General features: G+C 31.7%; 15 protein-coding genes and 1 long non-coding RNA gene across 32 annotated transcripts in view; 12 read left to right on the top strand and 4 right to left on the bottom strand.

Annotated features, from left to right (window-relative positions):
* Positions 1–1,566, top strand: part of Dop1R2 (dopamine receptor 2) — a 74,780-nt gene extending 73,214 nt beyond the window's left edge. For all 11 annotated transcript variants that reach the window (XM_089172320.1, XM_089172317.1, XM_089172321.1 and 8 more), the window contains one exon: positions 1–1,566. This exon is cut by the window's left edge and continues 3,257 nt beyond it. The gene's annotated coding sequence lies outside the window, so the exon portion shown is untranslated.
* The window catches only part of LOC107067829 (ADP-ribosylation factor-like protein 3), a 6,806-nt gene extending 1,857 nt beyond the window's left edge, over positions 1–4,949 (top strand). The window contains exons 2-5 of the mRNA XM_089172405.1: positions 3,591–3,744; positions 3,827–3,958; positions 4,256–4,492; positions 4,578–4,949. Coding sequence (XP_089028531.1) covers positions 3,591–3,744; positions 3,827–3,958; positions 4,256–4,492; positions 4,578–4,619 — 565 coding nt within the window. The 3' untranslated portion in view covers positions 4,620–4,949. The remainder of the gene's footprint in view (positions 1–3,590; positions 3,745–3,826; positions 3,959–4,255; positions 4,493–4,577) is intronic.
* Positions 4,950–5,470: 521 nt separating this feature from the next.
* Positions 5,471–10,915, bottom strand: LOC107067825 (uncharacterized). Its single transcript, XM_015323667.2, has 7 exons — positions 10,631–10,915; positions 7,237–7,452; positions 6,720–7,141; positions 6,316–6,627; positions 6,038–6,239; positions 5,753–5,965; positions 5,471–5,672 (listed from the first exon to the last, which is right to left on the bottom strand). Exons 2-7 carry the CDS (start codon positions 7,441–7,443, stop codon positions 5,589–5,591), a joined length of 1,440 nt encoding a protein of 479 aa, XP_015179153.1. The 5' UTR covers positions 7,444–7,452; positions 10,631–10,915; the 3' UTR covers positions 5,471–5,588.
* Positions 10,916–14,466: 3,551 nt separating this feature from the next.
* Positions 14,467–15,565, top strand: LOC149032717 (uncharacterized). The gene is made up of 2 exons (XM_089172404.1): positions 14,467–14,610; positions 14,722–15,565. The coding sequence occupies exons 1-2, from the start codon at positions 14,467–14,469 to the stop codon at positions 15,475–15,477; spliced, it is 900 nt and encodes a 299-aa protein (XP_089028530.1). The 3' UTR covers positions 15,478–15,565.
* LOC107067828 (odorant receptor 10-like) lies at positions 15,485–18,965 on the top strand. Its single transcript, XM_089172403.1, has 5 exons — positions 15,485–15,494; positions 15,567–15,858; positions 17,550–17,706; positions 17,831–18,539; positions 18,603–18,965. The coding sequence occupies exons 1-5, from the start codon at positions 15,485–15,487 to the stop codon at positions 18,941–18,943; spliced, it is 1,509 nt and encodes a 502-aa protein (XP_089028529.1). The 3' UTR covers positions 18,944–18,965.
* Positions 18,966–19,927: 962 nt separating this feature from the next.
* On the top strand, positions 19,928–21,639 carry LOC149032716 (odorant receptor 13a-like). The gene is made up of 3 exons (XM_089172402.1): positions 19,928–20,074; positions 20,525–21,240; positions 21,399–21,639. The coding sequence occupies exons 1-3, from the start codon at positions 19,928–19,930 to the stop codon at positions 21,637–21,639; spliced, it is 1,104 nt and encodes a 367-aa protein (XP_089028528.1).
* A 2,858-nt stretch (positions 21,640–24,497) lies between these two features.
* On the top strand, positions 24,498–25,586 carry LOC107067765 (odorant receptor 10-like). The gene is made up of 2 exons (XM_015323566.2): positions 24,498–25,182; positions 25,246–25,586. Exons 1-2 carry the CDS (start codon positions 24,498–24,500, stop codon positions 25,584–25,586), a joined length of 1,026 nt encoding a protein of 341 aa, XP_015179052.2.
* Positions 25,587–28,715: 3,129 nt separating this feature from the next.
* On the top strand, positions 28,716–30,461 carry LOC107067764 (odorant receptor 46a). The gene is made up of 3 exons (XM_089172401.1): positions 28,716–28,862; positions 29,314–29,944; positions 30,007–30,461. The coding sequence occupies exons 1-3, from the start codon at positions 28,716–28,718 to the stop codon at positions 30,426–30,428; spliced, it is 1,200 nt and encodes a 399-aa protein (XP_089028527.1). The 3' UTR covers positions 30,429–30,461.
* A 713-nt stretch (positions 30,462–31,174) lies between these two features.
* Positions 31,175–32,588, top strand: LOC149032715 (odorant receptor 13a-like). Its single transcript, XM_089172394.1, has 3 exons — positions 31,175–31,321; positions 31,459–32,179; positions 32,248–32,588. Exons 1-3 carry the CDS (start codon positions 31,175–31,177, stop codon positions 32,586–32,588), a joined length of 1,209 nt encoding a protein of 402 aa, XP_089028520.1.
* Positions 32,589–33,451: 863 nt separating this feature from the next.
* LOC149032714 (odorant receptor 9a-like) lies at positions 33,452–34,866 on the top strand. Its single transcript, XM_089172393.1, has 4 exons — positions 33,452–33,553; positions 33,640–34,120; positions 34,204–34,431; positions 34,523–34,866. Exons 1-4 carry the CDS (start codon positions 33,452–33,454, stop codon positions 34,864–34,866), a joined length of 1,155 nt encoding a protein of 384 aa, XP_089028519.1.
* Positions 34,867–35,652: 786 nt separating this feature from the next.
* Positions 35,653–38,798, top strand: LOC107067826 (spermine oxidase). The gene is made up of 6 exons (XM_015323668.2): positions 35,653–35,844; positions 35,970–36,320; positions 36,622–36,813; positions 36,884–37,209; positions 37,304–37,582; positions 37,664–38,798. Exons 1-6 carry the CDS (start codon positions 35,717–35,719, stop codon positions 37,831–37,833), a joined length of 1,446 nt encoding a protein of 481 aa, XP_015179154.1. The 5' UTR covers positions 35,653–35,716; the 3' UTR covers positions 37,834–38,798.
* On the bottom strand, positions 38,006–44,687 carry Ddc (aromatic-L-amino-acid decarboxylase). 2 transcript variants are annotated; one of them, XM_015323666.2, is made up of 11 exons: positions 44,484–44,687; positions 42,309–42,400; positions 41,833–41,953; positions 41,328–41,441; positions 41,095–41,214; positions 40,864–40,993; positions 40,251–40,399; positions 40,050–40,161; positions 39,761–39,969; positions 39,428–39,628; positions 38,006–39,337 (listed from the first exon to the last, which is right to left on the bottom strand). In XM_015323666.2, exons 2-11 carry the CDS (start codon positions 42,386–42,388, stop codon positions 39,131–39,133), a joined length of 1,443 nt encoding a protein of 480 aa, XP_015179152.2. In that variant the 5' UTR covers positions 42,389–42,400; positions 44,484–44,687; the 3' UTR covers positions 38,006–39,130. The 2 variants fall into 2 exon arrangements, with proteins under 2 accessions (XP_015179152.2, XP_015179151.2); XM_015323665.2 differs by having other exon boundaries at positions 38,006–39,340; positions 44,484–44,686.
* Positions 44,688–48,121: 3,434 nt separating this feature from the next.
* LOC107067780 (uncharacterized) lies at positions 48,122–52,267 on the bottom strand. The gene is made up of 3 exons (XM_015323582.2): positions 52,014–52,267; positions 51,839–51,937; positions 48,122–51,690 (listed from the first exon to the last, which is right to left on the bottom strand). The coding sequence occupies exons 1-3, from the start codon at positions 52,263–52,265 to the stop codon at positions 51,508–51,510; spliced, it is 534 nt and encodes a 177-aa protein (XP_015179068.1). The 5' UTR covers positions 52,266–52,267; the 3' UTR covers positions 48,122–51,507.
* Positions 52,268–52,623: 356 nt separating this feature from the next.
* On the top strand, positions 52,624–55,301 carry LOC107067763 (uncharacterized). The gene is made up of 2 exons (XM_089172400.1): positions 52,624–52,859; positions 52,948–55,301. The coding sequence occupies exons 1-2, from the start codon at positions 52,626–52,628 to the stop codon at positions 53,053–53,055; spliced, it is 342 nt and encodes a 113-aa protein (XP_089028526.1). The 5' UTR covers positions 52,624–52,625; the 3' UTR covers positions 53,056–55,301.
* LOC149032713 (uncharacterized) lies at positions 53,263–55,301 on the top strand. The gene is made up of 2 exons (XR_016176527.1): positions 53,263–53,395; positions 53,473–55,301. It is a non-coding gene; the product is annotated as an uncharacterized LOC149032713 (long non-coding RNA).
* Positions 55,302–57,743: 2,442 nt separating this feature from the next.
* Positions 57,744–143,592, bottom strand: LOC107067855 (neural-cadherin). 6 transcript variants are annotated; one of them, XM_015323740.2, is made up of 38 exons: positions 143,509–143,592; positions 125,933–127,316; positions 125,678–125,737; positions 124,455–124,646; positions 123,289–123,535; positions 122,918–123,137; positions 122,498–122,774; positions 121,825–122,420; positions 121,343–121,489; positions 120,981–121,172; positions 119,417–119,449; positions 115,428–115,618; positions 108,182–108,371; positions 107,745–107,927; positions 105,952–106,141; positions 66,872–67,015; positions 66,357–66,472; positions 65,978–66,142; positions 65,658–65,795; positions 65,232–65,418; positions 64,820–65,053; positions 64,529–64,701; positions 64,297–64,446; positions 63,911–64,216; positions 63,552–63,825; positions 63,251–63,459; positions 62,847–63,179; positions 62,572–62,778; positions 62,232–62,503; positions 61,955–62,160; positions 61,498–61,640; positions 60,809–61,420; positions 60,425–60,725; positions 60,162–60,351; positions 59,851–60,092; positions 59,555–59,770; positions 59,323–59,478; positions 57,744–59,229 (listed from the first exon to the last, which is right to left on the bottom strand). In XM_015323740.2, exons 2-38 carry the CDS (start codon positions 127,248–127,250, stop codon positions 59,117–59,119), a joined length of 9,123 nt encoding a protein of 3,040 aa, XP_015179226.1. In that variant the 5' UTR covers positions 127,251–127,316; positions 143,509–143,592; the 3' UTR covers positions 57,744–59,116. The 6 variants fall into 6 exon arrangements, with proteins under 6 accessions (XP_015179226.1, XP_089028523.1, XP_015179227.1 ...); XM_089172397.1 differs by lacking the exon at positions 143,509–143,592 and adding an exon at positions 117,552–117,563 and having other exon boundaries at positions 119,384–119,449; positions 125,933–127,258; XM_015323741.2 differs by lacking the exon at positions 143,509–143,592 and having other exon boundaries at positions 57,744–59,223; positions 125,933–127,258.
* Between the last annotated feature and the right edge of the window lie 587 nt (positions 143,593–144,179).

Here is a 144,179-nt window from a genome sequence, read left to right as displayed (position 1 = left end):
ACTACGTCCATCGAAATCTATGAACGAAAATCAAAGGAGAGAGATGAAATTTTAGTCCGTTTAACCAAAATGCCGAGAAAAAAATTACAAGAATATAAATAATAATAATAATAATAATAATAATAATATAAAGCCAAAAGGAAAAATATCTCTAATGATTTAGAAAAATCGTGTAATTGACCTATTCAAATGTATTATTAAAAAAAAAGAGGGAAAAATAATGGTTATTTACAACATTATTCGTTAAATGAGATTCAATTTTATCTCGTTAATTGGATTTCAGAATTGCTACGAGATATGCAAATATGCACCATCAATTTCTCATAAAATAAAAAGATGTTTGAAAAATGAAATGTTAAATAAAAATCGGTCAAGAAGATTCTCATTTTAATTTAATAAGTATAAATATATATGTATACATACACACATACATACTTAAGAAATTTACGTATCTCGAATAAATATTATGCGAAATATTTCTAGTCACATGTGAAAAAAAAGAGAATAAATTATAAAAGACTGCAACGTGTACCTTTATAAATTATACAATCTTAATGCTGTTTCAATGTTACAATCTATAATCTCTATACACAAACAACAAATCTGTAAATACTCCATTATTCGTTTAAGTTAAATTGTGCTAAAAAAAAAAAAAACAACAACATTCGAATGTATGTAATAAAATAATATTATGTAATTGAACATAAGTTATACATGAAAAAAAAAATATATATATATATATATAATAATAATAAGTGAAAGAAAATCTCGACGTGACTGAAAAATTGACAAAATGACATAAAATAAAATAAAATAAAATTAAATTAAAAAAAAAAAAATAATAAAAAAGCCAAAAACCACTTCAAAGAATCGTTTTTCATTAAATTTGCTTTATAACGAACGAATGAACATACATACCTATATACGTGACACACAACCCATTCGAAAGTCTTCCTCGATTTCATGAACTACGATCAATTATGTGCACCCAATTGTACAATTGTATTGTAGATTTATCTTATTGATACGATCTCAAATTTTGTTCCTCTATCCGTTTTAATTTATATTAAAGGAAATTTCATTTAGAAATATTTCATTTAAAATAAAATTAAAAAAGATTATATTAAATCACAGATCTTTATTGAATTAGTATCGTCGTGTATATTTTGAATTATTTCGCGTTTATCGTTAAAAAATAAAATGAATTAAAAATAGTGTCCATAAAAATGTGATCTTTATATAATAAATTATATGCAAATTACAGAATTAATTTGACACTAACGTAATTATGATGATCACGAAATCTTTTACTGTTTAAATTAATAAAATAATAAAAATACCTATATCATTGTGCCGGGACGAGTAATAAACGTTTCGTTAATTTCAATTTGAAATATGTTTAACGATAAGAAATAAAATAAATTTTAAAAAAATGTTACATCGCCGTGATTTGAAAGAACGGTAATAATTTAAAAAAAAAAGGTCAACTGTTTAGTCATTCGAAATTGTAAAATTGTAAACATACGTGAATTCTGTAAAATAAAATAATACTCTTTACCTTGAGAACCGTGGAACAACTTTCCTCGGCTGTAAATATCCTATAGATAATGATAAAAAAAAAAAGAAAAAAAATAGCGAAAAATATATTGTAGCTGTAATTTTTAAGGTACTAGGCTCATAAATGAAGAAAAAATAAAGAAAGGAACATAAAAAGAAACGTAATTGCTATTACTCACGAGCATTATTGCTAAGACCACTTAAGTACCTCTAAAATAAAATAAAATACGTTATCTTTCTTTATAACAAATGTATTTTTAGATATAACAAAATTTTTCTTTTTAAGTTATTTTATTTTTCATATCTATTTATTTTTATTTATTTAATTATATTTATATTTATATTTACATATTTTTATAATAGTAATATATATATGCACAGTTATTAAACAAATGTTTTTCATATGTGCATTTAAATTGCAACTTTCATAAACAATCTGATGATAATTTATCTTAAAATTTATCGTAAAATTACGGACCATTACAGATCTGATGGTAACTTACCGACAATTAGTTATCCGATGGTAAATACGATAGTAACTTATTATTGAATCTTGAATTTTCTTACCAACAGTATTTACTTATTTTTTGTACTTTGATTGGCTATTACTTGCGTAATTTTCAATCAATTAGCGTTCTAAATGGTGAAGACACGTAATTTTTTTTCGTAATTTTTTACCTATTTTATAATCACGCGTTTTGCTTGAATTTCTTTCATTTTTCCAATAGGAAGAAAACGATCCTAATCACTGGAATATCCGGATTTCTATTGAAAATTAGAAAATAAAAGTACGAACTTCAAATCAAGAGAATGGCGTTTAAATATCTTTCATAATATATATGTTATTAATATTAGATATTTTTTTATTAATTTTGATTGATTTTTATTATTCTTGAAAGTCGACTGAACATTTTAAATTAATTTAACAATTATTAATTATTAGTTAGTGTAAATAAATTATATTTTTTACTATATTTTACTTATACTTATATTTAATTATAATAATATACTTATTTTAATATACATTACTATCTCTTCCTGCAGACTTGGCCATTAAATCACGAATTTATTTTATTATTTTATATTAATATAAAAAAAGAAATACACAATACTGTATGTTTAAATCGTATATTATTTACTTTTTTTTTTACTAGCATATTAGATATCAGTTATCAAAGAAATTTTAGAAAAATAGAATATAAGGGTTGAATATTGGCTAAAAGGTACAGATGGCATGCATTCGTTTCCTTGGATACGATAAAGAACCACAACAAGTATCGCATAGTTCAGACATAACAGAGTCGCATAGTACGTTCCATAGTAAGCTATCCTAATATAACAATTTTATTCCTGTATTGGTGATTATTTTTAAAAGAAAAAAAATGGTAACAATAAAGAAACTTCTATAAATTTAAATAAATGCACAATATTATGCACTCTTGATTCTTACACAACATATATATATATATATATATATATATATATATATATATATATATATATATATATATATATATATATTTATATATAATATATATTATAATATTTATACAAAGTAGAACACAACGCATCACTTTTTTTAACCTCTGCAATGTGTTAAAAAGCGAGGCTAAAAATTGGCTGTAGAAATATAAATTTATATTAAAAAAAATTGAAATACTAATATCATTTTAAAATAATATATAAATATAGGAAGTGTTATTAATAATTTATAACGTATAATAATTAAAAACATATATGTGTTATACAAATTTTGCAGTATTGTTTAGTGATTAAATGAATTACGATAAAAATGAGTTTGATACAAAATTGGACTTATATATTTAAATTTTTTAACAAAATTCGTGTGTTAAATAAATTGATTAGATAATTAATATATTCTTGAAATTATAACTATTAAAATATACTCTGGAAAATAACATCTTTTCGTTGTTGATGGTGAAAGTGTTTTATCGATCGTCCGAATAATTCAATTGCAAATCTCATATCTCTTTCTGATTATGTAGCTTACATCATTTATGTTGATTAATTAGATTTTTATTGCATTTTTCTTTTCAGGGTCTTTTATCAATTTTGCGAAAATTACGTTCTAATCCGGAAAAAGAATTACGCCTATTACTTTTAGGTTTGGATAATGCTGGAAAAACAACGATATTAAAGTCATTGGCTAGCGAAGATATTACACAGGTGAATTTATATATTTATGATTTTTTTAAATAATTTTGTAAACGGCAAGAGGAATAATTATGATGATATGAAATTTTTAAAGGTCACACCTACGCAAGGTTTCAATATAAAAAGTGTACAAAGTGAAGGATTCAAATTAAATGTTTGGGATATAGGTGGTGCAAGGAAGATTCGTCCTTATTGGCGAAATTATTTCGAAAATACCGACGTTCTCGTAAGTAAATTTTTTATATGGTTTCTTAATATTTTTTGCGTTACCACTCGTTCACAGATGTAGGAATGTATTATATTATACGTTGTTTTAATAAATATTAGGGTGAAATAACGGTTAACAATTGTTAACAAGTTGTTAAATTAATATTTTACTTGTATATTAAATAATTTTATTTATTTCAAAAAAATTGAATCTAACAATAATTTGAATCAACACAATAAACTCACGACTTTCTGGTTCATCCTTAATAGAAAAGGAACGTCAATAAAATATTTTATTGATTTTGTTGTTGTTCAGATTTATGTTGTAGACAGTGCAGATATCACAAGATTAGAAGAAACAGGTCAGGAACTTTCGGAGTTATTATTGGAGGAAAAGCTCAGTGGTGTTCCATTGCTGGTATACGCTAATAAACAGGATTTAGGTCAATCAGTGACAGCAGCGGAAATAGCCGAGGGTCTAGGACTTTACAACATCAAAGATCGCGATTGGCAGATACAATCTTGCGTTGCGACAGAAGGAAAGGGTGTTAAGGTTAAACTTTTACTATTATATTTATATAATTGATGAGAATATAAATATTATAAATATATATTTACTTTTTTCTATTTATTTTTAGGAAGGCCTGGAATGGGCGTGTAAAAATATGAAAAAGAAATAATGATCACCCCCTATAAGATCTGTACAGCTTCTTCTACTTACATTCAACTTATCATTTATTTATTGCTTTTATCTAATATTTACAAGAGGACACATTGATAAAATGCTTTTATTATTATTATTATTATTATTATTATTATTATTATTATTATTATTATTAAGTCCACTTTCGATCGCTCCAATACTTTTTTTCCTCTGATTATTAGCGATCGCATTATGTTGTTGCATTGATTTATATTTCAAAGAAAGGACGATAATTTAAGATCGACTACTTACAAAGAATATGAATTAGCGATAAGTTTGATAAAATAAAGTTAAAAAGAATAAACTATATATATATATATATATATATATATATTCCAATTAAATTAAGCTAATAACTTTCCTCACTATTGTGAAAGGATTAAAATAAACGAAGATGTGGTAATTATTAACCAACACTTGATTCGACGCATAAATGCATAAATCCATATAAACAAATTTTACCGAACGTAAAATGTTCATAACTTTTGTAACTATACACTATTTTTACTTTTGAAACTATAACAAAACAAAACAAAAAGAAGTACACCACAAATGAGATTGGTTAGCTACTTTTCGCACCAAGTAGCTACTAGTGTTATCTAAATTATTATTATTATTATTATTATTATTATTATTATTATTATTATTATTATTATTATTATTATTATTATTATTATTAACTCTTTGTATGACATATATAAAACACTCACGATTAATCGCGGCCTTAACTTCCTCGTATGTACATACATTACAAAAGATATTATTTAAAAACATCATTGCAATTGGTAAAAACGTTCACTGGCAGGCACTGGCAGCGAAGTGTCTTGATTTTTATTTTGAAAAAAAAAACGTCTCTTTTTGATATATCAGGACAACCAACTTTTCCCCACAATTAATAATACAAAAAAAAAACATAAAGTTCTTACACGTTCTTATCACGAAATTTTCATAGTTCATTGTGCTCTATATTTTCGGTAGTTACTCGGATTTCTTCTTCGTGGAATGACGTACAATCGGCTGGATATTTGTTCTAAAGAAAAAGTAATGGAAAAAAAACATTTAAGAATAATTCATCATAATTATTATGAATTAACGTTAAATATTACTTACGATACATCCATCGTGTTCCATCAATGATCCGTAAAGTGCCCAAAAGTTAACATTTATTTTATTACTAACTAACCAAGCTGTTGGAAAACTTACAATTTTCGTTATCGTAGTACGTAACATTGGTACATCATTTTCATTCTTTTTGTTTAACGTACAAAGTATTTGAGTAGCGCATTGTGGCTCTTTGATTGCCCATTTGTATGCACGATGAGACTGTTAATATAATAACGGATGAATTAATCGATAAATTCATTAATAAGATAGATATATCATTGTTATACTTACTCTTAGAATAGGTTCAACTATATCGTTATTGATTGTATCACTCAATTTGTTACTGAGTTCTCTGGCACTTATTTTTGACATAATGAAACCTTTTTCAGAAGCCAAATTGACGAGTTCTTGAATGTAAGCTATTGCTGGTCTAACGTATTGACTACTATCTATCTTCATATTTAAATGTTTCCTTGCAGCAACATTCAACAATCTATTTTAATTTAATACGATTATTGAATGAAATTAATACAATTGATAAAAATGTTTAAAATGATTAAAATACGAACCTAGAAATGCTTTCGGTTGGTTTGTTAGCATCGAACATGACTGATCTTGGATATCCCTGAGATTTGAGAAAACTGTTACCAACGAATTGGATAGTCGTCAAGTAACGTTGTCTTGTAACAGGATCGGAAACATGAGCTATCCATTCGGCAACAAAATTAGTTAACAATTTGATCCAACGTCTACGCAACGAAGGATTTTCAAAACTTCCAAGAATTTTCTCGTATTCTATGTTACCCTTTTCGTCCGACATTTGTGCGACGAATTCCGACAGACCGCTCTTTTTCCAAATGGCATGAGCCAACTCGGAATTACTGCAAATAATTATTATTTTAATATTGTAAGATGTATTTAATTAAATAAAAGAAAAATTGAGATTAATCATTAAAATTGTAAAACAAAATACCTGAAATGATCCCACATGACATGAACATGTTCCATAATTGGTGGCAAGAACCACGAATGTCCTGAATGATCGTGTTTTTTCGTAGAATCACCTGGTAAACCGGGATTATTAAAAGTATCCATGATCATAGGTAAAAAACCTAATAATGATTCACCGTTGCCATGTTGTCCCAACAACATGCTACCAAAATTGATCATATTTTCAAAACTAATTCCTTGTTCTTCTTGGTTATCCGGTACATTTCTGGCTGTCCTTTTCTTATCAGCTAATCCAGTCATCGATGAGAAAGTATTTATCAATGAACCCCAAGATATATCATTAGGATCGTTTCCATCGTTGGTTAACATATTACCAACTTTCAAAAGTATCTGTTCTAATCCATTATCCTCGGATTTGACGTTTCCCGTTATACTATCACTGATCTTTTATTTTTTTTTTTTATCAAAAGTAGTAGTTAAAAGAAAAGACTTTTACGGAAAAAGATACAAATCACAGGAAAATAAGATAATTTGTTTACCTGCTTGCCAACGTCCGATTGTACGAAAGCACTTGCCGCATTCTTCAGTCCACCGACCGCATCTTTATCCGTTAGAAATGTCTTGGCAGCTTCGATAAAAGCGCTAGACATGTCATGATTGTTGTCATCGGTTTCGCAACGACCAACTGCTAGCAGAAAAAATAGGAACCATGTTCTGGACAGTACTAGCCACATCATCCTTGGCATGTGTCTTATCTGTAAACAAGATTTTTTTTATAATATGATTGTTCAAACGGTATTTTTTTTTTCAATTTATATTCTAACATCATTATTCTTCTCAAAACACTGAATATCCCATCGAGGATGATTTTGAAACGAGACACAAGAATAAGGTACGTAGGTGTCGTTGACCCCCCTCCTCGAAGATTCCTTCAACCGGATCTCTCGATTCTGGTCGAGTTATTTTAGGATGCCACAGAACAACTGCGGCCCATTTTAATGATTTTAAATATTTCATCCAATGGAAAAAGATTTGTTTTTTCTAATTTGTCTAACGATCCTACGATTATAATTTTCATCATAGAAAAAATGCATGTAATACACTTAAGAAAGTTTTTAATTAGGATTTATATCTTCGATCGTGAGTCATACGTTTCGATGTTTATCTTTCGAACAAATCCAATCCTTTCACCAAAGGATATTAAATCTGTACAAATACGTTTACTGTGTGTAAGTGTGTATGTGTGATGGTGTCTTCTTCACCTATGACTCGGCAAATTTATCACGTTTCGAAAAGTAAGGACGAACTTGATCGCTATAAACTTCAATGTATATCCCCCTAACGCGCAATTTGAGTACCGTAAACCGCATGAAATTGGCATTCTCTAGGCTTGGGTAACGATTCGTTCTAACGGTACGAGCTGTGTTGTTAGTCATTGCTCCTCCAACGCGCCAAACTCACTTCGATTGACTGTGTGTCCACTTTTGTTATTTTATTTGAAAAAAAAAATCTTCTTTCAATTTTCTATCAACTAAATCGAATGAACAAACAAACAAACAATAATCATTTATTTCTATTAACTTTCATATATCGATGTACATTTGATACAAAGTTTGTTTGAGTTGTTATAAACGTGTGTACTGTAAGGATTCAACATCTTCTTCTTCTTCTTCTTTTTTTTTTTAAATATTTCAATCATTCATTTCTATACACCGTACTGTGTATTTTATTTTGTTTTTTTGTATGACTCACTTTTCATCCCATGTAAAGCAGATGTTCAAGACAGAGTCGAGTTAACGATGTAACGGATCGTATTGTCGAGTTATCGATCAATGATTTGAGAAAAAAAAAGGAAATAATCACATTGGGGATTAAGCTGAGAAAGAAACATAATTCTCTGTAAGCATTAGTCACACATGTCAACTGTTTTCAAAAGAACCGTACATTGTATAATACAATATATTATAACACTTATATTGTCGATGAAAAAAAATCGATGAACCTTTTTTTTTTCAACTTATAACCAAAGAACACGAGTTGTATTCGTCAAGATATTTCAATTCGTATTTTCATTTATAATCGTAAACCGTAATTTTTTACTTAAAACAACGAGCTTATTACATTTTTCTCTTTAATAAACGAGGAATTAAGAATTTTATTTGCCTGTTTTCTTTTCTTTTCTTTTCTTTTTTTCTTTTTTCTTTTTCCCTTCTGAAAATAAACGCTACAATTCTTCCACATTCGTATGCTTCACGACGAACCGGAACGGCAAAGAAGAGTTCAATGCCGTGCATGTTTAATAACGCGTGCCGTTAAAAAGAACATGCGAGGTCTCTTTCGATATTGCACGAAAATAATTTAACAGTTGCTTTGATTATTTACTTTAGACAACATTATAATAAGTTTTACAGCGAAAAGTTTGTTTCTTTTTTTTTTTAAATGATGTTTGCATTACTTCACATTTTTCACACAAAAAGGAATACATTTTTTTTCGAAAAGCATTAAAATAATTATTTCCTTATCAACTTGTTGATAAAGTTAAACCTTGACTTATAAGTACGTTGTCGAAACAGTTATTATAGTGCTATTATAATCGAACCATATTATTAGGTATTACGTGTTATTAACTTATTTCTTAGAGCAGATAAATGTTATGTTAAATGTTAAGAATATTTGTTATTTTGTATTTTTCAATGGAAAGATGTAACATATCAAACTATGAATTATTGATTTACAAGTTAATTAATATTTATTATATCTATGTTAAGAATTTAGTATTTGATTAAATTAGTTGTTTATAAATTAATAAATGTATATATATATATATATATATATATATATATATATATATATATATACACACACATATACACATACACATACACAAACACACTGAACACAACTGATTATCTTATGAAAACTGATGTATTGTTATTTTCGGTTGATCGCAAGTTGTAAACACCAACAAGAGATACCTACTGATGTATTATTTAAAAGGTTACTGTCAGTTGACAGTTGACATTTTTTTGAAATAAGGTACTCTGTGCTATGTGTGTCGTAGCGATTGATTAAAGAATGTTAAGAAATAAAATCGTGTTTTTGCAATTAATAAATTTGCAGTGTTATTAATTAATTCCTGCAACTAATTCTGTGCAATTCATAGTTCGTGAATATAACAAAAATTATCCTATTAAAATAATTAATCACTTTTGTGAGTATTAAAACTGAATGACTTTAGATCCTGTTACTTCCTAATTAATAATTTCCAACTAAGAAGCATGAATACTGTTTAATGAATTTTACTTTTCATTAAACGTCTATCAAAATAAAATAACTGAGCGTGGTACATGGACTCGAAAAATCGAAAATAGTTGATCGTCTTAAATGTTTGAAAAAAGAACAAGAAAACGGAAGATAAAAATGTGTGTGTATGTACGGTTGTTTGGATTTCGAGGTAACGACGGTAATTAAAATGGTTAACTGGTTCGGAAACTTTACTATCACAAATGACGACTGTGTTGTAATAAGTGCACAACAATCGTTATCAAGTAGAACGAACAGTTAGAAAATTTGCAAAAAAAATACGAAATATGTAAAAAAATTCAAACGGATTCGAAAAACGAATGTACACACATTGATCGATTCTTCGAAAAAACATTAAACACCTTTTATTATTTTTTGAACATTTGATTGAAATATTGAAATAAACAAAAATATTGACGATAAATAAATAAACACTCATATAAAATTCATACGATAATCATTAATAAAAAATATTGAAACAAATAATAAATAACTTCATTATTCAATATATTAAACATTAATTATTCAATTAATTTTCTATATCAAAAATTCCTATATACATGTAATATAATTTCTACGAATTATTGTATACAAAAATTGTATTTAATAATAAATATAAAAATAATTTACCAATAAACGGAGAGATGTGTTTTAATCTGTTGCTTTTTTATATTCCAAATCGTAAAGTAGAAAATCGTCTTTTCGTCGAATGAATTCCAGTGAAAAAGAAGATAATGAAGAAGAAGAAGAAGAAGAAGAAGAAGAAGAAGACGCTGGTCGTCGACTAGAAAGATTCAGCAGTTCTCTCTTCTCGACTACCATACACTTGACACAGCAAAGGTTGTGGCGTGACTGGTGTTCAACGTAGCTGGACGAACGGTACTTACTTACCTGAGCGAACAAGCTTACCTGGCCTACGAATGTACGAGCTGAACAAGACGGGACGAGCAGGAGGACGCATTATTAAAAACGAATACGATACAGCACCGTCACCTTTTTTTTCTTTTTCTTTTTTCTTTTCCTTTCACGTGTCCCTTTCTTTTTAATTATTTTTTTTTTTTTATTTAATTTTAATTTTATTATATTATTATAATTTATATATTTAATTTTAATTTTAACTTTAATTCTATTTTATTATTATAATTTATTATTATATTAATTTTTATTTTATTTTATTATTATAATTTATATATTTAATTTTAATTTTAATTTTAATTTTAATTTTAATTTTAATTTTAAATAACCAATTTTAATCGATCTCAACTAAATACTACTTCCGTTTGATTTCAAATTTTCATACATATATATTTTTTTATTATTTAATTCTACACTCGCATATATTCATAATTGGAAAAAAAAATGTTATAAAAAAAAAAAAAACGAAAAGAGAAGAAGATGAATTATTATTTTGAAAAAAGAAAAATGTTTGTATATAACCAGAATACGACAAGATATTAGGAAATATTGAAATGGTCGGTTTCTTAACGGTACGGTCTCCGTAAAAATGGCTCCGAGGGACGATCGAGTCATTGACCTCCCCAAAAAATTAGGGGGAACTAAAATCCGTGGATGGTAACATTATTAGCCATTCGATTCCAAGTACCAAGGTCGCACCTTGCTCGATACAATGCCAGGAAGGAACATTCAACCGGTTCCAAAGTGTGGCTCGGTGCCAGGATTTAAGTGTCAGATGATCGCTTGCATTCCTTCATGGATGTATTTATTATTATTTTTATTTATTTTTTTTTTTCCATTGCACGAATCGTCGTTTAAATGCGCGTGGTTCTTGATAAATAATTATTATGAATTTCCGATGTGTATTTTATTTTTTATTTATTTATTTTTTTTTATTCCAAAAGGTAAGCGAAATGAGATACACGCATTGGTTTGAGGAAAAATAAAGAGTTATCTTTTTCAAACGTAATCGATGGTACGCGTGTGATAACGAAAATCAATATACATAAGTGTACGTTTTGATCATTATAATATGATATTTACGTACATTACTATTTGATTAACCTATTTGTTTTTTTCGTCGTATTCTTTAAGTAGTTCATTATGCTACGTGGCATTAAAAAATATGCTGATACAAATATAATCTACAAAATATGGCAAATATTTTAACCACCTGAGTCATCATTTTGTTTGTTTATGTTTTATTGTTTTAAAAAATAAAATGGGTTAAAACGTTTATATTTTCTGCTGTAAGAAGTGTTTGATATATATTATTATTTATTTTTCATGCCAAAATGCACTTAAGAAAAAATATTATACCAACTTAACGTGACAAATAATGAACAAAGTTACGTTTTTCCTTTTTTTTTAATTTTTTTTTTCACAAAATTTACCGATAAACGAAATTGTCATACTTACACTTAATTGTTCATTAAGCCGTAACGAATTTACGAAGGAAAATGTTCATCCAAATATTTGTATAATTAGTAGAAATTTTATTTAGTATTTGAAAGGTACGTAGGCTTATCATCAAGTTTCTCTTTATCATTTATTATTAGACCGGAATAGGTAATTTTATTTGGAATACGTCAATGAAAAGGTATAATTAAGGCTTATTTACTTATCTATTGATTATACAATAGTTTTGTATGTTCCTCGCTTAAAATAACTTTCCACAAACGCCTAATAATAATCTACTACCTATACACATAATGTTTTAATTTTTATATTGATAAGAATAAAATGTCACAGTTTACATATATATATATATATGTAATTAATGTAACATTTTTTTATTATTCGTATTTTTTCAATGTTTCATTCAATACGTGTCTTTACAAAATAACTTCCTTGTTTTTTTATTCATTTACAATACACTTCATTTTTATCATCGGAGTTACAGTGGATCAAATAAGTATTGGCACACCACAATTTTTGTAAATATCTTTAATTATTGAAGGAAATTGCTGACACCATGTATGTCATTTTATGTCTTTTAATGTACACTAGTAAAACTGTACTTTAAAACACTAGTAAAAGTGTACTTTTTTTCATCTGATTTTCCATCCATTTCTCTCCATCTAATCCGAATAAATTAAACTTACTTTCATCAGAAAATGTGACATTTTTCCAAAATTCTATGTCTTTATTTGCGTACACTTTTGCAAATCCAAGCCATTTTTGTCTATTCACTTCATTGATGAACGGCTTCTTTCTCGTGGTTCTGCCGTATATGTGAGCCGAATGTATAACTTTTCGAATTGTTTGTGGATTCACTGTCTTTCCCCAGTGTGTTGCGACATTAACGAACAATCTATGAGCACTTACAAATGGATTTTTTCCAACTTGTTTAATGATATCGCGCCGCTCCCTCATTGTTAATATTTTCGGTCGGCCTGACCGCGGTCTATTTTCAGTAGTGCCAAACCTCTCACATTTTTAAATTATATTTCTCACACTCAAAAAACTAATTTTTAAAGTTTCTCTAATTTGATGATAACTGTCGTCCCTTTTACGAAGAAAAATAATTTCATTTTGCACCACAGTCGACAGCTTTTTTGTCTTTCCAACCATGTTTCCTTTGTGGAATAAATATTTAAACTAAATACTTGTATCGAATGCAGAAGTCAAGATAATATGTTAATTAACATTTGTCTTCTTAGAAATGGTATAAGAAATGTCTGAAAAAGAGAAACTGAAAATCTACGATTAGAGAGGTTACTGTGCCAATACTTTTTTGACTATAAAATTTTTGTTATTTCTTTTTATAATTTTTGCTATTATTATTATTAAGTAATATACTTTGGTATACAACTAGTGTACATTAAAAGACATAAAATGACATACATGGTGTCAGCAATTTCCTTCAATAATTAAAGATATTTACAAAAATTATGCTGTGCCAATACTTATTTGATCCACTGTATATTGTATTAAAATACTTTCAACGTTTCAATTTGAAAACAATTAATGAAATATTCCGATATTTGAATATTTTTTGTATTATCTAAATGATTCATATTTTCAAATGACTATCATCGTTTGAACGATCGTACTAGTTTCACGAAACATCAGAGAAACGATGAACTATGAAAAATTGATTAGTTTAACAACCGGTTCACGTACTACAATCAATTTTCCTTTTTCTTTTCCTCGTACGTATTTATAAAGAATGAATGAAAGACTTAGAAAATGAAAGAAAAAACAAAATAGATATTTTCTACTTATCAATCGTAACCAAAGTAAAGACTCCAACGAAATATGATGACGTAGTTATATTATGCTCTTTAAAGGTGTGTTATTTAGCTTACCACACATTTGTATACATTTACTTTTATAAGAAAGCAAAAGAAAACGATTTAAACGTGAATAAATGATCAAAGCAGATAGAACCTAATACTTGTCTATCTTTCTTACTTTGCTTACTATGCTTTTTTTCTTTCCCATAATATCGAATACTCCAATTGAAGAAAGAAAGAACGTAGTTTTCTTTGTATCAAACGATGTCCAAGATGAAGAGGAAATCAAATTGGAATGAAGAAACTAGTTATGCATTGAACTTGTACGAAACATTTCTTGGATTTATCGGAGTTTGGCCATTCGATGTTGAAAAATTGTCATCAAAGTTACGTTGGTTTCTGGCTATTTTGATACAAGTTAGTCAACAAGTTATTGTGATATTAATTTTATTGTTATCTTAACTGTGATTACTTTTAATAAATTTACAAATTGAATTTTTACATTCTAAAATTATATATCTTGTTCAGATAAGTACGATAAGTAGTTTATCATTGGAAGTTTATCTACATTGCGTTGATCTAGATGACACCATGGATGCATTTTTAATGGATCTTTCATCGGTCGTCAGTATTTCTAAATTATTGCTTACGAGATATAATTGTCAACATACTCGATCATTGGTGTCCTCTATCATCAAAGATCTTTCTTTCTTGAAAGATTCCAATCAAAGAGAAATCGTAATGAAGTATACTACCAGAGGAAAAATCGTTTCATCTACTATACTTTATTTAGGTTATGCGTCTGGCTTTAGTTTTGTTTTCAGAACACTACCGTTGCATTACGTCCTACCATTAAATTTGAATCATAACAAGAGCAGCAACAACACTGAATCATCGATTTATTTCTTATCGACTTATTGCGTTTTCGATGAACAATCGGGACTTTGGCGTGCTGGGATTCTTATTCTTCAAGCTATGCAGATATTTGTCAATGCAACCTCACATTGTGGAAACGATGGCTTCTTCTTCGGTATTACGATGTATCTTTGCGGTCAATTCGAAGTACTCAAAATAAATTTTGCCAATTTGAAAAGTAAGAAGAATTGTTCTAACGAAAAAATTGGCACACTCGTAAAGAGACATTGTCATTTGATACATCTAGCTGATCATTTGGAAGAAGCATTTAACGTGATAATATTGATACAATTGTTGATGAGTGCTTTGCTTCTTTGCGTTGAGGGTAAATTTTTGGATGATATTTTCTCGTTATTGTTTATTATATAATAGTAATATGAATCAAAGTAAGTTTTGTTTATATTTTTTTTCAGGTTTTCAAATGTTGGTATCTCTCAATGAAAATAATACGATTGCAGCTGCCAAACACGCAGTCATTATCGTCACTCTACTCGTTCAATTATTTATTTATTCTTACGCGGGTGACATGTTGGAATCTAAAACAGCCGAAATAGTTCTCGGTGTTTACGATTCTCCTTGGTACACTTTTGACACGAGTTCTATAAAAAAACTTGCCTACATTATGTTTTATGGTAGAATACCACGACAAGTAACGGCAGGAAAATTTGTTTCTATGAATCTTTTAACTTTCAAAGAAATTATCAGAGCTTCAGCCTCGTATTTTTCCGTACTGAGAGTTGCTTTGTACGACTGAACAAGCTCTTCGTTGTTTCATAAATTGTCTCTGAAAATTATACGAGACTTACAAAAACGGCAAATGAAATTTCATGAATTAGAATCCACCTGAAATTTTACGTATATCTCGTTTTTTTTCTTTTTAAGTATCCTTCATTAGGTTTATTTGTAACTGCATGCATCGACAGTCAATAAAGTATCAAGTAAGAATTTATTAATCAATAACAAATAAATTACTTTCGTAGAAAATTTTGTTGTTGCATCAAATAATTATATTGTTGAATAATTTTAACCCTTTCGTTATTAAAAATGTATGCACTAGTCGTATTATTGTTGTAAAGAAAAAAGGTTAATAAGTATTTAAAAATATGTAAAATGAATATAATCACGAAAAGCATCACGTAATATGTAGTTATCACGTAATATACAAGGATTTTGTAATATCTTAACCAATTGTTAGAAATTATTTAGTTAGTTACATTGTTAATTAATGAATAGGTATTCTATTATTGACTGTCGGCGTGTTTACTTTCTTCTTTACTAATTCATCAACTTACCTATTCATTAATGATCCTTAGTCGATATAGGTTTATCAACTTTGATCAATTAATAATGTTAGACCCTTTGTAATAACATTTGTCACTTCTTGTTTTTTTGGAAACATACCAAATTGTTGCTGATTTTAAAAAATTTCAGAACTTGTGCAGGTTTCTTTTTTATTGGCCGAGTCATCGTTAAAAAAGGCACCGACTTAACTTGATAATTAATAACTTCTCTTCAACCAATAAAGTCACGAAATCCTTTCGAATAATATAATTATTTTAATATTTTTTACCTTTATGAAAGAAAATAATTATTTGTGTTAATTGTTAATTTAAAGTAAAGTAATTTTCAAGAAAAAAGTTTAATATTTTTTTAATCATAGGTAACTAACAACTCTTTCAATTGGATTTTTTCTATGATTCTATTAAACGATTATTTTGATCAAATATTTTTTTATATATTGCACCAACAAAACACTTCCCACAATAAAAACATTGATCACACAACAGTTGGCCATCAGAAATGCATTTACTGACTTAGATGAAAAAAAAGACCCTTCTCGTATTCAACATTTCTTTTAACAGAGATATGAATAATATACGAATCTATAGTTGATAGAAATATCCATAGACAGGAGAGAAATAAATTGAATTGGGAATACAATTTTATTGGAGGAAAACATTTACTAATGTAACTTCGCTTATTTCAAACAACATAAAAGTAAAGGAATATTTCGTTTCTAATATATCCATTGAAATAGGAACGTCGTAAAACGCATTACTGAATAATACTATAATGTCGATAAGCATATATTGTCGTATGGTCAACAAAATATTATATATTATGTGAAATTATGCTGTATTATCTATAATGTTATCGCTCACGCGATGGGGTTGGGGGAGAGGGTTAGGATAGTTTGTTCGAATGGAATCGAATTACAAAGTTCGTGCATATTTTCCTATGTCATTTACTACTCTTCATCCTATCGGTTTCATTTAAACTTTTTCTTTTAAATCTTGCATTAATAATACATATGACAGTTACATCAATTATACCTTGAAGATGCACTTTAGGAAAAACATTATCTTATTATTATCATTATCATTTTTTATTTGACGATACTGTTTCGTTATTGTTAACTCCGATGAATCAAATGCATCAAGAAAAATGAATAACATCGATGATGTTGTCTGGACTACCGAAGCTAATTATGCTTTAGGAACATATAAATATATTACTTGGACTACTGGCACATGGCCATTTTTAAAAAAAGAAGGATTATTTACGATGATACGTTTTGGCATAGCATTTGCATTGGAGGTACGTTTTACTTTTTACGAAGTGAGAGAAAAATAATGTTCTAAGAAATTAACTTCTATCAGATCATTTGATTGCTAAAAAAAATAATAAATTGTATTGATCGTCATTGTCTCATTTATCATAGTTCGGCATACTCGTTTCCGTTCTGATGGAAATTCGATTGAATTGTGGAACAGCTGACGAAACTTTGGATTTCTTTGCATTGACCGCAGTAACAATTGCTGGCTTAACGAAATTAATTATGGTCAAAGTACACCGTGAAGATTTGCAAATAATTCTATTGTCAGCTCTCAAGGATTGGAAAACATTGGTCGATAGTTCAATGGAAAAAAAAATATTATGGAAGTATACATACCAGGGTAAACTCTTATGCCGAATACAAATGGGATTCGGTTTGATTATAATAACTGCGATGACTTTGGATGCTTTGATGGCTGCGATATCTTTTCAACCGGTTAATGAAAATTCGACAGAAGAAATTTTCAGACAAACACCACTTCGAACAATGTGTATCTTTGGCGATATGACAACTTCCACTTATTGGACGGTATTTGTTTTTCAAGCTGTTCAAATGATCAATGCCATAGCTGTTGATATGGGAAATGACGTTTTCTTCTTTGGCATTGCCATGCACATTTGTAGCCAATTGCACTCCCTGAAAATATTTTTCGATCAGTTTCAATCCAACGAATCAAAAGATCGTATTCAAAAAATTAATGAATTTGTTAACAGACATTTTCACACTTTGGATCTTGCTCAAAGATTAGAGAACACTTATAACAATGTTTTATTGTCAGTTTTGATGGCAGATGGATTGCACATTTGTTTGGCAGGTAATTTAATCTTTTAGAATACGAAAACTAAGTCTGGATTATAATAATGTTTTTAATTTTTAGGTATCCATATACTTTTGTTATCCAAACAATACGACATGGTACAACTTTTGAAAACAACTGTAGCATTTTTGGTCGTATTGGCCCAACTTTTCTTATACAGTTATACCGGTGAATATTTGTCCACGTTGTCCCAGGACGTTTGCAACGTAATTTATCATTTTCCTTGGTACGAGTGTTCACCCAGTACAATTAAAAGTATAACATTCATTATAATGAGATCACACGAGCCGTTACGTCTTACCGCTGGTAAATTTTATACCATGAATCTTGAAAATTTTAAAAATATATTAAAAGCATCATTCTCATATTTTTCCGTTTTACGAATAATGTTCGATGAATGATTATATTTATACGTTAGTCATTTGCTACATTGTAAACGATTATCAATGTTAGTACTAAAATTGTACAAAAAAAAAGAAAAATGGAATGTGTATAGTATAATATATTGGTAATAAGATATATGACAAGACATATGGCTAAAAATTTCATTTTTATCGTGATAAGAGAGAAAAAGATCCGTTAAAAATCAGTTTTTCTTATACAAATCTAATGAAAATTACTCTACAATATTTTTGCAATATTATTTATAGAAAGTTTATTGATAATACTTACTATGTTTTTGATTCAGCTTTGGGATTTGCTTTTAAATCTCATTTCCTACGATTAAAACGTATTTTTTATATCTCTTATCACCTTTTCAAATATACAAAACTAAAAATTCACTAGATACACGCACAGTATCAACGAAGACTTCTTTCCAAGTTGTTTTACCTAGTCTGTTTGATACAAGACTACGCGTGAACTTCTAACATTTCTGTATCAGCGGATATAAGTAAAATATTATACATTAGTAGGGGGTAGAGAAAAGTACGTTTTATCTTATCCGAATGTTAGTGTAAAGAAAAAATATTTACGGAACAAGAAGAAGAACAGGAAAGAAAGAGAAAACGTTTTTCGAAAATATAATTTCAGAGAATTCCATAGAAAGGAAACTTGTATCGGTGGTAAACGCTATAATTTGATTACGCATATGGCATGAAAAATATAGCCGAACCTAAAATTATGGGACATGGTATACGATGTTAAACGCACGCGCAAAAGGTCATAGTTCGTTGCGCATACGGTTACGAATAACACGAAGGTAGTATTCATATTCTCCTAGTTCTACCCCTTTCACAACAATTTCATTTAACATATTCCTAACGATCATGCAACAATAATACCCACGACTTGATCCATATACTTTTGATGAAGAGTGTTCTCTTTTATTTTATTCCACATTTTCATATGAGAAACATAGTATCTCAGTGTGTCTATCGTTAAAAATGGATACGGATAAGGTAGTTTGGAATCCTGACGCCACGTATGCACTAAGAACATACAAATTTATAACATGGATTACTGGTACGTGGCCTCTACAAGATCAAGGAATATTCGCGATTATTCGCTTTACCATTGCCTTCATTTTAGAGGTAGTTATCGTGTAGTATTCATTTTGAAAAAAAAGACTAAATAAAAAATAGAGATCTTTAAAGAAAGAAAGACCAAGAAAAATAAAAGAAAGAAATATAAAAAATGTTTTGTTAACACTAGATTCACAGGATGTTTCGTTCATTGTTTTTTTAATGACCTACAAACATTGTGATTGAGTAGAGGGTAGGAATAATTATATTTAATTAATAATATATATAATGTAAATTATTAAATAAATAAATAAATTTATTAAAAATTTCATTTCGTAACTATAAACCAATATATATATTTTTTAAATAATATTTAATTTTTATGCATATTTAGCAAAAAAATTGGAAACTAGTCAAAATAACTCTCAGTATATAAATCTAGTGTTAATAATATAAATTTGCAATTAATATTATTTTGTGTATTATTTGTCTTTTAATTGGTATGTTGTTTGATCGCAGTTTGGTATACTAACTTCTATACTACTCGAAATTTATCTAAATTGTGGTGACGTCGACCAAACGCTAGACTTCTTTGGTTTGACGGTAGCTATGATCACAGGTCTGACGAAGCTTGTTCTCATCAAGTTGCATCAAAAGGATTTACGAAAAATCATTTTGTCAGCACTTAAGGATTGGTCCTCGATCATTGACAATTCGTCGATGAAGGAAATCACGTGGAAATATACTAATCGGGGTTTATTTGTGTGTCGCTTTCAATTGAGCTTAGGTTTTTTAATCATTTCAACAATGATTATGGATGCCTTACCATCATCAAAAACTATTCAACAGAACAATGAAACATTCAACGAAGAAGATTTCAGACAGATTCCATTGAGGACCATATGTCTTTTTGGCAACATGTCTACTTCTACTTATTGGATAGTCTTCATTTTTCAGAGTGTCCAGTTATTCAATTCGATAATTGTCGATATAGGAAATGACGTATTTTTTTTTGGAATTGCTATGCACATTTGTGGCCAATTAGACTCGTTAAATATTTTTTCTGACGAGTTTAAAACAGACAACGAAAAAAGTCGGCTTAGGAATGTCGAAAAATTTGTTCGTAGACACATACATCTGTTGGAAATGGGTCAATTGATTCAAATCACTTATACCAATATTCTTTTGATCAATTTAATCACTAGCGGATCGCATATCTGTTTGGCAGGTATTTGATTTTTTTCTTTATAAATAACACACTATTATGTATTAATCATATTTTCATATTTTCAGGAATACAATTTCTTTTTCTCTCCAATACAATCGACGTAGTTCTTCTGACGAAAGTCGGTTCCATTCTAATCATCATCTTTTTACAAATTTTTCTCTACAGTTATGCAGGTGATTACATGTCATCATTATTCCAAGATGTTTGCAAAGTTATTTATAATTGTACCTGGTACGAATTCTCTCCTAGTCACGTACGTGATCTTATGTTTATTATTATGCGAACCCATGTACCATTTAATATTAGTGCTGGTAATTTTTATATCATGAACATTGAAAGTTTCAAGAACATTGTTAAAACGTGCTTTTCTTTCTTTTCCGTTTTACGAATTGTATTCGAAGAATAATACAATGGATCTTGTTTAAGTGCAGAAAAATAATAATATTGATTTTTTTCATATTTTGACTATCATTTACCAATTGTTATTTAAGATGCTCATTTTGGTCTCATCAGATTCATTTTTTATAAAGTAAACTTTGTTTATTTACATATGTAGCTTTTTAAAGCCTATGATTTCCATCAAAGGCAATTTCTATATCTTGTTAAATCTATTGTCTATATTCTAATCTTGTTAAATATTTGTATTAGTAACAATAAAAAAAATCTAAAAAACCATGTAAGCACAATTGTAACATACATCAAAAAGAAGAAATATAATTCCTTACCTTAAATATATAATACTCGACAAAAGTACAAAGAAAATGTTTGCGAAGATGGTAATATATTTAATAATTGATATACAATTAATAAGAATATAATTGATAATACAACAAGTGATGGAGTTCAATTACTTCTGTATAATAGTCTCGAGCTTTGGTGACATAGAGTCAGAAGTAAGAAGACAAGCCGTCAAGGCAACAAGAGCAGCCTCAGAATTAAACGACACTATATTCCGAAACAAACACCTAAGAATAGATGCAAAAGCTCGTATATACAAAACCGTCTATACTTACATACGCGGTAGAAACAAGACTCGAAACATTAAAAACACGCCAAATCATGGAGACAACTGAAATGAATATCGCAGAATAGCTGGAAAATCACTATAGGAAAGAGTGAAAAGCGAAGACCTCAGAAAAGCATGCCAGATCGAGAATATCAACGACTAGGAATTCAGCAGAAAAGTTGAATGGAATGACCACATCACGCGCATGACAGATGACCGAATGGTCAAATTATCCCGAGATTAGTGACTTCAACATCGGGGAGACGAAGCGTTGGAAGACCTCGAAAGCGCTGAAGCGACAGTCTGACAATATAAAGCAAGTCGCGATAAGGAACAGGTATGGTGCCTGTGGAAAAAAGAAGAAGAAGAAGAAGAAACAGGTAACATGTTGGAATCTAAAACAACCGAAATAGTTCTCGGTGTTTACGATTCTCCTTGGAACACTTTTGACACAAGTTCTATAAAAAAACTTGCCTACATCATGTTTTATGGTAGAATACCACGACAAGTAACGGCAGGAAAATTTGTTTCTATGAATCTTTTAACTTTCAAAGAAATTATCAGAGCTTCAGCCTCGTATTTTTCCGTACTGAGAGTTGCTTTGTACGACTGAACAAGCTCTTCGTTGTTTCATAAATTGTCTCTGAAAATTATACGAGACTTACAAAAACGGCAAATGAAATTTCATGAATTAGAATCCACCTGAAATTTTACGTATATCTCGTTTTTTTTCTTTTTAAGTATCCTTCATTAGGTTTATTTGTAACTGCATGCATCGACAGTCAATAAAGTATCAAGTAAGAATTTATTAATCAATAACAAATAAATTACTTTCGTAGAAAATTTTGTTGTTGCATCAAATAATTATATTGTTGAATAATTTTAACCCTTTCGTTATTAAAAATGTATGTACTAGTCGTATTATTGTTGTAAAGAAAAAAGGTTAATAAGTATTTAAAAATATGTAAAATGAATATAATCACGAAAAGCATCACGTAATATGTAGTTATCACGTAATATACAAGGATTTTGTAATATCTTAACCAATTGTTAGAAATTATTTAGTTAGTTACATTGTTAATTAATGAATAGGTATTCTATTATTGACTGTCGGCGTGTTTACTTTCTTCTTTACTAATTCATCAACTTACCTATTCATTAATGATCCTTAGTCGATATAGGTTTATCAACTTTGATCAATTAATAATGTTAGACCCTTTGTAATAACATTTGTCACTTCTTGTTTTTTTGGAAACATACCAAATTGTTGCTGATTTTAAAAAATTTCAGAACTTGTGCAGGTTTCTTTTTTATTGGCCGAGTCATCGTTAAAAAAGGCACCGACTTAACTTGATAATTAATAACTTCTCTTCAACCAATAAAGTCACGAAATCCTTTCGAATAATATAATTATTTTAATATTTTTTACCTTTATGAAAGAAAATAATTATTTGTGTTAATTGTTAATTTAAAGTAAAGTAATTTTCAAGAAAAAAGTTTAATATTTTTTTAATCATAGGTAACTAACAACTCTTTCAATTGGATTTTTTCTATGATTCTATTAAACGATTATTTTGATCAAATATTTTTTTATATATTGCACCAACAAAACACTTCCCACAATAAAAACATTGATCACACAACAGTTGGCCATCAGAAATGCATTTACTGACTTAGATGAAAAAAAAAGACCCTTCTCGTATTCAACATTTCTTTTAACAGAGATATGAATAATATACGAATCTATAGTTGATAGAAATATCCATAGACAGGAGAGAAATAAATTGAATTGGGAATACAATTTTATTGGAGGAAAACATTTACTAATGTAACTTCGCTTATTTCAAATAACATAAAAGTGAAGGTATACTTCGATTCTAAAATATACATTCGAATAGGAAAGTCGTAAAACACATTACTGAATAGCACTATAATGTCAATAAGTATACATTGTCATATAGTCTACAAAATATTTTATCTTATAAGAAAATATGCTATATTATTTACATACAAATATAATATTTGGACTACTAACACGTGGCCATCTTTAAAAAAAGAAGAATTATTTACGATTATACGTTTTGGCATAGTAGTTGCATTGGAGGTATGTTTTACTTTTTACGAAGTGAGAGAAAAAAAATGTTCTAAGGAATTAACTTCTATCAGATCATTTGAGTGCAAAAAAAAAAAAAAATAATTAATTTTATTGATCGCCATTGTCTCATTTATCATAGTTCGGCATACTCGTTTCCGTTCTGATGGAAATTCGATTGAATTGTGGAACAGCTGACGAAACTTTGGATTTCTTTGCATTGACCGCAGTAACAATTGCTGGCTTAACGAAATTAATTATGGTCAAAGTACACCGTGAAGATTTGCAAATAATTCTATTGTCAGCTCTCAAGGATTGGAAAACATTGGTCGATAGTTCAATGGAAAAAAAAATATTATGGAAGTATACATACCAGGGTAAACTCTTATGCCGAATACAAATGGGATTCGGTTTGATTATAATAACTGCGATGACTTTGGATGCTTTGATGGCTGCGATATCTTTTCAACCGGTTAATGAAAATTCGACAGAAGAAATTTTCAGACAAACACCACTTCGAACATTGTGTATCTTTGGCGATATGACAACTTCCACTTATTGGACGGTATTTGTTTTTCAAGCTGTTCAAATGATCAATGCCATAGCTGTTGATATGGGAAATGACGTTTTCTTCTTTGGCATTGCCATGCACATTTGTAGCCAATTGCACTCCCTGAAAATATTTTTCGATCAGTTTCAATCCCACGAATCAAAAGATCGTATTCAAAAAATTAATGAATTTGTTAACAGACATTTTCACACTTTGGATCTTGCTCAAAGATTAGAGAACACTTATAACAATGTTTTATTGTCAGTTTTGATGGCAGATGGATTGCACATTTGTTTGGCAGGTAATTTAATCTTTTAGAATACGAAAACTAAGTCTGGATTATAATAATGTTTTTAATTTTTAGGTATCCATATACTTTTGTTATCCAAACAATACGACATGGTACAACTTTTGAAAACAACTGTAGCATTTTTGGTCGTATTGGCCCAACTTTTCTTATACAGTTATACCGATGAATATTTGTCCACGTTGTCCCAGGACGTTTGCAACGTAATTTATCATTTTCCTTGGTACGAGTGTTCACCCAGTACAATTAAAAGTATAACATTCATTATAATGAGATCACACGAGCCGTTACGTCTTACCGCTGGTAAATTTTATACCATGAATCTTGAAAATTTTAAAAATATATTAAAAGTATCATTCTCATATTTTTCCGTTTTACGAATAATGTTCGATGAATGATTATATTTATACGTTAGTCATTTGCTACATTGTAAACGATTATCAATGTTAGTACTAAAATTGTACAAAAAAAAGAAAAAATGGAATGTGTATAGTATAATATATTGGTAATAAGATATATGACAAGACATATGGCTAAAAATTTCATTTTTATCGGGATGAGAGAACAAGATTCGTTGCAAATCGTCTTTTGAAGTGAAAAGTTCTATAGAATGAGTGTGATTTGAAAAATTAGATTTATATAAGAAATCATGTATTCAGATCACACGTGTTAGAAGTGAAACCTTCAAAAAACTAAGTTTCGAGAAAATGAGACGAATGCAGAATATCAGCTGTAGGATTATTGTTGGGTTTATTTGTTATAATAATATTATTATTATATTGTTACCACATTCAAAAATTATTTTACGTTTTATTGACATATAATACATAACATATTACACAGTAAGCAAGTTCTCAATTTGAAGAAAAGAGACGAGTTGTTTATGGTAACTCAAATATGTATAGTAGATTAATATGTAGATAAAATATTTATAGTTGCTTATGGTAACTTAAATGTGTATGGTAACTAAACATTTCTCTGCGTGCACGAAATGCACGAACGCGTTCCGTCGAACTCCTTGAAACTTCCCTAATATTTTCTTTCAGCAGATTTTCACGACACTGTTCAGCGTTAATTTTTTGTCTAGAGACACTTGAATCACAATTCACAATATCCAATTGCGAATCATCTGAATAGAAAATAAAAAATAATGTTACAAAAGTGATCTATTGAGATTATGCTTGCCTAGTATGAGTAGAAAGGATTAAGAAAGAAATATATTGATTGAAAGCTATTTAATGACTTACGATGATCGTTTTTACAATTTCTAATAGTGAACGCATTATTATCCGCATGAAAGATATTATTCTGCACATTTAATAACGCCTTCTGGCATGCACGATATGCACGAACGCGTTCCGCGAACTCTCTGAAACTTCCCTAAAATTTTCTTTCTGCAGATTTTCACGACACTTTTCGGCGTTAATTTTCGGTCTAGAGACACTTGAATCACAATAATATGAGCCGTTTCAGTGCACACATCGATTAACTCCACTTTTTGAAAAATCTAAAATTTAAGTGTCAAAGCACTTGGTATAGTCATAACTTTTTAAATTTATTATAACTTTCCTGAATAATAAAGATTAACACCATTAAACGGCAAAATTTTTTTGGATATTGAATAATAAGTAATACAACAATATACATTATTTCATAGCATTTCTCAATTTTTTGTTTTATGGAGTTATTCGATGTATGCACTGAACGGCTCATATATAATATAATTATATAATATGTATGTGTCAAAGCAAAAGCAAGCTCGACGTGTAGCTTGATGTTGCTACGTCAGAGCGTTGATATGGTAACCATCAACGATTTTTTACAAACAACCAAACTGTACTTTGTCCGTTACAAAAAGAAAATCTTCCTATTTCTCCATTGGCTGTCTTCAACGATATATCTAAGACAATCTGTGAAGAAATCACATAACAAGCAACTAGAGTTGACGAAATTTGATAACAAGCGACTAAGAGTTGTAGAAATTTGACAAAGAAGGCTAAATACAACACTATCATTTATATTTATTTTTATTGTAATTATAAATAAGACTTTGTCGTTGCATTTGCATACAGGCGAAGTCAAATTAAGGTAAGCTACGTGTCCTACTTTTGCTTGGACGACTTAAATTTCTAATATTTCTAATATATAAACTAGGGTTTTTTAGTTTTTTAATCCTTTCTACTCATACTAGGCAAGCATAATCTCAATAGATTACTTTTGTAACATTATTTTTTATTTTCTATTCAGATGATTCGCAATTGGATATTGTGAATTGCGATTCAAGTGTCTCTCGACCAAAAATTAATGCCGAATAGTGTCGTGAAAATCTGCTGAAAGAAAATATTAGGGAAGTTTCAAGGAGTTCGACGGAACGCGTTCGTGCATTTCGTGCACGCAGAGAAATGTTTAGTTACCATACACATTTAAGTTACCATAATCAACTATAAATATTTTATCTACATATTAATCTACTATACATATTTGAGTTACCATAAGCAACACGTCTCTTTTCTTCAAATTGAGAACTTGCTTACTGTGTAATATGTTATGTATTATATGTCAATAAAACGTAAAATAATTTTTGAATGTGGTAACAATATTATAATAATATTATTATTACAAGTAAACCCAACAATAATCCTACACCTGATATTCTGCATTCGTCTCATTTTCTCGAAACTTAGTTTTTTGAAGGTCTCACTTCTAACACGTGTGATCTGCACACATGATTTCTTATATAAATCTAATGAAAATTACTCTACAATATTTTTGCAATATTATTTATAGAAAGTTTATTGATCATACTTACTATGTTTTTGATTCATCTTTGGGATTTGCTTTTAAATCTCATTTCCTACGATTAAAACGTATTTTTTATATCTCTTATCACCTTTTCAAATATACCAAACTAAAAATTCACTAGATACACGCACAGTATCAACGAAGACTTGTTTCCAAGTTGTTTTACCTAGTCTGTTTGATACAAGACTACGCGTGAACTTCTAACATTTCTGTATCAGCGGATATAAGTAAAATATTATACATTAGTAGGGGGTAGAGAAAAGTACGTTTTATCTTATCCGAATGTTAGTGTAAAGAAAAAATATTTACGGAACAAGAAGAAGAACAGGAAAGAAAGAGAAAACGTTTTTTGAAAATATAATTTCAGAGAATTCCATAGAAAGGAAACTTGTATCGGTGGTAAACGCTATAATTCGATTACACATATGGCATGGAAAATATAAGCTGAACCTATATAAAATTATGCGACATGGTATACGATGTTAAACGCACGCGCAAAAGGTCATAGTTCGTTGCGCATATGATTACGAATAACACAAAGGTAGTATTCATATTCTCCTAGTTTTACCCCTTTCCCAACAATTTCGTTTAACATATTCCTAACGATCATGCAACAATAATACCCACGACTTGATCCATATACTTTTGATGAAAAGTGTTCTCTTTTATTTTATTCCACACTTTCATATGAAAAACATAGTATCTCCGTGTGTCTATCGCTAAAAATGGATACGGATAAGGGTGTTTGGAATCCTGACGCCACGTATGCACTAAGAACATACAAATTTATAACATGGATTACTGGTACGTGGCCTCTACAGGATCAAGGAATGTTCCCGATTATTCGCTTCACTATTGCCTTCATTTTAGAGGTAGTTATCGTGTAGTATTTATTTCGAAAAAAAAATAAAAAATAAAAAATAGAGATCTTTGAAGAAAGAAAGACCAAGAAAAATAAAAGAAAGAAATATAAAAAATGTTTTGTTAACACTAGATTTACAGGATGTTTCGTTCATTATTTTCTTAATGACCTACAAACATTGTGATTGAGTAGAGGGTAGATATAATTATATTTAATTAATAATATATATAATATAAATTATTAAATAAATAAATAAATTTATTAAAAATTTCATTTCGTAACTATAAACCAATATATATATTTTTTAAATAATATTTAATTTTTATGCATATTTAGCAAAAAAATTGGAAACTAGTCAAAATAACTCTCAGTATATAAATCTAGTGTTAACAATATAAATTTGCAATTAATATTATTTTGTGTATTATTTGTCTTTTAATTGGTATGTTGTTTGATCGCAGTTTGGTATACTAACTTCTATACTACTCGAAATTTATCTAAATTGTGGCGATGTCGACAAAACGCTGGAGTTCTTTGGTTTGACGGTAGCTATGATCACGGGCCTGACGAAACTTGTTTTTGTCAAGTTGCATCAAGAAGATTTACGAAAAATCATTTTGTCAGCACTTAAGGATTGGTCCTCGATCATTGACAATTCGTCGATGAAGGAAATCACGTGGAAATATACTAATCGGGGCTTATTTGTGTATCGCTTTCAATTGAGCTTAGGTTTTTTATGCATTGTAACAATGATTATGGATGCCTTACCATCATCAAAAACTATTCAACAGAACAATGAAACATTCAACGAAGAAGATTTCAGACAGATTCCATTGAGGACCATATGTCTTTTTGGCAACATGTCTATTTCTACTTATTGGACAGTCTTCATTTTTCAGAGTGTCCAGTTATTCAATTCGGTAATTGTCAATATAGGAAATGACGTATTTTTTTTTGGAATTGCTATGCACATTTGTGGCCAATTAGATTCGTTGAATATTCTTTCTGACGAGCTCGAAACGAACAACGAAAAGAATCGGCTTAGGAAAATCAAAAAATTTGTTCGTAGACACATACATCTGTTGGAAATGGGTCAATTGATTCAAAACACTTATACTAATATTCTTTTGGTCAATTTAATAACTGGCGGATCGCATATCTGTTTGGCAGGTACTTGATTTTTTTCCTCATAAATACCATACTATTTTGTGTTAATCATATTTACATATTTTCAGGAATACAATTTCTTTTTCTATCCAATACAATCGACGTAGTTCTTCTGACGAAAGTCGGTTCCGTTCTAATCATCATCTTGCTACAAATTTTTCTCTACAGTTATGCAGGTGATTACATGTCATCATTATTCCAAGATGTTTGCAAAGTTATTTATAATTGTACCTGGTACGAATTCTCTCCTAGTCACGTACGTGATCTTATGTTTATTATTATGAGAACCCATGTACCATTTAATATTAGTGCGGGTAATTTTTATATCATGAACATTGAAAGTTTCAAGAACATCGTCAAAACGTGCTTTTCTTTCTTTTCCGTTTTACGAATTGTATTCGAAGAATAATACAATGGATCTTGTTTAAATGCAGACAAATAATGATATTGATTCTTCTCATATTTTGACTATCATTTACCAATTGTAATTTGAGATGGTTTGACATTTTCGTTCCATCAGATTTATTTTTTATAAAATAAACTTTGTTTATTTACATATGTAGCATTTTAAAGTCTATGATTTCTATCAAAGGTAATTGGTATATTTGTCTTGTTTAACATTTGTATTAGTAACAATAAAAAAAAATCCAAAAAACCATATGAGCACAATTGTAATATGTATCAAAAAGAAGAATTATAATTCCTTACCGTAAATATATAATACTCGACAAGAGTACAAAGAAAATGTTTGCAAAGATAGCAGAAAGGTACTTGTTTAATGCCAACATACGTAAACGCGAATGGCATAAGAAATATAACTATAAGACGCTATAATTCAGTTTATGTGGAATACATGGTCAGAAAAATATAACCTAAGCTGCAATAAAATAATGCGATATTGTCTATAATGTTAGTATTCTTTAGTAATATGCCACGTATGTTCACTTTCCCATAATCATGCTCATCCCTAATAATTTGGTTTAGATCATGTGCGAATAATACATGCGATAGATTTTCTCCATATATCCGAAGATGTATTTTGATAATAATTTTCTTTCCACCTACTAGTCTTTCCTCCGTTTTCCTTTTTTTTTCTTATTCTTTCGTATCGGAGTGCTGAAACGTTGTTTCGTCGCGCGAGTAAACCCGAACAAAATGGCGATCGACGATGTAGTCTGGAATGCTGATTCCGTCAATGCACTGTGGATTTACAAATACATAACTTGGACAACCGGTACGTGGCCTTTACAAACGGAAGGAATATTTGCGACTATTCGGTTCTGTGCCACATTTCTTTTAGGGGTACTGCAATAATTTGATTTACTAAAAGTATAAAATATATAAATATATATTAGTATAAGAAACGTTAAGACGTTTTAAATATTACGAATCATCATTTGATTAGTAGTTCAGTACTTGACTGTTATTGTCTATCACAGTTTGGTACACTAATTTCCATTCTTATGGAAATTCGACTGAGTTGCGGTAGTACCGACGAAACCCTGGATTTTTTTGGAATCTCCTTAGCTACGGTCGCAGGTCTGACTAAATTAATCTTCATCAAATTGCATCGTGATGATCTAAGAAAGATCCTTTTGTCAACGCTTAACAATTGGTCAGCTTTAGTTGAGAATTCTTCGGCAAAAAAGGTCATGTTAAAATATAGTCAACGTGGAAAATCCGTGGCACGTATACAGATGAGTTTTGCTTTTGTCATCATCATAACTATCATCCTGGATGCCATACCGAAGTCGGAGTCCTTTTTTCAATGGGATAATATAACCAACACAAACATGAACGAAAGTTTACCTAAAAGAATACCACTTCGAACTATGTGCGTTTTTGGTGATATGTCAACGTCTACTTATTGGACAGTCTTCGTTTTACAGGCAATTCAATTAGTCAACGCTGTACTCCTTGAAAGTGGAAATGACGTTTTCTTCTTCGGTATTTCTATGCAGATTTGTGGCCAATTGGGTACTTTACAAATATTCTTTGAAAAATTTCGAGCTCAACAAGAGGAGGATCGTGTTAAGGAAATCGAACTATTCGTTGACAAACATTCGCATCTGTTGGATATAACTCAACGAATCGAGGATAGTTTTCATTACGTTCTTCTAGTAATTCTAATGACCAATGGATTACACATCTGTTCAACAGGTAAATAGATTATCTATGTTTTAAATAGATTTTTTTCTTCTTATATGTACTCTTTTTTTAATCTTCAGGTATACAAATATTGATGCTGTCCAAACAAAACGACATAGTTCCACTGATCAAAGCTGTCATAGCGTTCGTCGTCATATTGGCACAACTTTTTTTATACAGTTACGCGGGTGATTTTCTCTCATCATTGACACAAGATATTCGTCGAGTTATTTACGATTTTCCTTGGTACGAATTTTCCTCGAACAATGCTAAAAATATTTTATTTATAATCATGAGAGCACAAAAACCATTTCGTTTGAGAGCCGGCAAATTTTACCCAATTGATTTGGAAAGTTTTAAGAACATTTTAAAGGCATCTTTTTCATATTTTTCCGTTTTACGAATCGCATTTGAAGAATGATCTTGTATAATGGGTATTATTTATTAATAGCAAATTGTTACTAGATAATTAATCGTCGCATTGGTACGACCCTTACTTATACAAATCGCTAGTAACAAAAGAATTAACAGCGATTACTTTATTTAAATATTGTTACTACTTTTATAACATAGATTTAAGCAAATGCAGGAAGAATAATAAGAAAAAAAACCTACATAACATATCGAGTGAAGGGACATATATATAGTAAATAAAAGATTAATTAAATAAAACACACTAATTTTTCAATATCTATTTAAAACATTTTTTAACAATATAGTTCGTTCGATTTAAAATAAGTTATTACTTTTTCAACACAATATTCAAATATTGTTATCAATAATTATAATATATGTTTTATACGATAAAACAAACCTCGTTGTTTAAAGTCGACCATTTGTTTCCATTATATATTTCCAATTTTTATGAAGAAAATTTGTTTAAGTTTTGTTTTGATTTTTTGTTTTTTTTTCTATTTATTAAAACCTTGCTCACTAAAAATAATGTCTTCGATGTTCGTAATATGTTGCGACTTAGAAGAACGAAATAGAAACACTGTATGATCTTTGGAAACATAATCGAAGTACGCAATAGCGCATGCTCCGAGAAAAAAAACTAACATAAGAAAAGGGTAAGGAAGATTGCAGCAGAGTAGGGTTCAGATTAAATAAGAAATGAGTAAGGAAATGTTTCTTGCAAACCTAACTGCTCATCTTGTATAGTATTATGAAAATGTATAGATAGTTCGATAAAATGACGATGAATGATAGTGTTCAATCAGCACTGAGAGAGACCATTAACCAAAAATGGGAAAAAAAACGTGGAACGATGATGTTGCGTACGCAATGACCTTTTACAAATTCTTAACGTTACCCACAGGTGTTTGGCCACTTCAGAATTACAATTTTTTCTCCATAGTACGTTCAGTCGTAACAATCAGTTGTCAGGTAAAAATTATTATATTTTCATCTTTTTTATTATTATTATTATTGTAAAAATAACATTGCAAAATTACTTTCTTTCTACTATACAGGTATTCATGTTAGTATTTCAATGTAAAGAACTTTTAGATGGGTGCAACGACAGTCATGCCAATTTGGATAGTCTTACAATAATCGCGTGCAATATAATGGCAATCATTAAAATTGCTTGTTATCGATATTATTCTCGATACTTAATCGATAATTACAAAAGTGCGATAAAGGATTATTCGGAAAATAAATCCTTGGAAGATCTTTGTATCATGAAAAAGCACGCGTTTATTGGCAAAAGTTTGTGTTCCAGTTTAATATGTTTCTCATACTTTTCAACCTCGATCTTCATGATCGCACCTTTCTTCATGGGTATAGAAGGTACGACCATAAACGGTACCAAGACGAGTCTTCCTAAAACGTTGAGTTATCCGATGCCTTCCGATTGTACTTTGGGAAGTTTCAATGTTTCTATTGGATTATATTGTTTCATTTCTGCGTTGGATATTGTATTGTTGATTAGTACGTGCAATGGCAATCTTGGTAAGGTAATTTTTTTACGATTATTATCTTTAACAAAATTTATTTCAATAAAATTAATTTTATACAAACATTTCACTTTGAAGGTAATGATTGTCTTTTCTTCGGTATTACACTGCATGTTTGCGGACAAGTGGAAATATTGAAGACTCAGTTTACACGATTTACATTTGAAGAAGGGATGAAACAAAAATTCAGTTATTTGTTGTCAAGATACAGCGAATTGTTAATTTTGGCCGAATATCTCGTCAATACTATCAGCATCGTTTTGGTAGCACAATTACTCGTCAGTTGTATACTCATCTGTATCATAGGTATTATCTCCTACGTGTATTAGGGTAATTCTTATTTTATGTATTTTGTAATTTTCTATGAGACTTTTAAACAAAAAATCATATATTCCAGGTTTCCAATGTATTTTGGCTCTGCATTATTCTGATATCTTCATGTTCGCCAAATCGTTGACCGTGTTGAGCACTTTTCTACTACAACTACTCATCTACAGTTACGTTGGAGAATACTTGAGAAATCAAATGGAACAAGTTGGTTATGCCGCTTATGGTAGTGCATGGTACGATTTTCCAATATCTTGGAGAAAGGATTTGATCTTTCTATTAATGAGATCACAACAACTTGTTGAAATTGCAGCAGCTTATTTTTTCCCGGTAAACATGCGAACTTTCATGAGTATCGTCAAAACATCTCTCTCGTATTTGTCAGTACTTCGCGTAATGTTATTACAAACGTAATAATGTGTGATAAACAAGGACAAATAAATATTCGCACCGGTTATTTTTAATATTTTATTGATCTGTAACCATAATTGTTCTTATTGTTTCCTATTATCAAAATATTTCTCGCTATAATGGTGGGTTCTTTCATTTTCTTGTGATTATGATAATCAAGAGAATCGAATACGTTCTATTAGTACAAAGATTTTTACACCGTATTCTATAGTTGACGTATTAGATAACACATAAGCGTGAAATTTTTTTCAACATATGTTACGACACACACTTTCCTTTCTATATTTTTGTATACTTTAGGACAATTGCAATGGGAACGAATCAACGAATTTCTACGACAATAGAAGAACATTCGAAATTTTGTTAAACCACGTTACGTTTCTTCTTATTATTCCTCTTTCTCTCTCTCTCTCTCTCTCTCTCTCTCTCTCTCTCTCTCTTTCTCATAGCAACGTTTCTACAACAAGAAATGGTGTCAGTGACAACGTTCCATTTCGGCTGAGGTTAGAAATCGCCGTTTTGATGATAAATTTGTCAGTTATAGCAGCGGTTAGTATCAAATGAAATGTGCCTTAAAATGACCGCTGTTTCGTTTCGGACTCTACACCGAATTCTAGTAAGGTAATTACTCTCGGAATACATTTCTATGGAAATTAAAAAAAAAAATAACTCTACTATGGGATAATAATTAAAGGTAATATGCGTACAAGTTCGTATCGATTAACGTTTCGAGATAAAACGATCATTTGGATTTAACAGATTATTGTCCAGTTCAAAAAACTTGGATAGTAAGAAAAAAGAAGCATGCACGAAAGTAACGAAGAAATTTGAATCATGTCAGTTGGATCCTTGCATGTTGGATCCGTGCAAACCAGAACCGAGTGTGGTTATCATTGGGGCAGGAATGGCAGGATTGTCAGCTGCTCATCGTTTGGCACAATGCGGGTTGCACAATTTTACGATACTGGAGGCAACGGATAGGTAAGATATTGTTTACCTTGTATAAAATTCGAATAATCTTCGGTTATTTACTATAAAAGGTTACTTGCATTTGTATTGGATATTACAAATAGTTAAACTAATTTTTCCGTTGTTTCGTTTATCAGACCTGGCGGAAGAATTCATTCCTGTTGGTTGGGAGATGTCGTTGCCGAATTGGGAGCAACCTGGATTGAAGGTGGATGCCTGACGAATCCTGTTTTTACCTTGGCAGCACAAGAAGGATTACTAAAAGCTCCACTGTCCAGACCCGAGCCAAATCATGGACTCTTCTGTACCAGTGATGGTCGTGCGATTGATTTTCCAATCAGCATCACAGCTTTCCACACTTTCCGACAGATCGAACAACAAGCTGCTGCTCTATTTTCTTTGGGATGCGGTCGTACCCACGGTACGTTGCTGAATTTCATGGGAATCAGAATACAGCAGGAGCTACACAATTTCCCGGAAGAGCAACGGTACAGTTGCGATGTATCCTCGTATATACAAGGTGGGCCATTTTAATAGGAACATCTTGTATGTTTTGAAATCATTTTGAAGATCAAGATTTAGCGTTTACCATCAGTAAAAGCACACAGTTACACATTTCGGTGTTCCTATTTAAATATTCCACTATGTATGGAGATATTTAGGCTAAACATTCACTTTAGGTATCATTCATATAGTCGTATTATGCAACTAATTTAATAACGTATTAAGGAGAAATTATTATTGTTCATATCATGAGAAAAATTCCTCCGTATCATTCTCACATTTTAGATACGATGCTGCCAGGGTAATGTACGGTTTAACAAACTTTATGAGATGTCGTTGCGGTGACGATCTTTCTTTAGTATCGGCCGATCAGTTTGGTAGTTATATAGAAATACCTGGTGGAAATGTAAGAGTACCTCTTGGATATGTCGGTGTTTTAGCACCGTTACTCAGGGATTTACCAAGTTGTTGCCTCAAGTAAGTTTACATTGAAAAAATTGACCAATTTTGAACTTAATTTCTTCTTTCTCTTTATTGTTTTGTGTAGATACTGTAAACCAGTGAGTTCTGTCAGGTGGGGTGCCATAGACGATATCAATCCACGAGCTGTTGTTAAGTGTTGCGATGGTGAAGAACATCCAGCCGATTATGTCATCGTAACTCTACCTCTTGGCGTATTGAAGCATCAACACGACAAAATATTTTGTCCGTCTTTACCGGCCGAAAAAGTCGAGGCTATCTCGAAACTAGGATTTGGTTATGTTAACAAAATATTTCTCGAGTATGCGAGACCTTTTTGGGTTTGGCGGGAAGGGGGAATCAAGTTGGCCTGGTCCGCCAATGAATTAGCTGATAGATGCGATTGGGTTAAAGGTTTCTTCTCTTTTTTCTTTCTTTTTTTTTTTTTGCAATTATTTTCCATTTTTTTTTGTTTTTATTATCCTCGAATAAAAATAAAGATTTGTAGGTATCTCCTGCATCGAGGAACTTCCAAGTTCGCAACACGTATTGTGTGCTTGGATTTGTGGTAAAGAAGCTGCAGAAATGGAATTACGTTCGGACGAAGAAATAGTCGAATCTATGACCCGATTACTTCGACAATTTACGGGAGATCCAACTTTACCATATCCAGCTAATATTCTTCGAAGCAAGTGGTGTTCGAACCAATATTTTGCTGGTAGTTATAGTTACATGGGTATGGAAAGTACGGTAGATAATCAGTGTGATTTGGCCACTCCTATACCAGGTGAGTAACGATTATTTTCATATTGATCTTATTTTATCATTGGATAATTAATTATTATTATATTTGATTTTATTTATTTAGGAACATGTGAACCGATTCCACCGATTCTCTTTTTTGCCGGTGAAGCTACCATTCCGGGACATTACAGTACCGTTCATGGTGCAAGACTAAGCGGGATTCGTGAAGCCGAACGAATAATTCAATTGACAAAAAAATACGGTGGTCCACCTCAAAACGATTCGAACAAGTAAAGTAAAATCCAATCGTATCTTTCCCGTTGATGTATTATAGTATGACGGCTGTTCTTTTTAAAAGATTTTTTTACACGTCGAATTAATATAATAAAAGACATTACTTCATTTTCAATTTTGACGCAGGTCTAACTAAATTATTAGGTACAGATTTAAATTGATCACAATATCATTATTTGCAGTTAACACAATCAGCATATATTTCAATCATTATTTGATAACAATGATAAAACAGATTTCATTTAATAGTAATATGGACGTGAACGATCGGTGTTAAAGCGTATTTTGTAAATTTTATTATCCTCCATGTGGTCCCATCGATGAATATAATTCAAATCTTTGCCAAATACGAACGGCAACACTTTAACATGCTGTGTACGGATAAACTAGTGCTGCTAAACAACAATTGCGAGCTAGATGACTTAACAATAAAACTTATTTTTCAAGATCTCGCAAAAAAAAAGAAATTGTTTATTATAGGGTTTCTACGAATTCTAACTTATTTCTACATCTATCATCCTAATCTCTGTGCTACGTTTTAACAAGTGTTGAGATTTCGGCCTTTCGAACGATACCTAACACATAGAATTTACATACGATGTGATTATTTTATAATATATTCAATATATCGAATATTTCGGTGGGCACAAAATAAGCAACCAAATTAAAGGTAGATTATTACAGTTAAGAATATAAAATTATAATACACCTTTTAATAGTTTTCACTTTTGGTAAAAACGTATTTATATGATTACCATATCGCGAAATTAATATATCAAATACAAGTCTAGAAATATACACGAGGAACTAGCACATTATTGTAATTTTTAAATTTATAATGATATGTGAAAACAGTTATGTTTATAAACTGTGTTAAATTATGCGAAAACATAATGAAAAATATTAATAGGAACTGTTAGAAAAAATGTTCAACTTCGTCATTAAATGTAATGTAACTCACGTAACTCAATTCGAGTAACTTATCATCCGTTTAAAAATGATCGAACTATTATATGAATATTCTTAACTAGAAATAATAATAGTCAATATATTAAATGATTAATTAAAGGCTAAGATAATACTTTAAATATTGAAAAAAAAAATCAAATGTGTACAAATATGAGCCTAAGATGAAGTTTTCAATGATATTTTGGATAAAATATTTTCTAAGGAGAACAACACACACATATAATTATTTATATGTCAAGGTGGGTTTTACGAATAATAATTGTAACTATGATTGATTGCAAGTCGCCGGTGCTAACGATCTGCAACCACGAGCTATTTGAGCGCGCCATCACTTGGAAACCGAATTTTCTTCCAATACTTCATCGGCCCTCTGTTTGATCTCCTTCCATGAGTAAAGTATATCGCTGCTTTGACTTATTCGCGAACATATTGCCAAACGAAGGAAAAATACGTCATTTATCTTGGATGGAACCAAATGAATATTTCCAGCACCGTTTATTCTTTTCAGCAATGTCTCGTTTATTTCATTGGATCCCTGCTTTAAATATTCAATGAAAACAATTTACTTTATGATATTTTTTTAATCCTATTATATATTTGGAAGTTTATTTAAAAATAATTATACCTTTAATCTGAAGCAAACCAATCCAAGAACAACTTCAGCAACGATCTCGAAACGAGAATCGGAAAGAACGAGTGCCTCGAATTCGTGAGCCAGAGCAACGTGAGTTCTGATATGTTTTTGCAAATTTTCTATCCCATAAATTCTCAGAACGAACCATAATTTAAGTGAACGGAATCTACGACCGAGAGGAATTTGCCAATGCTGGAAGAATATAAATACGTTTAATTTAAAACTTAAATCTGTTTATATATATAGATAGATAGATAGATAATTATGATTGAAAAAAAAGAATCAACAAAAAAAAAATAAAAATAAAATATATAATATATTTACCCTGTAATCCGGAGCTGATCCTTGCATTTCGTATTTCAGGTACAATGGATCAACGTTAAAGGCGTTAATGACGAATGTTGGATCTTTGAACCACATCGCGGAACAGTCGAAATTAACCAACATCCATTTGTGAGGATTAAAATTAAACGAGTCTGCTGTTTCAATGCCTTTCATTAAATAACGAAATTCTGGACAAATGAAAGCGGAACCTAACGTGGAAAGTATAATTCTTTTATAATAACGTTTTATGAAAATATTCAAGGATAAACAAATTCTTTACAACATTTACCTGCATACGCAGCATCTACGTGTGCCCAGACAGATTCTCGATTAGCTACTGGACCTAATTCGTCTAAACGATCGAAAGCACATGAATTTGTTGTTCCTAAAGTAATGACGACCTGCAAATAAAGAAAAATTCAAGATATCTCAATGATATCCAATTTTAAGAAAAATCAAGAGAAAACATTTTGCCAAAAAATCAACTTACGTAAAATGGAATGAGTCCTTTCTCTCTGTCTTCGCGAATAGCCTCGGCCAATGTATCACCGCGTAATTTACTTTTCGAATCGACCTTCAATAAACGAAATTTAACACCGGCGAAAAGACCAGCTCGTTCGACCGAACTGTGTGCTTGACCTAAATGAATTTAATTAAATATATCATAATTTTGAATCTCATTAATTGGAATTAGTGAGATGAATAGTTTTTTCTTTTTATAAAGGTAACTTTTATAGCAATCGCAATTTAGGGTGATTCGAGATGACTAGAGGTGGTAACGAGAAAATGTGTGTTGGGTTGAAAGTGGTCCAGGGTGAAGGTTCGACTAGAATATCTCGACTAGAGTGGTTATTACAGGTTACCATGGTGATAAAGTGCCGTTTGATGAAGTGTTTCCAACCCATACACACCCTTGTCAAGCTACTTCATCATCCCTTCCACACACACACACACCCACACATACATACATGCATACTCTCTTTCTACCTTTGTGCCAATTGTATTGAGTCATTGTTGTTGAAAGCATAAAAGCATCATAATTTTTTCTCACGATTAATATTCGTGAAAAATGTCAATAGAAATGTCGTGAAAAAAAAACTTACTGGAACTGTATGCAACCAGTTTCCCAATGATTTCGGTATCGGTCCATTCAGGATGCTGTTCTTTAACTTCCTTAATTTTCTTAGCTTTGGCACCAAGTAAAGCGACTAATGTTGCCTCGCTAGCCGTTCCCTGCATTTCAAAGATAATAGTATTCTCGTAAAGTGATTTTATTCTATTGTGATCCTAATCCTTATTGAAAATTTATTAGAAGATAAAAATATATACTGAACCTGAATAACACCACCTCCTTTGCCACCGCTACAAGCTAAAAATTCTTTCGGTAAATCCAACATTTGTCCCAACCAATCGAGCATTATTACTTCTAATTCCGTACAAGCTGGACTTGCCATCTAAAGAAAATAAAAAAAAAAATAAAAAACGAAAGGAAGAAAACAGACATTAGAAACTGCTAGAGAAACGAAAGTTATTCTAACTACGATCATCGAACCATTGTGAAACTTACCCAAGTAAATCCAACGCATGCAATAGCTCCGCTAAGCATGTCTGCAACAATAGCTGGATACGATTGAGCGGTGGGGAAATAAGCGTGAAATTTAGGACTTTGCCAATGGGTTACCTGTAAGGTGAAAGGAAACTATAAATGACTAAATTCAATCGGTTTTTTCCATACAATCACACAATGTATGGTGAACAGATAATAATGAAAAGGTTTCATTGAAAAAAATAAACTATAAACATATATAAAAATAAAAGAATAATAATAAAATAAAAATTGTCAGTAAAAAGAAAAATAATATAAATGATATAATAATAATAAGTATAAAAATACTATATATATATATATATATATATATATATATATATTTGATTTTTAAATAGGTAATAATTTAACGCGAGACGTTAAATATAAATATATATATATTTGATTTTTAAATAGGTAATAATTTAACGCGAGACGTGAGATAACTAAAAAGAAAAAAAGAAAAAAAATGATTTATTTCACTTACACCTGGCATTATCACTCTTTCCACGTCACTCATAATATCCTCCCATTTTTCTGGAGTTCTAGGTGCTTCCGAGGGTAAAAGCGGTTTCAAGTATCCTGGTTCAATCGTTGGTAAAACCCTCCTAAAAATCATTTATAAAAGTATATAGTATTATGGTTAAGAGTTTGTGATTTCTTTTTTTTTTATCCGACGCGCGTGATCGTCGTAAAGCATTCGATTCTCGATCGCGTTCGAATCGATCAAGTTTTTCAAGGTCTCCTTTCAGATCAGCATTCGATTATAAAACCAGTTAATATTGCATGCATATTTAGTTTTCCACTTTTACAAAGTATTTATTTTATAATTTTACGTATAATGAAGTTACAATGAACGTTCACATTGTTGTAATTTATTGAATTAGTCATCAAGAATACGAACAAGAATATCAAGTTTTTAATTGTTTAGAAATATGTAGAAATAAAAAAAAACCAACCAACCTTTCTCTGATATTTTCCATGTAATTCGTGATATAATCTACCATCCCACTGGCAAATTGTTTAAAGTTCTCGGCATCCATGTTTGCTTATTACTGTAAAAAAAAAAAAAAAAAACAAACAAACAAATGATATAAAATCGTAATTAAAAGATAAATAGATTTGCGACAAAATGACATTCAATTAAAATTCTTTACATTTTATTTATCCTTAGTGTTTATTAATCTTGCGCAATTCGTACTTCGAATTCTATGAAGAAATAAATGTAAAAGAAAAATTGATTAACAAAAAAAAAAAGAAAATATATATATATATATATATATAAAGTGAAAGTATTAGTTTGATAGGTGTATGTATGCAAGTGTAACTAACGTTTGAATAGATTAATCTCATTGTCAGTAATAAACTATGTCAATGTCGTACATTTAGATAGCCATCGTATTATGCTTGATCTCTTCCTTTTTCTTTTTTTTTCTCTCGCATATCATGAACATATAAGCTGACCATATACGACAAACATAATTGGTGAGTGGCAATGATCTGTCGACTAAAGAAACGTTGTAGGAGGTGGCAACATGTGCGAACAACTATGTCCGATATATATATATATGTGTGTGTGTGTGTGTGTGTGTGTGTGTGTGTGTGTGTGTGTGTGTGTGTGTGTATATATATATATATATATTATAATGAATGAAGGTTGAAGAACGGAAGTATGAAATAAATCATATAAATCATTATATTCTACATGTGTATATCGTCTATATATATATATATATATATATATGATTTGATTGAATGTATTTCGAGATTCGAATTCCATGACAGAAAAGTAAGAGTAAAAACTTCTCTCTTTTAGTACTAGTCTATGTAAACGTGAAGCAACGTGACCATGACTCATTTTTACAAAGTAATTTTCCTTCAACTCTTTGTTGTTTTATACTTTACGATCAAACGGACTTGACGAATATAACAAAATGGCAATGATCATTGTAAAACTGATATATTTTTATTAATAATCTTTTGGAAAAAGAAATAATTGAAATATTAGAAAATAACGAGTAAATAATGAATAAATAATTACTAATTTTTTAATTATTATATATTTCGAAGATTAGGTTGAAAGAAAAGGTATAAAGTGATTCATTGGAGGTAAGGGAATTTTGTGATCATGCGCGTGACGTAGTAGTAAGAATCGTGACGTCAGTAACTGGATTTGAAATACCGGGGAAAGCAAAGTAGCGGGAATTACTGACGTTTATTCAAAGACCAGGTATCTAAGATATATTTCCTCATGGGTTTTCCTTCGAGATAAATGAAATGTTAATTAACTTTGATTTCTTATGTACGCTAAAAATCATAAGTGATTTTAAGTATTTAATATTATTACGAAGGCACGTTTATTAATTATGTTTCAACATTTAAACGATGACCATTATTAATTTGCAACTGTCGAAATATTATCTTATCTAAATAAATGTCAAATGCAAGATATTTCACAATTATATTTCAATATTAGCGAATCTTTGATTTATTCCAAATCTATTACTATACTTGATTGATTTCAAATTTTTGTATTTAAGTTTTTTTTTAATGTTTGATAATCTCTATTGGCAATATTTTTCACGAGATTATAAAAGAAAAAAAATCTTGTCAAATAAAATATATGATTTATAAACTGAAGGAAAATTCTTTCGAAACGTGAGATTAAATGAACGATGATACGTCAAAGCATAGTAATTACAAACACAAAGCGGTTCAACGAAACGATTAGTTACACATTAATAATAAAAACAAAAAAACAAAAAAACTCACATCTAGGACAACAGAGTTTACGTGAATTTGTACATGTGAAAAATCGTGAGGAATCCATTTATACCGGTCGTCAAACCGAGTCATTACTTCACAATCACTTTTTACGATCGAACGGCTAATCGATGACGCAAGAAGGAAACTAATAACGATCGAATACAGATTGATAATATTTTACATATTAAACAAACGTTAAGAACTATATTTAATACTCGGTGAAAGTAAAATTTGTAAAAAAAAAAATTAATTTTAAATTGTTTCCTCACATCAATTTTAAAAGATTATTATTTATCAATTACTATAAACACTTATTAATGAAAAAAAAGACATGAATGAATAATAAATGATAGTTTATTTTTTATTACTTACAGTAAATCCTCGTAGTAGTAACACTATTAATTGGTTGCGTTGTATTGTGAATGATTAAATAAAATGTTAAGATAAGAGACGATAGAAGTATTCTCGAGTCGTTGTCGCATGGAATTGTCAGTCCATCGTTAGCCGAGGTGCTCTTTATGTATCACCCCACCCCTTTAGCAACTCCGACGAAAGCGACGAATGCGTTGAAAGCGCTTTTCGAGCACCGAGACCTTTCCACCAATCGAATGGCTTTCCACCTAGAAATATATATATATATAATATACCCCCAGACCATCCTCCCAACACAAAATTTCTTCCTTTTTTCCTTCCACACCTCCGAGCTTTCCTCCTACTCTTTAAAAGATCGATAACAAATTTTAAATCGATACAATTTCTTTTTCCTCATTTTTTTACTTAATGTTTTCCCTGTTGTCAAAATTACTGTGATAACGATTAGAGTCAATAATGTTTCCTTGAGATTGATATTTCCATAAAATAAATATTTTACCGTATATGATATTTTACATATTTTAGAATAATTATAAATGATAAAGGAATAGATAAAAATTGGTAAAAAGAGTTGAAACATTGTATAGAAGAATAATTGTATGGTAGATAAGTATTGTTTATAATTATTGAAGATATATTGGTATTACTGTGATAAAGATTAGAACCAAAAATGTTTCCTTGAATATTGATATTTCCTAAAAATAAATATTTAAACAATGCCGAAATAATTATAGACGTTGAAATAAGGAAAGAAAAATTAAATCGTTGATTAATATATTCGTGATATATATATCACGATCATATGTTTCTTTTTTCCTTTCAATTAATTTTCTCAACTTTGTGCGTAAATCTATTTCGAAGAAATCAAACTAATTCGATGAAAATCGATTTTTCTCAAGTATTTCTTTCATTCATTGAAATCAAAATGTTCTTCTAAAATGATGAATGAAAGTTTTATTTTTTTTTTTATTTTGAACTATTATCTTATACATTTTCTTCGAACTTAACTCCCTAACAAAGTACATTTAAATATGACAGATGAGAGTTATCGCGAGAGTTCAAACGATTTAATAGAATTTCTAAATGTACTGCCTGGCAAGTGCAGTAAGACAGGAAATACGATTTCACGTGAGAAATCAAGGAACTATTGAGACTGACGAAATTGAATTAGGGCGTATGTATTCAAAGGTACTACTCGTCGACTTGGAAAATTTTTCCTTCCTCAATTAGAATTAAAAAAGATCTTTCCCAGTTTCTTCTTTATGAAGTGAAAACTTCTCAAAGCCACGATACTAAGTAGAGAAAAAGAGACAAACATACAGGATTGAGCCTGTGAGAGAAAGAGACAGAATAATAGTTATATAGTTTTTCCTATTCTCGATCTCCTCTTTATGCTCTGCTTTGTAGTTATCGCTCCTGGTTGTACATGTGTGTGTTTGTGTGCGACTGCATACTACGGACTCATATCATCTCGTTACGAAACCTGTATGTATGAAGAAGTGATATAAGGGTAGAAGAATAAACAGATATAATCGCGACAAAATAAAAATATCATGTGAACAGATCACACGTGCTAGAAGTGAAACCTTGAAAAAACTAAGTTTCCAAAAAATGTGACGAAAGCACAGTATCAAGAGTAAGATAATTGTAGGATTTATTTAATATAATATTGTTACCATATATATGAAAGGGCGCCGGTATGATCTTGAGATTGCGGGTAGCAAACATAAACTATCACTTTCAAAGTGTATCAATTAAGATAGAATGCCGAATGTGCGATAGCCATAGATAGAAAAAAAATTGTAGAATGTTTGTCGACGGAAAGATACGTCGTCCTAACCAAATTAAATATAATATATCATTTTTTGTAATTCAGGTAGATGATAGTCTTTCTGTGAATTTAAGATATCTTTATCATGGGTCAGCACACACAAGTATTTTTTTTTATTGTAACTAATACCTATACATACTTGAAAAAAAAACAGAACAATTTTGATCGTATTATTTTCGTTTCATCGAATTTTGAATTACAACGATTCTAAAATCTATTTTTCATTTTCGTTGTTTTATTTTTTAATTTCTTTTTTCTATATTTGTAAAATAAGTTATATTATTGTATTTTTATTGGAAATATAATAGCAAATAAGGTTTATTTGTTTGTGTAACGCGCGCGCGTATCCAATTTCTTCTATTTAAAAACATTTTTGTTTTATTGAAAAATTAATATAAATTTCCTAAATATGCAAACATTATAATTAAAAAAACATGTCTTTGGATATTTATAAGAAAAAAAAAACATAGAAATGATACAATCAAGCTTCGAGAAAAAAAGACAAATGCACAATGTCAAGAGTAAGATAATTGTAGGATTTATTTATTATAATATTGTTACAATATATGTGCCCATAATTATGAAAGTGGTCTAAATCAAAATTAATAAAAAATGAGTTTATCAGTTATTACGCACTATATTATTATAAACTAAATAAATTCAATGTAATTTTCACGATATTATCAAAAATGAATCGTTAGATAATGTTTGTTATTTCAATATTGTATAGAATTCGTATAGTGTTTAAGTATAAATCTTTAAATATCTCGAAACAAGAGATAGACCACTTTCCAGACTTAGACCACTTTCATAATTATGGGCACATATATCGAAAGACACCTGTATGATCTTGGGATGAGGGTAGATGATAAAAACTGTTAATTTCCAAATTTTATCAATTAAAATCAATTAAGATAATTTTATCATAACATGCCGAATGCGATAGCCATAGATAGAAATAAATATATATAGAGAAATATAAATATATAAATATATAAATATATAAATATATATATATATATATATATATATATAAATTTTTGTAGGAAATTAACTGCTCTATAAAAATGGTGTCTTATGTTTTGGCGATTAAATTAAGTTTTCAAAAGATATTCGGAGACAAAAATCAGTACACATGAAAGTTTGATGATGAATATCTTTTGAACGCTTAATTTAATCGCCAAAACATAAGACACTATTTTTATAGAGCAGTTAATTTCCTACAAAAATTTGTATTGTGCACTTTTTAATAGTCATTTATTGTCGAGTTATAAAATTCTTAAACAAAAATGAAATTTGTCTAAAAATCATCAAATTTAAATCTTCAATATCATTCAAATGGTGAGGTTTATGGAAAAAATATAGGATACCTTTTTTATAGAGCATTAAATTTCCTACAAAATTCGTCTGGAACATTTTTCTGTACAATCAATAAATAATGAGGTATGAATTTTAATCTATTGGACTGAAAAAAAATAAAAAACTGCGATGCGGAGGATCTTCCTATTAAAATTAAGAGCTCATATTGGGTGAGAATTGTTTTAAGGTGTCTAGGAACCCATTTTTGCGTGGCACTTGAAAAAAAAATTAGTCATTTTTTGATTCACCCTAATATATATATATACAGGGTGTTCAAAAAAAAGCATGCAATATTTATATGGTAGATAGGGCTCACTGTGTTGAGTAAAAATTTTTTAATAAACATAGGTCGAAAGGTCAACCGTTTCTGAGATATAAACATTTTTGTTTGCTAAAATCATGACTTACTTGCTTCCATGGCATGCGTTATTTACTTCAGTGTTTATAAATCGCGTTCTGAGGTTAGTCGTGGATCAGCAATTGTAGCTGTTAGATAGTTACGAAGATTCATTAAAATGTCGGCATATTATTCAAACGAAGAAATGGCAGACATGCATTTTATGTATGGTCGTGCCAATGGAAGTGCTATAGCGGCAAAACGTCTTTACGCGGAAAAATTTCCTAATCGAAGGGCTCCCTCTCATACACTCTTTCAAAAACTTCACCAACGACTTTGTAGATCCGGCTCATTTAAATCTTGCTATCGATGTGGTACACGCATGATGGAGCACCACCTCATTTTTTACGTGATGTGAGAGAACATTTAAACACGGTGTTCGGTCAAAGGTGGATTGGACGTGGTGGACCAGTTGCATGGCCTCCTCGATCCCCCGATGTAAACCCTTTGAACTTTTTTTTATGTGGTTATTTAAAAAACCAAGTGTATTCCTCGCCAATAAATAACGTAGAAGAATTACGTAACCGAGTCCACCATACTTGTCAAGTAATTCGACAAAAATGGGGAATTTTCAAGAGAGTTCGCGACTCTTTAAGAAGAAGATGCTAAGCGTGTGTAGAAATGGATGGTGGACAGGTAGAAAATCTTCTGTAAATAATGGCAATTCAGTAGGAAGTCAATTATGATAATAGCAAATAAAAACGTTTATATCTCAGAAACGGTTGACCTTTCGACCTATGTTTACCAGAACTATTTTACTTAACATAGTGTGCCCTATCTACCATATAAATATTGAATGCTTTCTTTTGAACACCCTGTTTATACATGTAGGATTGGTTTTAGTGTAGAGGTGCGAGGTTAATGTACACTCATTTTAATCCTACTGACAAAATATTTTTAAAATTGGTATTAGAAAATGTACAATAAAGGCTTCATAATCTTATGATAACAACCAATATACGCAACTGAACTTTTTCAACTGAATGACGACGAACAACGACTGATGAAGACTGGCGACTAGCGACTACTCATAACGACTCAATACACCCGCTTCTTTATTTCCATCCGCACGCGGTTCTCAAATTTTCCAAAACGTCCGCTACAATTATCTTATTTTTGATACTCTGCATTCGTCTCATTCTCTCAAAACTTAGTTTTTTGAAGATTTCATTTCTAACATGTGTGATCTGCACATGATATCATTTTATACATGATATCTTTTTTTTTTTATTAATCATTTTCATTTTGAATATTTTAATGAACAAATTAAAAACTCGATCTAACGGATATACACAATTTTTGATCAATTTAAAAAAATTAATTTAAATTAAAAAAGAGATGGAAGAAAGTAGAAAAAGAAATAATCGAAAAGTAATTATTGAAAGTTAAGGTCTTTCTAAAGAAGCAGAGCAACAAGTTTTAAAAGTGGAATGTAGAAACCTGTAGCTTCTCGTTTTATCGAACTTTGACGATTTATTAGTTGGTTTTCTTTCGTGTTATATACATCGATTCATCCTGATTAATATAATCGATCTTTTACATAAATAATAAATACGTTTGTGTTCCTTCTTTTTTTTTATTAAACAAATATGAAAGAAATTAAATAAAATATCACATTATAATGTTATTAAAGATCTTCAAGGATCGTTGTTATTTCTTGAAGATTTGTGAAAAGAAAAAAAAAGTTTTACGTTATCAGAGGATCGTTAATTTTAAAAATGAAAATAAGTCTTGTCTTTTGTTCACCAATTGTAAAAAAGAATCGCTCTTGGGAAACGTTAATTCGTCTCGAAAGTAGATCGAGCTAAGGAAGTAAATCCTAAAAGCTTAAGGAAAAAGAAAAAAAGGAAAAGAGAGAAAGAGAGAGAAGTTTTATTTCCTATTGGAAAAGAAAAGAGAGTGGAAGTGGTCGTTGAGTAAAGAAAGAAAGAAAGAAAGAAATACTCTGAGATTTTTCTTCTCAACATCTTTCTGACTTTTCTACTCTCCTCTCGGACTATGTTCGAGAATTCCCCTCACCCGTTTCTCTTTTTCTTTTTATATTTTTTCCTTCCAATCGCTTTTTCCTTTTCTTCATTTTGAAATCATGGAGAACAAGCGTAAGTTCTTCTCGATAAAATGTGCCGTTGTCATGGTTACCATCAAGTAGGATAATCAACAGAACGGACGATTCTTTTTCTTTTCTTTTTTTTTTTGGTCTGAAACAATCGTATCTACTTTTACCTTGTATCATCATCTATTTTACGATCGAGTAAATCTGAAAAAAATATCAATGGAATGTTGAAATTTAATGAAAAATTCAATTAATCTAAAATCATTCCTAATATTCCATTAGAAAATTTTTAATATATATATATATATATATAATCGTTTGACAAAATGAACTTTGTAGAATTATTACATGCTTCGTTTGAAACAAAACTTAATATTAATGAAGGTCTTCTATGCGGGTAACAACGAGATAAGACATGACTTCTCAAGAACTAAATATAGAGTAAGGAAATTATCTTTTATCAACAATTATCCTTATACCTTATGATAATATCATTTATTTATATATTTTAGTAATTTATCTTGTGTTGACGTAGTTTGAGAATAAAATACTAATCGATTAAATAATAAGGAAAGTTTATTATACGGAATGATAGTACGTTTCATTTTCTTCAAAGCACTTTAAGGAAAAGCTATCGGGAAATGTGATGAATTATTTATTAGGGTTCTAATACCAAAGGGCATGTTTCCTTCTCTCAAGCACTTTGGCAATGTCGAGATGTGGTTAAAATATTATTCGGATTCGTGAAGAAAGTACCTATTCTCATAAATCCTATTTTTCCCTTTTCTTCTCTTTTTTTTTCTCTAACGAATAAGAAAAAAATCATTCACCTTTTGGTTCGATGATTATTTTATTTTAAAATCTTAAATAAATCTTTTTTTTTTTTAACAAAACGACTTTATATCGCATATTTTTTGAGACGTTTACGTGAAACAAACAACGAATAACATTGGTTTAATAACATTTATGATTTTTTCATGGATTTATCGTTTATCGTTAGATGTGAGTTTGTAAGTAAACCAATCCGACACTTCAGGATTTCGAAAAGAGATTCTTTTTTCGAATGACTTGTTAGATTTCAAATTTTTCTTAAATGGTTCTTCGATCCTGAACACAAAAGATGTAACTTGATAATACATTTTTCTATGTTTTAATATGTAAATGCATAAATAATTAATGTTCTATTTAATCTGTCGATAAAAAAAAACTTAAATATGAATTTGTGTCTATGTATTTATATATTTGTATTTATGTATATATTGAATATATACATAAATATTTACTTTGTAATGCAAATAATTAAAAATCAATTAAAGATATGATAAAATTAAACAAAGTCTAATTCGTTTAACGCGTTTCTTACTTATTTTATCTTATCATTTTACTACTTGGCCCAGATATCCAAAATAGTGTCCAAAGATTCAGTGGCGTCTAACATCCATACGAAAGACAATAAAGATAAACAAAATGCCATATGTGTAGCTGCATTTTCCTTGGCAAGATAATAAGCCAATGTCGTTACTAATGAATACCGACTAAGACCTATTGTCGTATTTAACCATAATAACTAAAAATAATAATGAAAACAATTTTGTCAATAATTAGTTTACGAATTATCGTAATTATTGAGTTTTTTTCTTTAACTAATTACTTAAGATTCTGATTTTTGTATTTTCATCAAGTAAAATATTTCTATTATAATTTGAATTGCTTACCCATGTGCTTGACTCTTGTGTTAGACAAAATATTACGTGCATCATTGGTATCCAGATAGCACGAGTTACAAGGTTCGTAGTTAACGAAGCCACCAACATCTAACCGATAAAAATTAATATAGAAAGAGAAGAGAAAATGAGCAAATAAAAATTAAGAAAAACTAAACTGAACAACCTCGTAAATATATAGAAGTTGTATCGGTGGTTCTTTCAATGATCTAGGCCAAAGTCTGTACTCTGCTAAAAGGCACAATGCAGAAAAAACGAAAAGTATCGAAGAATAAGAAGGATCAAATGGTGGATTATTTTCTTCCTCGAAACACAAACCAATTATACATATGTGTCGGAGATAAGTATACATTCCTGTTGAAACTACGGCTACCCAATGAGGATTGATACATCCTACATATTCCTTAACTGTGTCCATTTTGTATAATAAACGGACAATGTAACGTTTCGTAGATCAACCATCAATTTCACCGTCAATTAAATTAACTATTACCGGAACATGATAATTAGGTTATCAATTAATTATCTCATAAATGTCACAATGTCAAAAATCAAAGAAAGAGAGAAAGAGAAAGAGATAGAAAAAAAACAAAAGATAATCATCGAGATTTAACGAAATTCACCTCGTTGTTCATAATTCTTTTCGAGAGTTAGAAAAATCTTTCAAGAAATTAATATATATACATATATATTAGTATAAATAAAAGAGATATGGGTGATGTCGTAGATATCCAAATAAAAAATCGTTAATTGAAATGTCCTACGTTGACCCTACGTAATGGCTAAATTGCTTTGCACGATATGGGCGTTGATGTTGAACAGCTTAGACGTGTCCATTTTCAAAACGTGTTTCGCCAATGCTATGGAAGATGATTTTGGCGAACCATTGATCACAGGACCACCGATAACTAGTTTCCTCTTTGCTGCTGGAGTCTACGTCATCGTGGCACAATCGACACTATTTCCTCAATCCTTTCGCAAACCTAATCCAATGTTACTTTGCATTTACGAGGTTAATAAGCTTATTTCAATGATATTTTTTTATCATAATATTTCGTGTATACCTTTTTTTTTATTCGTTGTATTTTTGGATTGTGTAGTTTCTTACGACAGCATTCTTTCTGGAGTTCTCGATCGCCTGCATTTGGACACCCATCGATGTGCTCATGTTAACTACTCTACCCAAGGCCATTTGCCACGTAACGTAACGATCTACCGTTCATTCCGTTGATCGTATTCGTAGCGATAAAGATTAAAAAACAATTCACTTACTACACCTTTAAAATGATGTATACACATACAAACACGCTTGTGTAAGCGTGAAATATCCTGATTTGTGCAACCATATATGATTTCTTTCATATTGTTAAATACTTCTCACGAGATTCCTCGATAAAAACAGACACTTCAAGATTATGGATACAACGAGGTCGCCGAAACCTTCGTAGCCAACAAATCGTCTATGGCTGCGCTTAGCTACGGAACTTCTATAACCTTTTTTCTATTAGCATTGCACGTTACTAAAACTGTCGACTATACTATACTTACGTACGTTTCAACGATTAATATTATTATTAATATTAATTAATTAATATTAAAAAAGAAATATATTTTTGTTTTTGTAGAGATTGCGGACTTACTTACTTCGGTTCTCATTTGAAAAATAAACTGTGGCAACAAATACAAAGCGAACTTCCAAAATCGAAGCAGATTAAAAGATGTCCTTGTAAACCTCGAAGGAATAATCGTAGCAAGAGTCGTGGCAAGGATTATAAATTATAAATGAAGAACAAAAATCCGTTGATAACATTTAAATAAATGACAAAGTTTTTACCCCGGAAATGTGGATGATTTTTAATTACCTTTTCAAACTATTTTCTATTCTCTTTCATTTTCTCTTTCACACACTCTCTCTCTCACTCTCTTTTCTTTTTTTTTTTTTATGAAAAAGAAGGCATTTATTTCATCCGAACTGAAATGTAAAGTACAAATTGTATAGATAATATAGTGGTAATAATATAATAATTAATCGTTAATAATAAATATTAATTCAATTAATCATACGGTAGATTGTTTTTGTTTTCTTTTTCTTTTCCATGTGTAATGCGTTTTTACATACGTCTATATATTTGTACGATTTAAAATATATACACGTATATTATTACACGCACGAATTTGTTTGCTCTCAATTTGTGGTCTGTCTCTGTTTGGTTTCGAGTGTATAGTTGTATATTATCGCATGTGTGTGTGTGTGTGTGTATTTGTATATAGGTGTATATCGTAATTGTACTAAAGGGAGTGTGTTAGACGTGTGTCGGTGGCAGCATTACATTATGTAATTTAATGAATTTATATATTACAATGATTTCTTCGTCTCGCCGACGGACGGCCGCAAATTATAACTCTCGATTACTTTTCTTATATTTTTTTCTTGTTTTTTTTTTCTGTTTTTTTTTCTTTCTATTATTTCTTTCCCTATTCTCTTGGAACCTTTCCACGGCTTTGGGCCCGCACATGACACAGCTTCTTTCTCGTCGGCTGCGTATTTTTTCTTTTTCTTTTTTTATTTTCAAACGTGTGTCCTCATTTATCATTCGTTCATCTAACTTTTCATTTTCATCTTCATGCTCATGTTCATGTTCATGTTCATCTTCATCTTCTACTTTTTTTTCCTATTCGTAAGCACGATTAGGCAGTGCAATGAAATTTTTTTTACCGGATATGTAGAATGGCCGTTAAGACTTTGCTCTCTCTCTCTCTCTTTTTTCTTTTTTCTTTTTTTTCTTTTATTTAACGCAGATATGATTGAGTATTATATCGAGTCAAACCGTCAGATTTATCTCGCGAATGTGAATAATAATGGGGAATGTGAGGAGGGGGAAATTTTCGATACGATGTTAAAAAGGGATGTGTTTGGAAAAAAATGACATTTGTGCGCGGGGACCAAAAATGGGCAAGGTTCGATCGAAAACAATTCAGGGGAAATTCGGGATTTCGTTTTACTATAATTGGAACAATTATATTTTCACGAAGGAACGTCATGTTGTTTACTTTTATTACGGCCTCTTTCTTACTTTTCCTTTTATCGAATTAAATCTTGATCTACGATATTTCTCTTTTTCTTTTTTTCTTTCTTTCTTCTCTTTTTTAATTTTTGTTCCATTTTTTCATTTTTTTTTTATTTTTTGCTCTATTTCCTATCCGACTCATCGTCACATGGTGTTGCCGGCGTTACGAAAATAAATTCTAAATAAACTCTAAATTAATTCTAAATTAATCTAAATAAATAAATAAATAAATAAATAAATAAATAATTAAATAAATAAATAAATAAATGATCTTACGACGAATGACGCGTGGGTGTTGTTGTTGTTGTTAATTGTTGTTCTTTGGTAAAATTATCTATCACTCGTTTTAGATCTTCGATCACTACTAATACATATTAATATATATATATATATATATATTTATATAATATATATAAAAAAAAAAAAATAGAAAAAAAACAGATAATTATCTTTGGAACGTGTGGAGTTTATTTTACAGGAAGACGCCAAAAAACGTGATATCCGTGCGCCTATTTAAAAATTGAAAAAATTCTTCCGACTCGTCTAATAATGATAATAAGATCGTTGCTGATGTGTTAATATTTTCTTCGATTTTTTTTTTTTTCTAAATGATTCGATTTGTATTCGAGAGAAAAATCTATTTTCCAAGAGGAGATTTAATATACCCCCTTATGAGAGAAGAGAGAATAAAAAAAAAAAACCAAACAAAATGAACAAAATTTTCCACAAAAAGATTTACTCTTGTTTTTTTTTTTTTTTTTTTTCGATGATTCGACATATTATTTTTTTTTTGTCCTTTTTTCCTTTTTTTTCTTCTTCTTCTTCTTCTTCTTCTAATAATCGAATATTCGTATATCTGCATATCTTTTTAACTCGGATAATTCGGATTACGAATATTTTTTTTTTAAGAGGTAGGTTGATATTATACACGATAGGCGAGAGAGTATTTTACGGCACAAGATTTCGGTACTTAATTATAAATATACATACATAAATAACGACGTGATTCTTTCTACCCAATAATAAACCGTACGAATAAAAAAAAAATTATCAAATGATCAAATTGTCCGGTCCAATTAATTTGTTTTTGTGTCATAAAACGGTGAATAGGGGGGAAGGGAGAGGGAATAATATTCGAACGGTTCGCACAAAATTCGGATCGCCGGATCGTTGATGCATGCTACGTACACAGAGATATACATAAACGCCTTGTTGTTCATTCATAAAATCGGATAATGATAACGAAGCGAAGGAACCTCGACATTGGAGAACGCGTTGTTGCTATTTTAATAATATAATTTTAAAAGGAAGAAATCGTTCTTACTTTTTTTTTATGAATTTTCTCGACAAATTTGGCATCGTTCCTTCGTTTAATTTTTTTGTTTTTTTGTTTAATCCACGATAATTTAATTATTATTATTTTCTTTTTTTTCGCGCTTATGGATTTGCGAATCGATGATGAATAATAATAATAATAATAATAATAATGGCTAAATAACGATAACGATAATAATCTTATGTGTGTATGTATGTGTGTATGTGTGTGTATATATAATATATATATAACGTGAAAATTCTTAATTATTTTTTTTAGCGAATGAGCGAGACTTTTTAGCGGGATATGCAAGGTATTTATGCATCATCATCATGGTGATGTTTTCTTGCGTTCGAAGGATTTTCCTCGCAAAAAATAAAAAATATAATACAAAATTATTTAAGATTTGAATAATGCTTCGGAGACGTTGCGTTAAAGATCCAAACTCAATATATCACAATTATTATCGAGAAGAAAAAAAAAATTAAATGGTTATTTAAAGTAAACTCAACATCGAGCGAATAATAAAGAGTCCGATGCTTTTGTTTTTAGGGAAAGGGACCAATTATACGATATAACACGTCGACCGACGTCACACTCACATACGTTAATTACAGTATTCATACAAGAGCTTATCGATATACGTCACGTTCCCCATATGGGATTCGTCAAACCGGAAAATTGACTATTTTAATATTCCTTTAGAGAATTTTACAAATCAGTCGAGACCCGAGTGAGTTAAGCGTTCTTTTCTTCTCTTTCTGTTTCTCTCTCTCTCTCTCTCTCTCTCTCTCTCTCTTTCTCTCATTCTTATTCTTTCTTCTTTATCGGATTAATTACACGAGCCAGGAGTAAGAAAAACGGACGTGGAACTTCGTTGAGTGTGTGTCCTTTAAATTTTGTAAAAAAGGACCTTTTCTATAAGCCGCTGCTAACTCCTTGCGCGTGTACATTTTACCCCCTTTTTTATAATATCGTTTCGTTTTTTTTTCTTTTTCACACGTTTTCTATATACGGTATGTATCTTCTTTCTCTACTAATTCTGCTCCCAATGACATAAAATAATTATTGAAACTATATCAAGATATATATATATATATATATATATATATATATATATATATATATATATATATATATATATATATGTATCTATATACAGGATGGGACAATAATTCTATCCATCTTGATTATCTTTTTTGTTTATAATGGTATTGAAAAATTTCAAAAATAAAAAAAAACATTCTATTAATTAGTTATATTATTTTTTTTTTTTTTTTTGATGAAATTTCAAGTTTATCGACAATTATTTAAATGAAACTAATTAATAATGTTCAAATTGGACAGAATTATTGTCGCACCATGTATATTATATCTATATATATATATATATATATATATATATATATATATATATATATATATATATATATATATAATAATAATAAGCTTGATAGAACCGTCAACACACACACATTCTTTCTCTTTCTCTCTTTCTCTTTTCTTCTCTCTCTCTCTCTCTCTCTCTCTTCGTTCGAACAGATTTTGTATGTACTTACGTCGTGTAGCACGTGTACATATATATGTTTATACGTACATATAATTCTATATATATATATATGTACATATAAACATATTTAATATTTATAATATTTATATCGCTATGTAATAATAATACTTGCAATAATTACATATGCACGCGGTAACTTTCCCCACGGACTTTCTTCGATGCACATCACCGCTCTTCTATATATAAATTCATATTTATAATATATATATATTTATATCTATTACAATAATAATAATAATAATAATAATAATAATAATAATAATAATAATAATAATAATAATAATATTTAAAATTATAAAAATGATAATAATGACAATGACAATAGGTGTAATAATAATAATAATGACAAGTTTTCACTATGGTTATTTCGATTAAAATCTTAAAGGTTTAACGAGTCCTCCATTTGTTATTTCTTCTCGTGGTCATTTTTTTCGGAGGAATAATAAAAACGATAGTCGCGATAATAATTGTTTGTTAGTTTCTTTATAGATAACGGGTGGTAGTAGGTCCGTTCGCGATATGGCGAAACAATGAAAATGCAATGGGGTTTTAATTGTAAATCCGATGGAGACAAAAAAAAGATCTATCCTGCGTGACGTGATGATGAAGAACTAATGTAGTAAATAATAAATATATAAGTCGATGATAAAATCGATAAAAAAGTCCTCACGTATACACGCACTTTGGATCGACGAACTACGTATACGTATTAACGTATTATACAAATACATAGTTTTATGTGTATCGCTGTATTCATTTTTTTTCCTTTTTTCTTTTTGTTATGTACCACCTACATACGTATACCATTTGTTAAGGTATGACTCGAAAAATTATTGCAACGTTCATAATGCGACAGACGTAGTAATATAGCTCTCGCTGAGATCACTTTGGAACTATGTGTTTTGAACTTTCTCACCGATCGTTGCATCGGTGCACCTTATTTTACTTTCTTTCTTTCTTTCTTTCTTTCTTTTACGATCATCCACATATATTTTCATACGACATAGTCTTTTATTCTTTTACCCACCTCTACCTTCTCCTCTCGAGATCTCGACGAACTATTTCATCATTTTATCGATCATTCGAATCTCACCTAAAAAAATCATTTGCAGACCAAGTTTTCTACTTTCGCGGTTTCTTCTTCTTCATCATCTTCTTCTTCCAATCCTTATTTTATCTTCTATTTATTATTTCTTCTTTGTTCTTTCTTCGTTTTAGATTTTTTTTACAACATACACGAATACTTCCAAAATTTGGATCGTGGGGACAAAATTCGATGGACATTATATTATTAATTAATCGACAAAAGATATCATCTAATCTTCTTCCTCACTTTCTTCTGTCGTAGGACCATACATATCTGCAAGTTTGTCGAATCTAGGACCCCAAGCGCCCAAGTATTCGTACTCGTGTTGCTCGTCATCTGTTCCTAAAAATAATCCTTTTTATAATGATCCCCTTCATTCTTATAAAATCATCACCTCCCCCTCCCTTCTTTTGTTTATTTATGATCGAAACATACCCGAAGCTAAAGACGAAAGCGAACCGGCTGTACTTCCGCCACCTTCGTACGCATAATTTCGTAAATCGTCGAAGGGTGGTGCATTCGGATCGCTGTCGGCCCTTTTCTTGTGTTCTTCGATAAAAATACCCACGTTAGGCTCCGGTCCTAATGGATCTAAAAATATTTTCAATAATCATTATAATCGATGTTCAAATTTGATTTTGAAAAAAGTGAAATATATCAAACTTACAGGCTACTTTACACGGTGCTAATTTTCCACCCATTTCTGGAATAGGACCATTAATTGGAATTTGCAATGGCGTTATGTCAAACGCCGTCATATCGTCTTCTCCACCACCTTCGTCATCGTAATTAATGATATTTTCTCTAACATCGTCATCAGGACCAGGATATTTAATATGAGCTTCCCTTCTTCTATTGTAAACGACGAATACCAACACCAAAACTACGATAAACAACCCAAATTTATTAACATCCTGATTTTTCAATATTATAATTCGATTTGTTATATGAATATACACTCACCAAGAATAATTAATAAACAAACTAGAATGGCTGCAAGTGCTCCCATGCTGAGTTTCAACGTTTGACCTTCTTGTACCAATTCACAATTTTCACCCCAAAATCCTTCAGGACAAATGCATCGATATCGATATCGTGGATCTTGATTGATACATCTACCACCATTCAGGCAAGGATAGTCTATGCATTCGTTTTTATCCATGCAACCCTTGTTATCGGGTGAGGGTATTCTACCTTCACCACAACTACAAAAAAAATTCATACAAGTTGTTATTGTTTTTTATTGTTAATTGTCAATTAACAAGATAACTCACGTGCAATCGTATTCGTTCCAGAGATCGATACATTCGAAAGGTTCGGAGCAAATAACATTGGCACAAGGCTTATTCGAAGGACAATTTCGTTCAAGATTTCTCGCCATTGTTGCTTGACCCCATGGTGTCCCATTCATAGCTGGGGGTAATGGGAGATGTTTACCTTCTAATCTAATATCGTCCAAACAACCTGTTGACAAATTTGATTAAATTAGAATTTAAGAGATCGTTCCGAGATATGATGTATATATAATTAAATTTACCTTTCTGATAATCTGCGTAAACTTCGAACGTTCTAACACCTGTATATTCGGCCTTACCACCGGCATAAATTCCTTCTTGTTTGTCAACCAAAAGCCATTGATGACCTTCAAATGAAAATGTCTCGTTGAATCTTCGACCTTCTCCACCATCCAATTCCAAAGTCGCAGCTGAACCATATCTGGATACTCTGACGGTATGCCATTGACCATCATCTACTGCTATTGCACTTAACCAAATATCACGTTCCTCAGTTCTAAGACTATTTAAATTGTATCTAAAGTGTAATCGGCTATCTTTGATCTGTAATAGAAAGTAATGGAAAAATCGTTCGATATTTAAATACAACAAATTCATAGGAATAAAAATCAATGGAATTGACTTACTTCCAAAATAGCATATTCTCTGTTATGCTGATCGCTCACTCGGAAAAGTTCACCATGAACCTCACGTGTTCGAAATCTCAACTGCACCTGTGTTGAATATTTGTCGGGTTCGAAGGATAATGCATATTTGACGTAACTCTGTGGTTTGAATGTTGTAGGTATCGTTGGAGTCATACAACCAGGACCAGTCCAACCAGGATTACATTGGCATCTTGCTTCGGAGAAATTACCAACGCATGTTCCGTGTTCCCAACAACGGAACGTCAATTCTTGACTGTTGCAAATGTCTTCTGTTTGCGTACAAGTTGCAAAACTGTTCCTCGATAATCCTGGATGTGCCAGATCGTAAAGTTTACTATTGTGAAATAGATTCTTTATGCAACCATCAAAACCTTTCCCAACTGGCATATGTTTCCATTTGTAATGAGTTGGATCGAATTGTTCAACGTAAAGCCCACCAATTTGAAGAGGTGCATTTACGTTTAAGTATTCGTTGAACGGTGGTACTGTGCCTTGCGCTTGACAATACGTGTCGTTAAACTCCGAAGGTGTACCATCTTCTAATTCGGTTATTTCAGCGGCTTTACAGTAATCGATGATAAGCTTTACCGTCTGCAATATACAAGGATTATTCGTAATAAGTTTCATTCAAAATACAAACAGATTTAATCGAACGGAAATTATTTAACCTCGGTATTCCAGAATATGTCGAGTCTGTGCCATTCTCCATCGTCTAAGGTTCTTTTAGGTTTGACTTTCAATTCCAAAGTGCCAGATCCGAAATCTATTAAAAGCCTTGGTATTCCACGATCTAATTCGACCGATATGAAATCTGAAATCAAATTAAAAAATAAAATTTGTCAAAGAACAAGAATAACAGATATATTTTGTAATTTCAGCGGAGACTTCGAGGACATGAAGTCATTTTCTAATTACCCATGTCCATTCTACGCCACACTCAATCTCCTATTTTAATAATAAATCTTTCTCAAATAGAAATTTTGATTTTAAAATTAGAAATTAAAATTAGAGAAGATTTAAGTCCACAAGTGAACTGAAGTGAATGATTAATAATAGTTGATAATAATGACGACGAACGTCAAATAACAGTTCGAAGAAAATCTATTTTGAAAACTTTTAACTCACCAGACACCATAATCTCGTCGGATTCCGGTGGAACAATAGGACCATTGTACAATAGCAATCCATCCGATTTTTTTGTAATAAATTCAAAACTTAAATGACTATTATCGCACATTTCCAGAGCTGGATACCAAGCCCAACCATTGCCACGAAAACTTCTAGTCGTTTGTTGACATCTTGGCCCGTTATATCCGGAAGGACATTGACACCTATTGATTTATCTTCATTGTTAAAAGAATCTAATTAAAGTTAACGATTTTCAATAAAGTTTGGTACTTACGATAAACCGAATCTTCCTTCGATACAACGGCCACCATTGTAGCAAGGACTGCTTCGGCATGATTCACTTTTGCTAAAGTTTCTTGCACCGCATGTACATTCGGCTATCACATCTACTCTAACACCAACCAAAGCTGTTTTATTGGCATTAACCATGTAAGGTAAACTGCTGATATCGAGGGTATTGGTGCAACTTCCTTCGCACATTTCATTTTCATAATAACATTCGTCGATTCCAACCATAGTGATGTTTATTCCAACATCTTTTTCAATCTAATATTACGTAATAAAATCATCGTAAGAAAATGTATGAATTTAAATAAATCGATAAAATTCCTTACCTCTTCACGATGCATCAAAACTATTCCATTTAGTCTGACAGGTTTATAATAAGGTGAACTATGAGCAGCGAATCTAACATCGGTCAAAGGTGGATGCATCCTTCGCAATTGTACGCTAAATACGTCGACGTATTCTTTATCTATGCTTAATAATTGTGCCAATTTTTCTCGGAATAAATCTGCTTTACTTCGAGATAAATTCTGCGACTGTAAAACGAATATCAAAATTATAACGATATGTAAGTAATCAACAAATTTGTTTATAATATACTTACTCTATAATCCCAAACACGTATGAAATCTTCATCCGTAATACCCGATATTCGAACGGATCCAGAATTAAGAACAGCTTCGTGAGGTATAGTTTTAACTATGACCGTTACATTCGCAGGTACGTCCGTTTGCGTGTGTTTTCGATCGTAAACCTTAAAACGAAGATGATATCTTCCATCGTGCGTACCTGATTTCATGTATATCATTCCGGTATCCTCATCCAACTTAAATTGCGCATGTTCTAAACTTTCCCAATAAAACTTTTTATCTGGCAAATCCCAATCGTCCAGATCGTAAACGTATACTCGACCTATCTCGGTATCAGGTGATTGTCCCTAAAATAAAATCATTAAACAAATGTTATTAATGTTATTACATTCGCATAATATTACGATCATCTACTTACTGCATAATTATATACAAAAATGTCCTTAGAACCGGGTTGCATTTTATTATCGTTACTGTCACCGATTATAACAGTCAATGTACTTGTTCCAGACATTGAAGGATTTCCAGAATCCTTGATAACTATAGGTATCAAGTATTCCTTCTGTTGTTCTCTGTCGAATGATCGTAAAGACGAAACTATAGCCATGCCATCTCCATTTGCTCCCTCTGGAAAATACACACAGACACAACAAAATATATCATAGTAAAATTAAAATAAAATAATGGAATATTATAATCGTTTGAACAATCTAACTTACTGTTATCGCTTTCGACTCTGAAACTAGCTCTGATAATATCATCGGCATTTGGATCCATTCTGAAAGTAAACGGTGGACCATTGCTTTTAGATCTGTCATCGTCGTCGGTGGCTAAAATCTCAACGACTTTTCTCGTTTGAAGATGTTCTTGCAAGATTGGTCGATAATCTTTTAGGAATCTAGGTGGATTGTCGTTAATATCCTGAACGATAACTGTCAAAGTAGCTGTCGCAGTTTTTGGTGGTATGCCGTCGTCGATGGCCAAGATTTTAACCTGATTAAATTTGATTGAAAAACGGTGCACTTTTATAACAACTGACACAATATTTTCGTTTGAATAATGTCTAACATTTATTTACCTGATGACGTGGTGTGTCCTCGCGATCGAGACTTCTTTGTATGGATACCGTACCATTCTCGTTGATAAAGAATTGCCTTTTCCTATCGGAACTTCTATCAATCGAATAGGATACTTTACTTTTGCCACCTTGATCAGGATCTGTAGCTTTGAATGTTTCCAAAGTATTTCCGATTCTAGCATTTTCCGGTACAATAGATTCTATGTTGGCTCTTTCAAATTGCGGTTGATTGTCATTGATGTCTCTTAATTTGACAACCACCCAAGAATATGCAACGTGATACTTGTCATTGTCATTGTCTTCCCCCTGACACGCGAAATACAATGAATATTCGTTCTTTCAAATTTACTAACAAACACATTCAAATAAAATCTTTTCCAACGTACCTTATCATTTACTTGTATTCTAAATCGAAAACCATTGCTTTGCAATTGATCTTCATAATCAAGAGATTGAACTATCTTCAATGATCCAGTACCGTCGTTGTTTCTCACCATAGTAAATTTGTCAGCACCGTAACCGCTACTCTCGATTACCTATCGAAATAAGACTTTACTTAGAATCGTTGATAACTATTTATAGAAGAAAAGATTAATTTCAAATAAATGATTGAAACACCTTGTATTGGAACTTATTGGTTTCGTCTTCGTCGTGAACAGTTACGGTGAGTATTGGCATTTCGGGTAAATCAGGTCCTTCGGTTTCATCTACTTCGGTAAACCATTCTTCTTTTGTAAATTGTGGTGGCATGTCATTTATATCCTTAACTCGTATAGATGCCGTCCCGGTACCTAATTAAAATAATCATATTACTATAATCATGTTTTTTGTTTTGTTATTTAAAAATTAATGATAATAAATTCTTGACCAGTATATATAGGTCCATCTTTTGCATGGATTTTTGATTACCTTTTAACCCCCCTCCATCCGCCGCGACAACTTGTATAGAATAATCAGGTGTGCGTTCTCTGTCCAAACAACAAACGGCCGTCTTGATAACCCCTGTCTCAGATTCAATTTCGAATATCGGTGTTCCAGTTTCTTCCTCGATAACATTTTTTTCGATCGAGTATACTAATTTTGCATTGGTACCTTCGCTAGGATCGTCGTAATCTACCGCTGTCATGGTCATTACGACCATTCCTATAAAAAAAGAAAAATATATATGTTCTACTATTTTATATGGAAGTAACCTTTTTCTTTATATTCTTATGTTAAACGTTTTTCTTTCTTTATTACGAACGTAATCAAAAGAAAAGAAGAAAATGTTTAATACGTGTGTGAACTTATAATATATATATATATAATAATTTATACTAACCTGCCGTTCCATTTTCAGTAACGTTACCAAAATATACTCCCTGTGGGAATATCGGTGCATTATCGTTAATATCTTTGAGGTTGACCTGTACATCGGCGTATCCTACTAAACCTTCCCCACCCTCGTCCTGAGCGAAAACAGTGAATCGCCATTGAGGTCGTCCATTCGGTTGGTCTCTATCCAATGGCTACGGAGATAGTAATAATATTAATAATAATAATCGTCCCAATATTTCTTCTATTTTATGTACCTAAAACATATCTTTCACATAGAATACAAATATTCTATCGACAAATTGTAAATGGATTTCATGTCAAAACTTTAATACATTTTCTAATTTCAGGTTATAATTGTATTGCTTTAAATATTGGTGTCCTATAAAATTGAATGTTTTCGTTTAGTTTTTTAGGAAAATGATTGAATTACTTTGAGGACGAAAATCTCTCCTGTAGTCCGATTGATGTCAAATTTACTGTTGGCCGGGTTGTCTGGATCGATTCCCTGTCCCGTCAAGAAATATACGATGTTTTGAGGTCTATCCTTATCCCCGTCGGTTGCAGTGACCTAAATACAATCGAATCGATATTTAAAATTCCCATTTCTTTTTAGGGATGAATTCTTTTGTAAAAAAAAAAAAAAAAAAGAAAAAGAAAAGATAAACACCATAGGAAGAAACAAAATAAAGAAGAAAAGAACAAAGGGAAAATAAAATGAGAAAAACAAAATGACAGCTTAAACGACATTACCCCAAGCACTCGTTTTGGTAAATTCCTATCATCTTCCTCGGTTATCTGAGTTCTATAATTCGGTCTCTCAAAGACAGGTGGATTATCATTTACGTCCTTCACGTGTATCACGACTGTTGTATTATTCTCTTCCAAGCTATCCGATGCTGTGAGACGAAGCTCGTACTGAAATAGGGGATGAAACGATGGAAATTATACAATCAAATTGCTTTGATCCTACTTCATTTATGAATGAATCTATAATTAATTCTACTCCAAATGTAATTCTAATGAAAAGAATGAAGAAGTTAGCTCTCAATGAAATAGCTTTCAATTCTAGCTTGAAAGCAAAACAGTTTTCTTTTTAAATTTTATAGAAAGTTAAGATTCATTGACTCACCCTTTTCCTGGTTTCATAATCCAAAACACCGGCGACGTAAATTGCGCCGGTCATGTTCTTCACAGCAAATGCACCGCCTACGTTACCGCTCGTAATCTCGTATCGAATACGCGAGGCTGTGTGAAATCAAATTAAAAAAAAAAAGAAAAGGGGGGAAAAAATAAAGAAAAAGATTTTATTATTCTCTTAAAAAAAAATGGAATCTTTCGATCGTTTTCATTCTTTATGTTTATTTTTTTTTTGTCATTACGCGAATTGTTGTTGTAAAATATTTTCCCAACTTGTTCGTATTTTTGAGTTTTATTTTGAATTGTCAAGAAAACTTTTCTAGACTATGAATACAAATTTGACAAAAAGAAACTCATGGTATCGTAAAACATACCAGCCAACATCAAGAAGTATTTCGAAAAAGTTCAAAAAGTTGTTGCAACAACAACTACTACTACTACTACTACTATTACTACTACTCTTACTCTATGTGGTTATTGTAAGAAAACAATGCGAGTTATGCTTACACTCGTCGTGGTCTTTGGCGGTGACAGTAAGAACTGTATGTTGAATGTCCTCATTCTCGTCTACCTCAGCCTCGTAGAGGCTTTTGTCGAAGTAAGGTGGGTTGTCGTTCTTGTCGGCTATTCCAATCCGAATGAATTTCGTTACTGGAAATTAAATAATATAACATTATTGTAGACTTTTTACAATCATTTCTATGCAAAATGTTTAATTGTAATTATAGTATTCTACGTAAATGTTACATAAAATTCATTGAGAATACGTGCATATACATTGTATATGCATTTAAATAATATTAATAAAATTTATTTTTACTATATCGATAATATTGAACTAATTAAATGAAAAGATAAAAGTTCCCTGATTAAAATGATACTTTGTTCGTGTCTTTACGACGTTTCGTTCAGGTGATATAGCTATTTAAAGATTTTCATTCATAATTCGTATTCATATGCACGTAAATGCGTAAATTCCAGGAATTTATGTAGGTCAATGGGCCATTGTGTCAATGATTAATGAATGAAATTAAATAGGTCAATGACTCTAAGTAAACGTTTAATATTTAATTGAGAATATCTCAAGAACTAAATATCATAGAAACTTCGCAAAAGAACCACTTTTAAGGGTAGAACTTTCTACAACATTTTATAATGTTTATAACAATTGCATATAATTGTTTATAAATAAATTGTTATAAACAATATTTGGAAAATATATCAAAAGTGTAGTTTCAAAGAAAACGTGTTTCCTACTTGTTTAAGATACGCTTAGACAAATTGTTTAATGATTTGTTATAAAAAATTTGTTATAAAAAATTTGTTATAAACAATTGAAAAAAAAATTTATCAAATATCAGTTTTAAAGAGAACGTGTTTTCTATTTGATTACGATATGTTTAAACGATTGTTCAACAATTTTTATAAACAATTTTACAAAAATTTTATTCAAGTCAATGATTTTATCGATTGAATAAATAGATAAAAGAATATCTTTCGATACGTTAATTTTGTTTTAATAATAAAATTACATGTTGAGATAAGAGAACACGAATTTCTCTTATTTTCACGTACTCTATCAATCTGTAAAGCTTCATCAGATTCAAAGAAGACCACTTCACGGATCTTCCTAGTTAGTCCGAGTATTAATTATGCTATGTAGACTTCAGCACGGTAATTACTTTCCTGCCACTGACGACTTTCTCTTTCTCTCTCTCTCTCATGGGTTTATTTTTTTTGTCTATCTCTGTATGACAAAATCGTTCCTGTGTGCCTTTTTTTTCTTTCTTTTCTTCCTTTCTCTCTCTCGGACTACTTTAATTACGAGTTAATCATTAATCAACAATTTAATCGACCGATAAAACTATTCGCGTAGGAATTTATATATTTTTTTTAACGTTGCTTTCAAAAAATCTCCCCTTTTTTTGACGAATTGAAACGAACGATGGATTGTTCGTTAAAATTTTTTCATTGGAATTAAATTGTTATTGAATTATTTTTCCAGAAAAAAAACTTGTTTAAAAATTTATTTAAAAAAAATGGACGAATCAAAGGTGTGTTAATAACAACAGACGATAAAACATTTTATACGAATTTTCAATTGAACAAAAAATTTAGAAATAGAAATTGAGTTAAACTGGAAAATTGTTTCGCCGTTATTTCTACAAATTCCATCCACGATACACACATTTTTCACTTAAATAAAATACAAAAGAGAAGCTTTCCGAGTTCCTTTTTAAAATATATTCTATTTTATTTTATTCTTTTGACAAATATTATTCCAATTCAAGAATGCTTTCTTGTAAGAATATAAGGTAGGACAAATCAATGATGAAAAATCGAAAGAGAAGAAATAATCGATTCTGTTTGTTATTCCATAGCACGTCTTTGAATAATTTTTGTATGTACACAAATAATAAGTATAGAATTGACATCATTGCTCTTCTTCGTATCTAGGATATATCTACGATAGATGGAAAAGAAATTTGTTCATACGAATATTCGTAATGTAATAAGATCGTAGATATTATATCTATATTATGTGAAATTTGATAGAATAACGATGAAATATCAAACCACGTGCAATTTATAACCGCAGGTGTTCGTACATTTGTATGTTTGCATAGATATAAATATAATACATATACATATGTTCACTTTCAATGAAACAAAATAAATTGATTGGCAAATGCTTGCGAACCGATCCATCAAGGTAGTTTAAAGCAAACCATTATTGAAAATACCAACTGTTAAATTAATTCAATTTTTTGTATTCCATCTAAAAAAAAATATTATACATGAATCTATAATTTCAACAAAAAAAATGTCATAACATGAAATGCAATGGCAACTAAGTAAACAAGTATATTACTAAATATAATACTTATGATTAATACTTAAGATTGGGGAGTGGGGGTAGGGGTATATGATTTAAAAAAGTGATTGAAAAATAAAAATTATTCAGGGTTCACACCCTGTTTTCTTGAAGTGAGGCCGCGAAAACGTGCCGGGGCTACACCCAATGACTGTACAGCGGATGTACGAAACGCGTTACTAGGCCACGGGGTAAGAAATCGATGAAGCCCCCACCCTCTCTCACTCTCTCACCAACCCCTAACCGAACCCTTCCTTCCCCCCATCCACCCTGTCGGCGACGTCGAGAGAGCATTCGCTTCTTGGCCGCACCCTGCGCACCCTGTAACACCCGATTGGTTTTGAAAATACGACCTCCTCTTCCTCTTTACCACTTCTACCCCTTTTCCCCCTTCTCACCCTTCTACTTCTTCAAATGCTATCGTCCCCGGCTCTTTGCTCTTTCGACGTAAGCAGAACTGCTCGTTATCCGTTAACAGCGGCCACGGCCCACGATGGTTGATCTTTTTTTTTCTTTCCCAACCCTTCACCCTATTTTATTCCTACATATTCTACTACTATGATTTTCTTTTTTCCTTTTTTTTTTTTTTTACTACACCAATTTGACGAATGTATTTTTTTCTTTCTTTCTTTCTTCCTTTCTATCAAAACAAACAAACAAATTACGTTTTATATTTGACTCCATTCTTTGGACCATTTATTTTTGTTTTCTAAGTATCTCTTTTCATAATTAATTATTGCATACGAATTATTGTTTTTATACAATATTGATTAACTAATATTATATTTAGATGTTCCCGTATTATAGAGAAAATATGTGATCGTAAAACGTTATACGTGTAATAAAATATTATTTGCCATGTTTTCAATATAGTTTAATGTTAATCTTTATAAACGTTGTTACGGTTTTCATCTGGTCTATTGAAATATTGAAAAATAAAAAAGACAAATAATTATCGAAAATATAGGTCGAAAGTGTATCTGTCTCTCTTCGTATTATTGTTTTTTAAATAAATATATATTCAATAGAATAAAATGATGAAATTCTTGATAACATAGAGATATTATTTAACGAATTGTTTTACGTTTAATAATACTAATTGAATGATTTCAAATGCATAGTAGCACGTACGATATATTATATATATATTGTATTGTAAAAATAATTATCTCGCGTTATCTGATACATAAATTTATAGAACAATGTCATCGGATTGGTTATTTCTAAATGCGAGTTTATTGCTAGTTTGGAAAATTGCTTTTCTTTTTTCTTCTTTTCTTTGCTTTTTTGAAAAGGATCGAAAGAAAAAGAAATTGTAGGAAAAGATTCGAACCAACTCGGTGTATACGTGAGCAGAAAGATAATCTCTTTTGTCGATTGGTCTGTTCGTGGCATGAACGAAAAGAATACTACACATTTTTCGAGAAATAATAAGTTCATAGCTTGCACACAACCATGAATAATGCCAACGCGATATCCGTTCAATCTCCTCTTCATGCAGATTCGCGGAATCGATTTTCCTACCCTCAATCCCTGCTGCTGCTACACCACCACCATCCCCGACGTTGTTAACGTTGCGCGTACCTTGTAAATATTATATCCTTCGCATCGAGCTTGCGTAACAAGAGAAATATTTCATTGCGCGCTATTCGTAAAAAAGAATGAAACGAATGAAAAATATGATCCAGGACGGGCATAAAATATGAGAGACCGAATAACAGAATAATATACTATTCGTTCGTTGACTATAATACCAACCCCTCCCCCATTGAAAGTTCTATTTGAAGCATTAAATTTCCCAAATTCTCATTAAAAACGATTAATTAACCCTTTGGCTATATTTGATATATTACTACGTCATGCATTCATTTGGATAAAAACGCATTGATACGTCATTGAAACTGTAAGGAGATTTAACTAAATTTATTCTGGTTTATTCCAAAGTAATGCGTAATTTTTATATTATTATTATTATTATTATTATTATTTTTATTATTATTATTATTATTATTATTATAATTAATTATTATAATATTTCGAAGTAATTTTCAAATAAATGTATACCCAAAAGGGTTAATATCTAATTGATGAATAGAATGATAGCGTTTAAAGAAATATTTTTCTATGAGTTTTTATTTTCTCTGAAAAATACTTTAAGTAATTTTCTTTCCTTTTCTCTTTTTATATATAATATATATATATATATATCTTTTTTCTTCCTGTATCTTAATCTATCTTACTTGTCTCCTCGTTAAATCTCGAAGAAGGTAATAAATTTTATCGTAATAAATTTTCGAATAAAAGTAGCGAGACACCGGTAAACACACAAGAACCAAACTCTTTATCCTTGTGCTATGTAACGACGATAATGTAAGCGGGTTGCACTATAAAAAAAAAAAAGGTACTTTTCTTTCAGCTTTATTCCTACACTACATTATATATATATGTATATTACTTAAGAAGATTTTCATAAGAAAACGTTTTTTCAACTCTCTTATTTCTATGCATTCATTCAAAGTCCATGTAGAAAATAAAATTCTGAGAAAATCGTGACTTTTAAAATAAATTGTACAAGTGTTTACGTGTATTTAAAAGAAAAGAAAAGAGAGATTGGTGAATGAGATAATTTCGACGTTTTTATATCATATATATGAAGATTCGATATAAAAATAAATATATACATCGAGATTGTATAATTTTTGATTGTATAAAAAAATGGTGAGTTTATATAGTTGGATAAAATCAATGTTAGTTTATTTGTTAGCGATAGTTTGGCTTATAAAGCACTGCAAACAGAAATAAGAGAGAATCGTGCAGGGGCTGCTGGTTGCCTTGAAATTCGACTGTTCAAAGGACGAGAGAAGAGAGAACGAGTATAACGTTCGTTGCAATTTCCTCAAATGCAGTGCAGCACGTGCTGTGAATTACTTGCTATCGAGAAGTTCACCAAGCAAGCGAGCGAGCGAGCGACCGAGTTCCCTTTTGGACTTTCAACGATGGAAGACCAAAATTAATTTTCCTCTTGCATCCGTTATAATCTCCTGTCGTCTTTGCTAGAATCTGAAGCTGCTCTTTCTCTGACGCTTCTGCTGCTGCTGCTGCTGTTACTGCTACTCGTCTTAGAATAATTGTTTCTTACAAAACGTGAGAGAAATTGATAGTAGTAGGATGGGGAGGAAAGAAAACAAAAAAAAGAAGAAAATCATTTTACGTTAGTATAGAATCAAAATTCAATTTGAGTTATGCTTTCGTTGAATTCCAGTAATGTTTTCAAATAAAAAATTATCTTTTACACAATTAAATTTAGTATTAATTTAGTTAAACGTATCTTTAGTCCATTTAATTGGCAAATAATTTGGATGAATAAAGAATGCTTTGATGAAAATTCAAATGAACGAATCGTTAAACGAATAGAAGTAATACATATTTTACAAGTTGATATTTTAACATTCGCGCTCGTCAACGAGCATCACCCAAAACGGAAAAACAATTAATTTTGTTGAATTTAGTCTGATTGGCCTGGTTTTCAAAATGAGTGACAACAAAATCCATATTCAGTAGTTTTCAAAGAGAGATGGTACAAAAGGGTCGTCGATCAAAATGGTTCGCATATATTATCGAGTCAAACGTTGTCTCTTCTCTTGTGTGAAAAATATTACTCATTTAATTTCCATGGAAAAAAAGAGAGAAAAAAAAGAAATACGAACGAACGATTCAAAACCAAAATAATAAATATGATCGAAATTGTTTATCAAATAAAAAAAAAAAAAGGATGACGATAAATATTCGTCGAGTGTTTCGTATTAAATACACGATTAATCGATTACATCGGGGAGTCGAACTTAATGCTTTACCAATAATTCGAATAAATGGAAAGAAAAAAAAAAAGAAAAAGAAGGATAATAATGGGTAGGATAAAACAAAGCGGCTATTTACGAGAAAATCGAAAAAGACTATTTCGTGGCATGATTTCGGCTCGTTACACGATCGTTCTCTCGTGCAAATATAACGATTTCGCATGGATAGAATATGTACGATGATTACAGTTATTGTTACACTGTTTTGCTTTGTCATTCGTAATATACGTCTATAACACTCTATTGAAACGAATACTATAGTATATCAAACACTCACCCTTTGATAATTTCTTCCTTTAAAATTAGTTGAATGTTTTTTATAGAGTTTCAACGTATAGTATCATATTTATTCAGCTTGACGATAAAACCAGAGACGATAAATAATCATTTAGTTTTGTTTCATGCAGCTTTTCATTTTACGAGCAATCGATCCATTTTCCCCGTTTAACTCATCCCCCATCCTGTCCTCTCTCGCTCCTTCTCAAATTCAATATAATTACATCGGTTTTGATATTTATGATACGTGATAAAATGATTATTAAACATTGCCGAATAATAAAATGTTACAATCGTTAATATAATACATCAAATAGATATGCACACGAAAAAAGAAAGTTCAATAGCTTATTATTATTATCATTATAATTATTATACTACTCGATTCATGTTTAAATTGAAAGAATTGTTAAAAATTAATCTTAATGAAACAGTTTATTACAATGTACATTGGAGTCATGTTTTTTTAACGTAGTAAAGCATATTACGTTTATAAAATTATGACTGTCTCTCTCTTTCTCCCTCTTTTAAATAAAATATTTTGACTTCATTTATTTTCAGGATAAGCGAGACATTAATTTAAAAGTATCTCGGAATATAGAAACGTTGAGCTTACTGGCTTTTACATATTACAAATTCAACGTTAGGAAACGTTAGTTAACGTGAAGTATTTTCTTTCATCATTCTACACATTAGTACTCATATTAATCTACCTATGGTGTACGCACGTTCATACATATTTCATCTACAAATTAACTCAATTTTATTATAGAGTTGTGTAGCATAGTTTATATATGACTCGTTTAAAACAAAGAAAAAAATGAAATGGAAAAAACAAAAATGATGATTTACGAGGGATGGGGAAAAAATGTCGAGAATAAACCTCCCTCTTCTATATTCGACTTACTCGATTGAAAATTATTATCGGTAACGCTTATGAATCAGTTAATAGGGATTTTTGCTGTGAGAAAAGAGAGAGAAAGGGAGAGAGGAAGGAAGGGTTAAAAGCTATGATATGAGAGGTCTGGCGAAATGCCAGCGTATTTAACGCCGCTTAAATATGCCCCCCCTTCCCCTTCTCCTCCGACTAACGAATAAATCAGAATATCGTAAAAGTGCGTCGATGTTAGTGTGAACCTATTAAAACTACTCTTAACCTCATCCTTCCCCCATTTCCCCTTTTCCCATCCACCGTTGTCGTAAAACAGGGCTAGCTCGAAGAAAGAAAATGGTGGAGGAAAGAGAGGAGAGGGGGAAAAAATAACAGAGACGAATTCAGACGAGAAAAAATAAAATAAAAGAATCATGGTGTGGTGTATGATGATGACGACGAAAAGTCGAGCTGGTGTCGCGAAAAAGGCAAGTTCGAGAAGGACAAATTGCCATAGCTGCTGGGGAGGAGGGGTTGGTAGAGGATTCAACCCCTCGGTTCTCGATCTTACGAGCTAACTTTTTAACGGGACCGATCTGGAATTTTAAACGAACTTTTCTCTCCTACCTTCCCCCCTCCCTCCCATCTGCCCGTTCTCTTGCTCACCAGGTCCAATAGCTTTTTAAACTTATGCCACTTTCTTCTAGAATATTAATTATTTTTTCCTCTCTCTCTTTTTCTCTTATATTTTTTCCCTCTTTATTATTACATTTTGCATTTCATAATATTTTGTTGTAAATGTTATTTTTTTTTTATCAAACTAATAAATTAGGTTTCTTTTATTTTTACCTTTATTAATTTTTGCTTTGAAATACATACATATATATACTGACTTTATTTTTTTTTTTTTTTTTAAATATTAATATCAATTTATTTTAATAACAAAAGTTTTTCATTCTGGTAAAACAAATTGTATTCTGTTTCTCTCTTTCTCTTTCCCTTTTTATTTTTTTATTTCTCCATTTTCGTCCTTGCCCGTTTATCACATTAATTGGTTTTTTATGTTTGTTTTTCCTTTTTCATATTTCAATCATATTCTTTATTTATAACTGCATTAATTAATACTTTTGGGGTTTTCATTTGGTTATAATTAGCTTGATTATATTTCTCTATAATTTAATTTTGGATAACATAATAGAGTCCATTCTCTCTTTGATCTACGGATTATGAGTTTACGGATTATGATGTGAAAGACTGAAGGAGAGAAGAGCAGAGGAGAGTAGAGGAGAGGAAAAAAATAAAGAGAGAAAGAGAGAAGAAGCAAAAAATAAAAGCTCTACATAAATCCTTGGACGAATAAACGTTGCTATGGGCGACCTAATTCTCGTAATTGTGTTTTCTCTTTTCGCATTAGAAACGGGAATGCAATTAGAGATCTCGAAAGAACGAATTCGAGTGAAAAAGAGAGAAAGGGGTATGAAAGGGATGGTAGAGGGGGAAAAGGGTGTGAGAAAGAAAACGAAAAAGAAGTAGATTCGATCGGTATAGATGAGAATGGGGGGGGGGTTGAGTACCCACCTCTGCTTTGGTTACAGTTAATCGAGAAAAATATCAGGATAGTGTGTGCGGTCGTGTCCCTTACCGTCCCTTACCGTTCTCTTACCGGTCCGTGATTTATCGTTCGTTCGTTACGTTTAATCGTGCCCGGTTTTCTCTCTCTTTTATGCTTGACACAATGTAAATGCGAACACCGTATAACTAATCCGATATGGCATTTGCCTAGAATAATTACACCAAGCGGATAATCATTCTACCCCCTCCCTCCTTTTTTGGAATGACGATACTACTCTCTCTTTCTCGTGTACGACGATGAGGCCGACAAAGAAAATCCCCCTTCTTTCTAGTTTATACGTAACTTTATTTACTAGGAAAATATTCCAACTAATCTTTATTCTTGTATTAACATCGTTTTTTGTGTCTTTTATTTTTTTACGATTTTTTTTCTTATTCATTTATTCATTTCCTCTCCAAAGTCGACAAATATGTTAGAATCTTCATCGAGTTAAATGGATTTAATCTTTATCATGAGTATCATAATATTTTTCTTTCCTCGTATAGAAGTTTCCAAAAGGTTACCGGTAAAAGGATAAAATACGAGGGCAATCAAGTTTGATCGTAGAATTAGTTACTTTTCTTCGATGTGTCCATCGAATTAAAACAACTCTCGCCTACACTACTTTTTCAAATATTCGTGGTTGGTAATTTGTTATAAAAGCACCTAGTAAAAATTCTCTCTTTCTTTTTTTCTTTTGGTAGAGACAAAGTTTGAAGAAAAACTCATTAACTATTCTCTAACGTGTGTAACGCGCGAAGAACCAGTATTAAAGTTCGACTTCTTTCTAGGATGTTAAAGAAGAAAAAAGTTTCACTCGAAAGAAACGAGAAAGAGAGAGAGAGAGAGAAAAAAAAGATTACCCAACGAACGCGTTATTCTTTCAAGCTTAACCGTGACCGTTAACTAGTTCTCTCTCTCTCTCTCTCTCTCTCTCTCTCTTATCTATCCATCTATCTATCTATCTATCTATCTTTCTCTACTATTTTTCCTTTCGAGCCTTCTTCTTCATTGTGTTTCTCTTTCTTTTCAAAATTTCTTTTTCCTCTGAAAGTGAATCATTTATATCCGTCGCTAGCAAGAACTAACCGGTCACGAAGGCTATGAACTTTTCACTTTACAGGATTCTTATACTTCACTTGAAACAGTAAATCTTTTTAACGCGATGATACCTTCAATCTACTTTACTTTAAAACCCCTTCCCAAAAAAAAAAATGAAGAAAGCGATTTATTTTCTAGTATATTACGTTACCGTTTTTCTATCTTTTTTTTCCCTCTTTTCTTTCATATATATATATATATTAACGAAGTTTTATCATGCAACACATTTTTATGATAAAGCGAATATAGAGTTTAAGTTATACAAGCGTTCCTCGAGTAAAATCAGAATTCTCGAATGGTTATGATGGCACATTGAGAATTATTCGAGCATGTCAAGTACGAGAGAGTCAAAAACTTATTCGTAAGTATTCATCTTCCACTCGATAAAATTCACAATGAAAAGACAAACCAACTATCGTTCTCCTACATTTTCAAGGATAACAGGAATATGAAATCGTGCGCGATTAGGTGAGTTAAATGAGTCGCATTAAATTTTTTGTATTATTTATGATTTCTCTCCTCTCCCACCTATCGTATCCGAAAACTAAAATATGGATATATATTCCCATTGGGAAATAAACCTTGACGAAATAATATAACGCATTCGATATTCCAACCGTGTATTTTATCCACCAATGTTCACGGCTTTCTCTTTATCTCTCTCTCTCTCGCTCTCTTTCTCTCATGTAATTCCAATTTGGTTTTGGACCACAACTAGCAGCCAATGCTCTTCACTATGCCACCCTCTTTTCCCCTTCGTTTTACCCCTCTTCAGGGGTAGGGATTCTCAACCCTCATCCCTCTTTTCGTTCGTTGCCACTCTTGAAAGCTTGCCAAAATAATTTCGAGAGATGGGGAAAAAAAAAGAAAGAAGCGAAAAAAACAGAGTGACTTCTCATCGTTCCTCGTGGAAAAAAAAAAGAAGTTGAGAATTGATTTGGAAAATTAAATTATATACCGTCACACATTTATCTCTATCCATTTCTCTCTTTTTTTTTCTTTTCTCTTTTTTTATTATATTCGTTTGCTATTTATTTATATTTTCTGTTTTCTTTCTCTTTCGTTTCGTTTCGTTTCGTTTCATTTCATTTCATTTTATTTTTTTTTCTTCCGTCACGAACTTTGTTTATTGAAATTCCGAGAGGTAATAATTTATTTTTTACCCTCAGTTATTTTTCTCAGCTATCTATGAATATCCACGTTTTATCTTGTTTTTCTATTTTTCTTTTCAATAATACTTTTTGCCGACGTGCATAAGTCTAACGCAATTGGCTTACAAAAATATAAGTTTTATATTTTTTTATTGATTATGACATACACGCGTGCATAGTGAACGAGATATGACAACATAAACAAATAGGTAAAGAAATAGAATACGAATTATGAATATGGATGAAAATATTAATTCAATTATTACTTGGCAGAGAAGAGATCATTTCACTTTTCCAAAAATAACATTCAGTCGGATTTCTATCGTTTAAACAATCCACGTTCGTAGCAAATCTCTCTCTCTCTCTCTCTCACACACACACTCTCCCAGTTCTCGACTTTTCTCCTCTCCAATTTGCTCGTTACAAAACTTGCTCTCAATGCAATAACCAACAAAACTTGATTTGGTTTCAGTTGCATATTCGATCTATCAGCCCGTACGTTCGAAAGATCGAAAACGATTTTGAAATTTTAATCCGATAGATGAGATTCGGATGAAATACAGGAAATCCTCTTTACGTTGTTAACTCTTCTTTTCGACATTCCCAAAAAAAAAGAGAGAGAGAGGGAGAGAAAGAGAGAACAAAAAAAAATGTTTAAAATTACATTCAAAGAAAAGTAACACAAATAAATACAATTGAAAATAAATTACATTTAAAATTGATGGAGTAATATAATATTTGCTTGAATGAGATAACTTTTTCTTAAACGATTATAGATTATGTTTCTTCTTTATTTATTAAAATCGTGAAATGTTATTTGCGCATAGGTTTTAAAGAATCAATTTAAACGCAATTGAAGTAGAAGAAGAAAAACATTTCCCTTTAAGAAAGTAATCGGATTATTTTATTTCTTAATACGTCTATAGAAATAATGGTTCTTTCGTATTAAAGAAAATAGAATTTTACTTTTGTTTTCGCTCGATTAAACTACTACTCCTTTCTATATCTCATTTTTTCAATTTTTTTTTCTTTTTCTTTCATCGTTGACAAAAATAATTCGACAAATTAATCATCGAAATTAACTAAAGAAATTTTGGAAAAAGTTAATCTCACACACACACACAAACATTTTTCTTATCTTACAAGTTATTACAAACGTTATCGAGAAGAAATGTAAAAATATGATTAGACGATAATAAAAGAAAAATAAAAGTAAAAGAAACTTTTGAACGAGGAAAGAAAAATCAACAACGTTCGAATTGACCAACGCAATATTTTATATTTTCTCTTAGAAGTTATGAATATATTCATCGTATGCTAATACCTTGATTAATGAACCATCAACGTGATATATTCCGCAATGATGATGCTAGGACAAAAACGACAAAGATACTCTTTGTACAAACGTCGTATCTCTTAAAATGGAGTGAATACATTAAGCATTTTTTTATCTTGTTTTTTTTGTGACATTTCTAACGCCAACAAAAGATCACGTTCATTAGTTATTAATATTTTTTTCTTTCAAATTTGTTTACACAACATTATTATTATTATTTGTTGGCATTAGAAACTCGAAATTTCATTGCCGCAAATACCAAATCCCGCTATTTTCTCATCCCTGAGCGCGATCCTTCTATTCGCGATCTTCATATCCTATTTCTTTCAGATCCCTTCTAATATTGTCCTCCCATCTACGTCTCGGTCTATACACAACTTATAGCTATAATATATATATATACATATATATTATCGTATTATTTAACGACGTTATTATTTAATAATATATTAATATTTATTTAGTATTTTATATGTTATATTTTATATATATTATATATTATACTTTTTAAATATTTTATTTATTATATAAAAAAATAATTATATTATATATTATATATAGAAATACATACGTAGGTTGAAACTTAAATAATGGCAACTATTTATTCACAACCGATACAAAAGAGTTACATGTTTGCACCTGATACTGTCCTTCAAAGTAGTCACCAGCGTTGTGTAGGACCCGTTGTCAGCGATTTGGATTTTCGACTGCCTGTCGAATCTCATGAACAGTTCTGAAGCGAATGCCACGATTGGTTCCGCATGAATTGACGGAAATGCAGAAATGGATGCGTTACGACGATGCTCAGACGCACTTAGAGCGCTATGAGCGCGAAGGAGAGGCTTCTTTCTTACGCCGTATCTTAACACTGGATGAGACATGGGGTTCTACACAACGCTGGTTACTACTTTGAGGGAGAGTAACAGGTACAAACATGTAACTCTTTTGTATTGGTTGTGAATAAATAGTTGCCATTATTTAAGTTTCAACCTACGTAGATATTTATTATATATTTATATATAACATATTTATATTGATATCTATATAATGTATACCTATATATATATATATTACGCGATAATGATTGACTTTGTTGTATTAGTGGTTTGGAAACAACGAACGAACGTTGTTAAAATGACGAGGTCAAAGTATAGAGTTAAAAGGGGGGAAAGAGCTGGCTAATTTCACGGAAGTTAAGATCCTTCGTGGCAATTCGCAAGCGTAATCGAAAGCACTTGTCGCTCGAACGAGGTCATTAATAGGAACCGCTGCGAAATGGGAGCACCATATTGCACGGTAAAGAGAAAGAGAGAGAGAGAGAGAGAGTCTACGCGAGTTTCTCCAAGAGAGTTAAGGTGAAATAGAGTGAAATAGAGAGAGAGAGAGAGAGAGAGAGAGAGAACATTGAGGTCGTCTCTCTAGGAAAATTTTCGGCGCCAGCAATATAAGGGTACGTCGTTTGTCAATTTCTAACCCAAGACAAACTACCAAACTCAAAATCTGCAGGAGAAGAAGAGTTTCGAAATTTCGATGTTGGAAACTCTCTCTCTCTCTCTCTCTCTCTTTACTAATAGGGGGTCGCATTATCGAGGTCGTTTGAGGTCAACTTCGCGCCTAAAATTTAGTTTTCCGACTAAAAGCTAGTATAGTAGAGAATAATCTAATTTTCTCGTACAGGAGGAGAATCGTTTTTCATCTTGTATATCATTCACCTTCACCCATTGTCTTTTTTAACTGAATTTGTTTTATACTAACTAAATTTTACTAACACTACTATTACTACTATTTTCCATGCATGAATATCTTTGATGCGAATGATTTTCAAACTCCCTCCCCATCCCACTTTCGTCTCCTTTCCTTATAACAATCCAGACTTTATCGAATCTTGTCCTTTACCTACCCTCCTTTTTCTATTCTATTTGTTTTCCGGTAAATAATATTAACTCAAAAAGAGAAAAGTTTTAGTATACATATTATATAATGGATTTGCTTTTTTTTTTCTTTTCTTCCTAATGTTTTATATATTATGTTACATTCATGTATTTTATTATTATTTTTCTTTTTTCCTGTTTATTAATTGAAACTTTTTTCAGCCCTCGGCTTTATCTCGCAAAATTATAGCTAAACGTTATAAAGATATATATTCTTTCTTTTCTCCTTACAGCTTAAAACTACTTGTAAAATATAGTAAATTGCTAAATGTATTATATAATATTAAGTATAGGAATAAAGTGAAGAAGAGATTTAATGTATTTGTATAAGCTTTACTATATACTTTATTTTATATACAATGAAAAATATCGTAATACTTTTCAATTAATATTCGTCGAATTAAATTTGTTTAAAAAAAAAAATTCGAAACAACAGAACGGAATATATCTTTGAGAACATTTATTCGATATTGTTGAAAGAGAAACTTAAGTTTGAGAATAGAAAAAAATAAAAAAAGATCATGTGTGCAGATCACACGTGTTAGAAGTAAAACCTTCAAAAAACTGATTTATTTATTATAAAATTGTTACCATATATATCAAAGGGCACCGATATGATTTTGGGATGGGGGTAGCTAACATAAACTATCACTTTCAAATTTTATCAATTAAGATAGAATGCCGAATGTGCAATAGCCATAGATAGAAACAAAAATTGTAGAATGTTTGTCGACGGAAAGATACGTCGTCCTAACCAAACTAAATATAATATATCCTTTTTTGTAATTCAGTTAAATGATAGTCTTTCTGTGAATTTGAGATATCCTTATCATGGGTCAGCACACATAAGTATTTTTTTTTATAGCAACTAATACATTTAGATAATTGAAAAAGAACACCTAAATATGCAAACATTATAATTAAAAAAACATGAAACAAAACATATAATTAAATATATAACATATAATTAAAGAAACAATGTAACTAATTTCTTTAAATGCCTTAAAAAGAACGGAGCAATTTTAATCGTATTTTTTTATTTCATTGGGTTTTAAATCACAAGGATTATAACAAAATTTTCTCTTCAAAAATCGTTGTAAAAGAAACATTATAATTCAGTAATATTATTATTATAATTATTAATTAGCATTAGAAACTTGAAAAGTCATTGCCGCAAATACTAAATCCCGCCAGTGTTCCCATCACTGAACACGACCCCTGCATTCGCGATCTTCGTAGTCTATTTCTTTAAGTTCTCTTCTAATATTGTTCTCCCATTCACGTCTTGGTCTACCCAGTTGTCTTTTTCCGTTCGACCCTCCCCATACGCGCCACGTGACCTGCCCATCTTAATCAGCGTAAATTTCAAACATCAATTATGTCCAATATGTTGAACAGTCAGTGTACTTCTAATGTTAAGAAGTTTTCTCCATTCGAATTCAATACTATTATTTATTAAAAATATATTTTATTTTAAATATTCATTTAATATATTTACTGTGAAGCTCCACTTCTCCTAATTACCCCGTATTAAGTAAAAGGTGCAAAAGACATATTATTCTTCAAAAAACATTCTATATTATTGTTATATTGAAATCAAAAAATAGCAACAACTTTTCATCGCAGTTGCATGACTCAACTACACTGAGAAGATTTGGTGATACATTACTAATATCACCTATTAAAAAAGGATCGTAAATTTTTCTAATACTGCAGGTCTTTTTATAGTTTTCATGAAACAGTTTTGCTTGTGAGAAAAGTGCGAAATCTAGCAGCTAGTAGCTAGTCAAAAAATAAACTTTAAGGTAGTTCTTCGATTGGCCACTATACAGGTTTAGTATCGAGATAATATGAGTCCACGCTTCGTAGTATGCAGTCGCACACAAAAACACACATATAGAAAGCTTAGTAGCTAGAAGTGGGGACTACGAAGCAGCTCATAAAGATGAGACCAAGAATAGGAAAAACTGTATAACTATTATTCTGTCTCTTTCTCTCGCAGGCTCAATCCTCTATGTTTGTCTTTTTTTCTCTTCTTACTTAGTATCGTTTGTGAACGTTTCATCGCTGCGCTGCATCGCTGTCGTGTTTCATTTTTTCAAATCACTCTCATTCATAAGAAATTTTCACTTCAAAACAAAAAAGAAAAAAAAAGAAAAGGATAAATAAAAAAAAAGGAAAAGTTAAAAATGGTGAAAGAAAAATCAAGGCAAAAATCTGCGTGATATCGTCTATCGTTGGATATCTCGTGATTTTGAAAGTTGAGAAGCTGTTCGTACAACGACAAGAAGCTAGCTACACTGTGACTAACTCATTAACGCCGTTAAATGTAATCGCTAGCGATTCTACCCCCTTCCCCATACCCTTCCCACCGTATTTCTACCCCCCTTTCCTACCTTCCTTTATGACTTTTTCTCGGCTCTAGGAAAAGATCTCTATAGTCTATCTCATAACGTCTTTTATCGTTCGCTATATTCGATTAAACGTGCAAAAGAAAATTTTCAGATTCTTATCTCCTTCATGAAATTCTTCCTCCTCTCTTGTTTTTTTTTTTTTTTTTTTACCTTTTACTCTTTATTTAATTCTACACTTTTTACTATCGTTCACTTTTTTACATTCTTCTTTTTCTTTTTATTCCCCTTTTTTTTCGCGATCGGTTTTTTTTTATTCACAAAAGAAAATTTTATAATCCTCTTGAGCTTTCCGTGAAACATAAATGTTTCATTTAGAGCTTGTCAATATCAGGTGTGGTGGATTTTAAATTACTTTTAATATATTTTGTTCGTTAAAATTGCTACATAGGAGATTACATACGATCGAGTGGATCGTTGAATTTTATCCATATTACAATTTGTAATTTTTTAATTATATTATAATTTAGTAGAATTATTACTGGAAAATATTTTGCGCGTATATAACGCAATTTTCGTTTCGTATACGTTAATACGATATTGATCAAGAAAAATCAATTATCGTAGTAACGAGAACGCAAACAAGTTTCTTGAGAGTTATTTTCCTTTTTTTTTTCGTTTTATTTTTTTCCCCTTATCAAATCTCGTTAAACGTAATTTTAAAGTAATTTTTCAAGAGTCGTTTCGTCGTACGATTGATACAACCAATTTCTGTTAGGATAACCAACCCTATTCCCCCTCTCCTCTCCCTTTTCCCCTCGTCTCACCGTTTCGCGACAAGAACGTAGAACGAATAGGAGTAAGGGAAAAGAAAGATAAAAAAAAAAGACGAAGACTAGTGGTCCGAACGATTTATCCGGTATTTCGTATCGACGTTCTCGATTGATTAATAGCGAAAGAAAACGAGTCTCGATAGAAAAGCATTTTCAGGTTCGAATCTATCGACGACTGACGATAAGCATCTTCTCTTCGTATATCCATTATCGAACTATCCAAGCCTCAAGAGGGATTCGTCGAAAATAAGCAATCGAGAAGTCCTGTTTTTTTATCGTTTTCCAAATAGAAAATATTTTATCTCCAAATTTCGATTTTGCCTAGAATTACTGGCATATCTAACTTTGTTTTCTTTTTTTTGTTATATATGTGTACAGTATATCTCTTTTGCCTTTTTATGAATGATGCAACCATGAAATACTATCATTTATTGAATTAATATATATCTTTACTTTCTCTATATTATTAACGATGTAATTTCAATAACTTAACAAATATTTACGTTCGAAGCATCCTCATTTTATTGCACCATTTTATGATTATTTTGATTTCACGATATCTATAAAATAAAGTTAACTTTGAACCATTAATTCCTTTATGGGAGAACTTTGGCATCGAACTACTCTCGTACATATGTTTTATTAATAACAAAAAAAAAGAACGAAGCTACCTTGACGATCATTTTAATAAAAAGATGATCTTTTATCTCTCTCAAGGATCAAATGGTTGATTTGAATTTTACGTTCTTTTTTTTCTTTTTTATCGTGTATACATATATCGCGTAACTGTTTCTATTTTGCATGGATACAAAAGATAAGAAAGATAAAGATAAAATAAAGAAAACTTTAATGACGCAGTGCAGTATAAAATAAAAGAAATAGGAGAAAAGAGATCAAGAAAGACTACTCGGATATCGGCGAACGTTTCTAAGAGAGAGAAATGTTCTTTTAACTTGTTTTTTATTTTTTTTTCTCTTTGAGGAGTAAGAAACATCCGTGATTACCCGACTACTACGCGTCATTAAGTCCTCGATACAGCAGCGTTAAAATGCGACTACCAAATTACCCCTCTTTCCTCTTCTTCTTCTTCTTGTTCTTCTTCTTCTATCCTTTAACTTCCTAGATACAACATCCCACTATTTTTTTTTATACCTTTCTTTCTCAAACCACAATTACGTTCTTCGTATGAAAAACAGATCCAACGATCGTTGAAAAAGAAATGTTTTTACATTTTATTTCATATTTTCTTTTTGTTTAAAAAAAATAATCATTTTTCTTATCACCTTGTCAAACGTGTCTCCTTTTACCTATATATTTTCTTCCTTTTCGTTTTTCAATTCGCACATATTGCGAGTTTGACGCACGATGAAAATGCAAAATGATTTTTTATGTTTCTACCACAACGATATTATGTCGAAAAAGGAGAAAGAAAGGATGAAAGGGTAGAAATAAAGAGGGTTGGGGGAAAAAAAAATCAACCGAGTATAGATTTACGCGAATACAACGTTTTCATATGGAGAATTCTATGTAGAAGTACCCGTATAAAATGTTCGCTCTATATCTTTGGCACACAAGCGTTATCGTTCTATTTAATACGATATGACGTAGGAAACACAAAAAGAGTAGAGTGGAAATAGAAATATATATATATATATATATATATATATATATATATATATATATATATATATATATACATTTTTTTTTTGAGAGAGAGAGAGAGAGAGAAAAAAATTCATGACAATATCGCGAAAACTGGCAATGTATGATATAGGATTTTCTAATTGTAATCCAGCCTATCTGCAATCGAAACTTAAACACACACGCCCTAGGACCATTTTTTTTTCCAAAACGTACCAAAACGACATTCCACGTTATATAGTACCCTAAGTTTATAGTACTTTTTTATCCACTAACTTATTTTTCATTTGACAAAAATCTAATCGTGGTTGTTATTGCACGTCGTTATTGTTCTTACTGTATAACGCATCGTTGTTTATTCTGAAGAAAAAAAAGAAAACTTATACGAACGTTTTCTATTCCAGCAAGTAGAAGGGTTTTTAGAAGAAAAAGAACGATTTCGGATTACTTTGTACATAAAAGTATATGAAAGACAGATCTCGTCTCTTTTATATCCTCTCTCTCTTTCTTTCTTTCTGTATATATATATATATATATATATATATATATATATATATATATATATATATATATATATTATATTATTAGACTTCCAATTAAAATAAATCGAAGCAGGAAACTCGAATTATCGTACATTGCAATAAAATAGTACAAAACTATAATATAACTAATTATAGTTATACTATTAAGTATTCGATTTATCTTTCCTGCTTGATTTATTATAATAAGATGATTAAAAGGAAACCTCGTTAAAAATTAAAAAAATGTCATAAAAATAAACGTAATTGTTAAGTTCTGACATTTTAATGTCCGATGAAGAAAAGAAAAAATGAAAATAATATATAAGATTGCATCAGTGCCTATCGTATTCCATTAGCTGCAAAAATACGTACATTTACATAGGACATTTTATATTTATTTTACGCTTAGGACGAAATTCGTGATTTCTGAAAATGTAAATAATGTGTATTATCCTACGGTCGAAATGGAAAATCGCGAAAGGAAATTTTCGTACGCGTAAACAAACACGGAAAAATAATTAAATGCGAAAGCACGTACTGTTTATGCACGCACCACTTTTATCTCATTTAGGATCGTCCGTGATATACATATATATATGTTCCACCCTACAGAGAAACCATTCGCACTCACGTGGATAAAGATAGTAATTTTTTAAAAATCTAGGTCATACTTCTCTCTCTCTCTCTCTTTCTCTCTCTTACTCGAGTAAGCGAGCGAAATGTTAAGATGTACTTTTTTCACGACTTTAAACTTCTTCTTCCTTCTTTTCTCTTTCCTTCTTTTCTCTTTCCTTCTTTTTCCCTCTTGAAAGTCTACCTACCATCTTCCATCATTTCGCACTGTGTATCATCGAACTTACAAAATATAATGCCTTTCCTGTCGATATTTTACATTTGTTTTTTTTTTTGGTTTTTATATATATATTTTACACGACTCTTATCATACTAAAATTGTGTTTTATTTCGAATAGTAATTTACGTATTTATAAGATACAAATGGTAAAGTAACGTTTTGAATATTAATAGACCGCATCGTTCGCGTTTACTTCTTTCATTTGCATCTGGTTCAAATTAATACAAAAAAGAAAAAATAAAAGTAATAAATAATAAGAATACAAAAAATTCCACTACTATCTTCGAAACGATAACAGACGTATAAAATGAACGTGCTCGCAAGGTGAACTCGTTAAATTCGAAAATTTACAAAATAAACTCGCGAGTTACTTTGCTTGCTTCTTCTTCTCCTCTTCGGTATTTTCAATCTAACAAAAGTACGAAGATATTTTATAAAATAAAGAAGGAAATAAAAAAAAGAAATGCGAGAAAATAAGTGCGGTAAGAGTCGTGTTCAAACTCAGGTGTGCATAGAGAAACTAGTATGGGACCGGGCAAATACGAGGAACACGGATGTGAATGCTAATTAACGTGGATGTTCTCTCTGTGAAAACAGGAAGAGAGAGAGAGAGAGAAAGAGAAAGAGGAAACTGCCAAACGGGAATTCCACAGCGTAAGTGCTATAATCCGGAAGAATTTAAGGGGATTAAATAATAAAATACGCTTGTTACACAAACAAACAAGTACGCACACAAGAGTGCTCCATTTATCTTAACCACGCGAACGAATTCCTTAGTCGGTTATTTAGTTACTTGAAAAGAATCCGACAGCTTGGTCACGCATATATCACTACTGTCTCTTCCTCTCTCTCTCTCTCTCTCTCTCTCTCTCTCTCTCTTTCAGTCTTTCTTTCTTATTCTATTTTTTTTCTCTTCTTTTCCTTCCGAATAAAAGCGACTCTTTCCTCTGGTTTTAGTCTCGTTTCTAGAATTAGAAAATTCTTTCTTGGAATTCTTCTCCTTCATGTGTCCGTTCGCGTTAAACTTTGTTGAAAAACACACTGATAGTAGTTGTTCCGAGAAGTAGCATTATTCTTGGTTTTTATTTCAAATGAAAAGGATATAAAATGTGACGTAAGCACTGTATACGCTCTCAACACGCGTGCACATATTATTGCATATATATATATATATATATTATATATAGAGTAGAAAGAGTAGAATAATAGAAGAGATTTGAAAAGTTAAGTTGGAGGAGGGATGGGATTATTCCCAGCAGGTGCCATTAATGCATCTCATTGCATGTACACAGATAAATAAAAAAAAATCCTTTTGAATTTATCGCAGAGAACACACGCGCCCGTCCAACGAAGCTTGAATTTTGTAAAGCAATACTTTTGTTTTTTTTTCCTCCTGAGGCTAATCCCCATGCGAGAACCATTCACGTGGTTTCGCGCCAAGTTTCGACATTTCGTTCGTTCATTCGTCCGTTCGTTTGTTCGTTCGATTAAATTCAATTTCTATTTTGTACGAACCCCGTTGATGAAACGTTAAACGTATTCGACACAGCAAAATAAAACACTTTGTTTTCCCTTTTTTCCATTCTTCACAAAAAAAAAAAAAAAGAATAAACGAAACGAAAAAGATCTTCGTTAATATTTTTTTTATTCTTTATTTTATTCTATCTAATCAAAAATATCGTAGATATTTTAATCGTTAAAAATCGAATAAAATAATATAATAGAAAAAATATAAGTGAAATTGAACAATTTTATTGATTTTGTCGTACTAAAATGCGAAGGAACACTACGAATATCGTTGATATTAACGGCAGACTATGCTCTAAAATTTCACAAGTCATTTTGCAAAGTACAAATATACATTGCACTCGTAAGATTGGAGATCTGAAACGATTTACGTGATGTATTAGCTGGGTGCATCGAAAATGCTCTGCCGGTAAATTCTCGCGAAATGGACAATTTTAGTCGCGTCAGCTGAAAGAAAAAACGATCCATTCTATTTTTCTCGATTTTATTTTTTTTTGCATTTCTTTTCTAAAAAAAAGAAAAAAGAACAAAATTTTCTACTATTTAAAGAACGAATAAATTTTGTCGATATATTTTTCCCTACATTTATTATATTTTTTTATGTTTAATAATAAACTCAGCATAAAAATAATTAAATTAATAAATTAATTATTTTATGCTGTGGGGTATTATAGAAAAGAGAAAAAGAAGGAAAAAGAGATGATGATTAATGTATATAATATAATATAATAACAAGAATATATATATACAGACGTAGATTTACTTACAAATACGGAGATTAACAACTTATCAAACAGAGAATCAGAGAATCAGAGAATAACATAACTTATCTACACGTATTTATACAAAAAGTAATCTACGCCCTTTTGGAGAGGGGCAGAGAACTTATTAATCTTATTGGCTTCCAGCATCCACCGGAGGTGGATAGAGGTGGGGCCAAACCGAAAAAAGCTCGGTCTCTCACCGTTTTCAATTGTTACCGTCAACGGTCCTCTCCATGGTAACCATCAACAGTTCTTAATAAACATCCGTTGATGGTTATCTCCCTAACAACCGCCAACGATTTTTCCCAATTGTTATAAGAAAGATCTAGATATTAGTTTTATCGTCTGCAATGCTTATAAAATGTATTATGCTCCTAATATATTTTTTAATTATAGAGGTCTATAAGAATAGATATACGTTTTCTTACAAAAAAAAAAAAAAAAAACAATACGTTTACATATTTTACATATTTAATAAAGAGAAAGATAGAGAGGAAGATTTTAGTTCGTAAAAATATCGGAAAAACGGTCCATCATCTTGCGTCCTATCACTTCGCTTGACGACGGGTCTTGATAAAAAAAAAAAAAAAACGCGTTCTATTTTTCCACGCAACTGACGTATAACCGATGGGATCAAGAATTCAATATATTTTCTAGCCTTATCGAATAGTACGAATCGCGACATTCGAATGTCGTCAAGTCTACGAAAAGCTGTAGCGATAGAAGAAGAAAAAAAAGGAATAAAAATGTCTCAAAAGTAAATCAATAGTCCAACATATTCGAAACTTTGATATACACTCTCGTAGTTGATTGAAAAAAAAAAAAAAATAGAAATTTCATTAACAAAGGAAAATCAAGAAATTTTCTTTTGAAGTATCACGAAAGCTCCAAAAGCTTTTTCGGCCCTATTCTATTGTAACAGTTAGTTCTTTAACAGGTGAGAAAGAGAGAGAAAAATTGAGTTCGCTTTCACACTCTTTGTTTTCTTTTTTACTTTTTTTAAATACTAGTCATATGGAACATTTTCAGCATGGAATGAATGGAATTAGGTTCCCTTCGTAAAGAGATTAAAACCGAACATGACGATGAGGAGATGCGTAATCGTATAAAGTCAATTTTCCGCAAGTGCATTCGCAATATGCAGATTCGCCCATTCAAAGCTTTCCACCATTTCTACTCCCTCGAAACCAACGTCCACCAACGCGCACTTGCATTACGAGAGAAAACTCATATGTGCTCTTTTCTCTCTCTACTTATATCTATACTTATTTACATATATGTTCGTTTGCTGTCAGTGTGCTGTCTCGCGAATTATTATACGAATATACAAAATTAGGTAAAAAGTTTTTATTTCCTTCTTAATATTTATTCAATTCTTTCTTTCCTGCAGAAAAAAAATCGTTTTTCTTTCATCGAAGGATTTATTCTGATCAACAATCGTAGTGTCACTTTTCCATATATCAAATTGTTTAATATCAACATTTGTGACACGTATTTTATCAAAATTATATAAAAAATAAAAATAAGTAATAAAATATTCGTTGAAAAGGTAGAGGTAGAATGAATTTTACATCAAAGAGTTTGGCGCGCAAAAATTGCGATTACATTTGCAAGTCTGGCACTATTAATTCATGACACTTAAGGGTCTAACTTTATGAAGGTAAAAACGATCGAAGGAACGCGAAGAAAGCTTATCGCGGGAAACGATAAGACCATTAAAACTTAAACTCTATTATCGAACAATTTCTCAAGGATCGATCTTTTATTCTTGACGTTCGCATGAATATGTATAGTTGAAGAAAAGAAAAAAAAAATAAACTTACGATACGATCAGGATAATGGAAAATAAGTGAAAACGTTATCGAAAGATGAAGGACACGCACACTTTTCATTTTCTCTTTTTTAAAACAATATAAAAATATTTCTGCCTTACGTAAATATGCTGACAAGTTAGAAAATGTAATGGATTAGCCTGAATCAGAGAAATTCGTCGAATTGGGTGGGAGTGAATGCTTATGATAGTTCGAAAACGCACCACCTATTTGCAAATTTATTCGTGACACGTAATTTAGTTCTATCTCTCTTTCTTTTACACATTTTCATTATCGATCACACACGAACATCAGACATCGTAAAAAAATAAGAATAAAACTTGACAACATACCTAGATAGGTGCTGTTGGTAATAACCCAGAAAAGTTTGAGCGGATCAACCATTAAACCACACGTTCATCTCATAAACGAACGATCCACGCAAAATTTCGTTCCTCGTCGTTGTTTATTTTTTCCACCGAGGATTCAATCCCAAAATCTTCCGGTATAAGACTCACCCGTTTTTATTTTTTTTATTTTCGTATATTTTCAAACAAAATTTATTTCACGCACTAAAATATGCGACAAAAAAAGGACACAACTTTTCAAGAATATCAATCACCACAAATGTAATAAAAAAAAGCGGTGACAATCGTCGATGATAAGAGAAACGCGCGGCAGCAGCAACACCACCACCAATCACCACCACCACAACCGAATTAGCGTCTCGTAGTCTCTCGACTACTAGGATGACTAGGACAAGGAATAGAAGGAGTAGCAGAAGAAGAAGAAAGAGAAGGAGAGAGAAAGAGAGAGAGAGAGAAGAAGGAAAAGAAGGAGGAAAAGGTGTAGGTAGAGGAGGAAAGACAAGATAAGAAGGGCCCGCACGCGCCTTTACAACTTCCACTTCTTCTTCCTTCGACTTGTTTGGTCAGCCCTCAAAGTCGATTATTAGAGTATATATATATATATCTCCTTTTTTTTAAATTTATTTTCTATTCAATTTTTGTGTGTACTTTTACAAATAATAATACGTATTTCCTTCTTCTGTTTGAATTCCTTTAATTCAATTTTTCCTCGTTTCTTTTCCCTATACGCGGATTCGTAAACGTTATCTCGAAGCTGAACTAGGTAGCAGCTATTCGTACGTCCAGTACGGTGGCTGTCATCGACATGTTTTTATCGCGGTGGTATATTCGTCGTCGTCGTCTACGTCGTCGTAGTCGTCCTCTGTGGGTGGATGGGCGGTCGCGCGCGCGCGCACTTACTTAGGGTGGGCGGTTGGTGGTGATGGTGGTGGTAATAGTGGTGGTAGTGGTGGTAGTGGTGGTAGTGCTACCAATGCCGACCCCGAGCCAAAGAGATTTGCGCAGCCGCGGCAAATCAGTCGGGGCGCACAATCCACCCTCAGTCAATATACTGTGTCACCGCGTATACCGAACGCGGAATCGCAGGAATGCGGTCTGTAGGGCCATACGAGATGGAGGATTTCTATGACACCAAACTTTTGCTCAACGATATCTCTCTCTCTCTCTCTTTCTCAATCTGTTTTCTTCTCTCTTTTACTACTAAAATTCCCACACTCTATGATATATTCACCAAGATACTCTCAACCATCTCTTCTTTTTCTATTTTGTGTATTTTCTTCTTTTATAATCAAAGTCTTTTATCCTACCATTCATTTTTTCTATTCTTTTTTAAATCTTTCAATAATAAAAACAAAATAAAATAATATCTTAATCTAATCGAAATTATAAATGGAGATGTAACTTTAAAAACATTTTGTAATTTAACTTAACGATACACGTTTACAATAAAAATTGTGGTGACGATACTTTATTTGTATCGTTCACATGCAACGTGCAGCAACAGGCTTCCGATGATAGAAAAATCGAGAGTACCGATAGATGTCTTATTAAAGTTGCACGGTTCTTGAAAGGAATGTATCATCCGCTTTTATTGCGGGTTGACCTAATCTTCGCGCGTTTTATACAAATGAGATCGGTGATGGTGGTAGGTATCAAACAGTTTAGGTAGAACGTAATTGTGTGTTGTAGGTACAAGTGCTGTTATGTAAGCTCCTATTATTGAGATAGGGGAGGAGAGGGTTGAGGAAGATGCTGGGAGACAATGTCGGATACGAGTGTGGCCCGTTGTCTATCTTCATGAATGTCTCGAGCTATTTGGCGAGATAGGAGAGGATGCGGGTGCGGCCACAGACGATGCAACACTACTCCCTCTCTCTCTCTCTCTCTCTCACACACATTCTCTCATTCTCTCTCTTCCTCACACATTTCACTATTCGATCGGCCCTTCTTGACATCATCGTCGACGCACGAATGATACCTTCGATTCTATCGTCAAAACTTTATAGAACGATAAGCGTTTTTGACAGGTGTTTCCCTTCTCCTTTTCTACCCCCCTCCTCCTTCTCTTTTCCCATCGTTTCAACTATATTGTCGATAATGTGTGTTGTTAGTATCACTTACTTATCTTCCATTATGTACATATTATGTATCCTTTATTCCTTTATTTTCCTTTTTTTTATTTTAATAGTATCAAACGAATCAAATGAAACACGTACGATTTTTGAATATAAGAAACTTTAATTAACCTGTTATTTTTGTTTTTTTTGTTTAGTATAAAGAATTTATTTAATTGTAGAACTTTTGACAATTGACGTAGAATTTTAATTGTTTCGATAAAATCTCAAAAATGTGTTCATAATAATAATACGTTTTAATAGAATTTCTTAGTAGCTTGTCGAAGTTTTCTTAAAATGGTCTTTTTTTTTTTAAATATTTTGTAAAGTTACTTGAAAAAGAGAAAGAGAAAGAGAAAGAGAAAGAGAAAGAGAAAGAGAAAGAGAAAGAGAAAGAGAAAGAGAAAGAGAAAGAGAAAGAGAAAAAGAAAGAGGAAGAGAAAGAAAAAGCATGTTTAGCAAGTGAGAGGAAAATACTTAGCACATTTAATACAAGCTGCTTTTATTTTGTTGCCTTATTAATTTTAATGAATAAATTCACTTCACGGTTGGTATTTACATTCATTTATTTATATATAAATATATAAATATTTTCAAACGTTATACCAAATTAATATTTTTGAATTTCTAATAATATTCTTATATTTTATATTATAAGTGGTACTATGTTTCAGTTCTATGACGTACTATTTTACAATATTTTCTCCTCTTTTTCTTTACTCGAGGGTTTGTTGAAACCAATGGAAATACATTTTGTTTTTCTTCTCTCTCTCTCTCTTTTTATTTCATTCTTTCTTAACAAAACATATCGTAGTGTAAACTGTGAAATGCGATGTAAAATATATAACACACATCCTTTAGATATTTAAAACGAAACAATAGTTTCTTTCATCGGACACTACACTTTTTCTACATTGTACCACTCACAGAGGGTGAAAAAAAAAAACGATAAACAAAATCGATTTTTCAATTTATTTACAGGAAACAAGGAGGAGAAAAAAGAACGTGTCCGGTGATTTACGCATTCGATTGGTCAATATAGAAAGAAAGAGAAATAGGAAGAAAGAAAAGTATGTTGTTTCTTTCTCGTTGAAACAACTGCTAACTGTGCCAAGAAAGTCAAAGAAGAAAAAGAAGACATTTTCAACGATTTTTCTCTATTTACTTTAGCAAACATTTTTGAGTTTATTCGGTCACCCTGTACGGGAATTTCTCGTTGGACTTTCTTAGCTAGCGTCGTCCCATTATCGCACTTTACTTCGAAAAGATTTCATTTCGAAGATAGGAAATCCTAGTAGGGTAGTGGAAAGAGCTCTGGGTAAATACGTTGTCTCAAAACTTATTTTACGGGGAAGGGGGGTGCGATATAACGGTAAAACGAGATGGAGAAACCAACGATCGATTTCGCGCACACGCACCCGCCGCATCCGCATATACTACATTGTACAAATTGCAAAATAAGCAAACATTTTCTGAACAATTTAGTACAATAATTTCCATTAGGAATCATTTAAAGTTCATGAAAATATTTCTATTTGCTTCTCACCTCCCCCGCCCACTATTCGACGTAAATTACTGATACGTTCAAACTATTCCGTAAATGCCATAGTATTATTATTATTAAAATAATTATTATCGTCCTATCATTTGCTATTTTCATTATGATTATTGTCAGATTAATACTTGGTTTCTATCATCATTATTATAATTACGTATTATTATTATTATTATTATTATTATTATTATTATCATTATCATTATTAATATTAATATGGTATTTGTTAAGCATCATTCTAATTCGAATAGATACGTAGGATCAATTGTCAATTTTTCCCTGCCACGCCCTTTAAACCCCCGCCCGCCCCATTTAAAAATTACAAAAGAAGTATAATGACGATGAATCAAAAATCTGTTAGAAATTCAAGGTGTCGCGTTTAATTATAAAGAAGAAAATTGTGAGAAAATTTGTTATACTTTTGGGAATCGAATACTGGTAGAAATTCGCGTAACAATTATCGAAATTTAGTCCATTCATTCAGTTCGGCTAATGTAACTGAAAGTTGGAAAGAGAGTCAATCTAGAAGAAAAAGAGGAAGAAGAAGAAGAAGTAGAAGAAGAAGGTGCTAGAAACTAATCGAGAGAATCCATCGAAAAAGTTCGTCTTACTAGGCTCCTAAAAAGCACTTGAGAAGCAATACCCGTTTCGATCTTTCCTACCTTCGAGTATCCCCTTCTTTATTTTTTTTTATTACGAAAGCCTTCGAAAACGCCAGTCAATGAAGCATGATAGAAAAGATTGCTTCGACTTTAACGCGCCCTTTTTATTTTTTTGTTTTTTTAAATCTACCTCGAGATGGTCAAAAAAAAATCCAGATGTTATATTTGCAAAATATACGCTCTCGGAATCACCGATATATTATTTGTTTCATTTTTCTCCTCGTTATTATTTACAACGCAACGGGGATTATACAAAATAAAAGAAATAAAGAAAAAAAGAATCATTTAAAAAACGGAGGTAGAGAGAAAGGCGGTAAAAAAAAATGCGCTAGTTTAAATTGAAGCATGTTTCGTGAATTTCAAGAATTTAAATATGTTAACGTTAGTTTTTGCTTTTTTGCACGTGAGTATATATATATATATATATATATATATATATATATATATATATTTTTTCGTAGGTAACGCTGTGTCACTTTCTTTCTTTTTTATTTCTTTTCAACTTTTACCAGAAGATCTCGGGAGAATAACGAAACGCAAAAATTGGAATATAGGCGTCTAGGGAGAAAGCTCGTATTACTATTATTGAATAACTTTAAACAAAACTACCTGGTGTCTCGTGTTATTATTCGTTAAACTAAACTATTAGATTCACCAAGAACAAAAGACACATTCTTCTATTTTTTTTTTTTTTTAATAAAAATTAGTATTTTTTTGTTCTTTTCTTCTTTTTCATTTTTAAACATCAGTTTTAATAATTTACGAAGGAATTTTTCATGGAATTTCTTAATAAGAAAACAATTCGCAAGAAGAAAGTACAAACTTTTCTTATAAAATATAATTAAGAAATAATTAAGCATTATAAATGAACAAAGAGATCAGTTTATCGATAAAACTATAATAAACGTTAGTATATTTAATAAGGTTTTCTCGTGAAATCCTTAAAACTAAATCGATCGATCGCGTTTTGTAACATGTTACGATAAAATATATAGAAAGAATCGAGAAAATACTTATTCGTTGAAAAATATTACTGCCCATCCAGGAGTTCTCTCACGTAGACGAGACAGAAAAGAATGGGACACCTTTTGCAGTGACGTACGAGTTTTTTCCTTCTACAGGTCAGAAGTAGATTTTTCTAACCATAAGATCTTAAAGAACAGGAGGAAGAAGAAGACAGAGAAAAATAAGACGTGGAAGGAAAGAAAAGAAAATGAAAAGAAAATAGAAGAAAATGAAAGAAATGAAAAGGAAAGGGAAGATAGAGACGAAAGGGAGGCCAAGTTTCGCGGGATTAAAGGCAGCTGCTCGTAAAAAGGAGAGTTACGTCGTAATTCCTAAACCTCTAGTTTTATTAGAACGATCTAAAGAAACGAGGACACTGCTTACGAGACTCCAAACACTAAAAGAAAGAGAGAGAGAGAGGCCCGGATAACGTAAGACGATAAAACCGTTTGTTACTTTATTCCCCACTCGTCCCCTTTCCACCCACCTAAGAAAATGCAAGAAAGTTTTTTCTTTCTTATCTTGTGTGTTAGTTCTATCTCATGATCGGCCTTCTTTTATTCTTACTCTCGATACGTGAATTTCTATGTCTAAGAAGGTGATAGTTAAGATAAAACTTATTGGAAGATGCGCTTGCAAGCACGAACGTATCATTTTGTTTGCGATATAAGAAGAAGAAATTTCGATCGGAGTACAATAATAAGTATAAGTAGAAAAGATATAACAGTTCGATGCACTAATAAAAGATAAAACGTTATTTTCTATATCACTGTATAGTTAAGGGAAAAGATAAGTACCATTTTTTATTTTTACTCGATTTTTTTCTTCTTCCTACTCAAAACTTCTATCATTACTGTTAATATCGTTCTTATCGTGAGTAATCGTTTTATCATTATACAGAATTAATATTAAGCAGAATAAGAGTATATGGTGTGTAGCCTAGAATATATAGAAGATATGAGCTTATATTTTGAATAAATAAGATAAAATTAACATAATTTTATAATTACGTTTTAACGTTTTATATATATTTATGTCCTTAGTAAAAAAAATACGGAATGAAAAATTTTGTTATTTATGTTTAAAAATTATTAACAATTTTGATTTTATCATATCAATATTATTAATATATTTTAATAGGTAGAGAATAATTTTCCCTTTAAAACGGTAGTTTTTTCGAGTCTCTACGAATTTCTGTTCGGAAGATATCGCTTTGCAAAGATTTTCATTCAAGTCTTATACTACAGCTGATCGTAGTAGTAATAGTAGTAGTAGTAGTAATAGTAGTAAACAGATCAATGACCCAATGAGTAATTTGAATGAAATTATGTAGGTCAGTGTATCAACGTAAACCTATCTTTTTTACATGGAAATATCTTCGGAACTAGGCATCGTAGAAAATTGAATGATACGTCATTTTAAAGGGCAGAATTTTGTCTATTTTTAAAATAAATTTTTAGCATTATTAATAAACAATATAATTATTTATAATAATATCTTATATTCACATAGAAATATCTTCGGAACTAAAAGACATAGAGACATAGAAAAAATATCATTTTAAAGGCCCATTTTATTTTTGTACCATTTTAATCTTGTTAATTAGTTATAAATATATTTTTATAAAAATTTCCATCGTATTAAAAGTATGTTTTTTTTTACAAGACAAAACAAGATTTATAAATTGTTTTTTCTTTTTACCTGAAATAATTATTTTTATAATAATCATAAAATGATATTCATGAAATTAGCGATACCGTTGAACGACAGTTCCGAGAGCATTTTTTTGGAATAAAAGAAACGTTTGCGAATCTATGCTCCATTGAACAATCTAACTCTGTCTATCGACTGTGAGAAAAAGAAAATGAAAAAGAAAATACTAAAAAATCACGAATCGATAATTTTGAAAAAAAGCAGGGTAAATCTTTCGCTTGATAGCACTCGCAAGCTGAGTATTATTCGAAAGCATATCACCCATGGATTGAGTTTTGCATACGTACTCGTAACTCCCTTTCTCTCTCTCTCTCTCTCCTCCCTCTCTTTTTCTTTTTAAGCTTGTGCATCGATATTGTCGCGGGAATTTATAGGTTTCCAGGTCAATAAGTATCGGTGGTGCGGTAAGAGGAATAGTTGGTGAAAGTACGTGGATGAATAATCGGCAATCCAACAAGAGAGAGAGAGAGAGAGAGAGAGAGAGAGAGAGAGAGAAAAGAGAGAGTAATCGTCGAACCGAATTCGTTTCACGTTGCTGAACTGCGAGGCAAAAATCAATGAGGAATCTCATCGAGAAGTTGAAATCTCGAGAAGGCACGTGAAACGGCACGCGGAGCGGTTTCGAATTCTTTGAATTAGTCGATCGTCCAACGATCGCCTCTTCTTCCAGTAAGAAAGGTATTAAATAACAATAGTTTGAAAATATTTATCTTTGTTATTTTCTCTTAGATTATATAAATTATTGATACTCGAATTTACGAATAAATCAATAATAAGATTCTTAATACTACTTCAACACACGTCGTTCGAATCAGTATTAATTATATTAATTTTGAAAAGGTGAAATCTGTCAGTGTGGTTACAAACTCAAACGTTGATTAACTACGATAAATTTTCGATGTTCTCTAATATCGAAACCCAAAGCAAGTTGGGAACGATACTCGTGTCGAGTAACGATGAATTCACCGAACCGCGTCGTTCCATTATGCACAAATTTACGTATTTCTCTCTCTCTCTCTCTCTCTCTCTCTCTCTCTCTCTCTGAATCGAGATACGGATCTCTGAATTATGTTACGCACACATCTCTCTATACGATTTTTCCTTCTCTTTTTATTTTTTTAACATTTTTCCTTACTCTGTATACTTTTTTTTTTATTTTTCAGTCCCGATATTTTTCGTTGTGTCACCGTAATAAGAGTTGACAACTTGTTATTCAGAAAAACAGTGAGAGAGAGCTGGGGTAGGTTGAAAGTTTCAGATAGAGAGGACGGTAACGATATAAACGAATGAACAACGAATGTATAATGTTTTGACAATGCTAGTGTGGATCTCGTCGTCGTCGTTGTCGTCGTCGTTATCGTCCACAGGTACGCGCGTCGTTTTTGGAAAAGCCGTGTCGAGTTTTCGACGATGCGTCGTATGCCACTACGTTATGAAATCGTACCTCAGCTGGTAGTAGTGGCTTGGTGAATGACCGAACACTACAACATGCTAATACTGTCCGCAAAACGTGTATCCGTATGGACAGTATTAATAACGAGAAGAGTCTCGTCGTTGTTCGAGTACCATTCGAAGTTCTTTTTCAACAAACGAAGTTTCGTATACGTCAGAATTATATTTACCAATTTGATGCTAATTTACAAAAGAAAAAAAAAAGATGAAATATTTCTAACAAAAATATTGAACTTTTGCAAATCGATGATTGATATTATAATATATTAATTTTTTTTTTTTTTTTTTTAATGAAATAACACAAAAGTGTACTTCAACGTATTTAGACGAAGACAATGAATACACAGTATCCAATAACGAAACGAATAATGAATGAAAATATAATTAATTTTCTACCGTATTTAAATCGTATTTGTGCGAATATCTGACTCTTTCTCTCTTTCTCTCTAATATGTCTCTGTCTCTGTCTCGTCACGCTCTAAAGCGAGTTTTCTAGCGTAATTCGCAAAATTATGTTTCGACCGAAATTACTCGTTTGTCAGGTAATATCATTAAGGACGACTACGTTAAATTCGAAATGAAATACAGCCGTTTACTTCATACAAACGTCACACCAATGAATGTTTATAATAGTAATTCAAGCAATCGCGTTATTATTATTATTGTATTTTCGAGAAAGGCACTAATATCATCGGATCCATACGAATATCAATTCCATTTATTATACGATCAAAGCCGATAAAAATATTAAACAATCCAATTTTAATTGTTCTCGATAATTTTCGATATATGATATACCAACCACGTATATTACTCTTTCGATTATAATCAAACATAATGATCTATTGTTCGTGACTTTCTCCTAGATAATAAATTTCATTACTAACCTCCAATTTACTGGACGTATCGGCTCACCAAAATTTCCCTTCGTTTCCCGAATATGGGTAAAAAAAATGGCTAGACATTCTTTCCGCCTCGTACATCCAGCAAATTCGTTATGTCGGAAACGCGTATATATATATGCTAGGAAGTGTGGGTTTTGGTTATACAGAGTTGGTTTGCACTCTTTCTCTCTCTCTCTCTCTCTCTCTCTCTCTCTCTCTCTCTCTCATATGCAAGCCACAAACATCCTTTCCGTCCTATTCTGCCCGTGACGTCACTGCTGCTACTGCTGCTGCTGCTGCTATTGCTGGTGCTGGTGCTGAGTCTCGATTCGCAAATCTGTCCGACGCCGTTTCGTGCTCGGAAAAAAAATTTACGCTCTCTAAAAGACGCACGTAGCACATTTCATTGTTTTCCCTTTTTCTTGCCCTTCTTTTCGTTGTTTTCACAATTTTTTTTCCTATACGTAGTTATTTTGATTTCTCTTAATAATTTAACGATAACAATTTAAACGTATAAAAATTAATTGAAAGAAAAATTAATTTTGATTTGATATTTCCATCCATCATTCTTTCCTCCTACATCCCTAGATTTTTTTCTACGAGAAAAAACAAACTATCAACTTGAAAACATTATTTATTTCATGGTAAAGAAAGTTTCCAGACATGGATAAAAGTTGAAATATGACGGTTACGTTATCGAGATCACTTTTTCGTTATAGTTGTGTGTTTTCAGTGGCGAAAACACTATGATATTGATCCTGCCCACTACACAATGTCCGAACTCTCGAGAGTGTGTGGTCTTTCTTTACGCGTTACAGTTCAGCAAGGCCTGTTGCCAACTTACGAGGAAAGTTTAGAAACGTCCCGCACAATATCGTGTTTATCTCTTCACGGTCTGCCTACCAGATACGAAGCGGAATTTAACCTCGGTGTCGATTTTGAAATTTTGCTTTGTATGGAAATGGAAATATGGAGAAAGATAAACGTACCTAGTTTTGTTAGTGTTGGAATTTTTCTTCTATTCATTTGTAAAATACAAAAAATAATCTTTTTCCTAAAAAAAGAACTAAAACGGTGTGTTTATGTAATATATGTGTGTGTATTTGAAAAGTTTAAATCGATAAAATATCGTGATGGACCATTTTTCTCTTTTTATCTTCCTGTAAAAAGAAAAATGATGTATCTTTTACCTATTAAACCGCGAATAAACGAATATCGGTCCATACGCTTTTTGCATTTGATTAATGTTTTACGTTAAATATTGACAAAAAAAAGAAAAAAAATGCACTCGAATGAATATTCGCGAGATCTGTTCTTCCGATAACAATAAATTAATAAAATATTTCGCTCTAGAATGTAAATAATAATATTTGCATATGTTTGAAATAAAAAGGAAGGAAGGAAGGAAGGAAGAAAGGAAGGAAGGAAGAAAGGAAGGAAAGGAAATTGGAGAAAGTTAAGCAACGTTGTGCTACGAGTGTAGTGGCTCGATCAAAGTCAGCATATTAAGTGCTTATTTACATTTAACCATTTGCTATTCCACTTTTTTGTTGCGTTGAATAATTTTTTTTTTTTTACAACATTTGACGTCGACGAAAATCGACCATGAGATTATTCGTTCATAATTAATCGAATTTTTCTTATTAAAAAATTGATAATAGTAAGAAAAAAAAATAAAAAGAACAGAAAATTAATGAACGTCTCAGCGAGAGCTCTTGCTTGTCTATTAAATAATGAAAAAAAAAAAAAAAAGAAGGGAAAGAAAAAAATGTCAAGAACATTCGACAATGTTACGACCCAATTATTTCGCAATACGAAAAGGATGCAATTAATTATCAGACCATGCTCGTAAACGGGCGAGCAAACTGTCGTTTAAACTCCCCTCCACTCCCACTCTTCTTCACCTATTCCGTTATATTTTACAACGATTCGACTCTATTGTTAACAATACGTACGCGAATTGTACATACATAAATACATACATATCTACATACATATATACATGCATACGGTACGTTATATTCTCATTTTCCAACGGCAACGTGCCAAGTACCCTCTTGCAATTTAGTATAATTGCGATTTAACAGTTTTCATCCCTGGTTCAAGAGTAAAGCAAGATACCCAACTATAGTTAACTTCGCTAACGTGCACGGATTATTGCTATTTGATTGTAATGGGACGTAAGTAACACGCGTGTAAGTCTATTATATATTCCAAAGTACATCAATTTCGTTTCAATTTTATCTATTTTTAATGTTTCCTTGGGTGGGAACAACATTTTACTAGTTGAGTACCCTATGAATATATGTAACACAGGATGTTCCGTAAACTGATGGTACAAAAAACGAAACATTATACAAACTAATTTTTATTCTACTTTTTCGAATTAGTTTTTATTTATTTTTTTTTTTTTATAGAGAGAATCATCGATATAAAGGACACCCTATATATATCTCGTATCGTCTTTATAGATATCGATAGAGAAACGCGTAACATTTAAGTAAACTTTGAATAACTTGCAAATTCTACATTGTACATGAAATCCTTTTACTTCGAAGTTATATGCTTCCTAGTAAGATTACTCGCGTTGAGTAAACATTGTCGAGCAAACGACGTTGGCTCGTTGAAATCTTTGATGATATTTCAATCCTTTCAAACTCGAAGATCAATAAAGATTTACATCTTGCTTTATTTAAATTTGAATTTGCTTTTTAATGTTTTTAATTAAATATATATGTGGCATATACATTTTTGATCAAATAAAACGACAAATTTTAGTCAAAATGTATCATAAGTTTTCACAAGTTATAGAAAATAATTGAACGTTGAGTAAAATTGAATAAAAAAAGTCACGATTTGTACAACAACAAAAAAAAATACATCGTAAAATCAACGAAAAAGATTCTATGTTCTTCCATCAGAGAAAGAATCAATCAAAAATTTATTAGAACTTCAATTGACTAACGTTAATATGTTTTACGACGTTCTATGATGAAATCAGAGAAAAAAGAAATATTAGAGAAAAGTACGGGACAGCATTCTTATGGTGAGTTTGCTTTGGGTACTATCAACTTTTTATTTTTTGTAAGAACATAAAAATCCTATGACTCGGTTTGATTTCAAACCTGGGTTTTGGCTCTTTTCCATCTTCTAATAGATTTTTGTCTCCCCTTTTCCCTGTGTTCTATCGACGTTATCTCTCGGAATTAAATCCTAATCCCTCATCTTTATCTTCTTTTCCTAGTTTTACTCATAGGAAATATTCTTCTCGTGAAATAAAAAAAAAGAAAAGAAAAGAAAAGGTAAATTTTCTTTTTGTTCGAGAGGGAAAAAGAGAGAAAGAAAAGAAGCTCCTATTTTCAAAATCTAATGAATTCTTCTTTTAATCTTTGAAGCAAATGAAAGACAAAAAGAAGATTTTACTTTTGCGTTGATATAAAAGGCCTTTGGTGAAAATCAACGAACTTAGATTTGCGAATCGCGTAACTGTTGTAATCGGTTAATACGATTTTGCTGAATTAACGTACTCGAATTGATTTCAATGTAACCATTGACTTGAATACGCTGATATTTGAATTAATTGAAGTTATAGTATCGCGTTAGTAAATAGAAAATATTTTTTTAAATAACAATATCGTTATAAACTAAGTTTTCTTTTTATATCGTTTTTTTCTAAATTTCAAATATTTCGAATATAAAAAGTACTGATCGATATATTTATTATATAACTATTAAATAATTTCATAAATTAGCAAATTTAATTAATTTAACGACGTATACATAAAAAAAAGAAAATAGTTATACTAATAAAAAATATATTCCCTTCTTTTACCTGGAAGTAATTTTCTTTGGTTAAATAATTGTTTAAGAAAGAAAATCTTCTAAGAGAATTTATCTTCAGTAATCTTGGATAAATATTAGTATGTACATTTATGTGAGTGTATAATAAAAGTTGAAAAAATATGAAAACTGTAAAAGTTGAACGAGAAAATTGAATACGTATATATATTTGAGTTAAGAAACATTCAAATTAGAAATTTAATATTTTTAAATATTTATCGATGCTATTTCTCACTTATCATTTTTAAATATATCTATTCATGTGACTCCTGAAAAATATCTTTCATTAGAAAAAGAGAAAGATATATAAAGAGAGAGAATAAAAAAGAATAACTTAATTCCACATATTGAATAAATCTCTTTGAGAATATTATTGGTTGCAATATGTTGTTATTAATTTTTAATTAAATTCATGTGTTTTTACATAGTAGAATTTAATTGATAGTCAACATTTTACTATGTAAATGTGTACGAGTATATCGAATTAAAGCTTTTACGTTAATCGTTATAGAATTTAATCAATGTTTCAATATACCAATGGAAAAAAAAAGAAAGAATGTTAACATTAAAATAAAACTATCATCAATCTAATTAATTACAGTTTCGACATGTCGCCATTGAAAGAAATGTTCATGAAATAATGTGTGTAAAGTGAAATTATGAAGAAAAAAGAAATGACGTACCTGAATTTGGTTGACCATTGTTATTGGGTCTCGCTGATGGTGCCCCATCTCTGGCTTCAACCTCAAGAGCATAAGCACCTTGTTTCTCACGATCGAAGACTATTTTAGTAAAAATCTCACCGGTCTCACGGTTAATCTCGAAATAATTCTTTCCTTCGTTTCTGTCGCTGTCCACTATATAATACGTAACCTGTAAGGATAAAGATAAATTTACGGCTTTTGTTCTTACCATAATCTTCATTCGATTTATTACCCTATATATCTAATATGTGATTACGTACGTTTTGTGTAAAAGTTCTTTAAAAAAAAAAAAAATAGGATGACTCGTAAGAAAGAATAAAATATAAATGAAGATTTAATTCATGTTGGTAATTGTTTCAATCTACTAACATTGATTTTATTTAAAATATTCACGAATAAAATTATAAAGACAAATCTTAGACAGGCCCAAATCTAATCAATCGCGAAGCTTTTATTTTTTCTTTTTAATTTTATCGCAATAAAATGTTTATTCTTCCCTTTTAAGTAAGAAAAAAAAACTCCGGACACTTGGCAGAGACCAATCGATTTTGTCCGGTGCAATTAGAGAGATTGGAAGAAACTACGGGGGAATTTTCGATTTTTCTTCTTCTTCCTTAAATTGTTCGTCGGATAATTATTTCCTATCAGTGATGCGAGGATATGCGATTGGATGATCATTCGAGGCGAATAAAAGAGCTCTCTTGCATAGTCGATAAGCATAAATAATTCCTTTCCTTGCTATTCTAGTGGTAATGTACGATAAATAATTATGCGAATAAAATAAGACATTCAATTTAGTGAAAAATTGAAAAAAAAAGAAAATATAATATATTGTAAGTAATATAAAACGATTGTGTGTTATTTCTAAACATATTTTTCCCTTTAAATTGAAGAAAAAAAAAATAATATGAAATGATATTCAATAGAATGGGAAAAGATCATGCAGAGTATCGAATCGTTTCGAAAATATCCGAAAGTATCTTTTTCAGGTCGATGAACTGATCAAAGGTGGAAGTACGTCGATGGTATATACAGTTATATACGTAGTAGTATAGTTTCGTTCGTTTTCTCTATGCTAGGTTGCTCACGTCGTTACTTTTATCATGAAAACAGTCCTTTTCTCTTAGATATCAAAGAGCAACGATAGTTCCCAGCGATCGTACGTTTCCAACGTAGCTACTTCGAATAATAGACATTCCTAAGAGACTCGTTTCAAGTCTCGATCTTCACTATTGTGTATAAGCTTCTTGCCTATATGCGACCTACACGAGTCACGTAACCAATTCTTTAACTTCCGAATCCTTAAAAGATACGCGCTCAAAGTTTCTCAAAAGATCCGCGTAGTGAGAATTTCCGAGAAACTACGATTACAATTTCTACGACTACTTTTGTATTTTCTCTGTAGAAAGAGGTACCCCTTTACGTAGATAATACGCTTTTCAACTAAAATCCAACGAAATAACATTTGCAATATCTTAACGCGCATTTTCTTCCTTTACATTTCAATTGAAAATTTCAATTGAATTTTCGATGATAATAATGATTAAAGATTTTGAGAAATAAATATTTCATTTTTCCAAATCGTCTATAATATTTTATCTCCTTTTTGTAAATAATACATTTTATCAATTTTCATTTACAATTTGAGAAAGATAAACTATGTTTTTTAAATGAAAATTAATTTATCAAATAAACATGCTCTCGAGTATCGATTGTATCAGTTAATATAGCTCAGTTTAAAGCAAGATAAGTGTTGATCGGATCAAACTTACCTGATTGTTCGGGAAAGTACCATCCTTGTCGATGGCGTTGACCTGAGTAACCTTACTACGGATCGGTTCACCCTCTAACACGGTCTCCTGTTCACGTTCGGTGAAAAGTGGTATCTCGTCGTTAACGTCCTCCAACATAATGTGAACCGTCGCTTCTGATGCAAGTTGTTGCGCTCCATTGTTCTATGGAAGAACATAATACGTATGACACGTACGTGAGAACGAGTATATACATACATGTGTATGTTATATCTATCAAAGCGTGTCGAACAATGAGATCTAACGCACATTATATTTTCGAAACTATCAACAGCGTCATACCGTAATTTATTATCACTCTATCAAATTCATCTATATATGTATACTCGATCTATTTTATTCTATTAGATGTAAAACATAAATTATAATTTAAATATCATTGATAAAATTCAACCTACCTCAACACGTATCGTCAAATTGTATTCCTTTATACTCTCGTAATCCAACGGATGGTTAACTTTGATATCCGCCCACGTTACCGATTGTTCAGCACGTTGCTGAAGATAAAAGGTGTGATACTTGTTCGTTTGTGCCGTAGAACCAGGCATTAAGTGGTAAAAGACCGTTGGATTATTTTCGATTCCAGAACTGTTGAGACATACACACGAAAATCAAACGTTATTACGCGAATTTAATGTGATAGAAACAAAAATGGAAATAATAATAATAATAATAATAATAATAATAATAATAATAATAATAATAAGAGTTTATAACTGTTCAAGCGATTATCGAATCGACTTTGTAAATCAAAACGGAAAATTTTTAACAGAAACGAACACGGAAATTGTATATTATCGTTATAATAGATAATGAAAAAAAAAAATATTATAAACAAATAAATCAACTATTACTTTTTTACTATCGATATAATAAATGTCTTCAAATGAAAGATCTCATAACATGCGAAATATCAAATATATAATAATATACACATACGATTATAATAAAGACGAAATAAGGAACTTTTACTTTAAAGAACGAAAAGTCAATCGAGAATGAAATTATCTACAAATCTTTTTTTTTTGTTTTTTGTTTTTTTCAAACTTGTATAGATTTTTTTTTTTAGTTAAAACAAAAAAAATGGGAAAGATCATTGAACGTTTTCAATCACGATACTCTCGTTCTTCTTCATCTATGTATATATACTTAACGAAAAAAAAAAGTAATATTTAAATATAAACAAATGGAATAAAATCAAATTTCTTCTTAATGCGATAAATTTAGTTACCCTTTTTTTTTTACTTCCTCTTTTTATTTTATTTTTATTTTTTTATTTTTTTTTTTGCAAGCGAGAAGAAATCATCGAAGAATTCGAATGATTTCCGAAGATATTTCGTGTTATGTTGTGAATTCGAATAGTTTTTTTTTTCTAGTCGACAAAATAATGATATATCTTTTTTTTTCTTTGTTTATTTTTTTTTTCTTTTTCTTTTTCCGACTAGTCGTCCGTATTTTCCGTTTCAATAATAATGAGAGTATATAACCCGGTGGTTTAAAGGATTTCGATACATTTCTATATGTTTTTTAGTGTGAGCCTCTGATACATAACATAGATATTTTCGACAAAAGAAACAAACACCATATAATAGTGACAGAGAGAGAGAGAGAGAGATATAGAGAAAGAGAGAGTGAGAAAGAGAGAGAGAGACAGTTGGCATGATCGACGAATACACAACGATAATGAAACACTAGCTACAATTCCCTTCTCCAATACACAACTTCTGCCTTGTTTCAGGCACGAAATTGTTGCTTTGACAAATGTTAGTTTGGCTGTTTGTCGTTTTCGTATTTACCGCTGGACTCATTACGACCGACTTTTTATTATTTTTGTTTAATTTTGAAATTGTTAAACAATCTAAATTAAAATGTAATCACATATATTTTTCCTGTAGAGATAAAAAGAAAAAAAAAGCAAATTAATTCATACCGTCCTGAACTGCTACTCTCCTAATTACACATAACATCATTAATAATGTTCATTCTTTTTAAATTATTCGATAAATTATCTCGATTCAGTTACACTCGCTAGGGAAATTAGATATGATTGATTCATAGTAATTATCACGCGTATGAATAATAAACGAGAGACACGTTACATCACGTAAACTTCATTAAACATGCGCGACAAACTTTAACAAGAATTTTCTTCGAAAATAGTCGTGAATCATCATCATCATCGTCGTCGTTATCATCCATTAGAAGTTTCTCTAATAAAAAAACATTATCGCAAAATTTTACCCATAAATATCTCCTACGTTTTCTTTTCATTTTGATCGTTCTTTACTGCGAAAAACAAAAGAATTATACCTTATAGATTTAAAAGTAGAAAAGAGAAAAAAGAAATCAATGTATTACACGAGTAAAAGATGAAAAAAAAAAAACATAAAATTGGACCTTTTCATTAATCCCAGATATTTTTGTCTTTTTATTTCGAAGAAAAAGAGATAGGGGAATAAAATAAAAAAAAAAGTAAAAAAAAAAAAGAACGAGATAGTTCGAAGGGATCCAGACAGATAGACAGACAGACACACACCCAAACACAGACCCACAATCGCACGTTGAAAAAGAATGGGCCCTGTAGGATGTGCTTTCCGAGTCATACGTTGAACGTCCGAACAGAACGTACGGTTCATCGATCCGTGAAAAGGATGGAAGGTAAAGGGAAATAGAGAGAGAGAGAGAGAGAAATCCATTCTCTATCTCTATCCTCCCCATCCCCCTACCTCCTTCCCGCCCACAAAGTCACATTGGTGAACCATACGTTTCTAAAGGACTCGGCGCCAAATTAATAGCACCGTTTGTCAGTCGAGAATACGTCGGCATGAGAGAAAGCTCGTACTACTAGTGCTACCTAAAGAGGAGCTTTTGTAGAAACTACGTTCTCAAATATCACCAAATAATATGAGAAATTCAATGGTGTTCGCGTGTCAAGTCCGTCATTCTATAACGTCCTTTGAGAATTTTTTTCGATGACTCTCTTTTTTCTATTTCAAACGCCTACTCGACTTTAACTTTCTCAACGAATTATATTTTTTCTCGCGCCTCCAGTGTTTCTTTCTTTCTCCACCAAATCGATGTCTATTCCTATTTTTTTTTCTCTTTAATTTTACTCTATATACTTTTTTAAATATTTTTTTCTATTTTAAAGTGAAAATATTTGTACGTTTTAATTAATCCTTCTTCCGTAACTAACGACCCGTATGCGGGTCGTATCGTAACGATGAAACATACGAGTAACAAAAAATGATACTATTTTTGAAAATATCAAATAATATGCAAAATAAATCGTATGATTTTTTTTTAAATATATATATATATATATAATGAATAAACTTCGATGATTTTTCTAACGTTAAAGATGTTAATCCTTTGATCGTTACTTCTCCTAAAGAGAAAAAAAAAACCTACTATGAAAAAGTTCGTATTTTTTTTTTTTTTTATGCTTTCTGCCAAAAGTAGAAAATTGACCGGTCGTGTATGTCCAGCGGATATATACCTCTCTTCTCGCGTGTAAATACATACATATGTACATATGTATGATGTTACACTGTATATATGTATGTATGTTTTGGTTAGTAGAGTTAGCTCGAATAAGCACGATCCCTTTTACCCTTTTGCAACCCATGTGCTCGCACGTGAACAAGTAAGTAAATACTACGATACGCATAATCGTAATACCTCGTATGTGCTTTGATAAATATATGTGTATGTGTGTGTATGTTTGTGCGCACGAAAAGCATCGTTGAAAGGAAAGATTTACGTGTATATCCCGAATTGTTCTATTCAAACGAATACACATGAACGAGACTAATACGAAGCTTTATCTACGATGCACACACACAAGATTGTTATCCTAATGATATATATATATATATATATATATATATATAGATGTATATATCTAATCCTAATTTTCAATCATAGCTTTTTCTGTCCTATCTCAATGTTTTTCACGTGTTGTTTAGACGTTAAAATACTAACGAATGACTGGAAATATCTAAAATTAGTGCGAGAAAGAGAAAAATAGAGAGAGAAAAATAGAGAGAAAGAGGACATATACGATGTACCGTTTATTATCGTTTTCCCCTTCATGAATCCTCGAAAAAACATATCATTTTTATTCTACTTTTAGCCGCAAGTACGAATATAACAAGAAGAAGCAAGTTGTAAAGTCGCGTTTTACGAAAGTTCTCAAACAAAACGTAACATTTGCCATACTTGTCATAGTTAATTCTTTACTCTCGTAAACTTGTCACATTTTTACGACCGTATTCGAACTTTCCGTTTTTTTTTTCTTCGTGTGGTTTTATTTGCTTTTCTCTTTTTCCGTTTTTTTTGTTTTTTAATTTGACCCCCCCCCCCACCCCCTATCGATTCTTTTCTTTTCTTTTCTTTCTTTCTTTCTTTCCTTTTTTTTTATCTCCGGATTTCCGAATTTCTGGAAACTCTCGTTACATCGCGTAACATTGCTGGTTATTTTTTTTTTCACAGGGCAAAAACAAATTTGTTTTCGTCGACGAAAAAAATTACTACGAAGAACACAATTATTATACGTACTACGCTCTCGAATGGAGGAGTAAAAAAATTACAAAAAAAAAAAATGAAAAATGAGACAAAAAAAAAATATAGAAATGTATGATACGATATGATATAATTATGTTACGTATACATAATATGTTTTTTTTTTTTTTAGACGATATACCTAACGCATGTAATTTTAAGCAACTTGTGTAACGCATGCCCAAAAAATGAATCATCGATGGCATTCATGAAAAAAAATACATTTCGGCGATCTAAGGTTTCGATATAAAATATATATATGCAAATCTTTACGAAACTGTAAATAACCAAAATTTGGGACGAAAAAAAAACCACGAAACGTTATGTCGACGTATTTTCTTTTAAAAATGAAAGAAAAGAAGAAGAAGAAAAAGAAAAAAAAGAAAAATTAACTATGGCGTCTCTGACGATAAAAATGAAATGCGCTGTTTTTGTTTTTAACACTCTCATCACTGTCTTCGGATTACACGTGTCCTCGTGTTAAAATAAATTTGCTTGCTATATCTTACGCGTACTAACTATCATAATTAAATAGACAATAACAACATCGTCGAAATATAGCTCTCTCTTAAGATAGAAAGAGAGAGGAAAAAAATAAATTTTGAAAAAAAGCCAATCAGATGTGCAAAACGATGGGTAACAAAAACAAAACAAAAAAATATTACACAATGGTCAAAAAGACGCGTGAATGTGAGAGTGTACTTTTGGTGGGAGTGATTTCTGGTAAGCATCTATAGTCGTAAAACATGCCCAAAAAACTGTTTACGGCACACACGCGCACGCATATTACACACGCACGCACGCACACAAACACTCACTATACTGTATACAAAATTTTACGTAGTATATGTATTTACGTAATGAATAATAATAATACGATTCCAAAACTACTACTGAGGGGAAGGGGGTCTCATTGCTAGAATTCATTTTTTTATCATGTGATGTATTATTTTGATCCTTGATTGTTGCATGACACGTGTTTATTGTTTATGTGCGCGTAGGAAGATATATTCGAGTTCAATAACAAAAAAAAAAACGGAGAAACATAATTATAAAAATAATTGATAATAATTTCGTAACGTAAGTTAACGATTTAATTTAATTTAAGCAATCGCAAAAATAATTGTCGCGTATCTAAAGTGATCTGAACAAAAAACAAAATACGTAAAAAAATTAGTCGATAAAAAAGAAGAAAACACTTCTGTCAATGTCAAAAACAATGATTTGTATTAATGTAACGGGGGAAGGGAATTGGGGGTAATTAAGCGTGTTTATGTGTGTTGTATGCGTGTGTATGCGAAATTCGTACACAATATCAATTAATAACGTGCACAAGAAACAATATACTGCCACGAGATTGCGTGCAGGGCGGCGGGTTCGTGCAGAGAGCCGCACGGAGCATTAACAGTGTGACAGACCTGGCTTTAACAGATACAACTTTAGCCCCAACGGCCATGTTCTCTCTACAGTAGATCGGGCCATACACTACGTGGTCCCATACGGGCGGATTATTCGCACGGTCCACAACGTCAATCTGAACCTCCACCGTTCGCGACATTGGGTTGGCGCCCTTGTCTTGGGCCTTCGCCTCCAGCTTGTACGTCTCGCGCTACGCACCAGACCGCGAGTGTATCGCAAACGGGAACAAAAAACAATCGGTGTTAGTGTGTCAAAAGTTCAAAGCTCTCATGACAGCGACATGTGGTACACTCGCTCTTCCACCCTTTATTTAAAAAAAAAAAGGAGGCCTAAATCAGATGAGCTGATGTTTGTTGATACACGTTCTTGCTTCTTTCGTTCGTTTGTTTGTTCGTTTGTTCGTTTGTTCGTTCGTTATTTTTCTTTCTTTCATTTATTTCGTTCGTTCGTTCGTTCCGCTGTTCACAGATCTCGACGCCTTGAAAACAAACAAAATTCAAAAAGAGACAAAGAGAGAGAAAAAGAGAGACCACAAATGGTCCAACAGAAAATTGGCACGAGCAGCAGCTGGAGGCTAAACGAGATAGATAGATAGATAGATCCTAAAGGGTTACGTTAAAAAATGGGGGGAAAAAAGGGGGTCTCTTCAAAGGGTGTGAAGACACTTCGGACGATAGACGAAGATAGACGGTGCTAAATGTTCTCCCCCTGCACTTTCTTGTTTTTTCTTCCAAACTGCTAGAAACTGCGCCTGAAAAAACGCTCTCTCTTCCCTACGAGACACGATGTCCTTTTCGAGAGATATATACATATATATATATAAACGTTTATATGTATATATCCTAATTAATGCTCCTCCATTTTCGCGGCCCCAAGTATCGACGACGAGGCCCAAAGATTGTGATGGACAAACGGTTCCCGCTTATTCGCCCTCGCACAATGATTGGATTTTCAATTTATTTTCATCACGTGAATCACGACGAGCCAATTGGGAAAGAAAAAATATCCATGGTATAATAATCCAAAAAAACGGGAATATAAACTTTGGTCGTCGAGATTCTTCGTGATGCCAGTAAAGGGGAGCAGATGGTGATAGTAGATAGTAATAATAGTGATAATAATAATGATGATGACGATGATGATGATGATGATGATGATGATGATGATGATGATGATGATGATGATGATGATGATGATGATGATGATGATGATGATCATGATCATGATGATGTTAATGATGGTAGTGATGATGGTGTTGGTAATAGTGATGGTAAGTAGTAGAATAGTAGATCTAATTACTGTAGTACCGATGTTTTTCCGATTTACCGGGCCGTACTTAACCATACGTGCTGCCATATTGTTTTTAAACAAAAAATTAATATAAATAAAGAAAATAGCATAGATATAGAGAGTTCCGTGTAACGTGTACGTATAATAAAGAATATAGGAATAATACGTTAGACAAGAAATAAAGTTAAAGAACGAAAGTGTGTTTCTGTGTTTTCGTAGATGATATTAAATGATGTTTTAAGTGTATGTTTAAAATGGAAATAAATAAAAATAAAATAAAGATATAAATGAAGGATAAAAAAAGTTAGCAGACTGTATGGCATGGCACGGCATGTCACGTGTCTTGTCTCGGTCATGTCGTGGTATACAAACCTGGCTTTCACCGACGTCACTACAGTACCCACTGTGACATTTTCTTTGATGTGAATGGGGCCGTATACATTCGCATCCCACACAGGTGGTTTATTGTTCCTGTCTACGACGTCTAACTCAACGTCCACGTCTGCGTACAAGACTAGCATCCCTCTGTCGGAGGCCCGTACTCGTAGGCGATAGGTGTCACGCTATAGTGGCAAAACATTCGGCCGTCAACTTACACAGGACAATTTTCTTATCATTTTGATTTGTTTTTTTTTTGTTTTTTATTATTTTTTTTTTTATATTTTTTTTGTAATATTATTTTTTTTTTTTGTTAGACTGTTTCGTACTCAACACAAGTTGCTGTTGTTGTTGTTGCTGTTTACACCTTTTTCTTTCGATTTTTTTCTTTATCTATCTATATACATATATATATGTACATACATATATATATATATATATATATTCAATTTTTGTTTTGCGTCGATCGTATTAGAGTTTCGTTAATTTTTAATATTTCGTTTCGTCACTCGAGTCCACGTGGACGTTTTGAGTTCAAATCGATATTAGAAATTAAATATAAATAAGAGAAAGAAAGAAAGAAATAGAGAAAGAGAGTGAGAAAAAGAGAGAAAGAAAGACAGATAGATAGAGTGTATGTGTGTGTGTGAGAGAGAGAGAGAGAGAGAGAGAGAGAGAAAGAGGACGACGCGTGCTCGCAAGTATCTTCATGATTAAAAGATCCAGATCTTCATCAGTGGGTTATCTCACAGGCTTCTTAAACGTCCTTGTACTCCTTCGTGTTAACTAGGAACGTTATTTTTCTCTGACTGCGATCATCTGAAACGTCTCGAAAATGTTTTGTTTTACAATAATTTGTTTCTTTTTTTTTTTTTAACAAATTCTTGCATCGATTTAATGTGCTGTTTTTATTAAATATAACGATCGCGTTCAAAGAAGGAAAACAACACCTAGGACGAGAACCTGGTATATATAAATATATTTGAAATAATAAATTTATTTATAATTATTTATATTATTAATATATATATATAGATGGAAAATAAACCATTGAATTTAAATGACAAATTTTTGTAATACGAGATACTTACGAGTTTAGGACGAAAATAATAAATAAATGTCGCGTGAAAAATATCGTATGTATATATATATTAGGTCGAGTCATAAATAACTTCCGTTTTTTATGAGACAAAGAATGGCGTTTCTGCGACTGATAAGTGCAAGACACCTTTCATGGAGTTTTTTTGCACTCTTTGCAATTGCTGAACGTATCTATCGGATTTTGCTCCAATATTACCTTTAAAAGGTTCATCAAAGTCGAAAAGACGTCCTGAACTCGGTTCATCTTTTAAGATTGTATCTCTAGAACGAAATTTTACAAACCAATTTCTGACTACCCTGTCAATTATCAGTCCTTCACTGTATACGCTGCATATTTGTTCAGTTGCCATCTTAGTTAGTGCTATTGCCTTGTTTCAATTCCTAAAGCATAACATTTATCGAATATACACTTTTTACTATCCATTTCAGTGGTTAAGAAAAACGGTTAAATGTAACATTGACTGCATAAAAAAGTTGACAGAAGACTAACTGAATTCTTATTTATATAGTGATATCGAAAATCCGTTTGTTTCGGTGACTTGTAGTGGGTTAATACGAAAAATAGATTCTACATAGTCGCATCGGAAGTTACTTATGACTCGACCTAATATATATACATAAATGATAAATTTAACGCGTCAAACGAAATAAAAAACAACGGAAAATTTTTGTTAATAAAAGTTGGGAAAACGAAGGTTTAAAGAGAGAGAGAGAGAGAGAGAGAGAAATAGAGAGAGAAAGAGAGAGAAAGAGAAATAGAGAGAGAAGAAAGAGAGAGAGAGAGAAAGAAAGAAATTTATCGAGTGACAATAATAACAACATATGCGAAAACTCATCGAAAGAATAAACATTCTATAATATAAATCGAAACTCAAAGAGCTCTCTGTATTAATACACTGCAACGAATATTATGCTTCCTGTTCAATACGTACGATAATCTTGACTATCGCATCGTTTATCAATATCATATATATTCCGATGCAAAGTGTCTAACACAAGAGTATTATTCCTACTTACTGGAAAACAGCCCTTTTTTTTGTCATCATCAAATCCGAAGAAAGTAAATGGTGCAATAAACACAAACATAAACAATAAGAAGTTGAAATTAGTTCCTTTACGAAATCAACCAATGCAGGCATTTGCATGCAAGCGAGAATGCATTAAAATAGGCATCTGGGATTAAATTTTGGGAATATATGGATATGGGATAGGAACGTAGAGAAAGAGAGAGAGAGACAGAAAAAGAGTGAGAGTGAGAGAGAGAGAGAGAGAGAGAGAGAAATATACATATATATATATATATATATATATATATATATTTATATGCATTTAGAAATTTAGAAAGAGTGAAAGAGAAAGAGATATTCTTTTTTATATATTGAAATTTAGAATAAGAGAGAAAGAGAGAGATAGAGAGATAGAGAGATAGAGAGATAGAGAGAGAGAGAGATAGAGAGAGAGAGAGAGAGAGAGAGAGAGATAGGGCAAAGGACAATTTAGCTGGCCGGCTAGCGGTGATCGGTTTCAAACGGATAAAACGTATATATATATATATTCCGGAGTCGAGGGTAGACGGAAAAAAATGACAAAGATTTTCCTGGGGCTCTGATTCGTTCTCTTTCGTTCTTAACGACACTCAAAAACCGATGGACGTTATTCGTTGGACTCTTTTCTTTTCTTTTTTTTCTGTTCTTTTATTTCTTTTTTTTTCTCGGTTCAGTTATGTCGTACGTATAATATTCTGTATACGTGTGTAGAATTGCAATTTCTACTGTTATCTCGCATAGGTCACTATATATAGTCATATATTGTATGGACCGTATGCGTTCGTTCCGTTTACGACAGTGGTATGCTGCCCCAATCACAGAAGAAAAAATGTCACACCACGGACAAATTTCTTGCGATTTAATTTTTGCTTTTGTCACGCTCTCGACACAAAAAATCGTTCTTTTTTTTTTCTTTTCTTTTTTTTTATCTTTATATATATACATATATATGCTTATATATAAATATATGTATATATATATATATATATATATATATATATATATATATATTTATTCATATATATTTTTGTCAGTCATGTCATGATGTAGCGGAAAAAGTGAAGGGTCAAGGTAAAGTAAGTGAAGGAACTAGGTGTAGGGGGTGAAAAATTTGGTGAGATTTGCGAGAGTAGAATTAGATGACGATAGTTATTGATGAATAGAATGACGATGATATAGAGAAAGAAAGAAAGAAAGAGAAAAAGAAAAGAACAAACAAAAATGTACAATCCAATGGTTGCAAACGATGGATGAACACAAATTTCAAAGAATCGTGATCGTTGTCAAACCATAATCATCAAACCATATGTAGCAGATAACAAAACGCATATAGAATGACTTATAAAAATTATATAGGAAGAAATAATAGTTAGTTAGATGAGATGAAAGATGGAGAATCGATCGAGATAAAAATGCAAAAGAAAGTATAATGATTTAATAATATTTGTCAATGAGATAGAAGATGAATGTTGAAGCATACATACGATTAAAAATAATGATCGATTGGAATATAAAAATAAAAATAAAAAAGAAATAAAGTAAGGAAGATAATGAAAAAGAAAGAGAGAGAGAGAGAGAGAGAGAGAGAGAATGAGAGTGAGAAAGAAAGAAAGATAAAGAAAGAAGGAAGGTAATAGAGCAAGACAGAACATGATAGTGAGCATAAGTGACGTAGAATAAAGGTCGAGATTAGAGGATGGATGATAGGAGCGAGAGCGAGAATCCGTTCCTGTAAAGGAATCAAAAATACATTCATATAAAATATGCAAGCATTTGTTCAAAAATTGTTTATGTCTGATGCACCACAAAATGCGTAGAGGTTGAAGTACACCTTACGTGGGGGTCAAAAAATGTCGTTCCCACCTGCTCCTGGAAGTTCAAAAAACATCACTTCCCTTTTGAAAAACATTTAAATTAGTATTTATGTTAGAAGAACATTAAAGATTATTAGTCAGCAGCTTTGTTCGTTTTCCCTTTTTTTTTTATTATATATATATTTTTTTTTTATTATTTTCTTTTCCTCTGTGTCATTCTTACGTATCTCTAACGCGTGACGTACGTACACAAAAAATCGTGGATTCTTCTCTTTTTCTTTTTTCTTTTTTACCTTTTTTTTTTAATTTCTTTTTTTTTATATATATATATTTTATTTTTTGCCATTTTTGGAAAAAAGTAACAAAAAAAGTATTGCATTGACGCGCGACGACAAAAAAATTCTTTCGATAACGGCGAGAAAGATTTCGGACTTTTTTTATTTCGTTATGTAGTTGAATTTTGAAAGGTCGAATGGTCGATCGAAAATGAACGTTGAAAAATCATATAGGAAACGCGTAAAGATCGTCCGTACGAAGAACAAAAACGAATGTTATTTTATTATTATTATTCGCGCGCGTTATACTGATAACAAACGAAAAAAAAAATTTTAGCAGAGTCGTTGGACGATAGGTGTTTCGAGGCACGTTTTATATATTTTGAAAAAAGAAGTGAAAAAGAAAATTAGAAAAAAAAAATAGAAAAAAAAAATCAGTCAAGAGAAAAAAATGTATTTAAAAAAAAAAAAAAAAGTTGAGAGAGATGAGAGAAAAAAAAAGAAAAAAAGATACTCGCGCCGCAGACAGAATGAAAGAGAGAGAGAGATAGAGTGTTCTGATGCAAAAATAGCCCGAACGGTCGATCGATTCAGGTACATGAAGCGTTTGAGGAAATCAGGCATAGCTAAGTATTTACCATAGTGAACACATTGTGCATATCAATGGGAATTAAAAAGTTCTATACATGTGCCGTAAAAAGGAAACTCATTTCGTTGCATATTAGTGATGAGAGAAATAATTATCGACCAAACGCATATTGGTATACAAGTTTATCCGGCAAGTAGTAACAAAACGGATTCGTGTTAAAGAACGTAAGTTAACGCAAAACGTACAATATATATCGGCATATGAAATATATGTATATACGTGTATATAAGTAAATATATTATATATATATATATACACGCACACATACATACATACATACATACACACACGCACACATACAATATATACATTAACGTGAATATACACGCATGTATATATTTATGTATAATAAATTATATATATATATATACATTTATATTATTTCGGCTTATACGAGATCTTGAATAACGCGCGTGAAATTTTATAGAAAGGAGATTTAATTGTAGTTTAAAATTTTCATTATTATTATTATTATTATTATTATTATTATTATTATTATTATTATTATTATTATTATTATTATTATTATTATTATAATTAAGATATTATAGTATGAATGATAATATTCTATGTGCACGCGCGCTTTTCCAAGCAAATCGTAGCCGTTTTTACGATTAAAAAGATATAGAATATGCGAGTCAACTTTTAAAATAGATACTCACATCTAGTGGCTTCTTTAATACGATCCAACCAGATTCTGGTTGGATTTCAAAGTACTCCAAGCCTTGATCGTTGTTAGGTGCGCTCAATGTATATGTTATAGCGCCATTGTTGTCGGCATCTTCGTCAGAGGCCGATACTCTCAGAATATTAGTACCAATACTTGCATCTTGTTTAACATTTTCCACGTATCTCTGAAAAATATTTTCTTTGATATAATAATCGTTTGATCAATGTACAAGGTAAATCCTTAAACGCGGGCATACTTTGAAAAATGTCAATAAGATATTTTAAACACCAAAGAGTAGTTTAACTACTAACACGAGATATTATAATTATATTGTTTCTTATCTTATCAACTTACTTGACGATCGAATAACGGTGGATTGTCATTAACGTCAGTTATCTCAACGGTGAAGGAACAAACTCCTTCCAAGGATGGTTCACCCTGATCCGTAGCTTTTACAGTAACTGATACAAACTTTCCGTCGTCACCCTCACGATCAAATACCTGAAAGTAATCGTGATGAGCATAATCAGGTCATGTCCTTAATTGCGAGTTTTCTCTCTCTCTCTCTCTCTCTCTCTCTCTCTTGTTGCAACGTGGCCTGTTTAAATACTCTTCGTCGTTGCCATACTCGATGAGAAGCACCCGCTCGGATTGATAATTAAAGTTATAATCATTTTACCCCCTTCTAACAAGTCTGTTTTTCTAGTTCAAGGTAAAATATTAAGGACTTTACGTTAAATGTAGAGATCATCATACACAATCCGATAGTAAAACACGAGGATAACATTTCACGTAAATTTGTTCAATTAATCGTATAATAATTATTATCAAATTACCTTATTAGTGGATACTTGGCCAGTTTCCTCATCCACCATAAATTTAGTTCCTTTCTGATTAGGTTGTTGTACTATGGAATATTTCACTTGCCCATTGACACCTTTATCTTCGTCGGTAGCTTGTACCTTGATCACAGGACTTCCATTAGGAGCACCTTCCTCGACTTTAGGATTGTAAGTTCCGCAATCTTTGAACACCGGTTTGTTGTCGTTAACGTCGGTTATGAAAACAACGACGACAGCTGTACTGGTATGTATCGTTGCATCCCCATTCAAACAACATGCACCATCGTCCAATGCTGTCACGTTGAGTTCGTATTTGTCACGATCCAATGTTATTTTGTCACCGTGAAGACGAATAACTCCAGTAATTTCTTCGATAACGAATTGTCCCGACGTAATATTTCCACCAACGAATCTGAAACGAACGTTGTCACCGTCCTTGTCGGACGCTACCACGGTTGTCACCAATGTATTTGGTCCAGCATTTTCATCAACGTTTGGCGTATACACTTGTTGAGAAAATTTTGGTTCCTCGTCATTTTTATTTTTAGTATAAATTCGTACAGTAGCCGTACCGGTCTTCGATGGTGTACCTAATTATATTTTAATGTTAATTAGTTTGCTATTATCACAGTGTTTGTTAGTAGTAATTAATTTTGAATAAACTTACCTTTATCTTTAGCCGTAACTACGAATTCGTAGTATGCATTATTATTGTCTGCATCCAGTTGTTTATTATTTACGATGATACCGTTCGAATCAACGCTGAAATGATCGTCCGACACTAAATATTCGATTTCCGCGTTTGCCCCAGAATCGGCATCGGTTGCCTTAACTTTTAGTATGCTGGTACCCAAAGGAATATCCTCGTCGACGTTGTGAGCTTGATAGTCTGGTAACTCGAACTTTGGAGCGTTGTCATTCACGTCGGAAACTCTAATGGTTAACTGCAAATATGCGAATATGATGTATTCAACCTATACGTTAGAATTATATCACAGAACTATACTGAACTATTTCAAAAATTAAACTATCTCATCAAGTTCAATCATTTATCGTTATGAACATATTTTGAAACTGATAAAAGTACCTCGACCGTCGTTGAAAATCCACCAGAATCTTCTGTAGCAGTAACTATCAACGAATATATGTGTGGTTGACGTAAATCCTCAAAATCGAGTTCTTTTGCTAACTTGACGATACCAGAAGTGGGACCAATATTAAACGTTCCTGCAGCACCTTGTCCTTGAGCTTTTAACGTATAACGAATTTCACGATCGGCGAATGACTTGGCTTTAACCGATATGATGCTGCAAATTTAAACGAATTAAACAATATAAAATCTCTCTCTCTCTCTCTCTCTCTCTCTCTCTATCTTTCTATAAGAAGAGAAAAAGACAAGAAATGAAATGATCGTTTAAAGAAAAATATTTTAAGCAAAAAAACAAGAAAACTTCTTACTCGGAATCTTTCTTTTGATTTTCTGGAATTTCAGCTTCGTAAGCGGTCATGTAGAATTGCGGTGCACGTTTGCCACCAACGATCGATAGTCGTTCCTCCGTAGTCGACTGGTAATGTCTCTCATCTATTCGACCATTCTGATCTTCCGCTTTTACATAAAGAACGTATTCCATGTCCAGCTGAAAGAGATCGGTACCACGAGTACGTACTACGCCTGATCTTTGATCGACCTCGAAACGACCACCGGCTATAAAAGAAAAAAAGATAAACCTACATTTATCCAATATTATCTATTTTTTTTTTTTTATAAATATCTATGCAATACACTATCGAGTTGTCAATATGAAACTAGTAAAGATAAATTTGTTAAGAACGTAACATTTCTCTCTACCGACAAAGAAACTAAAAAAAGAAAATAAAAATCACCATGATTCTAAAGAAGTTTTCACTAAAAAAAAAAAAAAGGAAGTGAAAAGTAGTCGCATGTCAAACGACATTATAAAGGGCACGAAAATAAGTATCGGAGATTGGTTTCATCATGACTTTATTCACGTGTAACCGGACGTTGCACTCACGTAAAAATCGATCGGTTGATTAAGAATAAAAGACAATTTCCAGATCCAGAGATATCACGTAAATTATTCAACGAACGCTAGGAGAGCACTCTAATAGACGTCTATCTTATCTATAATTAGTCTAGAAAGCTAATGGAATTATTTAAGAATCGCCTAATCGTTAAGATTCTATCAAAAGTCAAGTTAACCCGTCGGGACAGTTATTTTACCGAATATTTAAATATTTGTCGTAATAATTTTCTTCCCAAGTTCATAGCCGCAAAACTTAATTAAATGTAAATTATTTGACAATGTTCATAATTATAATAATCATAATAATAATCATGAAATTTCACGCACTCTTGATTTCTAACCATGTAACATATTAAAGAGAACTAAAGCAAACTCAAAAGGTAACTCAAATGGAAATGATTCGAAAATGTTATTACTCCAACTTGTAATAATAATTATCATCTATTCCGATTTTCAACAATGAGGAGTAATTAATTAAACAAACGGAAATAAATTTCAAAAAAAAGGAAAGAAAAAAAGAAAATTATTTTTTTTAAAATGTCATAGTAATAGTCAAATATAATAATCATTTTTACGTACTCCGGTCTCTAACAATAAAGTAGTGAATGTTGTGATCGGTATCAGGATCCCTTGCTTGTAACGTGAACACGTGCGTGTTTGGTGGTGCATTCAGCTGTACAACAGTCTGCATGGGTAGAGGACGGTTAATGAAGTAAGGTGGCTCGTCGTTCACGTCCTTCATGTTGATAATGACACGTTGATTGTCCGTATCTACGATTATGTATCATATTTATATTTTCACAATTCAATGTTAAGCATGTTGCAACACACACATGTGGCTGGGTTGAAAAATTTTTAACTTAGCTTAGAGAAATTATCTTTTTTTTTTCCATAACATTACATTTCACTTTTTCAACCCATCCTCGTGAAGCCAAAAATTCAAAAAACATATAACATATAGAAACAAAAAAGTTATATATAATTTACACGAATTACACGAATAAGCGAACAAAAATATGCATGCTTTGGCAGGATCAATAAGATAAGCCGTTGTTTGTTTTTGACAAAGCCGATCTAACGAAACTTGAATTATAAATTTCAAGCGAGTACGAATAGTCTATAATTTATTTAATATTATTCACCAAATAGATGGTTATACGATATTTGGTATATTTCGAATAAGGTCACTACGGTTAATTCAATAGCAATTTCATTAATTTAACGATACGATATGTATGTTTGGTCACTCATTGCAACCTTATTTGTTTTAATCAAGTACATTTTGTCAGACTTTGTAACCACAGAGATAGATGGAATATCAAAATAATGTCAGAAATATTATATATAGAAATAACCATTTAAACAGTGCTATTCGTCATTTGTGAAATATATGAAACATACATGAAATACGCCATGAATTTGCAAATGAATAAGTATTGTTTTTTTCTAATTTTTTCTAAATACTTTTAAGCAAAAAAAAAAACAAAAAAATACACGCACACATACATACATACACGTATACGCACGCACGTATACGTGTAGAGAAATGAATGATATTGCGATGATACTTACATTGAAATCCTTTGGATGCCGATTATGCGTGAAAGAAAATATCTCAAATTAATAACAGTGATAACGTGCTAGAAAATAATTAATTTATCTTCAAACTATACCCAATTTCCCACTAATAAAGAAAGGGTGCTTATTTGCTACGCGTGTGTATCAAGACTGTCCAGAAAAGCGAAAGAATTTCAAATGCTTTTCGAAGCGATCTTTGAAAAAAAAAAATCAAATGCTGGTACCGTCTTCGAATGGACACGGGTAATCGATGTAAAACCGTGCACACAGTTCTTCGGACAGCTCTTCGCACAGTCGACAAAATGAAATCAAATAATAATTAATAAGAAAAATAACATTCGAACATATAAATGAAAATCAATGATAAAATCATAAGTTATTAATGAAAAGGAAAAAAAAATAATAAATTTGTTTGGAATAAAAAAAGAAAAAGAGATCTACAAACAGAACTTTTGAATAAAAAGAAAAGACGAGCTTACCCATGTTAGTTATGGTAACCCAAAAATCGATAGTCTTTTCGAGTCCGAGAGCTTCATAATCCCACTTTTGTTTGACCATGACGGATCCATTGGATCCAACCGTAACCCACTTGTTCTCGTCTCTGATCTTATAAGTTTCCTTTTCGTTTTCCTTCTCAAGATGAAAAGCTATTTTTCCAACTACGTCGCCATCGGCCTCGGAAAAATCGATCTTCTTAGTAGGCCTGACAGCTCTGGTGACACGTCTCTTACGAATCTTGTGAGGTTCCGGCTCGACAACGTTTACCGAGGTTAGAAATCTGACGATTACTTTAGCCGGCTTTTCTGAGATTTTCTGTGGCGTACGAAGATCGTGTGCTTCGACGAGAAAACGTCGTTCCGTGTCTTCTTCAGGAGCTAAATCGGGTTCATTGACTAACAAAAGTTCACCCGTTTGTGGAACGACGACCAGAAGATCCGTATTGGTAAGCATTCTATAAGCCAATTTGTCACCATCGGCATCCTTGGCTACGAGCTTGCCTATCGTCATAAATCTTTTCCATGATGGAACTATGTCGATGCCCTCTCTCAAATCCTCAATATTCGTAGGCCGAATTTCGAAGGTATAAACATCCTTCTCGAAAACAGGACTATTATCATTTTCATCAATTACACGAACAAAACCACCGATTTGAGTGCTGCTCACGTAATTACGACCGAACGCACGTATCACCAACTTGTATTTTTCTTTTATTTCGCGATCTAATGGCTTAGTTGTTACCACACTGACTCCTTGCCTGACTGACTTAAGTGTAATGTTAAAACCACTATCGTTCGAATGATCTTCTTTCAAAGCGAATGGTCTTTCACCACTTTCGTCTGGTAAAATGGTATAATGAACGGGAAAGTTGCCGCGTGCTCTTAAAACTGGAAATCCATCGATCAGAGTACCGGCGGGTGAATTTTCTTTCACTTCACCTTCACCGAGACGTTCCCGAGAGAATGTTATCTGGTGATGACGATCTATCACGTACAATTGTAGATCGTGAGATTTCGTACCGTTTGCTAATTCTTCTAAAACGACCAAATTGATAGGTCCAGGTTGATATAGCAACGGTTCGAGTTTCGACGTTGTCATGACAAGGCCATTCTTCAAAACGGTGAAATACTTGGAGAAAGCATTGTCAAGTAAACGAAACCTCGATGGTTGTTGTTTCGAATCACCGCGAAATCGGGTTATGTCATAACCCGGATAAACGTCGTGAGGTACAACCGCGGTTCTTCCATCGATCCTCGCCAAGTTGATCGCTAGGATCCAAAAGACGAGTAATCGCCACATCCTGCCGCTCCTTCTCGGTAACTTCCCCTGATGCCTTCACTAGAGCATGGGTGCAACAAACACGATCTGCAACATCGAAAAAAAACAAATACACACTTATATGTTTGTTCTTATATCAAATGCAAATCATTGGTTAAAATTAAAAAAGAAAATAAAAAAGAAAGTTTATAATATCGGAAAGAATCCCGCTAAGTTCTTTGTTATATCTTTTCAACGGCATAAGTTCGTTTACTTCCGTTCTTCTTCTTCTTTGTAAAGTGCATATACTAGGTCTCGTGCGAGTCAGCTGCCAGACGAAATCAATACGTGTCGGTGACATCGAGCGACGCGAGTAGTCCTCCCGTCATTCCTATCTCGTGACAGACAGACAGACAGACATACAGACATACAGACAGACAACGCGATGAACAATGTCCGTAACGTTGCACCGGAAATAAGAACCGGCGCGTACGAGTTGACCATTGTCATTTAGTAACCCTCCGTTCCATTTGATTCCATTCACGCCCCGAGAGAAACCGGACGTGAGGTCAGTCGCGGCTCGTTTAAGTACTTCTATCGTTGAACTCACAAAAAAGAAAGATCTATATATACTTATCTACATATACATATGTACATATACATATGTAAATATATATATACTATATGACGACTAACTTATTCGTAATCGCTCGATAAATCATAGGTCAAAATGATTTGCGATATTGATTAGCTCAATGAAAGATATTATATAATTTAAAATACCACCAATATGATTTATAATGTACATATGTATGTATATTAAATATGTACATTATATAAATGACGATATAAAGCATTGTGAGAGAGAGACGCATTTAATGTACATTTGCAAGGCATATCAAGAAATTTACCATAATGTTTCCTGCATATTACTTAAGCGTATTTTAAATGCAACAAGACGTTGTGTACATCTTTTATTTCCCGTGTGTGTATGTATATGTTGGTGTTAAAGAATGAAAGGGGTCGTTATTTTCCCTTACGGAATATTATTAAAAAAAAATATATATTTTTAAAGATTACTATGAAATATATTACTCTTAGAACGACTCGTAGACGACTGACTGATAAACTTGGTAGTATGCCAAAGTTGACTACGACCTCGGCATTGTTTACATTCCTACTCTCGTCATGTTAACATTGGTTTCGAGTTTATATACATTTAATATTACTTCGAAATTATATAACAGGGTGAAGAAGTTCTTTTCTAATTCAACAAACAATCTTTATGAGCTTATTTATATAACCGTGGGAATCAGTTAGTATATACATAAGATGGTTTTTGAAATTGATGGAAGTTTTATTTTTTTGTATGATTAACACAAGAATTGTTTCTCTGTAATTAACAAAGATTTTATTATTTTATACAAAAATACAATATAACAGCTTAACCTAATTATTAATTCTACCTGTAATTAACAAAGAAACAACATTCAATGTCGTTATTCACACTGTAACAACAATTTGTGTACTTTAACAATTTTGTCTGGAGGTTCTTAATGAATTCTACGTGTGAACTTATTGTTAGTGATTTACGCCATTATTGACACGCCCGAATTAAATCATCCGATTGTCTTATAATATAATAGGAAGTCTGATTTACCGACCTGATTTACGCGCTAAATACGATAAGGCTAAGAGTATTCTCTTTACATATATATATATATATATATATATATATATAAAATATGAATGTAAGTAAATGCATATACACTTGAAACAATTCCTCATTCTCTGAAATGCTGGCGAACTCGAAACAGTCGAAAGTCGAGATCGACTGGAGACTGACCTAAGAGAGCGGATGCTTGTCGACCAAGCAAGCTGCTGGTATTATATCAAGTTAAGTCCGTAGAAACACGACACCTAATCCCTCCTCGAAACGTATTAAGTGACTGTCTTTGGTCTACTACTAGCTGGCTGGGTAGTTGACTGTTTCTTCCTCTCTCTTTCTCTCTGTTCTGAAAAGCGATACATCGAATACCACCTGTAAAAAGAACTTATTTTCACGATGTTGACCTTCCGGATCGAAAACAAAATTATTATTTTTAATTTTTTCCCAGGACAAAAAATGAATCGACGTTTTTTTCAAATCTTATATGTTAATTAGTAATATATTTCCCTACAAAATACTTGATATATATATATATATATATATATATGTGTGTTTGTGTGTGTGTTCGTAGTAATTAACAAAATATATATACATATATATTATTACTATTCAAGGAAATACCGATATCTTGCATTATGCGGCAATCATTTGCTTGCATTTTCATCTTATGGACGCGATTAGAATGCATGGATTCCGACGCAGAGAGAGAGAGAGAGAGAGAGAGAGAGAGAGAGAGAGAGAGAGAGAGAGAGAGAGAGAGAGAGTATAGAACTAGTCGTTGATATGAATAATGCAGAAATTCTCTTTCTCTTTCTATCCTAACAGTTTCTCAATCTACCGAACCAAATTTCTACCAGGATCGATTTTATTTTATAAACAATAAAACGTTTCTCAAAGAACCATTAAAATTTATCTTTTTATATTTATATATAACTATCGAAACTATCGAACCGATTGACAAGTTATTACCTAGAAACGTATTGGATGAATGAAAATAACGCGAAATAATACGTGTGTGTGTAAATCATAGAAAAAAAAAAATGAATGTAAGATAAAACGTGAGATGTGCCCCTATCATTCTTCTAACGAATTATAGCGACGTTTTAATCTTTTCATCTTCTTCGTAGCCATCATAAGAAGAACCTCTGGAATCGAAAAAGTCCGTAATTGTGGTCTCGTAAGAAGGGCCTGCTGACTCCGTCGTCTTCCCGTGCTTACTCATACCAACCACTTAAAGTTTCGAGGGAAAGTTTTAAATGAGCTCTCTTTCTCTTTCTTTCTCATCTTTCTTACATTTCGATCGAGACGCGTAAGACGACTTGATTCATAATTCCAAGTATTTAATCCCTTTTTTTTTCTTTTTTTCTCAACTATAATAACATGTTATTTTTAAATGAGAATTTAATACAACGTTCTATTACAAAATTATTTGTTATTCTAATCGATGAATCAACTTGTCTGTGTATATCAAGTTTGAATTACAAAATAAAATAACGTAACGTTTAAAAATATTTCTCTCTTGGTGGATTCTTTTTTTAAATGAAAAAAGAAAAAAATCCCCCGACGTTCTTGCATTGTTGATGATTTCTATAACCTGCACTCTGCCTCGGGCATAAACTCGGGATCATCTGGTGCTGCGATAGAGGCCACGTTTCAAATGAATTTCTCTCTCTCTCTCTCTCTCTCTCTCTCCTTGCTTTTTTATTTTTAGAAAAGTTTACTTTTAAATAACAAAAGTATCTTCTTTCCAATTTTATTTTATTCTTAATTTTAGCCACCAAGTTCATTCACAAATAATTAATAAGGATCTTATCGTGATATAGTGTTTAAATGTAAGACTTGAGTGTATTTGAATTAATTAGCAGTTTTATTTCTTAAATATAATATCTTTAACACACAGATACAATAATCCCGCACGTCTTTTTTCCCCCTAATATATTTACAAGCTTTTTCTATACCCGTAGGAAAGTCTTAATAAACCAGAATATTAAATGAAAAATAAAAAAAAAATCCATTTGCTGAGAAAAAATGCCGATCCAACTAAATTATTCAGCATTTCAAATCGAGCAATTTTTTTTTCTTTTTTGCTTTTATTTGAAACGCTTACCAAAACCTGTTTGCAACATTTTATTCCAATAAGACCAATTTTCCTAGTGATATTATTTTCCTTTCACTTTAAACTGTTTATTAACTAAAAAAAAAAAAAATGAAATACCTATCTCGTAATATTTCATATTTTCCACATTGTTCTCCGGGGATGTTCCTTTGTTAACTGCTACTACTATTCCTGCTGTTATCTCGAAAAGGAAGAAAAATATCTCCCAGCAACGTTAAATATGACTCATTTAGTTTATTAGCAAAGTAGCTTAACTTATTACCTACCACCAGACATTTTCTTCTTCTTTGGGTAGGTATATAATGTTTCTTACATCACTGTTATATATAATTAAAAACCGCAATTAGATTTAATCGAATTAAGTTTTCTGTTCAAATTTGAGAATGAGTTAAATGTTATCAAATCTTCTCTATTATAAAGCATTATGAAATAATGGAAAAATATGCCATAATTTGTATATAATTTATTCTAACTTAATGAATCGAAAATGAGAAATGAACATTTTAGAATGAGAATCGTGTGAGGATAACGTTACTAGGATTAATGGTCTTTATACGCGAAGTATATTCGCCTAAGCACGATCTTGACCTCATAGGTTGCTCTCTGTCTCCCTTTCTCTTAACCCTTCCTCCTTTCTCTCTAACATCAGATGAGCCAAACCGTTTGGTTGTCCTCATCATCGCGTCGGAAATTAGCAGACGGACCCGAGTAGGCATCCATTGAGTCAATTAAGACAAGTTCTGGGGTTACATGCTAACGAGCTTCGTAATGTTTTCTAAGAAAAATTCTACGACAGACTGGGGAGGGGGGTATAGTGAGAAAGGGGGAGAAGAAAAAGAGAAGGAAGGAAGGGAACTCCCTTCGAATAGACAAAAGAGTTGACGCATTAAAAAGTCAAAGATATATTCATAAAAACTTAAGGAAAGGAAAAAGGAAGAAAAAGGAGTCTTCTCGTAAAAGGGTTAATGAGGGATTGAGAATATATATATATACACACACACATATATATATGTTATATGTATACGAGTTGTTACGAGGAAAAAGGAGACAACGGCCGTCAAAGAGGAACGCCCGATCGACTTTTCTCCTTTTCTATCTCCTCTTTTTCTTCCCTTTTCAACACCCCTCATTGTCAGTCTCGATTGTGGCAACTCGCCAGTCGCTACTTCCGTCCTACGTATCCAACGGACAATGAAATACCTATGACCTATGTACTCAGACATGTAAGTATATATATATATATATATATGTGTAATGGTATCTCTATATATACATATATATGTTTATTTCTAAGCCTTCTTCATCTTGTTTCTCTTTCTATAGTTGACGATAAAGGTAGAAAATATTGTACTATACGTTGAAAATAATACGACAAAGTATCTAAACATTTTGCTTGTAATTATCGGACACTTTAATATCACTTTTTTTTTTGCTTTGTATTTGACATTTATGTACATTGCGAAAAAATAATATTATTTTAATTGAAAATTATTGAATAAAACACCTGTCCACTGTTAAATAATAATAATAGTATTATTACTTTGGTATAAACGGGAATTGGAAATTTTTCCGTATGCTTTTTTTTTCTACAACGATACACGTTATTTTTTTCTCGTCTTTTCTTTCTTTCTTCGTGTCTTTGGTTATAAAAAAAAAAAAAAAAAAGAAAAAACAGTTTGCCCATCCAACGATAAATTAAGCTTTTTCACGTTGAACAAAGAACGAAGCCTATTTTTTCCTTTTTTTTTTGTTTCTGCAAAAGACTTTGATTTAATCCCGTACGGTGCATTTGAAAAAACAGTCGTTTTTTTCTGCATTCGGCAAACGTATTCGTTTGCATCATTCAACCTTTCAACTCAATCGTTTTCCGCCAACGAATCTTTTCCTTTCATTTTCTAACGACTCCGGCTTTTTAAAAACCAGGGTCTCGTAGTTTCTTTCCAAAGAACGAAAATTCGTTCAATTCAATCAGCCAGCCAGTTTGATCTTTACATTTTGTAAATTTTCAAAAGTTAAAGAGATAAAATTAAATATTTACATTCAATTATTATAAATTATTATCTAATATTTACATTGACGATGGTAATTTATAATTAATTGTTCCAATCAATTACCATGTTGCTAAATACTCGTGTAAACAATATTCGATTACGATTAACGAACATTTATTCGAATTCGAACATATTTTATTGCACAAGTATAAATAAACATCTGTGATATTCTATATATTTTCCAAAGTATTATTCGAATAACGGAATCGATACGAATTTTCTTTTCTTTTTTTTTTCTTTTTTTTTTTTTTATCTATTTATATCGTCCCTTAATAGGGTCAATCTTCTCTACCTTCATTTTCCAAAGGTACAAGATATTGAGGTAAATCGAATCCGCGCGTGGTAATTCGAGCGAGATGGTAATCGCGTTTACTCGAAAAACTTTCAACGAAAACTTTCGTCGTTTTGTTATCTCGAGATATTTTCACCAACCCCCCTCCTCATCTCTACGCGTATATCGCATTTATACGAAACTCCCTGGGAGTTCTGGGATGTTCCGTTAAAAAAAAAAAAAATAACCAATTTCGATTGGATAGGTAATATGATCTCTTGTCGATGAACCGAGAAAAAAAAAGATATTATCCTGTAGGAAAAATTTCTATATTGGTCGTTATATTAAAAAACGTAATAACCTTTTCGAAACATAATAATAATAATAATAAAAATTTGCGTTAAAAATATAATTTTAAATTATTAAACTCGTGCCTTTAGATGTTTCCTTTTGTAAGGAGAGGAAGGGTTTTAAAAAAAAAAAAAAAACAGATAAAAATTTTTCGGTTGATCTCTTGTTCGCACATCGATTCCTCGCGAATGTGCAAAGGCCGCCGGCGCAGTTTAGCCTGTCAAATATTTCGGGGAGGAGGTTGAAGGGTGCAGTGAAGGGAGAGGGGGGAGGCTTTAGGGAAGGGGCCCGCCTCCTCCTCGGTCGGAAAGAAAGGACGTTGATCTCTCTTCTTTTTCTCTATCCCAACCAGAGAGCAACGTGTTCTTTTCTTTCTGCGCACGGCTCGTTTCTAAACCTCATCCCAACACAGATTTCTCATCTCTCTTAGCAATGGGGGGAACAACTCTAGAGAAAGCAAAGAGGGGTTCACGGAAATCCTGCAATGATGGCGACTGCGACTACGACGACGACGACGACGACGATGGCGACGGCGACGACGACGACGACATAAAACATTGGTATAGTTGGTACACGTATAGTAGTAGTTTTCATGTAAAAGGGAGAATAGGAGAAGCTACGGCACCAAGCGAGGGTGTTCTTTCTCTCTTTCTCTTTCTTTCTGTGCAGAATACACTAGTATTAGTGTAAGTTAGGGCGAAGGGTAGCTAGCTAGCTAGCTAGCTTCCTACAAACTCCACGAGTGAAAAAGGTAAAAAGCAAGAGGGGAGATTCGCACAGACATACACACACATACACACACATATATACACACATACATATACATACTCACGACTTTTCCTTACATTTCGCGCTCAACACCAAGAGCATGTGTAGTACTTTCCTGTATACCGGGTGTGTGTTTTCTCCCATATTTCTTTCTTTCATATACTTTTAATAATTACGTTTATTTCATTCCAATTGATATTTTTAATCGACGTTACGTTTATTCTTTTTTTTTTTCTATCAAGATTATTTTTAGAAGAAAAATTTTTGTGGAAAAGTGTTCGGATAGAAAGGAGTGAAGGTGGGGTTTAAATATACAGGTGAAACACCCTGTATGTAGGAAGTAATGGAGAAAGGGAGAGTATACGTGTACGAAAGAGAAAAGAAGAAGGAAAGAACACTACTTGAATTGATTGAGAGAAAAGCCAAGAGACGAGGACGGTGGCGTCGGTGGTGGAGGTGGTGGAAGTGTAGGAGGTGGTGGCGTAGGTGGTGGTACTACTGGAAGCTTGTCAATCGATAGCGGTTGCATGCGTCCTAAACCAGACCCCCATTGCTCCACTTACTACGCTTACTACACACCGCCTTTATTATTATTATTATTTTTATTTTTATTATTCCTGGAACCAGTTAACTTGTGAATAATTTTTCCGAATTCTATATTGTTTCTTTTTTATTTTTTTTTTATTTCATATTTCATCATATTCTATAATGTTTAGATTAAAACAGGGTTCTATGTTCTTTTTTACTATTATTATTATTATTATTATTATTATTATTATTATTATTATTATTATTATTATTATTATTATTATTATTATTATTATTATTATTATTATTATTTTGGAAACAGTTAATCTCTGAATAATTTTTCCGAATTCTATTATTGTTTCTTTTTTTTATTTTTTTTATTTCATATTTCATCATATTCTATAATGTTTAGATTAAAACAGGGTTTTATGTTCTTTTTTACTATTATTATTATTATTACTGGAAACAGTTAATCTTTGAATAATTTTTCCGAATTCTATTATCGTTTCTTTTTTTTATTTTATTTTATTTCATATTTTATTATTCTATAACGTGTGTTCTAAGTTTTCTTTTTTCCACGATCAACTAATTTGTTTCCTACCAACGTTAACCCCTTTTTTTACTACTCGTCGTTTACTTCAGAAAAATGTTGATTAAAATAAATAAATTGTAGGATGCGGGTTGGTCGAATTTATTTGATCAAACCATTCCGTTCCCTATCCGAAATATCTAGCAGAGCTCGCTGTCAAACTTAAAGGAAAGGAAAAGGCAGCCGCAAGGGGACACGCTCGTGCGACCACGTCTAAATCATTGGGTTCTCTGTCGACTTCCGAGCCAGATGCTCCCAGTATGCCTCCTGGGGAATAGAGAAAGAGAGGCGTATTTCATACAAGTCCCTACTACGACAAAGGGACTTTTCTTTTTTCTCTGTTGTTTTTTTCCTTTCCGTTTAAAACTTCCTTTTCAAAAAAACTTCTTTTAACAATAAAAGAATGAAAAATACATTTTATACATTTTTCTGTTTTTTTTTTTTTTTTTTTTTTTTTTTCTATATTCTCGAATAACATAGAAAAAAGAAATCAAATTACGGCCAATTTTACTAGCCAATATAATACAAAACTCGATATTTATAAATATATAATACCCTAGTAGCGCAAAATATTGAAAAATATTGAATACATGTGTATTTAATATTAAAAAGAGATTCATAACGTCTTTTTAATATTAAATACCCATATATTCAATATTTTTCAATATTTTCTTCTACTAGGGATATAAAATTAATTAAAATAAAAAAGCAATATATATTATTACGGATAAGATTTATTTCCTCTTGGCCATCCACACGAGAGGTAATATCGAATTACTAGGAAAACAAAAAAAAAAAAAAAAACAAAAAAAAATACACTATGGACTTCCTTGTTACTTCACACATGGGAAAGAGGAGTGATAAATAGAAAGAGACGTAAAACCAACGGCCGCTCATTGGCCGGACACGCGATCCATTACCCGTACTGAATACGAATACTCGACCAACAGAAAGAGAGTTAGAGAGTGGCATTTTTCGAAGAAGATAACGCGTCCTTTGACAGAATGTCTAGGGAATATTATGGTGGTGGTAGAGGGTGCGCGAAAGAAAGAAAGGTCTTTTGTCAGAAACGTCGACTAGCGAACGTGCGCTTGCAGAAATATGCGCATACGAAAAAGAGAAAAAGAGAAAGAGAGGGAAAGAAAGGGGGGAGAGAGAGAGAGAGAGAGAGAGAGAGAGAGAAAGGAAAGGAAAGGAGAGGAAGTTCAAACAAAAGAAAAGCAAGATCTCCTTCTCCTTGTAATGGCGATCTCTCCAGATCCAAGGTGAAGGACTAGCAAGCAGCTTTCAGAGTCTCGAGTACCGACAACCCTTTACACGCTCCATCGACACCATATGGCGTGACCAACTTTATAATACTCGCTGGATATGTAAAACGGCGGTCACAGCATGGCACACACGGTGTGTGTGCGTGTGTGTGTATGTGTGTGTGACGCAGCTTGTAACCAAGCCGATAATTTAGTCCGGGCATGTTGGTGAGTCTAATTCGAGAACTCACTCGTCATCAAACTGTTTCCTCGTTTCTTTTCACTTTTTTTTCCCCCAGCCGTTTTTTTGTATCCTATTAACGAGAAAAAAAAACCATACACCGACACGCACCCACAAAAAAAATATGCACACGGCACACACTATTGTAGAATTAAAATTTTCATTCAAGGTTGAGAAGAATTTAAAAATATTATTACACGCGATTATTCTATCGGCATTAGTTGAAAGTTCTAGTAAAAGGGTCGAGCCTTCTCTCGAGTGTAAAGTCAACTGTTCCTGCCTAAATTCTCGCTCGATAGAACGCAAACAGTTCTTTCCAAACCCCACTGTCGTCTTTTCCTATCTTTCTTTTCTCTACGTTCATTTCAATTCGACTGCAAATAGAATTACTTCGCGTTTCTTTCTTCTTTTTCCTCGAATGATTTTAACAAAAATATATATATATATATATATATATATATATATATATATATATATATATATATATATACCGATAAAAATATTCTTATCCACCCTTCGTAACTGTCACCATTATCATTAGTCTTCCTTAGAGCATTGTATTATAGTGACGCTGATGCAACAAGGGGAAACACCCCTAGACCAATAGGGGGTCCTTCTCCCTCGAGTCCTTAGACTCAAATGCTTCCCTACGATCCAAGAAACCTTTATTGCCATGGAACGGATGCATCCTAATTAGTATTACTTTCTAACGACTCCTTCTCTCGCTATTTATTTGCCAAAGATTAAACTTTTTTTTTTGTATTATTTTCTCAACTCACGAGACATATTTTAATGTTCATTTCTACTGAATTTTTTCTCTCTTTTTCTTTCTCACTTTCCCGAGAGATTACTTTGTCTGTTAAAACATTGCTAGTGTGTTATCACAAGTTTTTAATTAAATCCGTTAAATGAAAAATCCAGACATTTATTGACGAAATTTCAAATATAACGAGTAAAACGATTGAATTAATGGGATTAGAATAGAATAGGAACACGACGGTAGATTCAAATGACAAAGTGTGAATTTGTGTTTGGATAGAGAATGAGAGAAAGAAAATAAGAGAGAGAGAGAGAGAGAGAGAGAGATAAGGGAGGTGCAAATAACAATGAGCCTTAATTAGATGGCATACACAGTTTTGTTCACGGCGTGATGCAACGAGGTGATGTACGGTGCAGGGTGCAGAATGCACCGTCGTCGACAAAATCTAGTCCAGAAACGCCCATTCGTGGTAAAGGCTCTCGAACTTTATACAAGCGTTCACTTCAATCTAGGAATTTTCGCCGCGTTCAGGAAAGGAAAGGAAAGGAAACGAAAGAGATACGAGTCGGTTGCATCCTTGCACCAAAAACAAAAAAATAAAAATGGTCCTCCGGGGCTCGTTAACGATAAAAAGAGTAGACCCTTCTTCCCACAGTTGAATCGCAATATTCGCAAAACTATGGAAATTTTGTCCTCAATTCTCTCTAGCCGTCCTTGTTAAAAATCGCGTGCGTGATGTAAAGAATGATAATAATAAAATAAAGTGTTGGAATAGAAAAATAATCAAAGGAACAAAGAGAAAAAATCACTGACTAAGATAAATAGATTGTTTGTGTAAACACGTGTAAAACGTACACGTATGATAAATGATAACAAATATCTTGAACATTTTTTTCCCTTCTCTTTAGTTTATATTCTTTTTAAACTAACATAATTTATTAGAAATTTACTATCGCTCGGGGAGTGGGCGAAGGGGGGATGGGGATAGAAAAAAAAAATGTAGAGTAGGTAGAACGCTTGAACTCTGACCTATCTTACGTTAAGTACACAACTTGGTAACACGCTAACATTAAAAAAATTCCCGAGAAGAATGGAAAAACAGAGAAGAGGTAGTGGATTTCTTTTCTTTTTTTTTTATTTCTTTTTTTTTTACATGAACCGAAATAAAAAATAGAACACCTCACCGAGAGAGAGAGAAAGAGAGAGAGAGAGTAAGTGAGTACGATAACTAAACTTGAATTCGAGCAAAATAACATCCAAGCAAACGAGCAACCGACGTTGTCGTTGTCGTAGTCGTAGTCGTTGTCGTAAAAACGAAATGCGATGAAACCATCGAAAGGGTGTCAAGTAAGTAAAGAAAGTAAAGACGAGACACACGCAGTGCTTTTAATAATTATTAGAGCGTCAATTCCTTTTATTCTCTTGAATCCAAAAAGACCTAGAAACGAGCGTGTTTTATTTTACCAAAGAAACGGTTGCATTTATTTTATCTTAAATCAGTATAATACGATATTTCTATCAAATTGGATTATTCGTGAAATAAGATTATTATCAAATACCACCATCACGTTATCATCCTTCTCAGTAATATATAGTTTCCAAATTATTTCAAAATCTTAACATCTCCCTCTCTCTCTCTCTCTTATTTTCCGTCTCATCGATTTTAGGTATAATTTAGAAAGGAACCCTATGGTCGTGATTTTAATAGAGAATACTCGAAGACACGTTTCAAAGAGTATCGGACGTTGATCGAACGATTTCACGTGTAAACCAAGGAAAATCATTTTCCCTCATCGAAGAAGGAATTTTGGAGGAAAACCGAGGTGTCAGGAACACTCGCCCACTAAGTTGTCTTATCGATAACGAACCAAACCAGATTCTATGTGATATGGAATGGTGAATATTACATAGGGATTTGCTTATCCCCTTTTGATCCCTTCTCTATTTTCCTCTCGCTTTTATTGAAACGTTCTAATTGATCGTTCGATGTTTAAATAACTAGCTTGAAATTGAGAAATCGTGTGCGGATTAACGTTTAACAAGAAATTCAACAAATGACAAAGAGAAACGAACGAATTCGGATCATTTTGTTTTTATTTTATTTTATTTATTTTTTTTTTTTTTTAAAGAAGCAAAGCGAGTTCTACAAAGAGAAAGAAGAGGAAAGTAAGCGAGAGAATGAGAAGAGCTTGCGGAAAAAAAGGAAAAAAAAAGAAAGGAAAAAAGGAAACCCTTGTTGTAACGAACCGCTTTTGCGAATATCATCATCTCTCGTCATCTATATTGGCAAAAGAGAGAAAAGGGAATCTGCGCGCGCAACCTCAATGGTGTCACGTCGAAGTAAAACGTTCCTCACCTATTTTTCAACCAAAAATATACATATTTCCGAACGAATTTCGAAAGAATCCTATATACATATATATATACATAGAAATGATGGAGGAACTTTTCTACCAATTTTCTTTTTTCTTTTTCGTTCTATATTTCTTCTTTTGTAATATAAACTTTTCTTTTTTTTTCCCACGAGAAAAAGAAGGAGAAGAAATAGAAGAAAAAAAATATTCAACATTTATCAGTCTTTTTCCGAGTCACCTAAAGTTTGAGTTTTATCAGAAAAAAAAAGAACTAAAAAAAAAGTGATTATAAATCTTTTGAAAAACAAAATGACAACGAATTTAGGAAAATCTTGCTTGAATGAACTATTTTCGATAATGAGAAAGATCATTTGAAATTATCAAAGAGAAACAGAGAGAGAAAGATTAAACAAAATGATAATTATGAACGGTAGAGACGATACATTAACTCACGAACGTTACTTCCGAAGTATTTTGGGACTGGCTGCTTTCCACTGGTACATGTATACTAAACCAGAGAAGAGAGCCAACTCATGTAGGGAGAAAGAGAAAAAGAGAGAGAGAGAGAGAGTCAATGGCCTCGCATTTGCGAGACCATTTCTACGCGAGGCACAAAGAGAGCATTCCGATAAATCCTATATTATGATCGAGAAACATATTACGGCATCTATTACCGCCGTACCACCTACCTTTTACACATTTAGGTTACGGAGAATATAGTGCTACAACGGTTGCTTCCTCTTAAAATGATACTTTTTCTTTATGTTCTTTATCCTTAATATATATATATACATGTTATGGGTTCCATTTTCTTATACTGTCAGGTAAATTATACGCGTAAACGTCATTCGATTACGAAATAAACAACAGAAATAGAAACACCTTCGTTGAAGTTTGTTGATACTTTTTTATTCGTTTACATTGGATTTTGATGAAAACGAAATAAGAGTAAACGTAATCGTGATATAGATAATCACGTTAATTTTAATTAATAAATGTTCATTTCTTTTCCCCCCCTTTCCTTTCTTTAATAAATTGACTTTTTTCTTCTCTTACTTTCTATGAAAAAAAAAAAAAAAGTAGAAACAACGAGTTATATTTGAAAGAGAATTTCTATCTAGTCCCGTTTTAATCGCTACGATATTTCTTCGGCATTTTGCCAAATCACGTCGGCGTTCTTGTTTAAAACTATTGTGAATTTCGTTAAAGTAGAAGAAGAAAAAAAATTCATTGAAATTACAACGGTTCGTTCGTTGACCTCTCATAAATTCCTTTTCTTTCTTTGTTTTCTGTCACGTTTGTGTTATTCTTTCTAATAAAAACGTAATTAGCCTTACGTTTTAATGAAAAAAAAAAAACGAAGAGGATGAAATTTAATTTAACAAACTTTACCACAAAGGAAGTAAAGGTAAAAGAAAAACAAAAAAAGAAAAAACAAAAAAAGAGAAACAAAACGAAAATAACGAACTTCATAACAATCATTGAACTATTCAGGGGATGTCGTCCATACGGTATACCGATGGACAATATTTCGCATAATTGAATCGCGCGCGACAGCGAACGTACGCGTGCACCTATATATGTATATCCTTCACGCATATTTACTTGCTCTTACATTGGTATTAAATTTATACAGATGTTAAGGTGTATACGTTGCATGCTCAACGGTCTCCTTTGGATTCAATAACGTTAAACAAATAATTACTTTATAAGTATTATATTAAATTATACTACACAATAATAATTGTAAGTAATATTATCTTTATAAATTTATACAACGGATGTTTCGTGTTGATACTAACTTTCAATTTAAAGTAATCAAACGCAGTACGAATAAATAATGCGAAGTATAACAAAACAAAATATAATTCAAATATTTAGGCTAGAGTAACTTAAAAATTAACGAGGCTTTGTAGAAAGTAAAATTAATAAACAAGACAAAAAAAAATGGTGTCTTGGTTAAATTGAATAATATTCATTCTGCACCTAGAAATGAAATAACGAAAGATGAAGGTAGAAATTCCATGGAAACAGAGGGAACGATGGGGAAAAAAGGGGGAAAAATAGAAAGAGAGAAAATCTCTTTCTGTCTCTCTTTCTCTCTCTATCTCTCTTTCTCTCTCTCTATCCTGCTGTCTCGCCGTCTCGTGGTTCCTATCGATTTACTACGAGGCGGTGGTCTTGCGAAACAACTGCGGAGCATCACGTCGCGAAAAACGAGGATACGATAGATTCGAGTAGAATCGATGAACTCTCTCTCGTTCACCCCTAGTCTCCCTCTCCCTCCCCCTCCTGCCCCTCAATGAAATCCCCTCGCGAGTGCATCGTACCGCGTGAACACGATACATAATACCTTTACGGTATATCTCTTTTTCGTGTTGGTTCAACGACACTAACTTGCTTTATTAACTTCGATCGAGACATTCATCGACCTTGCATTTTAACTAAATAATGACATTTGTCGAAATTAGTATTAAATAAATTTTCTCTCTCTCTCCCTCTCTCTCTTTCTCTCTGTGCATGTAACAAATTCAATAAATTACATTTTTGGGAAATTATTTAAAAAAAGGTGAATTATAAAAACATCATTACGTTTGTAATATTAGGCAGAAAAATAAAGAAATGAATTTTATTGATAAATTGTGATACTAAAAGACAAAAAGGTATATTGTATTCATAAGATTGACATCGTTTCAAAAAAAATGTCTTAGGCCTTGAATCGAAAAGGTTAATAGTAGGCGTGCCCTAAAAATATTCGACGAGAGATCGCGTTGGGATCACCTGCTAATCGGAGGAAAGATAAGAAAGAAGGTACGTTACTCGTAACGTGGGGTAACCAAGTTGGTAAAGGAGAAGGTGGAAGATAAGTAGTAGGAGTAGGAGGAGGAAAAGGAGGAGGAAGAGAAGGAGGAAAAGGAAAAGGAAGAGGAAATGGAAGAGGAGGAAATAAGAGGTACCGATGGAGGAAGGATCAAGGACAAGCGAGGTCGAAGGGGTGGCGAGGGTGCGACGGAGAAGGAAAGTCGCAGGGCGTACGTCCTGTGCCTCCTTACTTCGACAAAATCAATAACCTGTTCTGGGGTTCGGCCGAGAGAAAGCTCTCTAACGTTTTATAACGATAAGATCAAAGGGAAAAAAGAAAGAGAGAAAGAAAGAGAGAAAGAAAGAGAAAGAAATAAAGAAAAAGACAGAACGTAGATAGGATTATCAAAAGAAAAACTGTACCTAACCAATAGTATAGGATTGTAATGTGGAAAACAAAAAAAAACGAGAAAAGCAGAGCTAAGTAAACGACAATAGTTTAATTTATCCGGGAGGAGGGGGACAGACAGATAGACAAACGGATAATACTCACTCGGTGATTGGGCGGCGACGTTTCTGATTCCTCCTGAAGATTAAACGAGGGTTGAAAAGCTCCGAAGGAAGACTCGAGCGGCACCTATCCAGAGGGCACAGAGAGTACACTCTCTCTCTCTCTCTCTCTAACACTTTTCTGTTGATCCGTTGTCCTACCTGCACGGAGATGTGTCACACGATCAACGAGGGTGGTCTGCTTGACGCGAGCTTTCACCCCTAGCGCCGGGCTTCACTGAAGCACGTCGATCGCACGCGCCACTTCGATTTGTTTTCTCGTTTTCTAAGTATATTACCTAAAGCTTTATAAAGGAAAAATTTTCGTGTGTTTCTTTTCTTTTTCTTTTGTTTTTTTTCGAAGTAACGATCGGGGCAGGGGAGGAAAAGGGATTCTACGAGAGAAATCGCTAGTGGGTTATAAACGTCACCAAAGCTCCTGTCTTTAACTCTTCCTTTCTTTCTTTCTCATTTACACCCTTTCGAAGCAGCAACCCTCTCTCTATACGCTCGTCTCGACACCTCGCGGCGAACTACGTCACCTAACTCGACCAAAATCTGTCGCGCGTTCGACCTTTTCCCTTCAGAAAAAAAGGGACAGACGTACCAAGAGAACGAGAGGAAAAGAGAGAGAGAGAGTAAGGGAGAGTGAGAAAGAGAGAGCTAAAGTGCAAG

This window comes from Polistes dominula, unplaced genomic scaffold (genome assembly GCF_049000335.1).
Source record: "Polistes dominula isolate Pdom_NZ unplaced genomic scaffold, Pdom_raw_medaka contig_73, whole genome shotgun sequence".
NCBI lineage: Eukaryota > Metazoa > Arthropoda > Insecta > Hymenoptera > Vespidae > Polistes > Polistes dominula.
The sequence above is the reverse complement of the archived record's forward strand: the minus strand, read 5'-3'. Positions and strand labels throughout refer to the sequence as shown.

Coding starts and splice junctions, on each gene's coding strand:
- LOC107067763 (XM_089172400.1), top strand. CDS start 52,626: ATGGCTAAATTGCTTTGCACGATATGGGCGTTGATGTTGAACAGCTTA. Junction 52,860..52,947: donor TGTTACTTTGCATTTACGAG/GTTAATAAGCTT, acceptor TGGATTGTGTAG/TTTCTTACGACAGCATTCTT.
- LOC107067828 (XM_089172403.1), top strand. Junction 15,859..17,549: donor CTGAGAGTTGCTTTGTACGA/CTGAACAAGCTC, acceptor AAATGCATCAAG/AAAAATGAATAACATCGATG. Junction 17,707..17,830: donor GCATAGCATTTGCATTGGAG/GTACGTTTTACT, acceptor CATTTATCATAG/TTCGGCATACTCGTTTCCGT.
- LOC107067765 (XM_015323566.2), top strand. CDS start 24,498: ATGGAAATTCGATTGAATTGTGGAACAGCTGACGAAACTTTGGATTTC. Junction 25,183..25,245: donor ATTGCACATTTGTTTGGCAG/GTAATTTAATCT, acceptor TTTAATTTTTAG/GTATCCATATACTTTTGTTA.
- LOC149032715 (XM_089172394.1), top strand. CDS start 31,175: ATGGCGATCGACGATGTAGTCTGGAATGCTGATTCCGTCAATGCACTG. Junction 31,322..31,458: donor GTGCCACATTTCTTTTAGGG/GTACTGCAATAA, acceptor TGTCTATCACAG/TTTGGTACACTAATTTCCAT. Junction 32,180..32,247: donor ATTACACATCTGTTCAACAG/GTAAATAGATTA, acceptor TTTAATCTTCAG/GTATACAAATATTGATGCTG.
- LOC107067825 (XM_015323667.2), bottom strand. CDS start 7,443: ATGCCAAGGATGATGTGGCTAGTACTGTCCAGAACATGGTTCCTATTT. Junction 6,628..6,719: donor GTCATGTGGGATCATTTCAG/GTATTTTGTTTT, acceptor AATTATTTGCAG/TAATTCCGAGTTGGCTCATG. Junction 6,240..6,315: donor CCAACCGAAAGCATTTCTAG/GTTCGTATTTTA, acceptor AAATTAAAATAG/ATTGTTGAATGTTGCTGCAA.
- LOC149032717 (XM_089172404.1), top strand. CDS start 14,467: ATGAAGAGGAAATCAAATTGGAATGAAGAAACTAGTTATGCATTGAAC. Junction 14,611..14,721: donor TTCTGGCTATTTTGATACAA/GTTAGTCAACAA, acceptor TATCTTGTTCAG/ATAAGTACGATAAGTAGTTT.
- LOC149032716 (XM_089172402.1), top strand. CDS start 19,928: ATGGATACGGATAAGGTAGTTTGGAATCCTGACGCCACGTATGCACTA. Junction 20,075..20,524: donor CCATTGCCTTCATTTTAGAG/GTAGTTATCGTG, acceptor GTTTGATCGCAG/TTTGGTATACTAACTTCTAT. Junction 21,241..21,398: donor ATCTGTTTGGCAGGTATTTG/ATTTTTTTCTTT, acceptor TTTTCTCTACAG/TTATGCAGGTGATTACATGT.
- Ddc (XM_015323665.2), bottom strand. CDS start 42,388: ATGGATGCCGAGAACTTTAAACAATTTGCCAGTGGGATGGTAGATTAT. Junction 41,954..42,308: donor ATGGAAAATATCAGAGAAAG/GTTGGTTGGTTT, acceptor AATGATTTTTAG/GAGGGTTTTACCAACGATTG. Junction 40,162..40,250: donor AAGGACTCATTCCATTTTAC/GTAAGTTGATTT, acceptor CTTTATTTGCAG/GTCGTCATTACTTTAGGAAC.
- LOC149032714 (XM_089172393.1), top strand. CDS start 33,452: ATGACCTTTTACAAATTCTTAACGTTACCCACAGGTGTTTGGCCACTT. Junction 33,554..33,639: donor TCGTAACAATCAGTTGTCAG/GTAAAAATTATT, acceptor TCTACTATACAG/GTATTCATGTTAGTATTTCA. Junction 34,432..34,522: donor TATACTCATCTGTATCATAG/GTATTATCTCCT, acceptor CATATATTCCAG/GTTTCCAATGTATTTTGGCT.
- LOC107067826 (XM_015323668.2), top strand. CDS start 35,717: ATGTTGGATCCGTGCAAACCAGAACCGAGTGTGGTTATCATTGGGGCA. Junction 35,845..35,969: donor ATACTGGAGGCAACGGATAG/GTAAGATATTGT, acceptor TTCGTTTATCAG/ACCTGGCGGAAGAATTCATT. Junction 37,583..37,663: donor TTTGGCCACTCCTATACCAG/GTGAGTAACGAT, acceptor TTATTTATTTAG/GAACATGTGAACCGATTCCA.
- LOC107067764 (XM_089172401.1), top strand. CDS start 28,716: ATGGATACGGATAAGGGTGTTTGGAATCCTGACGCCACGTATGCACTA. Junction 28,863..29,313: donor CTATTGCCTTCATTTTAGAG/GTAGTTATCGTG, acceptor GTTTGATCGCAG/TTTGGTATACTAACTTCTAT. Junction 29,945..30,006: donor CATACATCTGTTGGAAATGG/GTCAATTGATTC, acceptor ACTGGCGGATCG/CATATCTGTTTGGCAGGTAC.
- LOC107067780 (XM_015323582.2), bottom strand. CDS start 52,265: ATGGACACAGTTAAGGAATATGTAGGATGTATCAATCCTCATTGGGTA. Junction 51,938..52,013: donor AACTTCTATATATTTACGAG/GTTGTTCAGTTT, acceptor TTTATCGGTTAG/ATGTTGGTGGCTTCGTTAAC. Junction 51,691..51,838: donor CACAAGAGTCAAGCACATGG/GTAAGCAATTCA, acceptor TATTATTTTTAG/TTATTATGGTTAAATACGAC.
- LOC107067855 (XM_089172397.1), bottom strand. CDS start 127,250: ATGTGGCGATTACTCGTCTTTTGGATCCTAGCGATCAACTTGGCGAGG. Junction 123,138..123,288: donor AATCAAAAGAAAGATTCCGA/GTAAGAAGTTTT, acceptor TTAAATTTGCAG/CATCATATCGGTTAAAGCCA. Junction 67,016..105,951: donor CAATGGTCAACCAAATTCAG/GTACGTCATTTC, acceptor TTTAATTTCCAG/TAACGAAATTCATTCGGATT.